The sequence below is a fragment of the Teleopsis dalmanni genome, chromosome 1 (assembly GCF_002237135.1).
Source record: "Teleopsis dalmanni isolate 2A chromosome 1, ASM223713v2, whole genome shotgun sequence".
Lineage (NCBI taxonomy): Eukaryota > Metazoa > Arthropoda > Insecta > Diptera > Diopsidae > Teleopsis > Teleopsis dalmanni.
The window spans coordinates 18825293-18969471 of record NC_051846.1 but is presented as its reverse complement, the minus strand read 5'-3'; the positions used below and the strand labels follow the sequence as shown (position 1 = coordinate 18969471).

Here is a 144179-nt window from a genome sequence, read left to right as displayed (position 1 = left end):
GCGATGAGGGCGAGAGACTACTCCTCCCTTACAACGACGAAGAAGAATCCAGTCAGGAAACACGAAAAGCATGTATTAAAGTTCTAAAAGGATCACGTCACAACCTCCTCATATGGAGAACAAGGGCTAGCCAAAGTCGAAGCAAAGTCCGTTTAGGACATCGCTTCGACTGAAGGTAAAGCGATCTATTGAACGCGGTTAGGAATAGCAGACTTAAGTTGACACCAAAGATCAAATTTACAGGATCCTCTTCGAGCAAAGCTACAAAGAGAGCACAGTTTGAAGAAGAGACACATAAGAATTCAAAAATGCCTGTTTAGAATAAAGACAAGAAAATGCAATACTGTTGCCTTTACAGTATTGTATTAGTTTAATTGTAATATTAAGGGCATTGTATCGTGGCCTTTATATATGCACGATGGTGAAGTGGGTTTTATGAGAAGAAAATAAAAACGTGAACTAAGCCAAATTAGTCTTTATGTTCAATTTCAAGTAACAATATAAAGCAAAGAAAAATCAGTAAAATAACTGATTAAATCAAGGGTTCGGTCTGTTTTAAATCCTTAATGGAGCTGCAAATAGCCATCATAGACAAAGTTGACTCTGTTAAGAAGATATCGCGTAAGTAATAGCTACTTGTTGAAGCTCGGCTGATGATTGCAATACCATCATCAATACGAATGCGATCCGAGAGGTGCTAAGGAAGAATTGAGTCGATGATTCCAAAATAGTGTGGATTGGCACAACGCTGGAAAGCAGAGTCATTAACGCTAATATGGAAACGAGCTCTGTGACCAAGAGGACTTCAACGGGCACTCCACAGGAAGGGGTATTATCACCCCTTGGTAGTCGACAAAATCCTGCAAAATTTCAGGGCTATTAGGACAAAAGTTTTTGCCTACGCCAATGACGTTGCTATTTTAATCTCAGGCAAATACTTGTCAACAATTAGTAATCTCATGGAATCAACACTTAGTGAAATTTCAAGGTAAGTCAAAAGTAACGGCTTAAGGGTTAGTACTACTAAGATAAAGCTCGTTCTGTTCACGCAGAAAACCAAAATTTCTACTTTTACCTTACCTAGACTGAATAGAATTGCATTAAATCTGTTCTCGAAGGCTAAATACCTTGGCGTTGTCTTTGATTCCAAACTAAAGTGCAGAAGGAACATTGAGGAGAGAATTAAGCAAGAACTGACTACATATTATGTCTGTAAAAGGACTTTTGGAAAGCGATCATACGTAGTTTATGGAATGTACACGACGATCATCAGGTCCATCATCACTTATGGATCCCTCGTCCCAAGCGATTGGCTTGCTTGAGTATCTCCGCAGCAATCAATAGTACACCTCAAAAAGGCTTGAATATTATATTACATCTCCTTCCATTATGGGTAGGAGACAAGGCAGTCCTACCGACTACCTAATACTTACAGCTCCTTTCAGACCGAGATATACGCTGTTGAAAAAGCAATATTGAAAGAAATAAGCTAGCAGATAAGGTGGCCAGAACAAGTTCTGCACTGAATATAAGGGAGGCCGACCTCTCAGTACAAACACCGATATATGACTAATAATTTATGGGCTAACCGCGAAGACTGTGAGGTTGCTAGAATCTTATGGCATAGAACTATTTAGGATCATAAAGGAATTTACCAATGTGTTGACTAACAATTTATGGGCTAACCGCGAAGACTGTGAGGTCGCTAGAATCTTGGATAAAACTAAAATGAAATACCCAAAAGCTGCAGTAAACCTGCAGTTCGTGTACTTACTTGGAGTACTAACGAGACACTGTGTCCTTGCGCCTATGTTCCGATGGTAGCGGTGTAGGAGTTGCCAAGAAAAGGAGGAGGTAGAATCCATCAACCACTTCCTGTGTCTCTGTCCAGGACTGCAGACAAGGCGACTTCAATATCGCACTTAAGCACTTGAGGAATACAAGAAGTTGTAAACTGCGGTGAGAAACGAGTTTTTCGTTTGCGTGTACACAAAATCTCCTCAATTCCATCTGAAAAAACAAATGGTTAAACAAGGACAGTACACAAAGATAACAAAGGCTAGCATCTCGCCTCTCCCGGCAAAATGTTTGAGGATATCACAATGGGCAATATATGGCTCCGAGTGGAAGTACTGATAACTGTCAGTACGTGCCTTCTCAACCTAACCTAACCTAAGGTATAATTGATTTAAAAAACTTCGATTGCAATTTAGTGAAATACTTACAAACCAATGCAGAATAGAAAGCTCTAAGATTTAGAAGACTGTACTCAGAAAATCGTACTCTATACCTACCACAATGGCTGAAAAACATCTACAAATTTCGATGCGGTATGACTGAATACACATTATTAAAATTAAAATTATCATAAATTAAAAGAGTTAAACTAATAATCTGCATTGTGACGACTGTAAAATAAACGATTTTCGCAATTATTATCTCTGAAAGTAATTATGTTGATAGTATTCTTGCATAAGGACCCCTCCTTTCATTGCATTACAATATAAAGATCTCTACTAAGACGTGTGACATAACATTATTAAACTCTAGTTAATAATCGGTTAAATGGGAAATAAGAACCTAGATAACATCTATTAGATTATTTCAATGCAAGATGATGTACTATACATTCAAATTGTTGTCGAAATTAAAACTGATTATTCCCGAAATACGAAATATTGACATCTTACAATATTTAACCTTTTTGATCATTTTCATTAACTTGTTGACTGGCAATAACTAAGCCATAGCAATAGAGATTTGTTTTTTTTTCAAACCCTCAACATCCTGAAGATTGTCCATAATAATACGATCCTTTATGCAATCCTCAAAATAAGTTCAGTGGTGACAAATCACATGATTTGGTGGCCAATTCGCATTACCGAACCGTGAAATGACACATACGATAAATTTTGCTCGTAAAAAGCTAAGACAAAATACGTTGCGTGGCTTTTGGTATTGGTACTAAACTGTAGAAACTACATATCCATATCCATATCTTCAACTTCACAACCAAAAATATGATAATATGGCTATATCTATCATACTTGATAGTTTATGATACTCTTTCATAGTTTTAAAGAAAATAAGGACCAATCAATTATTCATATAAAATCCAACACCATGTTATAGTGACATTTTGTGAATGCAAATAGGCTTTCGACAATTTTGGGTTTTTACAGCTCAGATACAGGAATTTTGTTTAATTACATCATTTATTGAACCTGCTATGTCTCTTCCTCTACGTTACAAGCTTGGGTGAACTCATGGTGCCGTTTAATTTAATGTAAAGGGTATGAAAAATATTTGTAACTAATTAATTTCATGTTAACATTATTTCGGGCGCTTACAGAAATTTTTGACCGCAATTTATGTTAATGGTAGTGCTGTCAAAGTAACCACAGTTGCAACTTTACAAACCCAAAAATTAATGGGCTCTTTTCAATGAAATAATCATAGTAAATTCATTGAATAGTTTGTGTAGATAAATTTGTGAAATAAATGTTATCGCATTTTGCAGTGAAAAAAAATACACTTTCTAGAAATATATTTCTTTAGTGTCGTTTTCGATTGTTACTTTATAATATATAAATATTTAATACTTCTTTTTTATATAAAAAAGAGATTGTGCATAAATTCGGATACATATATGAATACATATCATTAATTAGATTTGCATTATGTTAGTTAAACCAATATAGAATTAAAAATATCAACTCTTATATAAAAATCATACCGTGAAAATATCTCCAACAAGCGATTAAATTAAATTAATAGTCTGTGGGAAAATATCAAAATCAAATACGCTGTGGTAGCTAGACATTATTAATTGTAGCAATAATTATTAAGGCAATGAAAGTCGATTGAATTTGCAAAGAGTAAGAATGCAAGGACACAAGGAGCAAGCTTGTGGGTAGATTAATTGTTATGCATTGCTTCTGTCGTATGTTGTGTGCTTTCACTATTGCTTCTGATTATTGTTGGCAATTAGTATCACTCAGTGCCTTTATTCCTGATTTTCGAATAAAAAATAAAAACCAAAGCAAAGAAACTTCCTTACTTCATTTTGCTTTTGGGTAATGAGCAGCCATTTTAGTAAACAGAAAACTTTTGCTAACTCCATAATATTTATGTTTATACAAGTTAAAAACATGTGTCCGTAATGTCTCAGATTCAAACTGATAGCTTCTTATTTACAAGCTGAAATGGATCTGCGAATCTATGAATGAAACATCTAAATACACTCATCTCCGCATATGAAGTATCTTAATTTTAGTTCTAACGATGGCATGCTCTCATGTATGCACGCCACAAACTTGTAGCCAACAAATAAATAACTCAATTCATTAGAATGTTACTATTGGATATTGCGTGCTGCCGTTGCTATTGTTGCTAATTATTGTTGGCAATTAGTTTCAATGTATGCAGTGTATTGAAGTTTGTGAAACACCTCAAATATTTGGTAACCTATCAAATGTGTCCGGCTTGTTTTTACCCCTCGCTTTCATCTCTGATTTACAAATTAAAATGAAATCGAATAAAGTACAAACTTTAATTTATACGCAAATATTCTTAGTAATATGTTTATATTGATAATAGAAATGTAATCAATTGAAGAGATACACAAGTACAAATCTAGCAAAAATATTTGATATATATTATCGCAAAAGTATTATATAGTTATGTAAATAATGTATTACGAGGACTAAATATAAATTTTAGAAACGTCCTATTTCTTTTATTTAACCATAAGTTTATACAAAAATAATGTAGATATGAACAAATATTTTTAATTAAAGGTATGCATGCTTTAAAGAAAGCAGTTTCGTTAAAACCATGTATGACATGTATTTATCACATAAAACCATTACTGATAAAGCGTTCACAGGTGTATCGTATATATAGTTGCATACAAACTCTTATCGTCATTATTACTGACGTGAAACAAAGAAATATTTACTTTCAACAAATCCTTATGCATTTTGAAGAAAATTCGAATGCATACAAATTGTGTAGTTGCCATATCCTTCAAATTATAAGTTTACTGTTTTTACAGTTAATAAGAAACAAAGTTTTTAAATTGTTTATGTTTTATGTATTTTTCAGTAACAAACCCATAAAATTTTTTGAAACAAATGTTGAAACTAAATTTTCATCAAATCTGAAAATTTATTATTTATTGGGAATAATTTTTGTTAACAAAGGCATACTTGCTAAACCTACTTGTAGTTATATAAGTAATCAATAATTCTGTTGGAAATTAATATATGTGTAACTGTTTTCATTCAACTCAATTCGATTTGTAAATGAACTCAATTTGTGTGATCTGTGGTGGAATTTATTAGCTCATTTGCATACTAATTACGACAATTATAAATACAGGGCTTACAATATGCGTCAATTAGTTCGTAATAAATAAGCAAGTGCATTCAAAATATTTTAAATATAAACGATGAATAAATTGCATAAATTCGAATACTTAATTTAAATTTTAATTATTTATATTCTGATATTGAAAAAGAAACTTTAAAATGATTAATTTTAAAAACACAATTGTCTTTATCCTCTCATTAATAGTTGCTGTATTTCGCTAAGACTTGTTAAATATATTTTGGAATTAATCCAAAAAATAATTTTGAAAACATTTTTAATAAAGTTTTTACGAATATTAATTTTTAAACATTTATTTTCAATTGCATTTCGTAAATTCTTATCCAAACAATTAATGAGGTACTATAATTCATAACGTAAAATTAATTATATATATATGTATATATATACATTTAAACAGAATTACAAATTCCATTTAATTTAGAGTTCTTGATAATAGTAACAGTAACATATCTTCATCCACATATGTTAAGAAGTAAGAGAGGAAAATGATTTTATTTATGGTAATAGTCATATAATTGCTATGCATAATGCCTTAATAAACACTACAGACATGCAGCGAACATTTTTAAGCTAATAATCGACAATATAATTTTTATGTGATATTTATTAAATGCAATCAATTTTGATATACGACAAAATACTCAAGGATTCCTTCAAGGAAACCAGGAAGTCGAATGCATTACGCAATTTACAACTCCAACCATATTTACAAATACACATACATTGGCAATAAGCCAACAATACTTTATGCAATTGTATTTCACAATACTCACTACACTATAAATATATTTACACCCATATTCTGCACTTGTGGCATGAATCCAGTTTATTGACGAGCTGCTTTATTGTCTCTTTGCTTAATTCTTGACTGAATTGATTCCAATAATTGCCATATCAAATGGTTACTAATGTCACAAGTGTATATTTACCAAGTTTTTTTGTGTGATAGGAAAGTACGCGGGTATGTATCTGTGCATATGCATTAAGTATTCTATGACAATATTGCGCAATTATAGCAACTATCTGCTCGCTATAGTGAGCGCCTGTGTGGATTTGTATGCAGACTGATATTTACACCGTTTTGCCAGCGATTCCATTCTGAGTATACTAAATTCTGATGATTGCAAATTGACATTGATGCTTTGTGTGCACACACAATCATCTGATTTTATTGAACTCCAATTTCAGATAAGCATATGCGCAAATATTCAACATGACAATCGCATTCATAAATGAATTGCGAAATTTCTGCTTCAACATGAATTCATTCAATTTGATTTTCATGCAATTTGCGTTACTTGCAAACGTTTATTAGCCACAAGCAAATTGACAAATAAAAAAAACAATGAATTAGTAATGAATTTGCATATTGAAACATCGAATTACATTTTTAACTATTGAACAAGAGGCTTGTAATGAAATATTTATAAAAATTTTGATAACTTTTTGATAAATTTCAAATATTTAGTTGATAAAATAACCAAAATTACTTTAAATAATATATTTTAGATCTGTTCGATGGGTAAAACTTCCATATTTTTGGTTTAAGCCATAACTTTGTGGTTGATTTAATAAAAAGAATATTTCATACTTATCAAATTCGAATATTATAATAAAACATTATAGTTTAAATTTTATTGTAAATGATCTAAAGTAAATATACACATTTATTTTCTACAATCAATTGTGTTAAAATCTGTAAACGCAATAATTTGCATTAATTAAGTTAATTTACAATTTATAAATTAAATATATATTAATCTATATATTTATATAAGATTTTTTATTTTTGATATAAGTTAATTAAATTAATTTATAATTTATATATTAAATATATATTAATCTATATATTTATATAAGATTTTTTATTTTCTATATAAACAAAAGAAGTCAAAACTCTTAATTTAAAGATCTCAAATAAAAGTCATAATCTACTTTGATTATTGCGTATTACACACGTTTCTAAGGTTCAAATTCGACTAAGGTTTAAGGTTTAATTCTTAACTCTTGCAGTATAAAAGTTATATACGGACACTTAAACTGATAGGTATTTCTAAAAGATCACTGATAATAAATATTCAGAGGTATTCGTAAAAGGTATATGTTCAGCCCAAGAATTCACTTTATTAATAATTAAAAAATTTTTTAATATTAAAATTATCTCATTATTACCACCTTTTTTGTATGTTCAAATTTTTTTAATGAAATTAAGTTAAGAAATTCTAAAATATGCTAAAAATGCTCGATATTAACGTTAACATTTCACAAAATATTTAATGTTTATACGTTCTAAAATATTTTTACTTTAAAACATCTTCTTTAAATTTTATTAGCCATTTATAATAATTTTTAATAATACTCATTCGCTATATAATACAAGTATGTTAATTTTACGCTTAACAAAACAATGATTTCACAAACTGAATTGTGTATCTTCATTGATTGTATTTGTATTTTTATTAATAAACTGACACCTGTAATGGCTTCAAGTAGTTAAGTAAACCTTTTCAACATTTCTTTACACGTACAAAATAATACCAGTTTAGCTAAATAAAACTTTCGACCCCAAAGCAACAACAAAAACCTACAAAATAATAATAATGCGTGACTTTTTGTCCTTTTACGCTGTTCCTTAATGACAAAAGCTGTCAAAATCATAAAGAAACTCACGGTAACACATTTTTTTCTTCCCTTTCTGTTACTTTTATGCGATAAGGTGTACCTTTCGGTTACATCCAAATTCGTCGGATTAAGTTTTCAGATACCATTATTGAAACAAATTTTAGTTGATAAACCAAGGTTATCAGTACTTTAGCTCACTGTATAAAAAGTGACGTAAAAGTAGATAGCATGTGTCAAAAAATTTAACATAAATATTATATTTTTATTTACTTTGTTTTTGTCTTCAAAATCAATTTTTTTTAACTATAAATCAGAAAATATCCCAAAGCCAAACCTAATTAAAATTAGGTAAAGCTTAAAAACTTTCGGAAAGATTAAATCAAATAATTATAATATAACTTCATAGAATACGTTGAGATGTATTCACAATGGCACTGAAGATATTGCTACCATATAACGGTAATATATTTTCGCCGTTGATGATTATAAATGTACCAGGTTTAGTCGTTAATTGACAGCAAACTCATAACAAGACATTTATTGTTATTTGTGTCGTTTTCTTTCTATTTTTTTTAGTCTGACACTACATGTCACTTGCAATCACATATGACTATCATGTGTGGTGTTATTTCACAACCCCCGAAACTTATTAATCGGGGTCTACTAATAGTTTGACAAGTTGCAATATTTCAACATGTCAAATCGCATACGTTTGTCATTCCAGTTTACTTGTCTCACTTACTCTCAGTTTATTATATACGTTTTTTTCTAACAACCTTTGCAGTTTTGTTGACCACTCTAATCTTTTCACGAGGCATGTATTAATAAATTTTAAATTTTAATAAAGTTCAGATTAAAATATTTTTGTTAGAAATTTTGCTATTTATAATTTTCTGTCAAATTTTCAATAAGACAATTTTACTTTTCTTTGGGAGTTAAAAAAAAACGACAACGTAAAAGATTTCATAAAATATTTCCTGCGGATATGGTTTTTGCTGTCACTATAATTTACTTTTTTCATTTTTATTGTTGGTGTATCTTGTATCTAGTCATTATACTCATTACTGTTATTACCGGCTTAAAGTTGCGTTTAATGGTCACAATAGTCTGGCCAAGGGACAAACTTTTATCTTTGCGCTTGACTGCATTCACCAAATATAAAGTGAATATCCTGCAATAAGTTTATTAATAACAAAACCAAAAGCAGTTCCAGCAGTATACCCACATAACAAAAGAAAAGTCGAAATAGGAAAATCTCATAAAAAGGACACTACCAAAAAGGACAATACCAAATTGTTTGCTTTTCACATTCACCACATAAAAACAAGAAATTTTGAAATTCTTAGCGACCTCGAATGGCACATTGGCTTCATAATCCTGAAACAGCATAAAATTGTACCTTCGCATTATAGAACAAACAATAAAATCAACAAAAACAGTCAATATCCAAAACTCAAAGATGACCAATTATCTTATTATTTGTTTTGTTGCAATATTTAGCTTTTTGTTTTCTATCTATCTACTCCATTTCTATATAAATTTCTTAAACGTTCATTTCAATATTTTAATTATCTGCAAATCTGAGAATCTGACCCCACTACTACAAAAAGTCGGCAGCTATATAAAGCTACTAAAAAACGAAAATTAATCCCAATTTCTTCTATGTAGAAAATATAATGGTACGTAATTTGTTAAAATTTAGCAGTAACTTTGTGATATCAATAGTCAGTCTCCATTTCAAGTCATACTTAATAGCAATCTTACTGCACAATCTACTCAATGTTATAAACATAATATTTCTTGATCAACCTAGGTGTAACTAACAACATGGAGACTATATTGAACTAAATCGAAGAAATAGACTTCCCTGCAACTAAATCGTTCAAAGCAAAAGTTAAACCAGTGATTGAAAAATTGCTTTCTCAATAATTTTTCGGATATGACCTTATTACAGGTAAACTACTGAAAAAACTTATATAGCGTGCGTACACTTGCTGTCCAGTTTGAAATTTGGATTGACTATTACCAGATTGATGCATTTTGGGTAGTAACGCTGATAGAAGGGTTCGGAATTGTCTTTCATGTAATAGCTTCACTGGGAACTTAGTGTTCGTTGAATTTGGGACTGATCTGAATGTGACAAAATAATTAAAAAGAGCTCATTGTTTATTGTCTGCTTCTTCAAGAATTTTATTGAATGCTTACTTGAGCGTTCTAAGGAACTGTTTCGCCAATCAATTCAAGGCTGGATGACATCACTTAGCAAATGACTCATTTTCCTTAAATAATCTATAAGTTTAAATTGAATTTCTACTTGTGAGTACGAAAACATTATTTAACACCAAAAAGTTAAGGAAAGAACATCTGAAACAGTAAATTGAAAAACCAAAATAATCTTCAAATAATATTTTGAAATAATACGAAACGAAGTACTATACGACAAGAAGAGAACAATATCGAATAAGTGGTAGCACATATTGTACGAATAAATGAGAGAAATAACAAACCGATATGGCAACCGAAAGCATATGGAAAAAACCATTTACAGAAAAGCGTCATATAAAAATTTTAAACTACACTACATACAAAATTGTTTTACTTTGTCGTCGAAAATATATATCGTACGTCGGTTATTATGCAAATAAGTTAAGTTACTATTTATAAATATTATTAATTTTACTTAAAAATAATAGACTACTATGCTTGAAAAGGTAAATATTACTTGAGTGCTTTAATTTTATATATTTTTACTAATATCGTAAGTAACTAAACAAACACATATATACTGTAACGCTCTGGATTACAAATGAAACTTCGTTATTGTCTCGCCTTGTTTTATCGTGTAGTTGCCTTGTAGTTAAGTTTCTGACTGTTGTTCTGATTCGTTCGATTGGTGTTGTTGTTATTCTTAGTATTATTAAACCTGCCATTTCTTAAGCATAAAATAAAACCGACAGTTGACACGAATGACGTACATTTACGAATTGTTTAGGGTGCACAAAACTGAATAAGCAAGCTCATAGCAATCATACAGCTCACATGAATTTTCTTTTAATACAACAAAAGCATTTAAAATCCAACGCCTTGTATTTGCCGATTCAGATTGAGCACTGTGGTTTGCCTTCTATTTAGTATCTTCAATTATTGTCACTGGGTAGCTTTACGGGTGGCTCGAAGCGTTCTTGGCAGTTTGCATAAGCAAGTATGACATTAAATATAAACTGTCAAACAGCGTTTACACTTATCTACCAATTTAAATAAAACAACAATAAAAATATACGATTCGGTAATGCATGCAACACATCGTACATATAAAAATTTTTTCTAAACGCATTATGGACGTTGGAAGCATATGCCTTCAACATGATTCATGCAAAAATGAGGAGTCCTTTTAGCAAGTCCTTAAGTGTAAGTTCGAACTTAAATTCGGCTCCGTAACTGTGCCGCTGATACTACTGTTATGCTATTACGGTTTGTAGATTTGTGTTGATAAGTCACTTGTGTCAGTCAAACTGAGAGACGATATCAATTTCTCAAACAGTGTAAAAAGAAGATACTCACAAAGACGCTACAATGAATGTGGAAAAAATAATATTAAAATACACAATATGATATAGAAATTTATTACCATTCCTATACTAGTCATGGGTTTGCTGTATAAAAAACATAATTTTTATCCAATTTTTTTCCCTTGCTTTTATACCTAAATTATATGCTGCTGAAAAGTCCATATTTTTCATTTATTTAAATCGTTTTTGGAGCCTCTTTTATGTGATCAATCATTGACAAAATATCATCAGTTGCTTACCCAAACTTTTCCATGTTCTTTTTTAATAAGTGTTTTTTCTTTAATTTTCTAGTACAACTTTTTATATTAAGTGTTACAAGAAAGTCTTCTGTAATAAAAAAATTATTTATTTACCTACTTGGCTATGTGATAGTACATTTCACTGATTGCTTGCACCACTCAATGGATAGAATTTAGGAAATCTCTTACGTCATGCAATATTTAACATACCTAAAAAGAGAAATAATAGCATATTGGTGCAGTTAAATATTTGATCATTTAAATTATTTATTTATTTTATAAAATTAAATATGAATAATATTTTATTAATTAAAATATATTTCAAAAGGTTAATTGTAATATGTAACAAATCGTATATATGAAAGAAAATACTTATTAAACTAGGCAAACGTTTACTATTGAGTTGACAGCAATACTTCTTTAAAGTAGTGAACCAATCTCAAAACAACAAAGAAAAAAACTGCTTTTCAGTGTTTACTTTTTTTAAGTTCAATATTGAGGTTTCCATGTATAGTTTAAGTATTGAACACTTGCGAAATAACTCAAAATAAAAAAGTTATAGCATTTGTGAGATACAAATGAGAAGTATTACTGAAATACCCATATAAGGCAGAAACCAGATGCAACACACGGACCTACATAAACGAACATATTTAAGTTTACATTTCTAGATAGAATGTGGTGTGTTCATTAACACATTCCTTGAACAAAGCTAAATAACATAAACTGTGAAGTGTATTGCTCATATTGAGTTCGCAACTGGTTGTAACCTGAGTGAACAAAAGCAATTTGTATTAACATCACCATCAAATTTCCCCCTTTTAACATTTCTGCTAATTATATACAGAGTGCAAAATGTCCTTTTTTAATTTGAAAACAATTTTGGAAATAGACAAAAAAGTAGTGTTACTTTATTATATCTTATAAACATGTAGTATTTAAAGTTATTCAAACAATGTGTCTCACCTTAGTTAATACAAAAGAAATTATACGAAAACATTGTCATATAAACATATTGAATTTCTTAATTATAATTATTTATAAATAATTTTAATCTTGAATTATATTACTTCCAGTACAATTTCATATTTACAAAATTTTTTTATTTACTCATATAGACAATTCTCTATTATAAACATTTTAATGATTGAAATTGACTCAGTATGGAAGAATATATACCTACATTGTATGTATTCATAATTTATTTTTATGTATTAAAACCTTTTAACTGAAGATTTGTATTTATTTTAATTGCTGTTAAAACATATAAATGTGTTTTATTTTATCGATAATTTGCTAAGTTTTTCCTTTACATATTTATATTTTCATAGAAGAATTTAATAAGTATTTTTTAAGTCAAAAAGCAGTTCCGGCCAAATTAACACGACTTTAATAGATTAAAAACGTGTAACAATTAATTAAATAAAAATAAAACATGCACAAGCTGTGTTTAAATAGGAAAAATATTGGCTTTCACACTGAGATCACAAAAACATAAACAGAAATTGTTTTGCAATCAACAACGCCCAACAATATTGCTCACAAACTTTGCTAAATTATTAAGTCGTCTTCATATGAATTGAAGAGCACCCCCTAACAGCACTAATTATAGCAGATAAGCGTCCTTCTTTATGCATAACATCATCTCTTGATTTCATATTTTTATTTTGTTTTGCTTTTGTTTTTGTTTGTAATTATAAATATTTACAGTTATTTTTGCTACACGCTTTTTACATATACAGGCGTTGTCCTCTACGATGTATGTATATATGTATGCATTTTACGGTAATATGCGCTTGTGTTTGTGAACGCAATGTGCCCTCATACTTTAGTGCGATAACTCGATGGTACATCGTAGTTTGTTAATGGCTTTCCAACCAAAGGAAGTCCATTATTTTTAAATTAATTTTCAATAGTACGTAGTACATAGTGCGCGTCTTTACTACGTGTAAGCTTTCGTTATCGAAAGAAACCCACACAAACAAGTAACGCACTTATACAGCTATACTATTGTTACATAGGACATTATATTATGTATTCAGTTAAAGGCCATTAAAGTGACTCAAAACAGTAGTAATTGAATTTGTTTCATTTGCTATTTCAAAAGTTTTCACAAAACTGTTGACACATTGTACAGCTCTTTTATTGAATTATCAAGCCAAAGAAAAAAATTCATTTTCTAATAAAATGTTCGTATGGTACATCTGCTGCCCATCCAAACTGATATTTAGTTATCATACCACGTATGTATATATTTATGTCTCAATGCAATGGGAATTCAATTTAAAATTGTTATTGTGTTTAAAAAGGAAATAAATGAAAACGACTGGAATGAAATCGGAACTAGGCAATGTAAACGCAATTGAAATGAATGATTCCAAATTCATTGAATTGTTTTTAATTTTTAAATTTTGTATTGTTGTCTATTATTTTCTGTTGTTCTGTGTTTTTTTTTGAAATATGTATATCAAGCCTTAATTAAAACTGCCTTCTGTGTTAAAACTGATCTGTGTGTTGAATCTAGAAATTTAAGTCTTAAATTCTTCGTATTATTTCTACTACAATTTTCTCCATAGATTGTGACTTTTAAAAGAAACGTTTTTTACGTAAAATTTGGGTTTGTATATACTTTTGTGTCTTTTAAACAATGCTATCAGACAATGCTATCTTTTTTAACAATGCTATTAAGTTAGGTTGCCAAGAAAGCCCACTTGAGCTCAAATCATGGCCCGTTGTGGTATCACATGCAAATGCTGCCTCAGAAACCGTAATTTTGAAGTTCGTTATAAAGACGCATACTCTTCTCCAAGAGAAAATCCAGCAGGTGATATTGGAATCTAATTTAAAATATATAATAAAAACAATCTTTTTAAAATAATCATATCGACGTTATATTTGGCCCTAACATTTCTACTGTCTAAATATTTTAATTTGATTCTCTGGCACTGAACACGTACGAATAGTGCAAGTTTCTACTTAAAGCATCTGCAGATAGCTTCAAAAAATTAAATTTTTTTCCCTACTTATATTCGATTGCATTGCAATTCAATACATTTAAGTTGTATGAAGCTACAACACCAAAGCAACTGCAAAAAGCGGCAACACAAATTAATCCGAAAAAATATTATTTGCAGTTTATAAAATATAAACAAAAATAAAAATACAGCAATGTCGCTAGAAAATAGTAGATGTAAATATATTTAAATGTTTAAAAAGATACACAAATAAATTTGCTCCTTGGAATAAATAAACTCAGTGTTGAAATATTTACTCGTCGTTCTAATGTAGAAACCCTGGTACTTCCACAGATAGCATTGCAAACAGTACAAGTATTTAAAATGTTACGCACGTTTGAAGCGCATTGCAGTGCAATTGATGCATAATAGAACATGACAACAGGAGTTGCAATGGCAATGAAATATTCTTACTGCATTTAGATGCAGTTAAAGTATCTGTACCTGTAGTTTTAGTTGTATTTTTCATCACTTTTTTTCGATATTTTCAATGATTGCCGCTATAATGGAGTTCAACAAATGTCACAATGAATTCTTCACCAGAAATCCATATTATTTCACAATACGAAACACATCTAATACACATAAATTAAATTATTGTGTCGTCAATTGCTCATATCAAAATAGTGTTAGTCATTTCTTTTTTCAATTTTCGGTTCACCAATACTGAAAACTGTTGGTAATTAAATAATATTTATCTGTTTTTACCACCTGTAGAATAATCGTTCCCTTCAAAATAATAAAACCATGCTTTCACGTTTCTTAAAACTGTTTAATAAAATTGTATGTATCTTGTGATCAGAAAAGAATTTAATTTAATTTTTGAATTCCCGCGCTTTTCCAATCGGTAAATTTTAAAAATATTCACGCTGGCAACACTATTATGCACATTCTGTCAAAGTTTAACGTATATCGTATGATTAGTTTTTGTTTGGTGTCTGTTTAGAATTAAGATTTATTGTATCATGGCCTTTAATTTATTTGTCATTTTTGTATTGTGTCGTCGCCTTTAAGCACACGCGAAAAGGCGACATGTGTTTTTGAGAAATAATAAAGCAGTCGTGAATAAAAGTTATCAGTAAACTAACTGAATAAAACAGTGTCTATACAAAAAGTCGAAAAATTTTCGTGTGGCGATTTTTATAATCGATCAAAAATTAGAACAACGTGCGTGCATCAAATTTTGTGTTGCAAATGGATTCAAGTGTGCCGAAACGTTGAAAACGTTAATAAAGGCCTTTGGTGATTTGAAAATGTCGCAACCACGAGTATACGAATGGTTTAAAAGGTTCAAAGACGGTCGTACAAGCTTGGACCATGATGAGATCCCTGGTCGCCCTACAACATCTGTTACTGAAGAAAACATTGAATCGGCGAAGCAGATCGTGTTGGAAAATCGTTGTTGTTAATCAGATACAATTCATTAACTTGACATGTTATAAACATGTACATGGTACATTAGATCAACGGACATACATAGAGATCTTAGGATTGACTCAGTGAAAAAATATATCAGAGACAGAGCTTTAAAATTATTCACTAAAGATGATACGCTACTTAACCCCGCCCTAACAATCCTCAAGTCCACTTCTGGACTCTCAGGAAGATATGCTGATTTAAGGTCCGTCATCAACTAAAAGACAAAGACAAATAAATGATATGATTTTTTTTTTAGACTAGTAAAGCCTAGTGTGGGGTAGTGATAAACCCCCCAGCCATTATAGAGTAAAAGTGCGTAATAGCACTAACTCAAGAAGAAGAAGAAGATATATATTTATATAGCTTTTAAACATTATGTTATAACTCCTTTGTGTTCAATTTCATTTATACAAGGATGGACTGATCACTAAAACTGAATTATACGGAGCTGATCAGCAGACTACATCAATTAAACGACTTTTGGTCTAAATTATCTTTTTCTAATGTACAAAAACTTACTTTCTGTCATCAACAATAAAACAAATTTTATGTTATTTTGACAAAAATTAAATTACAAATTTATAACTTTAAATTCCAAAGTATTTTTAATGTATTTTCCAAATTGTTTTTGAGCTACAATTGTTAAAAACGTTGCTAGAAAATTAGATTTAACAAAGTTGACAGTGAGTACTAATTCAACTAATTCAAATATTCATTAGCTTAAGAAAACTCAATCTCAATGTCGAATAATTTTAATTAACGTAATAAATTAAGAAACTTTAGTTTGTCAACGACCAGAAATAGTCTCAGTAGGTCCTCTTTCTCTCCAGCACAGTTTAATTTATTGAACAAGTAAGAACATTTTGAAAGCGTTTTTTAAATGTTGATTAATCTGAAATAGATTTTCTGTATGTATACACAAATATATAAAATGTCTGAAGAAATAATTCTCAACCAGCGAATTAGCTAGTTAAACTAACTAAAGTTAAACTATACAGAGTATATATATATTGCATACACAGAAAATAAATTATAAAATCTTATGGGGTCTTAAATGTTCACTGATTTTTTTTTATATTTATAATATGTACAAATTTATGTCAATAATTATCCAATTTGTGGTTTCGAGAGTTTAGATAAATAAAACACACTTGTGATTAGGATATTGAACAAACTTTTATCTTTATATATTTTCGGAATTCGTCTTCTTATAGTGTGTACGTGATACTTTTAAAGTAATTTTTGATACAGATGTTCATATGTATGTTATTAAATGGATTGAGTGCTTAAGAATTGGCTGCATAAATACGATTTTTTGTGTCGAGTTGCATAATATTTGTGTCTAGTTAATAAATAGTTTCTATTTTCTTAACCACGACCACATATCAAGTTTTTTTATATTTTAATTTAAAATACAAATTGAAACTCAATACGCACTTTTGGTTGATATTTATAATAAAACAGTAAATTAATTATTTTTCTATTTTATTCATATAAATTCGTACAGTTCGATTCACTAAAAAATCTTACTGCCACAGCAGACTAAGCGCACAAAACTTTATCGTAGTAAATTACCTTTTTACATCTTTTTTGTTGGACATCCTAACGAACTTTGTCGCACTGGTAGTTCCGTTATTGTCGTTTATAGCAGCACAACTAAAATAGTAACCAATTTCATATAATGATAAAACATTTCATTGTTTACATACAAATTCGAGCAGACTTTAGTGATGATGGTACTACCAGTGGTACTTGAGTGGTTTAATGAAGTTTAACTACTTAATGAAGGATGCGATGCTTAAACTTAGCAACTGACAGAATACTATACTTCTTAGTTTATAGATATTGTATGTTAATTGTTTATTGTTAAAAATTACAAAATTAAAACTTTTCTAGCTCTAGAAACTTTTTCATATTCAAAGAATTTTTAATATGTATTTGGAATACTGACAAATCATCATCATCATCATGGACAATATTATTAATATTATTAACGTCATTACAAAAGTTAAAAAAATTCATAGTAATTAAATACGACAATAATGACGGCAATAACTGTGTGTTGTGTCCACCTGTTGTTCAGAATTAGTGTCCTCAGAGGCCGCGCATGGCACGGTGGCTAGCCCGGTGAGCTCGCCAGTGTTGGGGTGGGGTTCTTGCCACCTGAGGTTACACTGTAGACAACAACAAAAAAAAAAATCGTGCCATGCTTTAAGTTCTTATCCTATCAATCAGTCATTCATACTTCATTTATTTATATTCATATAAAAAAAATACTATTCATCTAACAATTATTATAATCCACTAATAACTTAAATTCCTTATTATTTCATTGCTTAAAGAAAATTATTATCTACCTATTCCTTATGCTTTACATAAATTACTTCATGATTTCAAACAAAAAAAAAACAACAAAAAAATAAAAAAAAAAATATATACTACCGCTCATTTGGGTTTCCTAAATTTGAAGAAATCCTCATGGTACAGTAGGGGAATGGCCTTGCCTTTGATATTCATTATTATTGCCGCAGCCTTAGGAAGCTCTGTACAGGCCTGGCTCACCCCTAGGTTACAGGTCCTACCCCTGGGCAACCCTGCTGCCTGCATTTCCGCTAATATGGATTCTTCCATTACCCAATCGACATTTTCGATTCTACCAGCATACGATACAGTCATATCTTTAAAATTGGGAAAAGTTGGCAATATCCCTGGCAATGCCTGTTTTTCATCAATTAGATGTGCCATATTTTTTCTTTTTCTTTTATTTTTTTTTTTTTTCTTTAAATTTAGGTAACAACAGTGTCATACAATGAAATCCAATAGATCTTATTCAGCCAAGGTGTAGTTATGCCCCTAAGCGAGAAGTATGGTCACAACTTTATTACCACCCCTTTAGTTAAAAATTCCTAAATGCTCATGATGGACTTCAGAATTCCTTATAAAACTACCTCAAAGAAAAAATACATAAAAAAAATTATATCTACATATATCTTTTTTTTTCTTTTTTTTTTATATTTGCTGTATTTTTAAATTAAATACAAAAATTTTAAATTTTTTTACAATATGTTAAAATGGATAATAAAAAAATTACAATATACTTGAGTACATATAAGTATATACAATATCTTACAATGTTTTTAATTCACAACTTTTTTTTTCTTTTTATATTCAGAATAGCATAACAATGAAATTGCAATATTCAATTTATTTCTATATTAACAAATTTAATCATACATAATTTCATAAATAAGTATAAAAATAAAGTAAATATATTCATATATAAATGAATATCTAACTAATGTATAAAAAAAACTCCCTAGCAAAGAAAAACACAAACGAGAAAGAGAAAAAAAAAAAAACCAAATGAATAAATATATAAAAATTTCAGTAATTGCACCTGAAATCTTCCGACCTAAAGATAGAGGAGAATCAGTGACATAGCAATTAAATCAAAAAAAACTGTTGCACTGATAATCAACAACAAAAAAATGTAAAAAAAAAACAAAAACAACTTGTAAAATATTTATTACTTCTCACAGAGATATTTGATTTTTTTTTCTTCTAAATCTGAAAAGTTGTTTGACAAATAATAATATCTTACCACCAGCCGCAGAAATGACGTCACTCCAGCCGTAGTTTATCTAGCTATAAATTTCAAATTAAAAAAAAATAAAAAAAATTCAATCTATAAATATATTTATAATTACGCTTATAATTATATTTTTTCTTTCTTTTTTCTTTTTTATTATTTCTTTTTTTTTTTTTTTTATATTTTTATAAATCAAAAAAATTATGATATATTTAAAATTTTCTCCTTCTTGCTATCAAGCATATATTTTCCGTGGTCTATGTATGCATATATATATATCCTTTTTTTTTCTTTTTTCTTTTCTTTTCTATTGTTTGCGTGTTCGTTTAGGACAAATGTCTCATTTGTATATATTAATTTTACAATTATTTTTCAATTATAACATATATATAATTTATTTATCAATATTTAACTACTAAAAAAAATGCGTTGAGAATATGTTCTTTGCATAAATCTATACTGTCTAAAATTTAGAGTTAGAACGCCTATCAGTTTAAAAAAAAAAAGTTCCTTCTTTCTTTCAGTTAGCCCGTTAAGAACGAGAATACCTTACCACCGTTGCCTCCTAACTGTGTATCCTGTGGCCGTTATTGTCGCTGCTTCCAGATATTTCTGCTTAATCCATTGCTCCCGAGTATGGTTTTTTTTTTTCTCTGGATCTGCTGTCAGTTTTCAGACATCAAAGAATTGTGCACTACACCATCCATTTGAGGGATATAAATTATTTCTTGCACTATTTTATATCATCTTTTAAAAATCTTTTGGGTTAAATTTTTAGTTAACTTTTTTTTTTTTTTCAAATTTTAGGTAACTCTTGTATTTTTTTCTCTTTTAAATAAATTTTGATTAACCTTGAATTTCATTCATTTTTACTTAGTGTTTTAAATCTTACGAATTTTTGAAATCTTTTAGCCAAGTTTTAGTTAATTTTTGAATCTTTAATTCGTCTTTTTAAATTTTATAAATTTTTGAAATCTCTTAGTTAACTTTTAGTTCACTTTTTAATTATTTTTAACTCAATTTGAACTAATTTTAGAATGTTTATTTTTGAAATCTCTAAATTAACTTTTAGTTCACTTTTAAATTATTTTTAACTCAATTTGAACTAATTTTAGAATGTTTATTTTTTTCTTTGTCTTTGAACTTGTGCAATTTTTCTTTAGCTAAGCTTTAGTTCACTTTTAATTATTCATTAATATGTACCACTTATAATCCTCAGTAAAACTCAAACAAGAACAGAGCAACCAAACCTCTGCTAGCTCTTTTATAGTCATCTTGCCTGACTGACAAGATTTTCTATTACGTTAGGGATCCTGTTACCCCTTCCGTTACAGCAAAAAAAACGTTCTTGGCAACTATCCACCACTTTCCTGTTACCGGATTGCGTTTGTTGGCCTTGCTCAATTTTGTTTTGTCTTTGTTTACTTATTTGAGGGTGTTCACTTTATTTTTCACTTGCAATAAAGCTAAAATTATATAAGTTTTATTTGTACTTGGCAATGCTATATTACGTCAAACTTCATTGGAGCTTTCGACATAATTCGCCTTCAATGATCTAGATCAAAACAAACCGAAACAAAAGCTTTCACACATTTCTTTAGTTACTACTTTTGTTTTTTTCTTTTATTTTTTACTGATAGCGTGCGTGCAATGCACGTTGAATTGTTTGAATAAAAGAATTAATAATAATCGGAAGTGAAATAATTGCCTATGAATTTTCTTAATCGCAAACTAGTGAAAGTGTTCTTAAAAAAAACTGATGTTTGCAATTATTTGGACAATTTAACAAATTTATTTCATGAATGAAGTGTCCATGGAAGTCGCATGAAGTCCGAGGTAATTGCATTATTATACACATTATTTCATTAATTACTCGTTTACTTCTCCACAGTCCTACATAACATGTGATAAAACCAGGAAACGTGATAACGTTATTGGTCTGCTATCAAATCTGATAAGGATAAAAATATCCTTCATTCTCACACTTACCGTTGCAATATGCGCATATTGTCATTCTATTTATTAGTATTGTAATTTATTTTACAGATAATTACTGCATTACAGTTGTACATAGTTTATTTCTCTTGCATAAATTTTACACATAAAATAACATTTATATCATGTAAGATCCGCTCTTGTTGTTCATTGGAGGAACAAAAATCCTCGCACGTTCTAGCCACGTGGTAGATGTAATACCTGTATCAAACTACAAAAGACTATTTAACTGCTTTAGATGTAATTAACGTTGTTGTTGTTCCTTCAAACCAAGAATATAGAATTTGACGTTAGATATCTAACTACAGGGTCCGAGCGGCAGTATTGACAATTTTACAAGTCTCATAAACTCCAACAGAGTTGTGAATTATTTGAATTTATCAAGTGCAAACGAAATTTAGGGCAAGTGTCAATAAAAATTAGTGACACTACGACATTTTTGCCAAATTACAAACAGAACACACTGAAATTAAATACCATGGTTCTATGATGCAATCTGTAACTGGACCAGTCTACTATACTGAATACCTGTAATAGGTATATACAAGAAATCGACATATCTCCTTGGAAACTCAAATTTATTTACCATTTTCAAATACGAATTTTAATAAAAAGTAAATGGAAAACTTTTATGCCATGAAAAAGAGAAAAATTGGTGTCTTAGAATTCAGGAATTAGAGCGAGTAGCATATCAATGAAATCGGTAGTATGCAGATCTAAGGCTGCTCAGGATTACCTAGCAACTCTATTTATTTTAGTAAAGGTACTTATTTTCTCCCATGTGTAGACAGAAGTGGTATCGAAATATCTTTGTTCGAGCAAATACTACAGTTTTGAGAAAAATTTTCCAGTTAAAGACTTCATATACAATGAAAATGGACGACTTAACTTAATTCATATGAAAATTGAAATATATGAAGAAATTAAGCATCACAACGCTACATGAAGTTAAGTACCAACGTTTGTGATAGTTTCTACGGTCGTGACAATGAGTAATTTTTCTACTATTTTGGTTTTGCATCGTGGCATTATGGTAAATGTGAATGTTCAGCGCAAGTTAAGTCTTTTAATAGATATTTTCTAATTTAATTATGCAGATTAATTATAGTATTCCAATTTAAGCGCTACTTAAGTCACTAACGAAAATTTTGCCTAAAGTAAACAAAAGCAAACTGGTCCCAGAAGGACATACAACATTATATTGCATTTAATAAAATTCATTAAACTACTTTTCACTCTGAGAAAATAAATTTTGATATCCATTTCCCATTAAATTATTATTTTCAAAAGTTGCTTTTCACTACCACATTATATATTTCAAATTGTTCTTATTTTTCCCCACAATTATACAATACAACATTTCCTTAAATAACAGAATTAAATCTTAGTCATAAGTCTTCTTGTAATTTTTATATCTTAAAAATATTTAAATACTGTTGTTGTTACTTTAAGCAACTAACTAACATAAATATGACAAATCCAAAACCGTTCCTATTAGCGTCCAGACACTTATAGGTAGACATACTTTTACAATTGATTAACATAGGAATAAATTCCAAATGCCTGAAGCATAATAAACAAAATTTTATTATTTCAAAATGTATAAAAAGAAGAACTGAACTTAGTGTTGAAGAACAAAACAAAAAATTAGTCCCAGTACGCAAAAATTATATTACTTAAAGGATTTTCAACGATAAGAAAACCAAACCAAGAAATAGTAAAAAAAGGACGCAACAGTAAATTTTCAAATAGCTCCCAAAAGTTACTAACAAATTATAATTCCAGACGAACGCCTATAAGCAATAGTCCAAAATTTTAATATACGGACAACAACAGCAACAATCAAAAGGCGCAAGCTTCTTGTAATACCGTCTTTTGCCGAGGAATGTGTACAAGTAAATTCATATATGTAAATTCATATTATATTAAATATCTGTGAAAGTCAAAAAGGACTTCAGCAGTGATTCAACTTACCTATAAGAAGTAATTGCAATAGTAAAACTGAATTTAATTGTGAGTCCATCCAAATTATAATAAATACTCAAAACAAGTGAAGAAAACATAGACATAGATAGATTGATTTGTTTTATAAATAAAATGTTTATTCTGATATAAACACGTTTTTGTATTTCTACAAACTTAAAATAGTAATTCTTACATCAGAAGAAGATTAAAGTAGAAATAACAAAAAGCCTACTCACATGCCTACTCACATGACCGAAGTGAGCCTAGTCGGTGCACCATCGGAAGAGTCGCCTATGTATATAGACATCTCGATGTCTGCTCCTTCCCCGGCTCCCTCAATTACATCAGGAAGATAATGGGTTCGTGGTATCTTTTCGATGATGGGGAACTCTTGCAATCGAGAAATGACTCTGAGGAGGATAGCGCTCTAGATGTCACAGTGGTGGAGAAAACTGAATCCACACTAAAAAAAGAAGTGGGTAGAAAATATTAACCTGCATCATATAAGTCTGCATCTGTCAGTCTGCTGCAACGCCCCAGCAAAACTATGACTTATTTTATGCTGTAAATATGGATCAAACTAAGTCCTGCATATTGATTAACAAAAAATTTAATGCTCTTTTAATTTCGCAATATAGTGACGGTGACCAAACCGTAATAAGAATTGAGGGCTCCTGGGGCCAAATATGGGCAGTATCTGCATATCTAGCGCATGACTACGCTACACTATCATGGAATATACTGATGCAGCTAACAAGCGGCGACAGGAGACTTGGAGTGGAGCTTATAATAGGCTGCGATGCCAGTGCTCAGCATGAGGCTTGGAGCAGCTGAAACACAAAAGAGTTACAAACAAGGCGAGTTACTTTTTGGTTTTATTTTTAGTAGCAATCTTTTAATTTGTAGTGATAACAATAGACCAACTTTCATTATTAAAAACAAAGAGAGAGAGAGAACTGGAAAGTATCCACTCAACACTCTTAGACCATATGATTTTAGAATATACCCTAACTGTAGCAGTTTTTTTGTTTATAACTTAGTAGAAAATGCAATTCACTTTGGTGGTATAACGACAAAATTAAATAATTATGAAAATGATTGGTATTCTACCAGATCTCTCTGTAAAAATATAAGAAAAATTTACGTAGGTCCAAAAGACCTAGTACAATCCTATCCGAAAACCCATTCGTCCCTAAGTTACTCAAAAAACCTGATGAAACATGGTCGAATAATAGTAGCAAATCATTGGAATCACTACGAGACACTCACTATTGATGCGACAATGGGCTCATCAACAATATACAGAAGTGTGAACAGGGGTACCCTCCAGGGGCGGTACTCTCTCGTCTCCTCTGCTCCTCTGGAACATAGTGGTAAATGAACTGCTAATAGAACTGAAGACAGGGGGCTGTGAAACTATTGCTTACGCAGATGATATTGCAATTATAGTCACCCAAAAATATGTTACTACTCTTAGAGATATTCTGCAAGACGGTCTTAATAACCTAAGCAAATGGATACAAAAATGTGGCCTTGCGGTTAATCAAAACAAAACTGAGATCGTGGTTTTTCACCAGTTTTCACGATCCTTAATCTTTTTTCATCCTTTCTACGAGGTTCTGTATTAGATTTTAAGGAGAAAGCCAAATTTCTAGGTATTGTTTTCGATAGGAAACTTACATAGAAACAAAACACCATAGAACGTGCTAGAAAAGCCAATATTGCGCTCCATTTATGTCAAAAGGCTATCAAAAGGCACACATCTCCCAATGGTTCTATATAGCTGTCATTAGGCGTATATTGCTGTATGGTATCATGGTATGGTGCACAACTTTTGACAAATCTTTGTACTGTTTGGTGCTTAACAGGGTTCAGCGAAGAGCTGAATTTCCATATAGAGATTTATTGACATCAGGTGGTCCTTTTTTAGGTGGGAATTTAACCATTTTCACTAACGGATCCAAAACAAATGGTGGTGTAGGCAGCGAAGTTTTCTCAGAGAAATTGAATAAATCGTCATACTTCAGGCTTCCGGATTATTGAAGTGTCTTTCATGCAGAAGTGATCGCTATTAGGGAACCTATAGCTTATTTGAATTTTTGGTAGGAATATTTACATACTATCAGACAGCGAAGTTTTCTCAGAGAAATTGAATAAATCTTCATACTTTAGGCTTCCGGATTATTGAACTGTCTTTCATGCAGAAGTGATCGCTATTAGGGAACCTATAGCTTATTTGAATATTTGGTAGGAATATTTACATACTATCAGACAGTCAAGTCAAGCTGCCTTAAAATTCTTGAGTTCAGTCCAATTCACATCTAGGACGGTTTTTGACTGCTAAACATTTCTAAACGAAATGTCAATGTAGCTCAATATTTCTCTAATCTGAGTTCCTGGTCACAGAAATATTTTCGGCAATTGCACAGCAGACCAGTTAGCTAGAAAGGGTGCTTCAGGACCTCATTTGGACCATTTAAGTAATCTGGGTATACCGTTAACATCGTGCAAACTGTTACTGAGTTCTTTCTATGCTGAAATATTTAATAAAAGATGGGAAGAGTCAACGATATGCAGACATCTGTATGCAATCTGATCACATTCCAATAAAAGGAAATTCAAAATTCTCATTAAGATACCCCGTAGAGATATTAGTCTTTTGATAGGTTTACTTACAGGTCACTGTAAACTAGGAAACCATGCTAGAAGATTAGGTCTCCCTTTCAATCAAACCTGTCACAGCTGTAGGGAGAACGATGAGAGTGACTCTCATTTACTATGTTTTTGCCCATCTCACGCACGGCGCTTACTCACCACTTTAGAAGCCTTGATGATCTTAATCAACTACAAGATCTGAAACTTAGTAGCATTTTAGGTTTTTTCAACGGTTCTAGGTGGTTTCAAACCCTGAGTTTTCCTACATATACGTTAACACAATGGTCCAATAGTCCTAAGTGGATCCACTAGTAATCGCCGGTATAACTTAACCTATATACTAATTGACGTCGAGTTTAGAGCATAAATGAGACATATATGTGTATTTTCGAACTAATGTACGTAATAAACATTTGTAACATATATTATCTGTATTTATCGCTTGCCATCATAAAAAAAAACACTTCTTATTATACAAGGACTACCTTGGTTAATGGGGATAGTTGGTGACATTATATAAAAATTGAAAAATGTTATATCACTTTTTTATGACTTTCCTTACTACCACAAAAAAACTGCGATTTCATTTTATTAAATAAGTCCTAAATTCAAATATAGCAAGATGTAAAAAATTTCTTGTTTTTCCATTTAACAGTTTTCACTACTTCTGTGATGAAATTCTAAACCGTCCAAATAACTAAATTTATAGCCGTTTTACTGGTCTCCTGTGTATGCATAAATGCGACATCATATATTTTTCTTGAATAATGATATGGGCCAATGTGGCAACAATAAAGTCGATGGGCAATAAAAAAATTCATTACTTCAATGATGACATACAGCATACTTGGTACCTTTGGTTCAAGCATCAGCTTTGGTTCGTGTTAGTATTTTCAGAAAACGTGTTTATTTAACTAAAGTTGTTAGATTTACAAAAGCAGTAACCGATTTATGTATTCACCAAATAACTCCTTACCAAATTAACGTTTAACTTTTTAAGCTATAATCAAACAAAAATTCGAGAAAATTCTCCGACTGTTGCTAATATCTTTGCCATAGTTATTTCATAGATTATAGCACTATACTTACTAATGTAAATTTTTAACTTTCCCTGTGTTTTCACACATATCGATAATAAACGCTGGCGAAATGGATTTCATAACCTTTAAACGTTTTTGAGTAAATGAATGAATTTTTTACCACTTCCTTTGGATTTCTAAAATATCCTCGCTTGTATCATAACAGCTTCAAGATACCGTTATGCTCAAAAGCATGGAGACTTATCTAAATGTTTATTACAGTCATGAAAAGTTTATATTGCGACGCACTTTAACTTAAAAATTAATTTCATTTTATTATTAAAACCTTAAACACGTTACCGTGATACATGAAGACAGACACTTTAACTAAAAATGAATGCATCAAACGTGGCATATCACATTCTATTAAGCACGATATTTGAAAATAAAATTTGGAAATTGCTTTCGCATTTGTAAGCAAAATTTGTTATATGAGAATGCGTGTTTTAAGGTCCTTAATTTGTATTTATACAACATAGTAATGCTTTTCACAATAAAATCTAATTAAATAAAATATGCAAACTTGATAGTTAATACCGTAAAAAATTTTCGATGATATTAAAATAAATGTAGAATGATAGATATATGCCATTGTTCAAAAGAACATCGCCCTCCTTAAAGATTCGATAAATCGATTCTGGCCGTAGTCTTTTTCTACCTAATCGTTTTGGTTCAACATCAATCGTCATTGATATCTGCTGCTTACAGGTATCAAGATCGAATAATCGAGCTTATTTAATTTTTTAACAGTTTGATATACCTATAGATTGTTATCACCTCGGAACTCTTATTTCTTTACGCCATATTTTGCGTTAAACGGGCTCCAAATTTTAACATTGCAATGTAATGTGATATGTTTTCTTACATTAACATACCAAATCAATTTCAACTCTTATTTCCCTGTTAAGAAATAATTCAGTAGATGACGTTCCATTTTCTTCCATCAATTATCTTAATATGTAGTTGTCAAAATCTTCGTCGGCAAAACACTTTTCTAATGCTCATTTCATAGCATTAACATATCGGTCTGTTTGACCGTTGCTTAAAGGGTGATGCAGTGTCGTTTGCTGAACAAATCTGGCAACATCTTAGTCCTTCTCCTGACGAGATGCTGTGTTTCTTATAAGTCTCTGGTTAACTAGAATTCAAATCCATAATGATAACGCAACCTAGAGGAAACTAATCAGCGGTATTTTAGTTAATTTGCTGCATTGCTCTATTTGTTATCATGTAATTAAAGGTGTATTTCTTTTGGTGCTTTCATGACACTTTGGCATTGGCAACAATGTTCTGCATACAGCTCTAAGTCAGCATCCATGTTGGCATTAATATCCCTCTTGCATTATTTTAATGACTATTTAAAAAAAATAAATAAGACAAAGCAATAGGAGTCTACATAGCAGTATTCCATCGACTACAGCCAGCCAATTTTTTTTATTGAAAACCTCAACAAATTATCAATCATGGTCACTGTCACTAAAGGTTTATGATTAACAAATATCATAAATTCACTCTCATTTATCCCAGCTCCAATCATTTTTAGTAGATGAGATCGATGGTGCTGGTCAAAACCAACACATCCGACAGTAGCTTTCTCAATACAATACAGAACCTACTGCTTGTTGAAATATACCTGATACTGATTCCACTCCCAGATTTTCATTTTGGTGCAATACAAAAAACACTAAGATATTCTTGCTTTAACGTCTGCATAACTAAAGTGACAGATTGCAACGCTATAAAGCTTTTACAAAATGATTTATAAGCTGACTCTACAACCCGAGCTCTACTGTACTGACAATACTTTAATCTGGTAGCTGAGTTCCTCGGACAATTAACAGTCTGTTCACATTTAAAATTTTAATGACACCTCAATTTATTGCAAAAATGCGATTATTGTGCCACGTTGTCTTTGTAGGGTTAGTTGCATTTCTGTACTGATCATTTCATCTTAAATAACAACAAATATTTTCAAAATTAACTAAAGTCAAACACTTTATTTTATCTAGTGTGAAACATAGTCCTCTACTTTTTTAATTTTTAATCTGTAATGAAAATATTTAAAACAGCACAACAGGTAGTATTTTGTAGCAAAACAATTTTATAATTTCAGCAATATTTTAAGATACAAAACTATCAATAACAGAATTTTTATCTGCAATTTCAGCACTTTTATGTTCGTTTTGATTAAATAAGTCTGCAAATTTCATTAAAAAGGCTGCATTTGATTTTAAAAATATTTTCAAATACAAGCGGAAAGTGTTTTATGACTCGCAAAACAAGAAATTCACCTATACTACGAATGCTTTTCTTAGTAAAATCATTGTAGGCTTTTTCGTTCTTCAACCGTATACGCCTGAATGCATTGAAGTAATTTCGTAGATTCAAACCGATTAATACAACACTTTTTACACACACTCTACTCATTTTTCAAAAGTGAAAAAAAGTAGAGTACTTTTGCGGCAATTAAAATAATGATTGCGCATACAAAGCTTTGTTTCTCAAGATTTCAACATATTTTCAAAAATTTTATCGAATCAATATCACATTTACGACATTTACGGTTTAGTAGATAACTCGAATTTTTAACCAACAAAATTTCTTTAATGTGGGTTTCACCAAAAAGCAATCAAATATGTCAAGGAGCTATAAAATTATCTTTGAACTGCTGTAACATTCTGTTTCATTGAAATGAAGATATGAATATAGTCAGGGATTCTTTCCTTTACTTTGAATTTTTATTTTTTATTTTATAACTTAAAAATTAAAATTTTAGATATCACTTTATTTAAATAATGTCTATAAATTTAATAAAGCACTATTAATTTTGCTGAAGTTACTGAGGTTTACATTAAGGTGTACTAAGTTAAGGTGTCAAGTTATATTAGATATACGGTATCAAAATTTCATACATCTAAAATATAAAAATTTAGAAAAAAACCTCATTATAACAAATATGTTACGACATGTACTAATATTTAAACATCATTTAAATTTTTATATTTAAAAAAGGTCTGAAATTATTATGGTTTAAAATTGAACATTTCTCAAACTTTTCGCAACATTTTTTTTCCGTTTATCGTGTTTAAGGAAAATTATTTTGTAAAAAGATTTTGTTTCTATCAGGCAATGGTTACCCGAAATGAAACTGTGGACCGAATTACCTATTGCTTTCTTCAACATAAGCGCACAAATTTCTTGAAACATTTTTATACGAAACTTAAATGGATTTAACAATTATGGTGTTTCAAACTTATTTTTTTTTTTAATTGAAGACGTACTATCAGATCATTTTCTTTCTCTGACTCTCCATTTGTTTAGTATCAGTATTTTGACAGCCAAATTCATAAAGGATTTATGTTTCGCAAAAGGATACTGGATGCTCTATATTTAAGTACCAATTTATGGGTCTGAACCTCATAAATATATAAATAATTTAATTAGATCGTTTATAACTTTATCGACATTCATGAAGCTGTCAATTGAATTGTAAGTAACAGACCCGTTACTTTATATGGGCTTTAACTAAAAACACTGGACGGGGATTTTAAAACGTATTCGATATACCGACATTTGAAGAAACACTGATAAGAATAATGTGTATGTTGAAAACTTTAAATGTTAATTTCCAAAAAAAAAATATTTTAGCCCATATTTCGTATCTTTATGTTCAGATGTATAAAACGTAAAAATTCACCGACCTTGCAAAAAATTCGATTTTAACCATTTTTCTATGATGCCTACCATGAATATTGACCTGTAGTACGAATGTCATAAAAATCGATTTAACAGTCTATTTGGTCTATTTGAAGCACACTTAACTAATGTATTCGCTATAATAGCAATGTGTCAACAAGAAATTTTATTCGTATATTTTGGAACAAACTTTTAATAAAATAATTAAAGAAATGTACTGAGGGTAAATCTGTACTTGATTATATTCGAGTAAAAACTAACTCAATTTATTTTTGACATATGCAAAAATAATGCAAGATTGTAGTAGATTGTTTTTTCTTCACTCCAATATAAGTAATATATTCTGTTGTTATAACTATGCATGTTATTTAAGCTAAATTACTCTATTGCTACTTAAGGTGAAAGATCTACCAGAAATTAGAGTGACACTTTTAACAATTTCAATCTTGAATGATTTTGCAACTAATTTGCAACATACCCGTTGTCGATTTGAAATCATTATGATATTATTGTTTTGATGTCAATCAAATGCAAATGGCACCTACAGTATATACGTAACTTAAAATATAGTTCTGAAAAGTAGCTAGCTACAATAGAAAAATAGCTAGATACAAAATTAAAAAACTTGTTAATGAACTTAATTAAAAAGTTTGATGTACACCATAATGTCGTATTAAGATATTTACCAATTAAGTATCCCATGATTTCCAACTGCATAATTTAAGCTAGCTATGTGCCGCACTCAAGCGAGAAGGTTTCACCGGAATATTGCATATCAGCAAGTCTTTTCTGAATTTGCAACTCTTGCCTCATAAACTTAATGCTTTCTACCCCAAGTGCAATTTACTTACAAGTTAGTGCAAAGCAAACATTTTTACTGATTAAAAGATTTTACGCTGCATTTTACTCAACAGCAGTAAACAAATAATAAAATTTGTTTGCGCGAATGCACAACAGCGCCAGCTGTGCCCGCAGTACTGCACCGCATTAATAGTGCAGTGCCTAATTCGTTTCTATTTTACTGCATGTGCACATTGTGTTTTCACTGCTTACATAAAATGTCGTCAAATATTTATTTACAATGCTTAGTTGGTGTCCTATTTGTACCATTTTTGTTATTTCTGTTTGTTGTTTTCTGCAACTGCAACTGCCACTGCTTCCAAATTGACAAGCTACATGAGTCTTACTGCATTTAATTCAGTTTTTTTAGAAAATTATTTTCAAGCTACAAACTTTTTTCATGCATTACCAATTTTAAAACGGTCATATGCAAACTTAACGCACTCAAACCGCAACAAAAGCATTAACAAAAAAACAACAACAATGGTAGGTATATATGAACTCAAACAGAACAACATTCATTTTAAAAATATTGGCCATAATATTTAAGCAAATTCAATTGAGAGCTACAAACGTAAATCATTTAAAGCGTCAAATTTAACATGGTAAACATTTTGATTGCTAAGGGACAACAAAACAACACCAGCGAACATGATAAATGTACGAAATATACGAAACATACAAGCAGTTAAGTGAATCCATCACGTTTTTTCGAAAGCTATAAAGTACAAGTATGCTGTTCCTCAGGATTGGATTTAAATTTACTGAAATTTTATTTTGAATGTGAAATAAAGTTTATAATTTAAGTAGTAGTTTTATTAGAATACAAATCTTGAAGTCGACTTATATTTCAAAATATGAAAGAGTAAAAGTAGATTGGTTCATGATTAAATAAATTTAAAATGCAGTTCCTACCAAACTTTCGAATGTTTCGTCTACCTTTCAAAAAACAAATCAAACATTCTGTTCTACAACAATATTTAAATATCAACATAGAAACACAAGAAAATACTTTGAAAAACTGCTTCCGACAGTTTGTTTGCGGATTGTCTCAGCAGCTCCTGTAGCTGCCTCACAACTTCATTAAAACAATAGCACATTGAACACTGATTTATTGTTTAAAACTCTCAGTTGTAATTTACTAATATAAAATGATTCTCATTGTCAATTTTATTTATTTAAATGATGAATTTTTATTTAATAAGCTCGGCTTATTGTTCTTATTGTTTATCTCTAAACAAACCGAAGCAAAAGAATTTGAAAATGCACAAAAAATATGATAAAAACGCGACTTTATGTGTTACTCATTAAACTTATTTTGGCTTTATTGGTCTCGGACACTAAGTAAGTTTCACATGACACATTATTTGAATCAATAAAAAATGCGTTTCCCTCAAAATCAACCATTGTTATGAAATACTAGATTAGCAACAGTGTATACCCATCAACAATGAAATAAATTTAATCACACAATTTCAATATTCAGTTGAACTCTATGATTCATTGTAATGTTTATATAATGCTGCAAATATTATAGTATAATAACACAATATTATACATTTATTATATATCGCATACATTTTTCATAAAGTATGAGAGTATAATTTTGATATTGACACGATCTGACTAATACATAATATGATCAATGTCATTTTATTGAGTAAATACAAATGATTCATATATCAATTAAATTAAGTGAAATATAAATTTTTACTTTTTAATGGTAGCGTTGAATCAGTTAAGAAAATGGAAAAATCCATATGTTTATGCATACTACATTACAAATATTATATTTAGGTTATTATCATATTCAAGAGTTTGATGGGAACTAGTCGTGAAGAGTATTAGATTCTCTTATCACTAAACTAGAAATATTTAGATTTTTGGGAATTGATACATATAACATTTTTAAAATATTTTATTACTTGTAAATTACCTCTTTTCAACTATCAATGAGATAACAATAGATATACTTCTGTAACAATTTAAAGCCAGAAATAATAGATACATTCAGCCAATTGAATAATGTGATTTAAACTATAGCATTTTTATATATGTCATATATTAAGATCTGGAATAAGTCGGCTACAACTTTTCTGGTCGTATTTAAATTGACAGCTCTTCTGTTGCCTAATTTACGTTGACGCACGACTTCCATATGAAATTATTTAATTGTTGCCTAGTACCGGTACGTAATAAAGTAATAATGTGCACAGCGTGTTTCATTCCACATACCGTAAGTGTGTGTTATGGACAACGTGTGGTATTCGTGAAAAAATGAAAAAATAACTGTCAGTGAAGGAAGTGAATATGCTTTCGATAAAGATCACTAACTTCAATGAACCTCGCAATCAAAATCAGGACTAAGATATTCGGACATTTACCTGGAAGCATGTATACAGAATTATATGCATTCACAAAATTACGAAAATTATGAAGCAAAACTCGGAGCGTTCTAAGAAGAAGTTTTTTGTAACGTCTTTGGTCCCACACGAGTAAGAAACGATTATTTTATGCAAATTTAAATGGACGGTACAAGCTTACTTACGATTTAAACATTTTTCAGTAATTTATATAGAACAGATTTGTCACTTTGCTCATCTTGTTAAGATGAAAGGCCAAGCTCCAGCAAAAAAGTGTTTGAAATGTAATTTTTTAACCGCAACTAATGCACAAAACTAGAAAATGGGTACACATAACCGATTATTTATTACTTATTTGTTATTGATTTAACATAAAATTCTTATAAAAGAAGTTATTGTAATATATAGAGGGTTTGCTGACGAAAATTGCAGCAAACTTCGCACCGATCTAGCTGTCAAACCAATTATGACAAAAAGCTTAAAATTAATTCATTTGACAGTTCATTGTCTTGTTAACAAGCGTTAAAAGACGTTTTGATTTTTCTGTTGTAGAAATAAAGTTGTATATGATGGAGTTCAAACGTGATATGTAATTGCTTTGTATTTGGCTGGAAAAACACAACTGGTTATCGTTCGAGCCCTCCAACATCTAAATGTGAAAAAATCATTTAGTTCTCGTACCATGGGTCGATATCGTGATACTGGTAGCGTTACCTGAAACCCAGATATGATTCGTAAAGTGAAGAAGCGAATTGATCAAAACCCACGCCATAACTACAATCAAATGGCAAAGGAGCTGAACGTATTGCGAGAAAGGATGCAACACATTTTAAAAAATGTGCTCGGAATAAGCCATTGAAAGAGTCAAAATGGCAGTTTGTCTGACCGAAATGTTGTGTTGCCGAGTTTGATTTTTTCTGATGAGTCACCATTCGTAATTGAGCAGTACGTAAACACACAAAATATTCGAGTTTACTTGTCAGAGAAGTCAGCTAAAAATTAAAATATATACGAGTGGTCACCGATGGTGATGGCGTGTGCCGCCATAACGGTCGCTCTCCGCTCGTATTCATCGACCATAGAGTAAAAGTAAAGGCCCAAATCTAAGCGGAAATTATTTTAGAGGGAGAACTAAAGCCCTGGGCAGATGAGCATTTCGTTCGCAAGCGTTGGACATTCCAACAATTCTCAGTATCATCGCACGAAGCACGCGTCAACCAAGAATGGCTGAAAAACAACGTTCCGTGCTGTATTCCATCAACACAGTAGCCACCCTGTTCACTTGATATAAACCCTTTAGATTTCTCGATCTGGGGTATTTTAAAAAGTAAGGTTGGCATTAAAATTTCCGTAAAGCGTTAGTGTTTATTGACATTGTTCCTAGCATGCTACAAAAAAATGATATTCAAATGCACCTTTTATACCATTGTATCATAGCCGATGATAAAATTAAAGGTAATTGTTGAAATAAAGATAAATCTTTTTTTATTTTTAAATGCAAGAAGTCCTAATTTCGATGTCATTAAGTAAACTAAGCTGATATGTCAATGGAGTTTTTTATTTATTCCGCTTTTGCTTTACGTCTCTTTTTGGGAAAAACGATGTATTTCCATTAATTTCATAACCACAACACAATAAACAGCAAACGCACCGTAATGTGATATATATTAATCTTTAGCAAGCACTGTGTCAAAAAAGTATTTAACTTACTCGTACATGCAATCAATAACCTAAATGGTGTGGCACATTTGTAATCAACCAAAAATCCTGAAATCACTGCTAAAAAGTGCCTAAAATAAATAGAAAAATAATGACCGGAAAGCTAACTTGAGATTATATAAATCAACAACAAAATATTATATAACCCATAAAATATTTCAACTGAACGAAATGAAGGCAGATGAAACCACTTAATCCACAAATACCCAATACAAAATAATGTATTTGACATATCACACAAATAAAAGATCCAAAATACTACTCTTACTTTCGACAAACGTTTCGATAACGAAACGCATCGAATTCAAAAACTCATATCACTTTTACTTTCGACTTAACAAGCTTATGGGCAAAACTAATGGGCATTTTGGACATTTTTTTAACATAACGGAATATAAAAGACAGCAACACACAATCAAGCGAAAATATTTTTTTTAAATACTCACAACTACAAACGCAACTTACCAATAACAAATGCAAAGCAATACAAATCAATTTTACTATTCATTTTACATGTGTCTGAATAAGAACAAGCACAAACAGAGTACTTGACATATTCGTAAAGTAAAAGTTCGATTAAACGGACGCTACATAAATTGACATCTCTCTTAACCTTGCAATGTTGCTAGTCCCAAGTTTTCATTTCTCAATCCAAGTGCTTTCTTTTAAACGAACAGAACTGGTGATGCTATCGGTGTCCGCTTAAAAGAGCATTTACCGTAGTTGCTTATTAAAGTATATACCTTATAAATTAATACGTATATGTATTATGTACATAAGAGACACAAGCAAAAAAAATGCACTATTGATCATTTTGCGAACGAGGGTAAAGTTTCATTTCACTTAATTTAATTGCAGAAATTTAGGTATGAGTTCAGGTTTAAATTAATGCTCAAAATATCTGTAATAAATAAAACCATTTCATTTTTATTAAATATTGCATGTTGATATCAAGTAGTATTTGCAAACTTCTGCGCTTATAAAAAATATATAATTTGAAAAAAATTCATTTACGAAGAGAGTGTTGCGACTTGCTGCTTCCTTGTTGTCTACTTGGTTGAGTTTTGGTAAAAACGTTGTATTGGAGAAATTGAAAATACATGTTATTTTCCTGATGAAAAAATAAGGTATATGGACTGAACAATTCGGCTCGGAACACTTACAAAAATTCTAAAATTATGTCAAACCTAAAACTTCTTTTTCAACCTATTTCCCTGAACAGATACAAACTCGCGATGCTATGCGATTCGATACGTTTTTTGCTCATAATTCAGTACAGTGGCGTTGCTAGGTGTCAGCGACCGCAGACGACCTCGCGCCCTCTTTTAGGACAAACCTATCATTTATTAATTTTCATGGTATCATATAGGGGCCTTTGGGTATTAAGGGTATTTTGGGATTAACTTGTTTGAAGCGCCTAACGTAGAGTCTAAATTTTTCACCATAACACAATCTCCTACTTCGTCAGTATGTGGTTGCGATCGTTTTTTGTCAACGTAAGCTTTATTATAAGACTATGTCCGACCTTGACGTTGTGCATCTAGGTCTTTAATAGTTTTTACCTTTTCTCTTTCTAAATCCTTCTACAATGGATCTAAACTTTCTTTTAACTCATCTACAACTTCACTTTTTTGTTTTATGCCAGATAACATTACATTTGGACATTGCATTACACTTTAATGTTATTAAACCCTAGTGGTGAACCCTATTGTTGGTTCTGTCAATCTGTCTGTTGCTACCATACTATGCTTGACATTTTTGCTTTTTACAAATATTCTTAAGTCATTTGATACAAAACAACTGCCTCTATCTGATATTAAGATCTTTGGACGACACTATGCTCTAAAATAATCGTTCAACTCCTTTATAACTTCCTTCGTGTTTATTGTTTTCATGGGATACAGTCTAACAAATTTAGTAAAAGCATCAACTACTTCAAAAATGTATTTTTTAGCTCTTCCTGAATTGCACCGAAGTGGTCAACGTGAACATATCAAATGACCTATTTTCTTTAGGAATAATATAAAGAAAATTCTTCCTTATTTTGGTGAATGAGCAACATATTTTAAACAGTTTTAAATATGTACCATTCATTTTGTTTTTATATTGGGACACCAATAACTATATGATATGGAATCTGTCATTTTATCTCTACCGACTTACCCCATCTCATCCTGGTATTTGTACATTACATGCATGATCCTCCATTTCTTTCGGAAGACAAAATAACAAATTAACCTGGTTGATTTTCCTATACAGAACACCATTTTTTATTTCATACAGTTTGTGTTCGGACTTTTGCAAAATAAATGAGACTTTTGCAATATAAATATATGAAATATTAATTATAGCGTTGAAAATAACGTAAAACATATTCTTACAGTAGTGCGAACGTCAAGAGCAATTGGTCAAGCGGAAAAGAAATCTATTTTGTCTATGCCAATGCCGTTGAATTCTATCGATAACGAATGGGACGAGAACGTACAGTGGTAGATAAACACGATGAAGAACAGTACCACTGGTTGCACATGTCATAAACTTTTGTATGGTTACAAGTCACGCGATTTTATACAATGGAATCATTCTGAATTTGCAAGTAAACGATGAAGCATTAGATGATGAACAACTAACAAATATTCGCGAAACAGCAGCCAAAATATTAAATGAAAAGTGGGCAACTATTCAATAATCAATAGTCAATAATGCTGCAACACTTTGCTTTAGTAAGACAGACAAAGTTATTTATTCAAAAATAACACACAAAAAACTGATCCAAACGAAGTCTGTACGGAATAGCCAAGGCAAATTTTACTATAAAAGCGCGCTTATTAACACCATTTATTTGAGAATATTGAAGAAGACAAATTTTCTCACGTTCTTTAATAGAAGGTAAAGTGATTGCAATCGCCAAAAAAGGAGATCTAAAGCAGTGCAAAAATCACAGATAATAAAAGCTCTCTAGCCCTGCTCTAAGATATTGCGGGCGTTTCATAACTTATTTCGTTTATAAAGCTCAGTTCGCTTTATTTGTTGTATTTAACACATCAGTAAAATATTTAAAAAATTTATTTTAATCCTACTATGTGGTTGATTCTTATAATAGACAGCCAACGCTTGCCTTTTATAGCAACAAGGATTCTTATTCTTATAGGAATAATAAATTAATAAATAAATTGTTGGTTGTACGGCGCAGTGTAAATGCTATATGAGTTGATTCGAATTGATTTAGTTCGATTTTCCAGCCAGTGGTCCTGCAGTTTATTTGTGGTACCTTCTTGTATGTTCCTAGGTGCCATTACTACAGTCTCATCGGCGAACTTTCCGATGAATGTGTCTCGTGTTGTAGGTATATCAGTTGTGTAGAGGATATACAGTGCACCATCATGGGGAACTCCAGATCTGATAATATAGATGTTCGAATGATCTTCTTCATATGTTACCCTGAATGTTCTTTCTGTAAGTACGACTCAAGCAGTTAGCAGAAATTAGCTGACAGCATATTGCTCATCTTATATATAATACCTTGATGCTATACACGGTCAAATTATTGGGATACGACTATGAACTCTGTAGGACAGTATTTCTTTCCTTCAAATGCTTTTTTAATCATCTTAGTTACTCGATGAACTTCATCAACAGTTGAGTGCTTATTCCGAAACTAGTTTATGGAATGGCTTCGGTGTAAACATTAATTTTGGGAAAAATTTTTTTCAACTTAATTCTTAAATGCATTTTAATAAATATTAAAATAACAACTAATTACAATTTAATTTGTTCTATTTAAATAAATTATTATAAATATTTAATTAAATGAATATTAATATATAGTTAAGGAACAAAAAATGTATTTTTAATGCTTCAAACATACATAACAATTTTTAATTATATTTTTTAAATTTAAGAGTTATGGGTTTATTTCATGTCAAAACTTAAAAACGCAACATCTGTGTCCGAACGCAAATATTTCAATTTAATCGAGCATTTGAGAGAGCTCAGTAGCAAAAATGTGCCAAGAACGTATGTACAATAGCTACATTAAAAACTGCTATCCGGTCAAGGAATCGAAATATTCGCGGATATTAAAATTTGAAACGCAAGTAAACATCAATAAATGCATTTCGCATAAATTTGCAAAGCAAAAACCAGCACAATATTGGCTGAGAACGGAAAAAGAATCTAACTGTAAAATAAAATCTCGTAAAAGAATTGAAAAGTGCGCAGTTCAGAGATTTATTACTAAAACGAACATTTATTAACCATAAATTATGCGAGTAACTTATAATATAGAGAAAATTAAATTTTTGCCTTCTTGGTTCAGTAAAATTTATCCAGCAAGTATCGGGCTTAATTTATTATAACAAATTGTTCTTTAGCACCTCAAATAATGATGGAACCATTAAACACCTTCGAAATCGTGTATCAGCTAAAAAGTCGGTAAATAGAGAATACGTCAACAGGCATGGAAAGTCGCGACCCAAGAGGGTCGTCATTTAAAATTACACCTTTTTATTTAAATAATTTATTCTTGTTTGCATTACAAAGAAGGATGAAAGGATCTGCTTTATTGCATATTGTGTAGCTAATAGCTTTGGTACTAGTTAATGGTGCTGATTAATGAACGGTACCTCTTTACTCGTTGCTACTGATAAGCATTATGATGATGAATTTAAATTTTGTTAGAATAACCTACATTTATCCTTTGAAAATGTGTCCCTTTTTAAATGTTGCTCATTAATATTATACAAATATTTAACAAAAGTACGTTAATACTTTGAAAATTGATTTTTTACCAACAGCCCGTATAAATCCCAGTTTTATATTCCCTATTTCCAGGATGGAATGAATACGAAAAATAAATCAAAATGCAAATTCTACGGCAAGTATAAAAGCTTTTGTCAACAAAATATGTTAGTTTGGTTAACCAAATACGAACATCGACATCGAACAAACATTTCTATTATCCATGTTTCTACCTCTACTATCGAGTGAGTGTATATAGGCACATTCACAATATTTGGCTCTCTTATGCAGATCAAATTAATTATACACAACTTCAGAATTACAATAAATTAATTTTTAAATGATATTTGTGCATAAAGTTATAATACGCAATAATCTTTTGTTGCTGCCACGCTTTTGGTTTTTGTTTTCAACTTTATGTATCTATCAAAGTACACATATATAGTCACTTTCGCAATAACACATTCTATAAATTCTAAATATAACAACAGGAATATACGTTTTGAAATATGTTTATGATTGTACACAAATATATTCATACAATATATATTTTATTTATAATTAAATGTGTTGCTAAAGAGCAAAAATAAAACAAAAATTATTACGATGGCCGCATTGAAGCTGTATTGAGGGCACCATGATAATATGGCTGTCTCCACTTTGCATGGAATGCTTGCACAGGTCCATGGTTCTACATATAAACACATGTCGCTTATAGATAAGTCAAAATGAAATCATTCAAATTTATTAAACCAACCAAAATATCTCGTAAATACATAACGAATTCCAATGACTTTATAAACAAAACATCTGAACAATTTATTAAAATCATGTTTTAAAATCATGTTTTTTTAGTAAAAAACATTCCATATTTCAAAAATGCTTAAAACAACAATTAGAATCACAAATGTGTGCCATTGTCAGTGTATGAAAAATGTTATTTGATTTTTCCTTCCTAACTAGACAAAAAGTATTTAATAAACAAATATTTTAAACTATGGTTTTCTGTTCAATACCCTCTATTAGAAAGCAAGATCTTTAAAATTTAAAAAAAAATACCATCAAATTCCACAAAACGAAATTTGTAAACTTGTAAAAATGATTGAATGAAAAAAATTTCACAAATATTTATCTTTGTACCTTACTTACGAAAAATCTATCAAATATCACATATCTGTTAACCAAATGTATCTTTAAATGTATCTTTCAATGTTGTAACAGATAATTTGGCACCTACCAAATGATCTGCCACTACAAATGACAATAATAATAGTAAAACAATAAAACAATAAAAAAACAAAAAATAACTAAAATAACAATCACATTATTAAAACAATAATAAAATAATATAACAACAATTAAATTAAACCACAATCAAAAATAACACAATTTCTAGACAAAACACCGTTGCAGTTACAAAAACAAAACAACTGTATGCATCACACTGATCGAGTATGAAAGGCGAAGCAAAATCGCAATCTATGCAGTCAGCACCACAGCGAGCTTACGATCAGATCGTATTAATAGTGCTGCCTAAATGCAAGGAAGAAATTTACATTTCTTCAACAAAGCAATTTTTACGCGCGTTAGAAATCCATATTTCTAACCAAAGATCAATTATACTGCGAAGAAATTCATATTTCTTCAGCAGTCATTCTCCGGACAGTTAGCAAGGTAACAAGCTAGAAGACAAACCGCTCCAAACATACGTGGAATTGAAATTTACATTTCGGTTCCCATTTTTTTGGTAATAGAAATACACTTTTCTATTGCATGTTTATTATTAACGAAATCAACATTTCGTTAGTAGCTCCGTAGAATAGAAATTTACATTGGTATTCCCATGTATTTTATTAAGTAATAGAAAAACACATGTCTATTGCTTATTTATTACTAACGAAATCAACATTTCGTTAGTAGATCAAGTGGTAAGGCGATATTTACATAGAGATATCATCACCCATACCAAATCCACGGCTAACGAACTAAACATTTCGTTAGTGACCATTTCAAAGGTGGTGACAATTCTTAGTTGCGATCACCAATAAATCGTTCCTGGACAAACGAAATACATATTTCGTTAGTAACCGTACAGCTCTCAAATGCGTCGATAAATGGTGTAGGGAACAAGACCTGACCATCAATGCGACGAAATCAGACACTATCCTCTTTACGAGGAACAGAAATCTGTCAATGGAGCCATTACAACTTTTCGATAATAACATTCGTATATCAAAGTCGGTGAAGTATCTAGGTGCCATCCTAGATAATAAACTGACTTGGAATGAACATGTGGATGAAAAGATCAGAGAAGCGAAGAGAGCCCTATTTCAGTGTAAGAGAGAGTGCGAAAGACGATGGGGGATATCCTCAAAGTCGATGCACTGGATCTATACGATGATGATGAGACGTATTATAACATATGCGTCCTTTGTCAGGTGGTGTAAAGTCACCCAAAAGACAATAAAAGTGAAGTTAGATAACGTGCACTCTACATCTAGGAATATATGTCTCCGTATATCAGGCGGAACTTATGGCGGTCTCACATGCTCTGGATCACCTATTGGATTGTCAGGTGTATCAGAAAAAGATTCTGATAGCGCTGGACAATCAAGCAGTTATCAAAAGCACGCAAAAGACATACATAGCTAACAGCTTAGTTCAAAAATGTGTAACGAAGCTCATGGAATGTGCTCATGGAAATAAGGTAACGGTCATGTGGGTTAAAGGACACATCGGTATTGAGGTAAACGAGAAGGCAGATGAACTTGCAAAGCAAGGATTAAGTCATAATTTCTGTGGCCCAGAGCCCAGAATGCCATTGAGTTACAACATGACGGCAGTCTATGTCTATAAGTGGATAGCCTCACTTCATCTTAATAGATGGAGAGAGTTGAGCACTTGTAGACAGACCAAACTCATGTTGCCGAAACCGTGGGCCAGTGAAGCGATAAAAGTGCTTAGCTATTCGCGGAGCACTCTAAGCTGTTCGTTACAATGTGAGAATATGTATATATTAAAGCCAACGAAAAAGAATCAGAATTCTGTTTATTATTAAAGAGGAGAAAACCAAGTAGTCAATTTCAAAACAAACAATACAAACCACATTTATCAGTTTTTAAGATCAACTTCAACTGATAAAATGTCAAAGTGATTACAATAAATTGAATACTTAAACAATACGTATAATACTCAATATTTTATAATCGATTTACTTTAGAAGCAATACAAACAGCCCAATTGCGTAATTGGGCTGTAATCATTGAACATAATGATCATGATAATGTTTAACTGATTGAGAGGTTTAAGGAATATTAAGGTAAAAATTCAATCAGTAGATTAAATTACATAGTATATATTAAAAAATATTTAAGAAAAACTAAGTAGAAATAGATATATCGAAGCTTCAACGAACTAAAATAAAACATAAATGCGTTTGTTATGACGAAAAACTGTCAATTTTAATATATCACATACAAAAGTGATAATGCATTATTACATAATACAATATTATATAATAATACAAGATTTCTATATGACTTAAGATCAATTCAAAAATAATAATTAAAAGTTTTTAATTTGCATCGCTCTGGCATAATTTACAGTACAGAAAAACATGTCATTATAAAAGCCAAATGACATGAACCGCAGGAGATTCTATAACATTCCTGAATAGTTACTTAAGATGGATAGGGTAATGAAGTAAGAATCGGTACAGCAACCCCCACTACAAGGCTTTAAGTTTGGAATTAGCTTGTGTCTAGGAATTAGTAATCGTTCTCTTTAAAACTAGCCGTCAAAGAAGAATAGAAAACACTCTCGGTAATAGATTTTGGATGGCGAGAAAGTATGTTTTTCATGCTTTCAAAATAGTCGTCGATTTTTTGGATGCCGTTGGACATTTATATATTAGTTATAGCACGTGATATTAATTGAGTATTGTGCTACATAGTGTCATATTTATGACAAAATTGATGTTTTGTTAAGGCGTCAATCAAATAAGAGCTTTAAAATACTGTTTACATATATAAAGCAAACATATTATTGGAATAGATTAATAAATTACGTATTATACATCTTCCTTAACAATATTCGGCAACATTAATTTAATTTTTTTAAGAAGCACTTTTCAAAACAAATTATTTGGTTAAATATAAACACTGTGCACCTAAGATTTCTTAAAATTAAATTCGAATAATATAAATATCTACGAAATTGAGCTGTGCTCGCTGTACTTCCCAAAAAGTCTATATTTTGCCAAAGTCAGTATAACAGAGTATCGCTACAGTTTTTGCTGTGCTTTTATAATTTTAGCAATCCACGTTGTTATTGTTATTGAATTAATTTATATTTAACACTTAGATTTCAAATAACTCTTTCGGTCGATATATATACGAGTAATTTGTTTGTTTTACCGTTAATATTGCTACATTAAATTCAATTTCATTCAATTTCACTTAGGATCTTTTTTTTGTTGCTAAGCATATACTTTTTTTTAGAAAATTTATTTCTTCAAAATCCGCAGCCATTTTTTAATTGTTTATAGGTGCTGAGGTATTTAACAAAACATTAAATTTCTAATATCATACAAAATTTATACTTCAAAATATATTTTTTTTATAAATTTTACATTTTCACTGACATTTTATTTGTGTGAAACAAATATATTTATTAAAAGGGATATTTTGAATGATATGCATAACTGCTAAATTTGAGGTAAATGACATCAATTATTACTTACTTCTTTTAACTATTGCTGTTTAGAAAGTAATTTCGTCAATCTCAATAATGGATTTAATTGAAATTGGAATTGTGGGTAACTAATTTAGTTCCTTAATTAGGCTGTAATTCAACTAAATGTGATCTAATTAATTACCAAAATTTATATATAGTAAAATAAATTAAGGACTTTATATTGTATATTTGAAAACTTTTGTTTTGAATCAAAATTCTGTAAATGGATCTAATTTCAAAATTAAGAAGCATTTTCGTTTTGGTTTCCATCCATTATTAAAAATTGGTCTTTAAAACTCCCAATAGCAAAATTCATTAATCTGATGAAAAATATTGTTACAGTTTACTTATTTGGATTTCTGAAACTGCAAAAAGCATATATGTACATAGAATATCCTAAAATAAATAAAAACTTTAACTAAATGCATTCATTATTCCAAACACAAATGGGAAACCAAATGCATAAAAACGGTTTCGCTTTATTGGTGTCTCGTAGCGCAGCTGGAGTATGAACCAAATAATTTTTAGAAGACAAAGCATTTGAATATGTGCAGCAGTCAAATGTAATTCGAGTGAAAAAATATGCATTAGAAGCTTAACTAAATAAAATATAATTTATACAGAATAAAATTGGATTTGAACGAGAATAAAATACGTAAGGTAGTGGGCAATTTAGTGAAACTTCCGATTGTAATTTAAATGATTCAAACACGCAATCTGAGCTCAGGCAGATGGTAAAATATGTTACTAAAACATTAAATAAATATGTAAACATATAGCCATATAAGGGATTTATAAACCTATATACTTGCATATCAGCTACAAAATTCAGTAAACGGATTTGCACAATCACTACCTTGTGCGGTAGAAGATAAGTGAAACAACGAGTAACAAAATTGTTGCAAGATAACAAAATTGTTGTTAGATAATGCAGATACAAAATATAAAAAAACAAACAAAAGAAATTCAGTCCGAAGACATCTATTAGATTGATAGTAACGTAACATTACAAAGCAGTGTAAGGTAATGTTTTCTAGAATTTTAAAAGACAGGCGACATTTAATATTAATTTTTTTGTGCTAATCGTAACAATGTTTAAAATTAACAGCATCATAGTACGAGAACCATATGAGTGAAGCGAAACAATTTATGTTGACTAAATAGTTCAAGTGAACAGCTACATACCTTCCAGAAGTGGTCAATGCTCAACAAATTGCAAATTAAGCTTAACTCTAGAAAGAATAAATATCACAAAACAATAGTTTTGGTATCTAACAAAGTCAACAGTCAACCAAGCGATTAACTGAACAACGAGTGCAGAACTCAAAGCCAATTGTCTCTAAGATGATGTTGCATGCAACATTTTTTCCATGAACTTGGCCACTGTTGCTTATGTCTACCAACCAAATGTTAATAGGTACTCTGATTTTCGACATCAAGGCTGAGACCAGAACCAATACTAGGAGACAGAAAAAAATATTATGAACAATGAAATGAAAACTCTAAGTGCCAGCATGACATGCACTGAATTAACTAAAACCAAACTTAAAGAGAATATACACATCATTAAGGCAAATTTCGTAAATCTGTAACCAATTATGGAAAATATAAAACACGTGCAAAAATTAAAAAAAAAATATAAAATCTAAATAAAATTAATTTGTTTATTTTAAAGTCGGTTTTATTTTCTTAAGAATATTAACTTTTATACTGAACATTAATTTTTTGGATATTTCTATATTTATTTCGGCAAAATCGCTTTTGCTTTCATCAGGAGAATTCCTAGCATTAAGCTCAGTTAAATAAGTAAGTAAGTAAAAATTTATTAATTTATCGCTATTACAGATATGCTTTTATAATACAATGATCGTAACAAAGAGTACATAAAATTGATAGATAGATTAATTAGATTATTTAAGACAATAACTATTAAGTTGCCTGTCTTAATAAAAATTTAAATGCGATTCGAAGATAGTGCAAAAATATACGTGATTATAATAACTAATATAATGCTATAATGATGAAGAAATTTAAAATTAAGAAAACCGTAAAAAAGGATATGAGAATTAGATACATAATATATATAAAAATAATAATAAAAAAAGAAAAAAGTATATTAATACTCATAACAGATATACATAATATAAGAGAAGTGGTACGTTAAAAATTACACGTCGAAATCACTCGCCACAATCCATCAGTACTTCACGTCTGTATTTTAAACTTTCCCTTAAAAAGGCTACTAGTTTGCGCCAGTCTGCGCTGTTTAATGAAGCATAGCATTCAGATGGAGTTAATATGGTTTTGCCCCAGTGGAACCATCTAACTTAACACAGGATAGGGCAGCGTCCCATGAGATTAATGATGTCTTCTTTTTCGTACATATTGCATATGGTGCAGTAAGTATTAGTTGTTTGTATGTATGGGACATAGATCACCCTTATCAGTTCTGTCCTTGCCTTGAAAATTAATGATATCGTCGCGGTATCAAACTTGTCGTTGCAATAATTTTGATTGTTTAGATGATACTCCAACAGCTTATATGTATTTCTTGTACTACTTACACGTGCTTGTCTTTCAAATTGGGTTCTCGAGCTAAAGTCAATGTTTTGGAGTATTTGTGTTTGCCATTGACGCCACAAAGCTGTTTCAGTAGGATAAGGGGAACTGCTTTATTCCTCAGCAAGTGCATCCCATTGAGCAAAGAACTGCGATCTGGATTAGAGTAGGTGTTTTACGACGATTTTGGGCAGCCGGTGATCTGGCATTTTCATTACTTTATTGATATAGTCAAAATGTATATAATATTGGCAGGCCCGATTCGAAATGAATTGCATAGGATGGTGTATTTTCAGGTAGTTTAAAAATTTTCTTTATATAAAACCGCAGTTATTTTTCAGCATCATCGGAATGTAGATAACCCCAAACTTGAGCTGCGTAACACATAATCGATCTGATAGTTCCTACGAAAATTTTGTATTTCGTGCTGTGACACACATTTCTCTTTCCAGGTACTATTTACTGCCACTTTTGAGTCGGAAAGTTTTTGTCGAGTGTGATTTGCAAAATTCATATTCAACGTCATTAGTACTCCCAAATATTTAAATTCATTTACTACCTCTAGTTCTACCCTATTTAAGTTCCAACTATCGATTCTTGCTATTCGACAATCATTACTTTCGATTTATCGCAGCTGATTTGTAGGTTCCAAGTTTGAGAAAACTGTTGCAGAGCGTTTATCATCTTCTGGAGTGTTTGGGCATCTTCTGCAAGTAAGACCATGTCGTCCACATAAATTAATACTTTAAGACATTGTGAACCTAAACAAACACCACCAGGCAAAATACACGATATGTCATCTACACACAGCGCAAAAAGTAGTGGACTTAGACGACAACCTTGTTTGATACCACGATTTACTCAAACCAGTCTGATAGATATTTACTATCGCAAACCGCAGTTTCGTTTTTGATATAGGTATAAGCTTTGAATTACACTTAACATTTTCATTGAGATGCCAATATTACTTAGTTTCAGAAAGGGTCTACGCCTATCGATGGTGTCAAAAGCCGCCTTGAAATCTACTAAAAACATATATAATTTGCGTTTACTTTGAAGGAACTCCTTTGCAATTGACGTCAGCACAAAAATACTGTCTACGGTACAGAATGATTTCCTAAAACCTGCCTAATATTCGCTCAGTAGGTGATACGTTTCCACCCAGTTGGTTAGTCGGGTAAGAAGAATAGAGGTGAATATTTTTGTGAATACATTAAAAAAAGAGACACCTCTGTAATTAGATGGGTCGCTTACATCGCCTTTTTTAAATATGGGAAATATGTTTTTTTTTTAAACTATCAGGAACGTTCTCTGATTTAAAGATATTATTGTAGGCAGTTGTCAAATAATTTACGAAATTCGTTGACGCATTTTTTTTTAAATTCTTCTTCATATAGTAAACCTTTGTAATGGCTAGCCAGTATACTAATATCCACCTTAATAGGTTTGTATGACTTGCATCCATTTAGTTTTCTGACTAGAGAATTCATTTACAACTACCTCTAGATGCTTGAAGTATTCCCGGTGTTTCCGTTTACATATCTCTTTGAAAGCTTTATTTGCTGCCTGATAATTAATTTTGGAGACATCTGATGTTGTTTTCCTCATCAGCGTTAGGAATTTCATCGATTTTCTGCATGCTTCCCCACATTCACTTTCAAACCATGGTTGGCAAAGTATTGTGCTGGTAGGTGTCTGCATAAAATCAGCCGCTTTGGTTATGCACTGCAGCAGATCATCAGTTTGTATTTCATCGACAGCGCTAAGTTTATTTCAGTTTATTTATAATTTAAGATTTAAATTATTCAAGCAATTTCTCCATTCACTGAAATTTGCTCGAAATAACTATTATAATTTTTAAAAAGGTACTTATCTCAATAACGAATATCTATTCAGAATATTGTGTATCATTTTCGTAAAGGTAATTGAATTAAAACTGCACGCAAATGATTTTTAGGAATTTTATTAGGTGTTTATTGCTCTAATAAATGTTAACATTTTTTTTGTCTATTCTATACATACTGTTACATACACATGCTCAAAAATCCAACTCATCAAAAGTGATAATATATTACTTCTTATCTCATATTAATGTTTATAAAATCTCTATAGCTAAATAATTTTCTGATTCATTATTTACAGTTTTTATGCAAATGACACTATGACATTTTTGACAAAGTCATATGCATTTTTTATTAGCATAAAAGTATAACAGGACAAGACCGTTTGGCCACACCCTTATATCTGGTTATATAAAAACTAGTCCTTCAGTTTTCTATAAGTAACATAAAGTGATGAAACACATCAAATTTGTTGATTATATCCCTGAGCGATGTATATAAATATTTTGCGCTACATTTTTTGTTTTAATTTTTTGTTTTGAACTTTATTTGCGAATGCAATTCAGGAATTACAAGAAAAGGAAACAGGATATGTTCAATTTATACAAAATCAAATATTTAATAATTCGTAAAGCATTTAATTGCTTCATTGGTTCAATCAATGCAATAAATTTAAATTAATTGAGTAAATATAAATTGAGTGATTATTCACTCAATTGATTAATAAAACAAACCGCAGGTGTTCTGTTTATTCGCATAATTTTTATTTCTTTATAAAAAAAAATATATAATTAATATTTTAATTTATAAAATATTATATTTAACTTGCATTTATTTATGAATGTATAAATTTTGTAACTTAAAAATACAATATCTTGATAAAGTGCATTTTGTGAAAAATGAATCTTTCAAGGTTTCAAAATTAAACTGAACGTAGCAAAAATTTAAGCGATTCTATTACGCTATTAATACAAAAATCTATTACAAGTTCAGAAAAAAGTTATATATTCCTTAATGTAATTCAACGCAAGACTAAACCATTTGACATTTTTTAGTTATTCATTTGTTTGTTGAATTTACATTTAATTTTAATGATAATGTTTTTTAACTAAAACTTCATGTCACTAATACTTTCAGTTTTTTTTTTAATTTGTTTAATGGAACTTGAAATTTATTACGTTTTTGTTTATTTGTTTTTACTTGATCAACGAAATGAAGTTATTTTGCGTATTTGTCGCTGAAATCAGCAGTAATCAAATTTTTTTTTCCAATTAAATGCCAGTATAAGATAAAGAGTGCATTATATTGTTTTATATAATAATTTATTATTTCCAAAATGGTTAAACTAAAACAGCGCAAGTAAATAAAATAAAAATAAAGTTTTAAAGGAATAAAAAAACTCAATTTTACAATAGAAACTTAATGGCATCGTCTTGAATGAAAATCGTACTATTAGTTAAAATTATTATTAAAAAATGAAATGCAAGGATTTACATGAACTCTATTCAAACAATTCAGATAGTATTAGTAATAAGTAATGTCATATATTTTGAGCAACTACTTCCAATATGCTAAACACCAATTTAGCTAAATTCTTGGAATATCGAGGTTTAAAGTTGTAAGATTTTCACATTGCTTTAACAAAAACTACAAACAAAATTTAGTACCACCAAGCAATGTTTACATTGATTACCCAAATAAAAAATTATTCATTTATTAACGACAAAATTTATTAGCACTGTGAGGAATAGAAGCAGAGTTATTGCAATTAATGTGTGACGGTTTTTTAAGACGTCACTACATGGCTTTTGGATAGATTATTCGACCATAAACGCTTTCCCTTCATTGGGAAGTGTATTTTATCGAAATATTAAAATCTATCACATGAATTATATCCGAGTTACAATCACATTTTTAGCCAAATAAACTCTGTAAAATCGGTCTCGTTGGATGAGAGCAATTTTTAAGTGTCTGTTAATTTGTATACAATTTATTTTCGGTAGCACAAATATGTGGTTAAAATATGATCGAATAATCTTCTTAGATGCCCAATTGCAGTTCATTACATTGAATAAAGAGTTTGGCTGTTCTTATATGAATGCACACACAGATTAATGTTTTCATCATCATAAATTCGAATAATTAATTAAAGCGTTTCATTAAAAGTTTTCCCAAGTTTAAAACATAAATTAATATTACTATCTCTTTGTTCGATGCTTATTTTCACAAAAAATTCAAACATAATATCACTTCAGAGTCAAAAACTTCACTTCTAACATAAATATTCCTTATCAGATTTTACGGATTGCTAACATTTGATTAATAGAATTTCTTGAAATGCAAGTGCTTAGAACCCTGAACTTGTTGAATACGAAACACTTGCTCGAACATATTAACTGAAATAGCCAGTGCTGCGCCAAATCAATGTATAAATTAAATTATTATTTAATTTCTTTTTTAATAGTAATACCTACATTAATACACATACATTACCCAGCGGCACCATTATGCCAGCGCTGAAAAAGTAAGCGACGAGGTAATAGCTCTTCGTTTTTATTTTTCTTTGTTTTCGACATTTGTGTTCAACTCAGGCAATTTCGGGGTTGAAATTATAAAAGAATGAAGAATAAAAGAATTTGAATATGAATAATTTCTTGTGTTATCTGCATTGTATACATTTAGTCTGCTTTTGATTTTAGTGAAGTGCGTGCAGTGAAAAATTTTTAATTTTTAAAATCAAAATATAAATAAAATATAATTTGTAATTTAACATAAACTCACTGTAAGTATATGCAAAATTAAGTAAATATATTTAAAATGATAATTATAATTTTTGTTTTGTATTATATAGATTCATACTGTAAGACATTATAAATGTTTGGTGAAAAAGAAAAAGGAGGAATTTTCATCGTTTAAAAAAGAAGGTATAAATGAAACAGGGAATTTTAATCTTGCATTTATTAAAATATTTTATTTTTTTATAGAAAATGATTTTCAAAATTTTGGTACGAAAACAACACCTTCCTGCAGTACAGCTGAACATATTAATGGTGATATTAATAAGTTAATATTTAAATAAATTAATATGAAAATATGTTAACAATTTAATATGTAAATGAGATAATATTTAAATAAATTAACATGTAAATAATTATATATAAATAATTTAAAATGTAAATAAGTTAATATGATATATAAATAAATTATATATTTCTATGTAAATATTAATATTTTGATTTTATAAAACATAAATATAAAATATAATTCATCCAAAAAAATTTTTAGTATTTTATTTAAAAATCAATAGCATAGGTAAAATTGAAAATTTAAGCGAACATATCAGCGCTGATATGCTGCATTACAAATTCGAAAAGGTAAGCTAACATGTCAGCGCTGATATGTTGCATTACAAATTCGAAAAAGTAAGCGAACATGTCAGCGCTGATATGTTGCATTACAAATACGAAAAGGTAATCGAACGATTCAGCGCTTGCCCGCAATGACATGCACGTGTTAAAGTAATTAGGAGTTTCCTTTGAATAATCAGCGCTAGGCATTACCATTCAGCGCTGAGGGAATCGATTCCCTCAGCGCTGAAAGTCCCGCTGGGTAATACCTATCCACTAATACCATACGTACATATAGATAAATTAATCATGGCTTATGCAATTGAACAACAAACTGGTATCAATGAAAAAGCGGGACAAAGGGAAGTTTATTCAAGTACGAACTGGAGCATTAAAAACACCATAACAATCGCACTAAATTTAACAAAAGAACCAATTGAAATTTGATGCCAGCCAGTTCAGTGAATGAAGTATATACCACCATGCTACACAAATTATCAACCAAATATGTAGTATCAAATAGAATGCAATATTTCAGAATGTATTTCCCAGTTGATATTTTGGCCAACACTTTTTGCTTTTCGTCTTTCTCGAAGCAACAACTGTTGCAGCTGTAGACTGACTAAGTGCTTGAAAAAGTACTTAACTGGTATGCTTTGTTACACGTGTCAAATGCACACATATTCACAGTACATATTTATTCCGTGTGCACTCCTATGAGTCATAAAAGATTACACGAATACTCAAAGAAATTTTTAAAATATCATTTGTAACGGCTCGTAACAATCCGGAAACATTTGAAAAGCTTCGTTTGCCAAGATACAAGTAATTTAACATGACTTTATTTCTGATTTTATCAAAATAAATTTAATGTGTACCAAGTAATTGTTTTTGAAATTTAAGTCAATATAAGTGTTATCAGCGTAAAAGAGGACAACTTTCAATTATAAATAAGACATCACTGTAGATCACCTTAACGTAATGTGAGCATATACTATTATATTATATGAGTATATATAAGATACTACATTTTACTTTCGAATGGGCATATATAACTCTGTTTTGCTTACCTTTGCTTGAAATGTTATTCCATTAAAGAAAGCTTGCTCTGCATGCAATGGCACACGTAAATCCTGATCGTCCTTGACCAAATCATAAGGTGTAGATGGCATTTTCAAATAATTCAAAATCACTGATTCAGACCACTTGTAATATCATGAAATTGTTTTCATTTTCTTGGTGCTACGCGTGTGCAAAGATCGTTTGATGTGACATAAAAACCCGTTTCGCGGATTTCGACCACTCATGCAAATTTTTATTAACACAATTAATGCAAATTTATTATAAAATCACAGTAACGAATCAAAAAAATTGTTTTTAACACAGAAACACAAGCACAAAAAACTCCGGCAATTAAATCACTCAATCGAAAATCGCGGCTTAATCTTTTCGAAACTTTTATTTACCAAAAGGGGATTTAATACTTTATATTTATATTTTCAAATTTTATTAGTTAAACTTCTGTTTTATTTTTAGTTTTGTATGCAAATATATTGATTCCGTCTTTACACTCTGTTGTTATATTTTGTTGCTGATATGAATATCTGAAAGAAATTTGAAAATATGTTTAGTTAGTTTAACATAGTACTCCATTTAATGTTTTAATTGAAATATATATAAAATAAAATATAATGGAATAATTTAATTATATATATAATATCAAAATTTCCACATATTTACCAGGAGTGATTTTTATTTGCAAAAGATTCAATATTTATATACATTAGTCTGAAAGTGATGGAATTCAATTTTTGGCGGTCCACAATTTTTCCAATCAATAATTAATACAATTTTTGTTAATTTTTTTCAAATTAATTAATGTACATAAAAAACCTCTTATTTAATAGATAAATAATAAATAAATAATAAATAAATAATAGATAATAGATAAATAATTTAGATAAAGAATCTATAACCATGACGTGAACCAAACGTTCCACATTAGCATTCGAATCGGTAATGTGACTTATCTGTATAATTTTATCAAAAACACTGCTCTATTCAGACATCTGTGCTCATTCAAAAAATAGTAATAACGATTTCCCGCATATATGTTCAATATTTTTGATAATTTTTGAACTGTTTTAAGGTTTCTAGTAGATATAGAAATATATTATATTTAAAACTTTGCGATTGGAGTATAATTAAATAAACTAATTTATTAAGACCGTTTTTAATATTAACCTTTTAAATTGTGAATATTACTTGAATTTAACAAATCTTATTTTGTAATGAATACCACAAGATGAAAAAAGGCAATAGGTACTACTTACATTGACTGACGACTGACATCTAGATATTATTGAAACTGTTGAGGCTATCCACAGTGAATATCATCAGACATCCTAATCTGCAGCTTTTCTACTTCTAGCAGCACTATAGAAAATAGATTTTAAAAATTCTCTTCATGTTTTTTATTCAGCACATTCATCAGCGTTATTGTTAAATCAAGTAATACAAATTTGATAAAAATTATTACAAAAGAAATATTTAAAAGTATGCTTTATAATGAAACTCTAAACTTCAACAAAACATTTTAAGAACAAATACTAAATAAATTTCTTTTGGTGCTTGAACGTGTAAATTTATTGCAAAGTAAGCAATTATTATATAGCCTAAGCTGATAACAAACACTATAAATTTTCGATAGAAAAAAATTTAGTTCGAAAGAAAATTCACGTTCTTATTCGAAGTTAAATGCATTACTGGTTAAGTAGGTCTTGATACAAGATTGAGAGTCCATATTTTCAAAAATTGTCTACATTTGCGAAAAAAAAATTTATTTTCTGTATGTTTAGCCAAAATCCACGAATTGCATTAAGTGTTAATTGACCCCTTTTCTACTGGTTACTGGTCTATATTTCCAAAGTAATGTTTTATGTTTATATGAAAATCATTTATACAGTATTATGTTTTTAAGATTATTCCTAATTACAATTTTTAACAATTAGAAGGCTTTGTTGTTTCAAAATAAATTTATTTTATCGCATTTTTTTTTATCAATTTTACTTTATTTATATTTTACCATTAATATATTGATGTTAATGTATTCAAACATATGAAAATCATTTATACAGTATTATGTTTTTAAGATTATTCCTAATTACAATTTTTAACAATTAGAAGGCTTTGTTGTTTCAAAATAAATTTATTTTATCGCATTTTTTTTTATCAATTTTACTTTATTTATATTTTACCATTAATATATTGATGTTAATGTATTCAAACAAATTTAAATATTATTTTTACATTTATTTTGTATTTAGCCATATGAGCTTATTTGAACTCTTTTAACTTAAAAACGAATTCTCTATTTTATTACATCATAAATACGGAATTGAATTGTGAATCACTATTTTCTTTTATATACTATATTTATGCTTTTTTTGTTAATATTCTTTCTATAGGACATGTGTAAACTATGTTATTCAAAATCCGTCATCAAGCACGAAATTTACATTTAGAAACTTAATATGCAAGTAACGCCGTCATAATTAAATACAGCCAACATCCGCTGCAGCCAACTCAGCGTGATTCGCTGTTTAAGCTTGGTTTCACACTCACATAAAAATAAATTCCAGATAAAAAATTAAAAAAGCAGGCGGCAGAAAGATGTGGCCAAAACACAATTGAAAAACTGTTAAGACCAGTTGAAGTGCACACGAACGAGTGCAGACGCACCCAAGCACTAGACGACTTCCCACCAGAGTGTTCGCTACTCGTACGTAGTAAAATAGAAATTCACAACGAGAAGTTCGAATTCGAAAACTTACCATTTTTTATTTTCTTTATAAAAACAAATTTAAAACTTTAAATGCGAATGATCGAAAGCCGAAGAACACCTAACGCCAGGTAGAATTTAGTATGCAACTTTAAGGAGGTCTTCAAAAAATATGATAAGCGTTTCCATTAATTCAATTACATGAAAAATTTTTAGATAAAAAGTTTTATAATGCAGTCTCGCGCTTGTATTCCATTTTTCACATAATAAATACAATAAATAATTAACTAATTTCACACGGCAATAGAATCGAGTACTGCTGTCACCAGCACAATCAGCTGCTGAGCTAATGTCACACACCGGATTTTCGTACAGATTTTTGATTTCATGAGTATTTCCTCTAATGCTCAATTTGTGCATACTTTACATGCATCTGACTCTTATCATTATTTTTAAACACAACTTTATTTCACTATAATACTTCACAGTTAAAATATTATATGACGTTTTTTGAATGAGCTGTACTGAACTGATTTTGAGCAGTTTACTTGCAAAAATTGTGATCGGTTTTTAATAATGAATCACGTTGCAGTATAATAACTTCTTCAATATCTTTTTCATATAACTAGGTTAGGCTTAAAAATACTGTGATAAAACGAACTGAAATCATACCACACATCATTTATATAATGTTTAAAAGTTTTATTTCAAAAACTAAACAAAACTAAACTACAGAAATATTTAAACTAATTTCTTTCGCAAAAGTGAGAATAAAGCAACGCATTTATTTTCTCATTATTTTCTCCTTTCTCCTTTAGTCAGCACTAAAGGAATCACATAATGACGTCTATTTGATCATGATTTCTAAACTCACATTTTACTGAGTTAATAAACTAAAATCAGGGACTAGGCTTAACCGTTAATTGATATCCGATAATCTGAAAAAAAAGATGTCATTAATAAAATTACCAGCAGTGGAAAAATTAGGGTGGAAAAATGGAGTGAGATTGAGTTCAAGTTAGAGAAAATAGTAATAGAACAATTATTTGAACGCCTCCCACACCAGGTTTCGATGCCTCCAAAGAGGTTACTGTCAAAAGATTTGGGGTGAAAAAATGGAGTGAGATTGAGTTCAAGTTAGAGAAAATAGTGATAGAAAAATTATTTGAACGCCTCCCACACAAGGTTTCAATGCCTCCAAAAAGATTCCTGTCAAAAGATTTCATTGACGAATATATTGCTAAAGTTGGTGATGCATGGAATGGTTAATAGTTTAAGGTGTGATCGTTGCAACTAACCAACCAAACCGAAAACTAAAAAAGTCGATATTTTGGTCGGAGTAAAAATTAACATTATTTGTGTAGTAATGACTCGTATTTAACATATCAAATTTTGTATGTCAAATAGCTTATAAATTTAATTGAAATATTATTACATGATATTAAAAACTGTCAAATAATTTACTAATGAATGAAATTAATTGCAATATTTTTTGAAAAAAATTCCAAAGAACTTTTTCATGGCTATTAATAAATATTTTTTAAATATTAACCAATGCATATAATACACATTCATTTAAGTTTGTGTATTGATCAACTCATTTTACCTGCATTCCCACAAAACATCTTTATGCTAAGTTCCATTCATTTAGCGTTAAACAAATTATTAATTATAATAAAATTATTGAATTATAATAACAGTTTGTCCTGAGGACGGTGTCAAACAAACTTCGAAACGTCGGCGATAATTACATACAATACTATATAATAATAAAACAAAAATAAAAACTATTTCATAAGCTTTTATTTTATTTTTCACCTCCGGCTTCTATTTATTATAAAGAATTAAAAAAGTGAACTAACAGCTACTTCAATTATCATATATGTATTTTTCTACCAACTAACTATATAAAAATTAAAAATTATAAAAAAAATTTAAAATATATTCTTTAAATTTAAATAAATAATTAACTTTCTTACCAGACACCGCATGAACAATAGGCAATCAAAGAAATACAACTGAAGCATATCACTGCTGTAATTGCATTAGACACCATTTGTAATACAAACAATAACAACAACAACAATAGCAGTCATAACACTAACTCTTTTACAGTAATAACTTGTATATATTCTTCACCGGTAAATCAATTTCTGTTTTTATGGTTAATAGGCAAGTAAAAGCTGAAGAGTCCAGTGTTTAACACTCAGCATGTTTACCACTTATTCTGAGTTTTGCTTTGAAGAAGGTAAATTACAAAAATTATAGATACGTGATATTTTTTGCAAATTATAATATATTTTTATTTCTTTTTTTTGCAGTAGATCTGGACATATATATATATGTATGTTATAGAGTAAGGTTTATTAAGAATCAGATATAAGCTGTGCTGTTCAGGCAAATTTCATAGTTTAAAAATTATACAAATAAAATTTATAATTATTGTAATACTTGTATTACCCAATAACAATACTAGAATAATGAATTCGTCTTAGTTAAAAACTATACAAAAAAAATTTGTACGAAATTGAGAAGATAAAAATTTAAATACGGTTCAAGTAAAGCTGTTCCTGAAACTTTCACTAAACTATTGGAAAATTTAGAATCATATGTACATAACACACAATAAAGTAATTATTTCATTAGTTGGTGAAAATTAATAGACTCATTCTCTTTAGAAAAATGTATTTTCTACTACCTACCTAATCCCAATCAAAAACCAAACTTAAAGTTCGTCTCTCATTAATGTTAAAAAAAGTGCTAGCACTTATATATTATTTTAAAAATACTTTATTATTATTATTACTTTATTAATACTTTATTATTATTAAAAATGCTTTACTACAGTCAGCCGACGCTTTTTTACCTGGGTCAAGGTAGACGAAATATTTTTGATCTCTTGTAACGCTCCTCCTAGTCTGGACTTACAGGAATTTGAGCAGCTACTCTCCGAAATCGTGACAGAAGTCAGGGGTAAGTCTCTGCTTATCCTGACCGGCGACTTTAACGCTACTTTCTGGGGTAGTAATCACACTAACGCTAGGGGAAGAGTACTCTAGGAATGGTTTTCTCAACTAGATGTTGTGCTTTTAAATACTGGCGAACATATATTCGAAGCAGGCCGAAATCGGTCTACATCGACTTGACATTTGCTCACGATACGTTAGCACAAAGCATGAAATGGTCAGTTGGAGACATTTATTTGCATAGCGATCATCGCGCTAAACGAAACCGTAACAGCGAAAATTGGCAACAGTTTCACGGCAACGGACGGAGAGTCGTCGTTATATATTTATATTGATTAGAAACCAATTTATAGGACATATACAAGTACAAACAGACTTATTGAGTTATAAAGAAGCAGATCAACATAAATTTTTAAAACTAATAAACATAAGCACTTCATGCCACTATAGCCTGAAATTATGTGTGATAAACTAATAGTGTAAAGAAAAAATTAAGATCAAGTACTAAATTTTTTAGTACTCAAATGTTTAGCTTATAATGTAACCTATAAATAAACATATGATTATATTATAATAAAGAAGCTACAACATAAGAAACAGAAGAACCGGCAAAGGAAATAAAAAAGGGTCCTTAACCTTAAGTTGGTCGTATACTACATACGTATATGATAAACTATAGTATACTGCAAAAGAGTTTCATGCTTCCATGCAATGCACTGCACAGCAACAAAACACGTGAAAATATATTATTACTTGCGCAATGTATTAGCACAACTTCTCGCACCAGAGAACAACAACAAGACCACCAATCAGCAGATAGGCGAGAGTAGAAAAATTACCATCATTCTGCTATTATACGTGTCGTGCGAACATTTGTATGTTGTTATTACAAACATACAAACCTCTATTCATGTAATATAATTTGCAGCGTAGTTAAAACGAATACTTAATGCTTCTACTGAATGTCGCAGCGTTACTACTTTTTTTCGTCACTCAAAAGCAATTAAGGCAATTCAGGATATAAAATTTTTATTCAGACATTCATGTTTGAACGAATTCAATAACTAAAAAAACAGCATCTCAGTAGTAAACTTCTAATGAGTTTACTAATCAAAATAATCTAATAAAAAAATTTTCATCACAAAATATTTTTTTCCACTTCCAAAAGTTTATACTGTAAAATTTTGATCCGGAGTTATTATACATTATATAAAATGATGTTACAAAATTTTAAACATTTAACACACATTGGTTAGAACGTATGGTTAGAACGAACATATGGACATAGTCGGATTCTAGGTACAGTTCCAAATTGTCTGTATAGAACGACATCGGATTATCTGAATCCGTGTATAGACTTCGAAAGGAACTTCCAGACAATATTCCCTTCAAGAAATGAGTGGAAAAGGAAAAATTTCGAAGCAAATTACGATATCTCAATATATACAGATGGCTCGAAAATGAGCGGTGGGGCAGGAGCAGGAATCTTCGCACCATCTAAAAATATAAATATCTCTCTTAGGATACCTAACGAAGCTACGGTTTTTCAGGCTGAAATCCTAGCAATAAAAGAAGCCTGTCGGCAAATTGCAAGCCACATCGAGAACAGATGTAGTGTTGCTATTTTTATTGACAGCCAGGCAGCAATTAAAGCTCTTGAATCCTTTATAACAAAATCAAAAATAGTAAAAGAATGTAGAGAAGCAATCGACGAGCTAAACCGGTTGGCTGATATCACACTCATTTGGGTTCCTGGGCATAGGAACATCGTAGGGAATGAGAAAACTGATAGTTTAGCCCGCTCTGGTGCCTCCCTAGATGCGTCACTGGCGGTATCAGTCTATATTACCCTGGAGACCATCAAAAGAAGTACCTTTCTTTACTTTCTGCAACTCGCCAATAACAGATGGAAAGCACTAAGGTCATGTGCAACTTCCAGGTTAACGTGGCCCACTTATAATAAAAATAAATCTCTGGAACTCATCAAAAAAGATCGCGTAAACACTGCAAGGCTTATTGCGGTTCTTACCGGTCATTGGTGGTTAGGAACTCACGCAGAGAAACTGCGTATTCCCCATAACTCTCACTGCAGAAGTTGTGGAAACCCGCGGGAGAAAGAAACAATAATACATTTTCTCTGTGAATGCCCAGCTCTAGCATCCAGAAGATATAGGTTCTTAGGAAAATATTTTTGTGATAGTCTATCAGACTGCTCAATGGTAAGGATGAAAGACCTGTTAAATTACCTAAATTCGGTGGGATGGATTTAGTCTCTACTCTTCTATACTAGGGTTCTTGCGAGGAATGTGGTAACAAAACGGCGAAAAATCGCTAATTGAGGTACATTTGAAGTTATCTTATGACCTGCCACTGCAACCAACCAACCAACCAACACACATTTTAATGGGTCTAAACTTACAAAATTTTTAGAATGGTATGGAATTCAACCATCCAATAATATATATCTTAATACTCAGGACATCACATTACTAGAGTGTCCATTAGATTCTTCCGAGCAAAGGATACAATATATTTTTATAAACATACTTTTTCTTCTCAGAGAGTGTGATTCCAACACACAAGTGCCATAAGCCAAACCATACCGTGAATTTCTTACAAAAAATATCTGATTTATCATCACTCGATTTTTTTTATGCAATTTCAAAAAAGATCGTGTTTATACGAATACTTCTCCAATTATATGCTTTCATTGAGTATCCGTTAAATTCTTGTCGAGCTATTACCAGCTATGGTGCCCTTGGACCCAATGGATATAGTACAAATATTTCATACCTTAATTATCATTATTGCACATTCTATAGTGCTTGAGATATTCAAAAAATTAAATTTTTCTAATTCTAATTTTGGAAAAGTTCCGATGGGTCGACAACCCCGATATATGTATACCTAACACCTCTACAAAAAAAAAAACGATAGCAACTAGTTTTAAATCGGCCACTGTGTAGCGCGCAGAACCGAAAAGTGTTTTTAAGTCTTTTACTTAGTAAAGGTTTGTGAAACTTATGCATACATATATATATATAAAATACGGTAAATATAAGAAAACTAACAAATGTTTAAAACAACACATATAGATGTATAGAGGTTAATACTTTTTAATGCATTGAGCCAAACAAGGGAGCTGCTCAATAGACAATCTTGGTTCTATCATTCTTGAGCTTGAAACAAACGAATACATAATAGTGATTAACTTCAGTGATTAATTTGTGTTTAAAGTAAATAACTTATTTATTATACATAATTTTTTCTGTGTCTTTCTTTTTTATGTTCAATGCATACGTTATCCATTCCTTGTTTCTCTTTCTTTTAAAATTCTCATATTTTTAATCATGCTTGTTAAAGGAATATGATGGAATACAAACTTTTATAAGGTAAGCATACATGTGACGATTTCAACTTCAAACAACGGGTGGAGAATAGCTTAAAAACACGCAGCTTAAACAATTGTTGGTTGCAAACAAAGACATACCATGGCAAAACTTGTTCTTTTGGCTACCACAAAGGTTATTCTTGTACGCATACACAAACAGTCGGTGTGCATGCATACACATATTTAATTTTTGTTTATTGTGTATTATTTGTGTTTTGTTGTGTTGTGTTGTGTTGTGTTGTCTTATGTTTGTTATTTTGTTGTGTTGTTTGGAATTCTGTTATGCCCTCTTCCTGACTGGTTGACTGTGTAACGAGGCCGCTCTTGGCTTAAATTTTCAGTGAATGCGTGTATTCATGGTTGCTTGGTAAAACAGTTTAGACATTTTTCTTTTCGTTGTTGCCATTTTGCCTGGTTCTTGTTATAAAGTTTTGATATTGTTTCTCTCATTTGCTGCAAAACAAGTTTGAATATTTTCTGTTTCATTTATATATATATATTTTTTTTATGCAATCATTTTTATATTGAAAACAAAATCACTTGCGGCTTCATTAAATGTGGAAATTGAAATTATGTGCTTATAAACATACACATGTATGTACTTGCAGCGCAGTTCATTAAAAAAAAATATTTAATGTAAATTTATTGTTACAAAAATATCATATTTTTCGTAATTCCATTTAAATATAATATAATTTTATTGATTATATGGGTATGCTTAGTAAAAAAACATGTTTTAATTTATGGGTGAAATGTGCATATTTAACTATTATACTGGATTCAAACGATAGTTTTGTTTGTAGTTTTAGCTGTCAATTGTTGTTGTTTTCAATTCAAAATGAAAATTTTTAAAAGTTTAAATTACAAACAAAACTGATTGCACAGTGCCTACTTGAATATATTTAACTCTTTGCTGAAGCAAATAAATTTATTTTTGAAAATGTTGTATACACAATTATAGTCAATAAATAAATTACATACATACATGACGCATGTCTGCAACTTTCGTTAGAAACACAGAATCTGTTTATTACAAAGCTTTGATTTGACAAAAATGTAAGAAAATGCCGCATTGCTGACCGACAAACTGGAGAATAATTACACAATAATTGTACAATACTATGCAGTACTACTGGATAAATTAAAAGTCGTAATAGCCAAGAATTTGCGCAGTATTGTTTTTTTATTGTACTAGTTTACATTATATCATATGCCATGGCTACTCCTTATTCATAAGATTTGGCTCCTACTAAGTATTTTAGAGATCGCGATGCAATGAAAATTAAGAGGAGATAAAAAGATAAATATTTATATATGGCGAGAGACTTGTCAAACACTGTTTTACTTATAATCTATACTTTCTGTTTTGTTCACCAATTTTAATTACTTTAAAATGTAAAAGGTATTTAATTGACCACAAAACTGCAGAATAAAGACACCCTTTTCTAATTTTACAGTTCAAACAGAATTTATATCATAACTTAAGCCTACATATATAAGACATTTTCAAAAAATAACAAAAAAGTAATAACCTATGCAACCTATCAAAAATGCATACATTTAATCTCATTCTTTAAGTTCATAAAAATATCGCACAAAACTCTAGAATAATACAAATACCGTATCAGAATTATAGCAACACAAATGTTTTCTTTTTGCCTAGCTGATATATGTATGTGTATATTTGCTTTCCGGCGCGATTGCAGTAACACCAATTTTAATCATCACAGCACAGCATAGCAAACCAACAGTTTCGATTTCGTTTTTAACCAGAATGAAGCTTAAGTGCCATGTGTACGACAAACAAAAGTATTTTTGCAGCAGAAAATCCTGAAAGCATTGCAGACGAAAACTGCAATAAAGGTAGCGATAAAAAAATGTCTACACGGACTCTAGAACACGGACGCAGAAAATATGTAAAAATGCAATGTATCGAGGATCAACAGCGCTGGTATGTGATCGTAATCAGTGAGGCATGTTCGATACATCATAAAAACCAAATGAAAAATAAATTACATGAAATTGTACTGCATTTTGTAGCAGGGCCTCTCTCGAAAAATAAAAATCACGTTCTACAAGTCTCGAGAGAAAAATTCTTCGGATGCGTCAGTGACGATTATCAAATTCGATGGAACGATAAGCTATACCGCGGAACTGACATACATAGTTAACCGTATAAAAATTCAGCTGCTTCGCTGGCTTGGTCATCTCGCGGTAGAGGACGTCCGCATCTTCGGTGGAAGGACTAGGTGGGGCGTTCGGTACTACCAATTGGCGAAACCAATAACCTAATCAGGGTGGCTGACGGAGGCTACTCTTCGCGGCCAAGGAGAACTCACGTCTGTAATGGCTAAGTAAATAAGTTTGTACCAGGCCACTGGTTTGAAATATTATTAATTGGAAAGTTAGTTTTTAATTATGAATATAGTATTCCAAACTAATTTACTTATTAACCGTATAAATTTAAAAATTTTAACATATCCAATTCATCTTATTCACTTCAAATGTATCTCTTTCATCTGCGAATTATAACATGTCGTAATTTGTTTTTCATGGATCTTAATTGAATGTAGTAACTTATACGCTTATATGCTATTTAACTTAAAATGAAAAATAATAAACTCTGATCTTACAGTTTTGTCTGGTTTATGGTTAGCAGTTTTCTGCAACTTATATAGGTATAATCTGGTAAAAATTGTAAAAGGTATAATAAATTTATTTTCTATTCAATTATATTATTAAAAATAGATTACTCTTGTGGTTTTCAATTTGCCCAATTTGAACAATTTTTAGAAAAAATGGAAAAAGATATAATATTACAGAAGTATTTAGACATTTTGTAACTCTTTTTGTATATAGTTGGAAAAATATGTCAGTAAGTAAATAAGTAAGTAAGTAAGTCTTCAAATTTTCCATATATATAAATTAATGTGAATAGTGAAATTTGGACGGTAAATTATATCTTTCGTATTTCATTAGTACATCAAAAAGTAAAAAATTAAATAAATAATTGCAATATATGTATAGTGTAATATTGAATAAAAAAAAATATTTTAAATACAAACTTGGTTAGAGAAGGACACATATAAACGAGCAATAATTTCGCTACTGTCTGCCGTTATAAGTTTTATTGCACTTTTATATTATAAAAATAAATAAATATTTCGAATGTTTAATTTTTACGAAATTTTCGTAGCCAAAATGTAGTAAGACAATCTAAGGTTGAGGCGAGGATGCCAACTATAAAATAATTTATTTAATTAACATGAAAATCTGCAGTAAGATGTACCCGTCGTCACATCTAGAATATTTCATTGTTTCGATTATAAACATTCATAACAAAAAATTATGATTTACTGGATGAATTAGGAATTAAAGTGCCTCACAAACTCTTCATATTGGTCTTTAATTTGAATCTTTCGTCTTCGTTCACTTTTAGCTGTGATATCATTTGGCAAATCGTTCGCTCTTCGCCATTCTTTCTCCTTGTAAGTCTATTAGCTAATATCCCTCCCTTTACACTTCTTTAACACATTCAACATTTGTTTTTCAATGTAATATGTTGTTTTTATTGCTGTTATATATACATTTTGATGAAATCAAAAGAAAATGTTTTCAAAATTAAATGGACGATATATTGACGAAAATAATAATAAATTTCCACATATTTCACTGCTTTGCATGAAACCCTATTATATCGTATAAATAAAGATTTAGAAAGATCAGCAGTCTTCCAAATATACAATAAATTAAGTCAACACATTCATTTTTTATTTTGAATAAAACCAGAAACTGGTGGGCTGTAAATGTTCACAAACATTTGCATATAACAAATGAAATTAAAAAAAAACAAACAATTAAAAAAACAAAATTATTTTGTAATGAAAAACAAATTCGATAATGAAACAAAGATCAGACGAAAAATAATGTTTTTATACAAAAAATTTAAGTTTCTATTTTGTCTATTATATAAATAGGATTAGATAAATCAGTTATGTAGAATAAGTATATTGAGTTTTTTTTGTTTAATTATGGCAGTTAAAAACCAGGTTGCAGTCTAAACAAATGCTCTGACACTGAAATTACACATACTCAACTTCTTACTTTTTGTTTTGTAAGGTACCAACTTTTTACGGTGTTATGCGATTCCTCTTTCTTCGAATTTATTTGACGTAACCATGGTGAAATTTTATATCAGCTGTTGCAATTATTTTGCATTCCTTTGTATGCAAGCCGTTTTATGTTCGGACTGAAGTAGAGTTGTTTGTGTTTTAGTATTATATATTAGGTCTGTTCCACGAGCTACTGGCCGAAACTGACTCATTTCAAATGAATCATTTGACAGTGTTTACATTCGTTGTAATGCATTTGTTCTCATTTCAAACAGATCATTTTTCAACTTCTCTGTTGATTTGATTTTTGGCCTGTGCCAAAAAAATGTTTGATGAAGGTTAAATATACCTTTACCCTACAATATAAACTGAAAACTTATTTTTAACTTCAATTAATTTTTTTTTTGGGAAGTACAAGTTTTTAAAAGAGGTGCATCGTTTTCAAAGAAATGCAACCACCAAACATTTGTTTACTTTTTTTTGTAAATATGTCAAAAACAGCTTTCTCAAACTGTCATTTTCTTGTAAACAATGCACCTCTTTTTAGAACTTCTACTTCCCAAAAAGTATGTCATCGAAGTTAAAAATATGTTTTAAATTTATTAGGTGTACCGGTATGAAGTGAGCGTAAAGATACAAATGTTCCGACAGGGAACATTTGTTGTGAACGAGCAATTTTTTTTTTGTTTGTTTGCTATGACATGTGTGAAATATATTTAGTATACATCAAGTCACGGCAAGGTAATTCTGCTCCATGACAATGCACCTGCACACAAAGCAAATCGGGTTAAGGATGCAATCAAAACACTTGGCTGGGAGCTGCTACCTCACCCGCCATATTCACCAGACTTGGCTCCTTCCGACTACCATTTCTTTTCATCGATGGGATTGGCTGAGCAGCACTTTGATTCCTACGAGGAGGTCGAAAATTGGGTGTCTGGTTGGTTTGCTTTAAAAGACGAACAATTTTTTTGGCGTGGTATCCACAAATTGCCAGAAAGGTAGTCAAAATGTGTAGAAAGCAATGGCCAATACTTTGAATAAAATGTTTTTTACTTTCCTATTAATAATTAGTGTTTTATTTTCACCAAAAAACGCTCATTTCATACCGGTACACCTGGTATGTTGTAAGGTTTGAAGGCATATTTAACCTTCATGCAACATTTTTTTGGCACAGGTCAAATATCAAATCAACAGGCAAGTTGAAAAATCAGCTGTTCAAAATGAGAACAAACGTATTATAACGAATGTAAACATTTTCAAATGGCTCATTCAAAATGAGCCATTTTCGGCCAATGTAAACGCCATATAACACTGTGTATACACAAATGCGTTCCACAATTGTGCAATAACTAATCACCTTTTAGTTTTATTAAGCTTCGCGTTTTTCACGCTCTTTAAGTCTGTGTCTACTAAATCATTTCGTAGAGTTTAAGCAGAAAAAGTTTTAATGGAGACAACAGATACAAAAAAAAATTTTTTTTTTTTAAATTTCGGCAATTGAAGTCATAAATCAAAATATCTCGCTATCGCTTACTAGCGGACACAATTCGAATCTAAGAACGATTTAATGTCAAGTTCTACTTTAAGGAGAAGGGATTAGTGGAAAAAGTGGTTTTTGTATTAATGAAGCCATAGATAGGCACGTCTATGTGCTATAGCACACATGGCCTTATAGTACAGTGATCAACAAAGTAAAAGGACATTATTTTTTTGGTTTTGAAAACAATTCATTATGACCAAAATCTGGGCACATCAAAAAATCAACAACAAGAAAATGTTTATATTTGCGAAAAGTATGCCATATCTACTTCCATTTACGTTTTTTAACTTCAGTACTCGCACATACTTGATCTGTTCCTTCCCAAAGTTCTTCGTTTAATATGCGAATTGGCTAACATATTATAAAAATCTGTCGCAAGCACTTGTTTATAAAGACATATTTTCTGATAAGTTAACTTTGAGCATTTTCAGGTTTCAGAGCTATAATACAATTTTGAGTTTACGTTAGAGTTGAATATCCTTATCTTAGTTTTTTTGTGTAATCTGACCTGACCGCCCTACGTTTTGCAGCACGTTTCCCCATATGAAGGATACCGCATCTGTAATGTGCGTACATTGCCTTAGGTATCTGTAACATTTTAAATGTCATACCTCTCCTTCTTAGTAACCGCCAAATAAAATCGCGTACCATGCTGTCAAAAGCTTTTTAAAGCCAGTAAATGAAGCGTACGAAGGCTTCTAAACTCATTTTACTGCTCGAAAATTATTTGTACTGCGTTAATGAGATCAAAACATGAGCGGGAAACTTTAAGACCGAATTGATTTTCGCGCAGGTTTGATTCGATACCATTATATATACGTTTGAGAATAATAGTTGTGAAGATTTTACTTGAGTTAGGTAAAAGCATAATACTTCTATAGTTATCGCATTTACTTAAGTCACCTTTTTTGGTATTTTGACGAGTAATTTAGTCATCTCTCATTTCAGTCATCTTGAAAATCTTCATTTTTCCACATTTGGTCAAAAACGGGCAGCCACATATCTGCAGACGTACCGGGGTCGTTTTTAAGAAATTCCACACACGTGTTATCAATACCGAGTAAGTACACTATTTTTTAGATCCTTAATTGCAGCAATAACTTCAGTTTTGAATTGCAGTGACGTATCAATACTGTTGAGATAGTTGGGCAGATCAGCAAAGCTCATTTCATCCTCATCATTAGAGTTTGTCGGATTGTTTAGTACTTCTCTAAAGTGTGTTCCATCTATTCTCTTTCATTTCATTTGTCAACAACGTGATTTGTTTATTTCTGCCTGGCTTTCTGCTGTTAATTTCTCTGCCCGACAGAGTGCGAGTAATCTCATACAGACTTTTTGTGTCGCTTATAGGTGCAGCGTTTTCTGCTTTTTGGACGAGCTCGTCTACCCATACTCGCTTGTCTCTTCTAGTAGACTTTTTTATGCACTTGCTCAAGCGGCTGTATTCTGCTTTTAATTCTTGCTGCATCACCTTCGATAAGTTTTCTCGCAGTAGCTGAGCTTTTTTCTCTTTTCTCTGCTGGATTAAGTTCTAGGTGTCCTGTGACAGCCCTGATCTTACGTTCCTTGTTGATCAACCCAAGAATCTACTTTCCGTTTTTCTTAGATTCTTGTTATATAATTTACAGCTCTATTAACGTTGCTTAACTGTTCTACGTTTTTGTTTATGCGGGAGAATTTCGAAATAATTGTTTTTTTATAAAGTGCAGCATTCTGCATTCGCCACTCTAACAAAAGCAGGGACCGTAACAGTTATCATAAAAAAAATAAAAATCATCTTATAACTGTTATCATATGCATTTTAAAATAAAACTCAAAAAATAATAATTAAATTTGATTTTTATTATATTCATCAAAAATAATAATTATTATATGCCTTTTATTTTTTTCGCGCAGAAATAACTCTTAAAATTTGCTTCTTATTTTAAAACGCACAAATAACTGGTATACTTGCGTTATATAATATAAAAAGCAAGAGTATCGCGCGAATTCTGCGCGATATTTTTAAAATGAAAATATAAAATGCAATTTTCATACAAGGTAGTTGTTTTTGCAATTCCATAGAAAATGTTTGAAATGGTTGGTGCAGGTAAAGATTTGGTTCAGTTTTTTGTTTTTGTATTTTGCATACAAATTTGTTCTCCTACAAAATACAAAGATAAATACAAAATATAAATGCAAAATACAAAAACAAAAAACTGAACTAAATCTTTACCTGCACCAACCTTTTAAAACATTTTCTATGGAATTGCAAAAACAACTACCTTGTATGAAAATTGCATTTTGTATTTTCATTTTAAAAATATCGCGCAGAATTTGCGCGATACTCTTGCTTTTTATATTATATAACGCAAGTGTACCAGTTATTTGTGCGTTTTAAAATAAGAAGCAAATTTTAAGAGTTATTTCTGCGCGAAAAAAATAAAAGGCATATAATAATTATTATTTTTGATGAATATAATAAAAATCAAATTTAATTATTATTTTTTGAGTTTTATTTTAAAAAGCTCATATATAAAAAGCATGCATAATATTAAGGATAAAAGTTATTAGAATAATAACTATTTACTTAAATAAGAGTTTAGACAACTTTTTGTTGCTGCTTTTTTTCATAAAAAATTTTAAAATAACTGTTATTTTCGGTCCCTGAACAAAAGTTAAGACGTATGTTAATGTATGCATATTGAATTTAATTAATGGTTTTATTTAATTTTTGGTAAAATTCTGAAAATTAAAATCACTTAAGATGGAATATATAGACAATTAGAGATTGGGTGGTTACAAAAAATAACAAGAGCTAAAAACTTTAATCATTTTCACTTCTCTTCCAATATTCGAATTCTGTTAGTATACCTATATCGAATTATAAAGTTCTAAAAAATTATCTAATTTTGCAAGATCATTTGAAATTTAATTGGCAAAAGAGTATAAAGATAGAAAAAATGGTACGACAAGCCATGTATATGACCTCAGGTACACTTCCTTGGTAAGCAGTCAATTTATTTCCTTGGTAAGAAGTCAATAGAATAGAAAAAAAAACAATTAGTATTGAAGAATTATAATATAAATGAATTTGGAAAAAGGTGATGGCATTCATTTAGAATGTTAACTTAACTAATTGAATGTATGCAATTAATTGATTTTACTATTTCCTATACAAATTAGAAGCATCTGGATAAGAAAATATTAACATTCATGAAAAAATTAATTTACGGAACGAAAAAAACCCTTAAACTTTAAGACTTCTAAAAACGCTTTAGTGAGAGCAGATTAATCACAATCGACGATTCTGATTAAATATGTTTTAAGTTCGTTTTATTAAGATTCAACTGGTTATTTGTTCTTAATTTATACATTTTCTTACAAATATGTAAATTTATACATTCTATATTTATACAAAAACAAAAAGTATTTTTTTGCTATCAGAACCGAAATACATACTTTTTTCTAAGAAAAAACTTAGAGAATATCCACTCACTGATCTGCAAGCCAAGTTAATCACTTAGTAGTTTCGCTTTGCTTATTGAATTGTGTAATTTCAATCATTAATAAATGAGCAAATAAATAAAAATAGCGAAATGGCTAAGTATGTGCATTTGTGTATCTACAATTTAAAAAAAAAAACAATGTATTTTGTACCTTTTTTAAACACATTCAATGCCATTGATCAAATCGAATTCATCATGTTCGCGCTCTCAAAGTTTTCGGAGATAAACCCAAAGAACTTTTTTGTTAAATAAATATCGTTTTACTGTGTTCTTTTCTTGTTTTCTCAGCAAAACGTTTCACTTTTTTATACTTTTTAAATTAACTGCCAATTCTTGGAAACAATTGGGGAAAACTTGTTGATATGGAATTAGTACGTAAAATATAACTTTGTCGAAATCATTAAAAAAATTGTATAAAACTTTTTCACATTTAACATAAGTATTATTTATAAAATAACTTTAAGTATAGTTATAAACATTTTATTTAGTTTTTGTAAAAACTAACGGAATTAAAAGTTTTTTAAGTTTCCAAACGTAAAGACTAAAAAGCGCGAGTCTTCACTTTCGTTCTGGGAAGCAACAATTCGTTTTCTTGTTGGAATATTTTCGGATATTTTATTCTTTTGGTTGCAAGAATTCTTTTTCGAATTTTGTTTTAAAACAAGTTTGACCACCTTTAATTTCCTATTATAAATAATTTTCTAGTAGAGCACATACGGTCACACACAAGCAAACTCGGAAAATGAGGAAAATTCTTAAAAATATTTTCGTACAAGCACACAGAAATAGCAACAAAAAACCTCCCGCTTCAACAACTGTCAGATGGCAACTAATAAACCGGCTGCAACAAAGCATATCAAGTCTTCGAGTTTGAAACTGATTCATTTAAAAAGTTTATAGGAAAAAAATGTAGAGTGTAGAGTAGTATCTAAGAGATGTTCGATGTCGCATGTCGCATGTTCGTGTTGCTTGCTTTATAAATTGAACCTGAATTCTGCTTATATGATAAGCAACTATTCCAGCATATTTCGTATCATCAATAATTTGACAATTGAAGTTCTGTTGTTTTTGCAATGTGCTAATTATCTGTTTATATTTTTCTTTAATTGTAATTTAAGAAATTTAAAATTTAATAAAATACAATACTTTAAACGAAAATATCTACCAAAATTAGTTTATTAATTTTTTATTTAAATAAAATGTTAAAATATACCTTCAAGAAATGGATTTTTTAAATTAAAATGTGAAAAAATGTTTTCTTCTCTTAAAACCATTTTCGTACTTTGTAATTCACAATTCATCATGAGATGGGTAAGTGATTAGTAATATAATAACTGTAACAAGCGACAAATTTTAAATAATGGTACTATATTAAACTGTGTTTTCTTGAAATTGTTTTTTATTTCTATTTTGATACTAGTTTACAGTATATACAGAGATACAATCTTTTATACCAATGGCTTAAATGCAAACTATGAGAGCTGATTTAACATACATATCATTAATATTACTACAGTTTAAAATACAACCCTGTATACGAAAAACAGTCGTACATCTACTTACATCTCACACATTTGGTTGTCAAAACAAAACTCCAGAGTTTCTACTTTTGTTATTGAAGTATCCAGCTAAGTGTAGATTTTGTTTCATTTCATAAATATTTAAATAAGAAAAACGAAAAGAAATTGTTCCATCGTAGCTATTCGCATATCTTTCATCTAACTAAAATAATGACACGAATTTTTTTGGAAACTTCTTGTCTGAGTAAGTACGGCGTTATTTAAAATTTCATTAATTTATGACAAGAATTGCGTATTCTTGTTATTATATATTTTATGTATATTTGTGTTAGATGACTCCCGTATGAAGGTCGATTACGCACGGAATTTAAAAATAAAAGATTTCTTGGAACGTCATCTGTAAACTCAAGTATTCAAATTGTGATTGGTCATATACATCCATCATTCTCGCGTATTGATCTGCCAAATATTATATGCAGTGGGACTTATAAACAGCAGCAAAAGTGTGTGTGTTCTTATATTCAGTAAGACCACATAAAAGTCAAACAAGACAAGTGCATTTTCAGTGGCTCTTTACATCTTTCAAATTTATATTATAAATCAGTGTGCGCGCAAAGAGGTGGAAAACATCTAATCATTTATTGTATGATTGAGTTAAAAAAAAAAATAAAACAGTGACCTCACTTAAATCGCTTAAGCGTTGAACGTCCTGGCATGTAAAAAAGACCACAAACACGAGCGAAAAAGAACAAGAAAAAACAAAACGCCTTTTTTTATGTATGTTTTATATAATGCCAACAAACTAATTCAGAAATAAAATGAAAGACCATTTGTTCAATTAAAATATGTTTAGAAATTTATTTTTGTAAGTGGAACGGTTTGCAGATTTTGCTGAGAAGTTGTCAGCTAACAGAGGTATCTTTAAATAACTTTTTATTTCAATATAATAAGTGGATGTCACCTAATTAAGAATATATTAAGTGACAATATGGCTAGTATATCTGCAATGACAATTTATCGAAAAATAGTTCAATATGTCATTAAAGGCATTTACTTGCAATTAATTTTTTCTGACAAAATTAAGTGCATACTTTTAGAACAAGTTCCACAAAACTTGCTGTCATATTTGACAGTTCTTTCAGTTTTATAATTGCACATCTGTCGGTTTGGGCATTACAATAAACAATCCTTGACCTTCAAAATTGTTTATTAAATTAAACCGGTTTCCTTAAAAGTTAAAAAATAAAATTAATATTAATGTAAAACCAAAGTTTGAAATATATGAATAACAGTCTTGCAAAGCATTTAAATCAACTATATAATGCCGAAAACTGAAAAAGTAAAAGTGAACGTGAAGGACAAGGTTGACGATAACACTTGTGATTTAAGCCTTTGCGGTTTGACGGAAATTCCAGTTAAAGAGATTGTAAGTGAAATTTCATATAAATATAGTTTTTTAAGTGTAACAATTATTGATTGTTTTATATTGAAAAATACTTTAGCAAAATGTTCTCACACCCTTAAAGTTGAGTTTACAGTGCATTTCAGCGTACACATACACAAATAAAGCTTCCATTTTTATATTGCGTATCCTGTATTCAAGTACAACAAATAAAATGAGAGTTTTGGGTTGTTTTTGGGGTTGCTTTTTAATGTTTGCTTTTCATTTCATTTTTAGGCACATAATAAAAATTTTAATTTTGGATCATTTGTTCTTTTCATTTACAGGCATCTTTTAAACGTGTTACTATTTTGGATTTGTCGAGTAACAATATCACATCACTCGGAGTATGTATAACTTTTTACAGATATGTTAATTTTTTTTTACTATATAATTGTCAACTATATCGAAGTCTTTAAATAATGCAACACATTCGGTCTATGCACACTAATCCCAAATTCAAAATATAGTTTTAAAAGTTGTTAAATATGATATTTACAGCATATATACACTTTTCATATAACTCAATCAAGTCAAGAATATTTATTCAAAAACTAACTTATTGTTTCTTTGTGATTTAGTTTTTGAACGGGAAGTCCCAGTCCTTAGTTAATAATCAACATAAAAATATAAATTAAAAGTTTAAATCTCTACCATAATATCTTTCTATTTGATTATCGGATATGTTATTCACTAATTTTTTTTTTAGACAAACTTTAAAAATGTATCTAGTTATGAAGGATACCCACATGACACTGCATGGCTCTAGATTTAGGTTTAAATATTTTTGGTTGGAAATATGTACTTTTAATACATATTTAATACTGCAGGCATTGATCTACATATTGGACAAGTGTAATAGGAACTAGTTGACGTTAAAATATTTGTAACTAATTTAGACTTATAATCTACACTTATATATTGGTACATATAAGATTTTTATTTTCCGCGATTTAAAAAAATCCACGATAGAAAATTAGTAGAAAAATATATGAGTTATATGAGTTTAAAAAAAAAGGTTTATTGAACAATCTTCCGATCCAAAAGTCAGATGGAAAAATAAAAACCGAATATAGAATTTTTTAATCAGTGCATGTAGGAGCTCTTCTTTGCTACATTCGTTAGCAAAAATAAACATAAATTAGTAGTGATCACTAAGCAGTAGTCAGAAAGATCCATATTGAAATTCCCGCATTAAACAAATCAGCTGAAACAGTCGATAGGAAACGAAGAGAACAATTGTTTGGGATAAGAAACGGGTCAGGTCGTAGGTGGGTCGAAATTTGGCTACGAATTGCTTCAAAGTGTGTGCATTAGAGCAGACAAACGAATAGATGACTTTATTGAAAGAAGAGTTGCAGTTGTTAATTCAATAAATTTGTGAAACGTCACAAAAAACTTACCATGGTCTTAATCTTAATAGGACAAGTATTTATAAGGCAAAAATTACGTTCGGCTAATTAAAAAATTTATGGAAGTCCAGTAACTTAATAAATAATTTCAGAATACCAATATTTAATTTCAACGTGAAAGCGATGTTGTTATATGAGTGCTATAATGTGATGTATAATATCGATTCAGGCAAGTATGTAAATACTCCTTACGAAATGCATTACATACCTATATCCACAAAATATTCTCGTCAGAACACATCTCAAATAAAGAATAATGAAGGATCGTAAACATACAACACGCAAAATCCGAGATCAGGAAATGAAAATGGCTCAAAAATTGTAATACAATTTGTGAATCGAATAATTGTATCGCTCAGTAAGCCCTCAAATCAAAACTTTAGGATAGCTGATTATTTGTATACTATTCAAAATCTGGAAAGGAACAGTCGATAGTAGAAGTTCGAAAAGAAGACACATGGCACATAGAATTATACATACGACAGTATCAAACAGAAATATATGCGTTGATATTATGGAAGTTCTATACACCAATGAAAGTTAATAGCGAAGAAAAAAAGACATTTAACACTTTTCCATCAATTATTATCTAACAATAATTATGTAGCTGACACCTAACAGAAATATCTCGATTCTTAAAATCTGTTCATAGAACAATGTTGAATTTTTTATTTGCAAATCCAAAGTGGCAGATTCTAAATTGGTTTACAAATGCCAGCTGTGGATTCCTTTAAAAAAAAATCAATTCTTATAAACCGGCAAAATCTGACAGAGTTCGGTTATGCTCATAGCATAGATGCTATTTGTTATTAAATTTTCTGTTTCACTTTTAATTTTTATTGTAACTGTCTAAACCAATTGTCTTTAAGGACAATTTAAGTAATCTATTTCTACCTAAATTTTTCAGTAAAGCTCAACTTTTCGGTTGAGACAATTGTGACTACAATGTTGTTTTCAATAATCATATTTATCATAAAAAGAAATTATCCTGAAAACCATTAACAAAAACTAAACTGTAACAGAATAAAGTAAACAATTAACTGATTTTAAAATACTTAAATATTGCGTATATAGGTATATACTATGTATCATATTAACTTACAATTTTCTTGGCGATATCTGTTTCATTCTATATAAATAGATTAAATAACAAATTTCTCTTTTAGAATAATTTCACTACTCTTACGCGCCTAGTTAAGTTGGATTTAAGTAAGAACCAACTTAAATCCTTGCCGGAAGAATTTGGAGCTCTTATATTATTACGTCATCTAGTCTTATATGACAATGTTCTAGAGCACTTACCACTAAGTTTTGGTAACTTAACAAATCTACGATATTTGGACTTAAAAGGAAACCCCTTAACAACGTCTTTGGCTAAAGTAGTTGGCTATTGTTTGACGTCTAAAGATTGTCAAGAAGCTGCAAAAAAAACTGTAAGTCTATTTATAACAATTATATGTGCTCAATGTATTCCAAATTCATACTTTATTCATACCTTCGTTGCAGATGAGGTTAAATATATATTACTTTATTATTATATTATTTATTATTATATATTATTATTATTATTATTATTATTATTATTATTATTATTATTATTATTATTATTATTATTATTATTATTATATTAAAAAGTTTATTTGAGTCCAAATATTTTTTTTCTCTTGTGTCATAATATTTGCTTTGTACGAATTTTACAAACTTCATATTCAGATTCTAAAAGAAATGTACATATACAATACATTTCTATGCATATACATTAATACTGTCTAAATTATTAAGTTTTGTCATATGAATATATGAAGTGAAATTCAGCCGTTCCAACCACTTCCAAAATATGTTAATATTTAATTAAATTGCATCTGTATACATATTGTAACAAAAAAAAGTAACCCTTAAAAATAAAATCTATATTGAAATAATTTATATTAAGTTCAATTGATGTAATATAGTTTATTTGAAGTTTTCATGCACAAATTCGTTATATTAATAATTTTTTTCCTTTGTATTAGCCAAAGTACAAACGAAAAGGTCTATATGCAAGTGTTTAATAAGCACTTGCATATAGCTTTCACACTTTTTACAAGTGATGATTAAAAACCGTTACAGAAAATAATCTTTTTAAGTCGTTCCTTACATAATCAGCCTATCATACATCAAACAATGGATGCGTGTTCTATGATTCCCTTTACAAGATTTCAATCAAAGAATTATTTTATCTATTCCTACGAATTGTTATTACCGACAATAGTTTCAGAATAATCATGAATAGCTGATTAATAAAAAATAAAAAAAATTTTTTTTTAAGTTTCGATCACTTTCCTTCAGTCAGCTGTATCGCATAAATAAGTGAATTTTGTGCAATTGCAAATTAATTCTTAAAGTCAAAATTAAAGTCAAAACGCGTATTTCGCTATATATAGTGTGCTATTTGTCACTTTTTTATTGAGAAGAAAATTAAAAACCAATTAATAATAAATAAGTAAAGTGAAAACCGTAATATAAAAAATATTAGGTTGTTCAGAAAGGAATTTCGTTATTTCCCGACAGAGGATGTAATTGTATTTTTTGCACCCAACTTCACACTTAAGCCGTATAATTTTTATATGCTTGGAGAGCTCATATAGCAAGGCTTGTGAGTGAAAAACTCCAATAAAATCTACGCAATAGTTTTTGGTTGGTTTCCCTTTTAAATATGGAGAGCGATAAGCAGCATTTTCGACATATCTTCCTGTTTTACTACAGAAAGGGTAAAAATGCTGTTCAAGCCAGAAAGAAATTGACCGATGTGTATGGAGAAGGTGTGTGGACAGTACGCCAGTGCCAGAACTAGTTCGCTAAATTTCGATCCGGAAATTTGAATGTCGAAGATGCACCACGTTCGGAAAGGGTGGTTGAAGCTGATAAAGACGCGATAAAGGCATTAGTTGATGCGAGCCGACGAATAACAACACGTGAAATCGGATTGAGGTTAAATTTATCAAATTCAACAGTTTATGACCACTTCAAAGGCCTGGGATTATCCTCGAAGCTCGAAAAATGTATTTATTATACGAAAATTGTCTTTCATTTTAACAAAAAAAAACCAAATTACTTTCCGAACAACCTAATAAAAAGTTTAAAAAAGGTAATTCACTTAAAACAAGAAACAATACTATTACTGAAGTACAAGATAAAATTCTAGACCTTATCAATCTTAAAATCTTATTAATTGATCAAGTAATGATAACCAAATAACTAAAATGCTCTTTGCCAACTATTCTTTGTTATTTTGAATGTATATTAGTCATAAAGCACAAATAACTTAATTATAGAAAATTATAGAATGTCAGTAATGAGTATTTTTTTTTTTTAATTTTAAAGAAACACATTCTATTAATCAAATCTTTACATTAATAGATCAAGTTTTTAGCACAAATGCAGCAAGAGGCTAGTAAAGCAACATACGATAAAAAGACGGAAGTTAATTCCGTGGTGCCGTCAGAAGATGCGCAAGAAAATGAATTAACTTTAGAAGTGAAAAATAAATTAAAGAAACAATCGAAAAGAGTTAAAAACAGAAGAAAGAAAACACAAAACAATGCCACCAAAAACATATTGACTGGAGTTAAAAATGAAATATTTGAAAAGCAAAATCCTGTAGTTATTTTGGACAAACTGGTTAAACCCAAAAAATCGAACGGGAACACCAAAAAATTACCGAAAGAAAACAGCACAGCTTTTGTTTCGATATTTATTTTTTTCTTTTTGCTTTTCATCAACATCGGCTTAATATATATTCTAATGTTTAAGCGCCCAGAAATAGCGGAAGCACTTGCCAACTATATACCACCACAGTATCGTGATTGGATTTTGACTAAATCTGAAATATTTCGCTTACGAATCTCCGACTGGATTACAGAGTTTCGCACACCGCCGGAAGAACACTGACGGTTCATATATTTGAAACCATAAATCTCTATACATGAAGCGGTTTCAAATAGAAAAAATACATTAACAAAATATTGTCTGAACACTTGAAATATTTAATCTTGTAAATTTGCATAAGGGAAATTAATATATAAGATATTTTCAATATAAATTTATGCATACAGTTTTGTAAAATCTAGTCTTTAATATTAAAAATTATAAAAGTCTAAATTACACAAATAAGTTAATTAGTATAATTATATATGTATTGAATTCATAATAGAGTTTTGCTCAAAACGCTGCCTAATAATGTGAAATCTAAGTAAAATACATTATACATTAAATACTTATGTGTCAAACTATTAAAACACATCTCTATCGTCCATTAAAGTTAACTAAATAAAATATGAAACAAGAAAATATTCACAGATAAAATTTTGTTAAAACCCAAACTCACCTCAGATATAGCACAATAATCATAACTACTATTTCCAAAACACTACAGTTCCAAAGCAATAAACTAACTTTTATTTTGAACAAATATAAACAGATATTATAATAATTTGCATTTTATTGTAATATAGTAATTAGCAGCTATTAATATTTTTGTACACCATTTTATTCACATTAGCTTCTGTTTCATTGTAAATGCAATAGTTTAGTTTAAATAGACTCTGTAAGAATTTCTTGTGCAATTTTGTTTAATTATGTTAACTGTTGATGATTTATTTATATTTGTTAACATATGTATATGCCTTATTAAATAAGATTTATTGCCGTCATACATATTTTATGAACGAATACTCATTTTGTATCAGAAGTTTTAATAAATGTTTGTTGTCATGAAACATAATTTATGTAATTATATGTAATTATATTAAGTCATTTAAGTACGTGAAATATCATGTTTGTAACACTTTTTATATTATAAATTCATGGTAATATTCTTTAATAGACTTTGGTTAGTCCTTTGTAAATTTAAACTAGTGTGTAAAATATTTACAAATATTGTTTTCATAAAATATGTACGTTCGATGTTGCTTAATTTACGTTCTTTATGAAATCGTAACTGATGGTACCAATTTGCATTGGTCTTATAAGTTGCTAATCAGCAAACATTTTATTGTAAATTTTTCTTAAAAGTACATAAACTGAATTAAATAAACTAATAAATAAGCTATTTAATTTATTCAAGGCGTTAACATTATTTTCTTGCTAACATTTGAATAAATTTTAAATTAAAACAATTAATATTAAAAAAAATGTTAACAGTAAAAATTTTGTATTCATTGAGATCTTCTGTCAATATTAACAAAGAACTATATTATATATTTCACAGAAGACATGAAATTTTTTAAATAAATGAGATAAAAATGTATTTTTAGATTTTCTACTATTATTCATTGATATAAAAGCTTTAGGAAGCATTTACCATATCTGGACTATATGTTTTTAATGGCACAATTTTTTTAAACACCCTAAATACTATTCGTATTCGTATTCGAATTTACAAAGTATTTGAAGAATCAGAATATTCGAATAGTAAACGAAGTCTTCGAAGTTGGAAGTAAATTCGAATTTTTTGTAAATTTTTGTTCTCGACTTTTTCACTGCACTTAAACTTCGAAGACTTCGTAAGCAAAAGTTGAAGTGAGAGCACAAAATTCAAACAAACGCGCATCACACAAGTTATTTGAGGGATGAAGGCATTTGCTTTGTTTTTATGGTTATGTTTTTTTTTGATATTTTATGCCAAAAATTATATCCGTGTTGTTTGTAATGTTTGTTTTATTTTATTTTATTTTATTTATTTTATTACATATTATTAAATAAAAAATTTGCCTTTTATATAACTTATATTTATAATTTATGTTAAAAAAATTATATTTATGAAAATTTTAAATATAATATAAAATACATATGTAAGAATATGAAAATATTGATATTTTTTTATGGATTTTATTAGTAATGGAAATTTTATAAAAGTTTTCATTTTTCCTTTAAAAAAGAAATCACAAATTAAAACCTTAAAAATTAGTTTTAGAAAAAAGCTTTTTTATTTTTAAAATACTCTCGAGGTATGAAATGCCTAACGTAAGTGGAACTAAGATTTAGAAGGTACCACGGAGGTCAGGGCTCACTAAAGTTTCCTGGGTAAAACCGTATTCATTCCTTTTATTTGATAAGGGTTACATTTTCTAATCGAGAGATGTGACCCAAAAAAAAGCAAAGGTTTTAAATAGGCCTCACTTTCTTTCAAGTGGGAAACTACAGCCATAGTCAAAAGTATTTACACAACGAAAGTTTTTGTACATATTGCAAAAAAACATGTTTTTATTGTTGTTGTTGGACATCAGTTGCAAAAAATTTTTTTGTTGTCACTTAGATTTATTTATGCAGAACCAAATAAAAAATGAATTGGAAAGATAACTGTTCATTTGGCATAAATATAAGCAACTGCGCTGATGCTTAGTAGTAGTCAAAAATATTTACACACATTTTTTTTGCGGCAAAAGTATTTACACAAAACGTTAATTTCATTTTCTTTTTCTTAATTGATGAATTTTTAAAAAATTTTTTTATTTTTATTTAATTAATATAATTAATATTTGGTTACACCACCTTTGGCATCAATAACTGACCGCAACCTAGCTGGAATTGATCGAATCCAGTTGCGAATCAATTTGGACCGAATATTCGCTATTTCAATTATGCTATCACCACCATTTGAATTTTTATCAATAGTATTTTGCTGTTTTATGAAATCTTAACCATATTCAATGACATTAAGACCAGAGCTCTGTGCAGTCTATAAAAAAACAGTAGGATTTAACTCTTTTAAAATTGAATTAAGTCCACATCCATGATGACATGGTGCATTGTCATGTTGTAGAACCCAGTTATTGATTGGAAAAGGTCTATTTTCTGACGTTAAGACATGGTTGTTTAAAATACCAATATAACCGGACTGATTTAAGGTGCCATTTTTCGGTATCAAATCTCCAAATGCATTGTATGATAGACATTCCAAAAACAAAACCGTACCACCTTCAAATCTATTGAGTGGCTGCACTGCTTTATGCTTTTGGCGTTGTCGAAAATGCATGGAGTGGTTATCAAATGAACCCTAGAATTGAAATTCAGACTCATCTGTTCATAACATATTGTTTCGAAACTGTATAGGTTACTTAAAATACTTTAAAGCAAATGAGAGAATATTTAATAAAATCGTTAGAGTAATATTGACTATTTTGTGCACCACATAGGTATTGATATTAATATTTTTCCACCTGCGATGTAGTATAGCATCACTAATAATCTTGCCAATCAACATTTCCGATGATGCTGCTATTTTGCCAGAACTTATTGTAGGATTTTCTACGACTACTCCTAATAATCATGTGCATTCCCTTTGATTCATGGGAGGTTTCCGCTCAGTTCTCTTCAAATTTATTAAATTTTTGCATATGTTCTTATTTTTATCTAGATTTCACATCGTTTTATGTAAAATTTTGCATAACTTTAATAAATTCGTCGCAGAAATCCCACTCTTATATTAGGTGCCAACCTCAGATCGAATTTCAACTGATAATTCCTTGGTTTTTATCATTTTCCTGAATAATTTCTGAAATTTTGAAATCTCTAAACTTGTGTAGTTTGTGACAAAAGCCAACAACTGCACTTACTTAAAGGAAATCCTACAATAAATGCTAATTATTGTTTTGTGTAAATACTTTTGACGCAAAAAAAATGTGTGTAAATACTTTTGACTACTAATAAGCATCAGCGCAGTTGCTTATATTTTTGTCAAATGAACAGTTATCTTTCCAATTCTTTTTTTATTTGGTTCTGCATAAATAAATCTAAGTGACAACAAAAAAATTTTTTGCAACTTACGTCCAACAACAACAATAAAAACATGTTTTTATGCAATATGTACAAAAACTTTCGTTGTGTAAATACTTTTGACTATGGCTGTATATGTGAACATATAGCTTTAATTGATATCGGTGGAATTCCTTAAAATTCAAAGAAGAGCATTGATTGGACATTATACCGATACATGTATTAGGAGCACCGTGATATTAAATCTTAACGAAGTGTAATCACGTTAAAAAACTATAAACGGTAAATAAATGGTAGAAGGCACGGCTTATATCCACATCTTTCAAAACTGATTGCTTTTTCACTTCGCAGAATATATTATGCATCTTCTTATTGCTAACCTTCCTATAGCTGCAGTATACAGCCCAAAAGTCATACCGTTGTGTAAGAAAGGTTGGGAGTACGCCTATAGTAATTTTTTAAGCAACACACTCAAGAAACAAAATTAATGTTTACGAACAGCCACCAATTTTCTAAGAGAAAAAAGCTCAAATGAATTAGTTAAGGTTCTAACTATCCTGTTAGGAAAAAGAAGCTTTTACGTTGCCCCTTCAAAGAAAGCAAATTTTCATGAAACTAAAAGTACTAAAACTACAAGTATCGGCTGAAGATCCTTACAGGAAACTAGTATGTACCTTGGAAAAAGAAAAAAAAAACAATTTTATTTATATCAGCTGAAAAGCAGCAAAGGTCAAGAAAATGAGCCAGGTCTAGACATAGGGAAATTTCAATCGACTTTAGAGGAAAAAAGTTTCATGGTCATAATACATTAATAATATCATAAAGAGAGAACGTATCCCACAGTTGAGTTAAATTATGGCGAAAGCAAGCTTAAAAAGGGGAAGTTGATCCGATATATTCTTCAGAATATCTACTTCGCAGGAAAATTAGTGTTGAGCAGCCACATAAGCAAAGAAAACTAATAACATACAATGCCTAAATTGTAACGAGTAGGGTCACGGTAAGACCTGTTGCAAACTCAACAGTATATGTGCATATAGAAGTTACTAAAAATGTCTACTAAGATGAAATTTTCAGATTGGAATTTAAGGTAATAGCTCAAGTTCTGTGAGAGGAATAACAACATAAGGTGCAAAATTACGCACCGGTTTAATATAATACCATGAACTCATTACCGTCCAATGAAAAGCAATAAGAATTTGCTTACTAAGTCCGTTCGAATAAAGCGATGCGAACGTATTGATCCCAAAGAAATCGCACAGTTACGACAATTTCACGTATAAATATATATTTATACAATATGTACATCTGTCATTGCTCTTCATATATGTAAAAAGTAGATAGTATGCTTCTATGCTTTAATATTGCTTCTGTTAATATTGAAATCAGGTTTTTGATAATCGAATGAAATTTTTACATATATGCTCGATAAGGGGATAAAATTGTATTTGAAAATTGAATATAAAATTTTTCATTGATTAAAATAATATTTCGCTCCCTTTTAAAATAAAAACGTGAAACCGTGTGCTGATTAAGTCATATACAAAAATCGGTTTGCACTCAGATTTGCTCTCGTATCTTAACAGTATACTGAAATAGATCAGTCAACATTCTGTTTTCAGCGTGGAAGCACGAATAATTTGATCGTGCTGCATTAAAAACAAATAAATCATTTTAATATTAAATCTAATAAATATGATTTCAAAGTGCAGCCGGCATCTTATCAATTTAATATGTTTGTTTTTATTACATGTGAGCTATGCTAAATCAACTATTAAATACGAACCCAACTGGGAGAGTCTCGATAAGCGGCCACTTCCGAACTGGTACGATGAAGCTAAAGTAGGCATTTTTCTACATTGGGGTATATATTCAGTGCCGAGTTTTGGCTCTGAATGGTTCTGGACGGATTGGATAAGTTAGTACTCATTCATTAAAAAGTAATTAATAATAGTGATACAGATATTTACAGATCTTAAATATCCGAATTATGTGGATTTTATGAAACAAAATTATAAACCGTTCTTTTCATATCACGAATTCGCAAGCGATTTTACCGCCGAATTGTTTAATGCAACACAATGGGCTCTGCTGTTTGATAATAGCGGAGCAAAGTGAGAATAATACGTAAAAACATTAATAATTATAATTGTTTGGTGATTTAAAACGAGAATAAAGACATTATTAATATAATATTTTGTATTGATCAAGACGTAATACTGTTAAAAAAATATATAATAAATACATGATAAATTATGATATGTAGGAGTTAACATCATTAGAATGATTAAACGAATATTAAATTTTAGATAATGATACAACATACATACATATGTGTATTATCATTATTATCAAAACTATAAAAAACTACAGAAAAATTCGGTATTTATAGATTATTTTTGTTTCATTATTGATTATATTATAGATATGTAGTCCTAACCAGTAAACATCATGATGGCTTTACACTTTGGCCTTCAAAACAGGCTTTTGGGTGGAATTCTATGGATGTTGGTCCTAAACGGGATATTATAAGTGAGTGGTTATTAAATATATTTACTATCAATTATATTTATAGTAACATTATAAATGGATTATATTGCAGAGGAGCTATCTGCTGCCATACGTGAAAAAACTAACCTTAAGTTTGGCCTATATTACTCCTTATTTGAGTGGTTCAATCGCTTATATATAGACGATAAATTGCATATATTTTTACAACAAGACTATGTCAACAACAAAATACGCCCAGAACAGCTGGATTTAATCAAGCAATATCGACCTGAAATTTTGTGGTCGGATGGGGACTGGGAAGCTCCGGCTAAATACTGGAAATCAGAAGAATTTATTGCCTGGTACTGTTAAGTTTTGATTCAAACACCAAATTCGCAAATCCATGGATATATAACAAGAATTACTGAAAAGTTATATATGCATTTACATCTTGACATACATCACAAATACATATAACAACTTTAAACGTAATTTCAACTGTTTTCAGGTTATACAATGACAGTCCCGTTCGTGATACAATCGTTACAAATGATCGTTGGGGTTTTGGTACCTCTTGCAGGCATGGGGATTTCTACAACTGTGCTGATCGTTTTAATCCTGGCATTCTACAAAAGCATAAGTGGGAGAATGCACTTACTTTAGATAAATCTAGTTGGGGTCAACGTTTTGACGTTACATTGGCTGATTTTATGACTGCGGAAGAATTAATAAAAGGTTTTTACCAAAAAAAAAAAATAATTCATCAAATATACTATTATATAAATTTGTATAATTTACAGAAATAGTGAGTACTGTGAGTTGTAATGGAAACGTACTTATAAATATAGGGCCTACAAAATATGGCACCATTTTGCCGATATTTGAGGAGCGTTTACGTGAAATGGGCAAATGGCTTAAAACTAACGGTGAAGCTATTTACGCTACTAAACCTTGGATTTATCAGAATGATTCTGTAACATCGGGAGTTTGGTATACAAGCAAAACTTTGGAAAGTGGAACTATTATAGTATATGCCATTGTGCTGGACTATCCCTACGATACCAATGACATTGATTTGTGTCCATTCGGTAAGCAACTACATGAAAATAATAATATTTTTCTAACAGGACTGGATATGGAAAAACTATTTAATGAAATGGAACACAATATCATTGGGGTGAAACTCCTTGGAATGGAGGATACTGAAATTGAGGTAACAATCACTAGTGTTTTTGTACTATGTTATTTACGTTTATTATTTTCTTGTAGTGGTCAACAAATAAGACGTCTTTTCATATTGTTTTTCCACCTAAAAATCACATCGATAAAAGGCGTTTGCAATATGCGTGGACTTTCAAAATTTCACTTAAAAACTAAAAAATTAATATGAACTTTGTCATTTGTTATATACGTAATTGACAATTTTTATAATTTTTTTAATATAAACTTAAAATTATATGCTTTCAATCTGACAACCTTCGTTTGAGTCAATTATTTTTTTGTGTACTTTTCATCACCATTTTGAATACAATAATATTCTATTGATTATTTTTAATCATTGGCTTTTAACATTTAAATTATTTTAGATAAAATAATTTGTTCTTCATTACATAAATTTTTTTTAACTTTACAGTATATCTTTAAGAAAATTTTCGTTATAAATATTGCAGAGTAAGACTTAAGCAAATGTCTAACTGTATTTCAATTATATGTCATCCAAACCTATACACGTAAATGTCTCATGAGAAAGACGAATAAAACGGTAATCAACATAATAGGTCTGTTCCACGAGCTACTCATAGTAACTTTGAGTAAACACTGTGTATACACAAGTGCGTTCCACCAGCAAATTTTCAAGTATTTTTGTGTAAATTTTACTTCTGTTTTACTCATGTTTTACTATGAGTAGCTCGTGGAACAGACCTAATATCTGACGGTCAATCGTCGTTCTAGCATCAACATCTTTTAAAATCCAGTCAGGAATGTTACATAAATAGTTATGAATATACATAAAACATCTAAATCGTTCTGTTTAAGTCTTTCCAATAGAGTGTGGGTATTTGATTGAAGTATAATAAACACGATATCTTATACATAGAAATCTTAATTATCTCCGAATTTTCAAGCAATGTGAGGCATCACAGTCTTCTTCACGTTCCCATGTTATAAAACACAATTTGATGCAATTTTTTTGGTGGTTTCATCAATGGTGGCAGCTCTATTTGTAACAGGGTGTTGTTTTTAAAATACAACAATTAAAACACAGAGCGATATTTGGTTCTCTTCATTTTTATAAAAACTCTCAGTCGAATACTGAAAATAGTTTGTACATGAAAACAATTGTTATCATGACTGCATATTTTTTAATAAACAATATAATCGAAAAAAGTTTTCGCTATGAAGCATCTGCTTTATGCTTGATCGCAAACTCTTTCGACACCCTACGTACATTAAAAACAAAATTGAAAGTCGAAGTCTTTGCTGTACTCATTTTAACAATATAGTATCTGAAAGTATGAACGAGCAAGCAATAGCAGAGTAGCATTTGGTCACATCTGTTATATTAGACCTACGCATTATAATATTGCCGCATTTCGTGTTGAATGATTGACTTCACCATAGTCAATATTTATTATAAAAATGTTTTAGTAAAAATTTTACTAGTGTGATTTACTTTAACCAGGCTTTAGGTCGTTTGTTTAACAGATTGGAAATTATATTAAACTAATTAATTCATAATACATTATAATTTAATATACATACATATGTACAATTAATTTTTAATGTTATAGATATACGGGTATATTAATAATTTCCTATATCGGTGTATGCGCATAAGGCCATATCCAAATTTATAGATTCGATGTAAAAACATTCAACTAATTCGTTTGATTATTATAACAACATGTTATTTAAAACATGATTTGCATTTTTCTTATCGACGGTAATGTTATGAAATTGTATCTATTTTTGTTTACCGCTCGTAAAAACTACGTATGATTCATAACTCATCGATTAATACTCATGTATATAAATATCATGTGTTGCCTGATGACGTAGTAATTCTCGTTTTGAATGGATTATTTATCATTTCTTTACGAATATGCATATCGCTAGCTAAGCATGTGGGTGCATATAACATGTGTGTGCACTCGAAGCAATCAAATAAAATATTGTTATTTAAAGTACTAGCATTTAGTTGTCTGTAGTTTGCTGAAAAAACGTGCAACTCATTGTGAGTATTCAAAACAAAAGAATTTACTTTTTAAGTTTAAAATAAATGGATAAAAAACTATTTGTACCATGCGCAACCATAATGACGAGAAACTATTTGCACCATGTGCACTGACTACTGACTACTTTTTTCGTTCACACGCTTTCAAATCTCTCTCTCGCTCTCACTCTCCCTCTCTCTCTTATTCTTCCTCTTTTCTGCTTACTTATTTACTTATTTTCCATGCAAACTAGAACGCCATAAATTAAGTTTAAAGGTCCTTATAAAAACATGAACAAATAAAATATATCTCTAACTTGTCTGCGATAAAGTTAAGTGGACAAAGGATGTTAAAGGATACCTGTTTGCTTACGACAAAATATTGCCATATTTCATCAGCAACCCTAATTTCATTTTTGAACTACATATGCCTCTTAAAATTAAAAAAAAGCCGCTATAACAGAAATAAGATTTTTTTTAATATGAGAAAGAGCATTGTATTTCGAGCACAATAAAAATTTAAAACATACATGCAATGCAAAGAGAGTTCTCTGAAATTACTACCCAAAAGAAAATTAAGATGAAATGTTATTTAAATTCCACATACATATATATATTAATTTGATTCGGATTAAACATTTATTGAGATTTGACTTTTTATGCTATGAATTAGTTCTTTAAAAAAGGAATATACTTAATAATAAATTTACATAGGTACATAAAAACATCAGAACCAAAATATATTATAGTAACTTAACAACTCAACAAAATATCAATTGTCTGCAGAATAATATTTGTGCCACAAATTGGCTAGTAAATAACTTACATAAAAATTTTGCAGCCCTTAATTAATGTAAAACATATTAAGTGATCGCATAATATGTAAACCCTTACCTGTATTTAGATATTTATTTTAACAATAGAAACTGAATAAAAACTGAACTATAATACACTGTTTATTATATTAATTCATTACTTTTATGTATATATTCACATAATATATGATGAAGTGAATAACCAAATAGTAAACAAAGCGTATAAGAAAAAACAAACAAGAATATGCAAGAATGCATATTCTTCCCTAAAATATGTCACTTAAGCTCATATCACTAAGCTGTCAAGCAGACATGTTATTAACAACTACAAAGCATATTTTGCATATTCTAATTTTGTCTGATTTACGAGACAATCGAATTACATGAGATTCGCACTAGCGGAGATCTACTATAATTAGGATTAACTACTAAACAGTACTTCTAATTATGGTTTAAACCATAATATTTTATTAAATTTAATATCATGGATTTATGAATTTTGTATTACATTCTATAATCTTTATAATAGTTATATATATATTTGCTTTAGTTGTGTAACATTTAACAATTGTTTATATTTATATTTATATTTATATTTATATTTATATTTATATTTATATTTATATTTATATTTATATTTATATTTATATTTATATTTATATTTTTATTTATATTTATTTTTATTTATATTTATATTTATTTATTTATTTTATATTTATTATTATTTATATTTATATTATTTTATTTATTTATATTTATATTTATATTTATATTTATTTTTATTTATTATTTTTATTTTTATTTATATATATTTTTATTTATATTTATATTATTTATATTTATATTTTTTTTTATTTATATTTATATTTATTTATTTTTATTTATATTTATATTTATTTTTATTTATTATTATTTATATTTATATTTATATTTATATTTATATTTATATTTATTTTTATTTATTTATATTTATTTTTATTTATATTATATTTATATTTATATTTATATTTATATTTATATTTATATTTATATTTATATTTATATTTATATTTATATTTATATTTATATTTATATTTATATTTATATTTTCCATGAAAAGTTTTTAAAAAATAAATATTTTATTATACATATAATAAAAAATTGCATAAAATTTGTAATTAAAAAGTATCAAGAAATACAACATAGCGTAGTTGATCAAATTTTCTATCAGGTCTCTTAATAAAAAATAGTCAGTCACTGTACACGAAATTTTCTCTTAACTCTGTATATAGAAATAGCTACCTCTTGAGATTTAACACGCATACCAGCAGGCTATAAACCGTTTATCGGAATTTGTCTTCTGAAATATGCTCGGGCTCTTATTTTACTCCCTACAATATTAGTGTGCTTGACTTCGCAACCATACTGAGAACTATTAACGGTTGGTCCCATTGTTTATTATAAGACTGACAGGCAGATGCAATCAAATTTTAGTTGCTGTCTGCTGTCGTTTCGATTTGGTTAGATTTGCACATAGATGTGATCTGATATTGTGAAGTGTTTAAAGTGAAATTTTTTTTAAAAATAATTTCAAAAGTAACATAGAAATCCAAATCTGAATAATATATTCTTTTTCATTATTTTGTATGCTGAAAGTGGAAATTGTACAAGTTCCTTTAATAGAGGAGATTTCAAAATAGAAAAAAAACCAGTAAGTGTTGCATGGTATAGGGTCATGCTTTCCTTCGTTTGAACAGATGCGATTGTAATAAAAGAAATAATATTTAAAATTGACTTTGTATGCAATGAATAGCGTAGAAAGATCGATTGGCACACTATACCAAAGTGACGATTAATGAACATAAAATAAAAATAAAATTAAATTTTGTTGGCATTGTCTCACAAATTTGTATTCGCTCCCAATTTGATTTTCTAGTGTTCTGGTGTATAAATTTTGACTTTTTTCGTTTCACTGTCTTGTCTTGTATACATTTCTCTAACACGCGGTCTTGGTTTTAGCAATCAACGAGAGGTTATGACGTAGCAATGCCATGTCAAGTTAAAGTATGACATATCACTAATATTCAAAATATTCCGTGCTACTGAACTTAGACTTTTAATATTTGGTATACTTTATTTTCTACTTATCAGAGACCATCAAATTCTTTAAAATATTTAACTAAACAAAATATAAGATTTATTAAAAACTAAAAAAAAAAACATTTTATTTATTGAGAATTTATATTTTGCCCGCTTGCACTTTTCTTGCTTCCATTTAAATGTTCACATGTAATTGTATTTTATGTAATTGTATGTATTTAGATATTGAATTTTTTTTTAACAAAAATGCGCCATATTTTTTACCTCACCTGTGCGGTGTAAGCGGTTTCAAAGGTGAATAAAATTAACACAGAAAAATATTGTCATTCAATGAATCAAGCAATCAGCCACTCATTCAATCATTATCGCCTCTGTCATTATCATTACCATTGTCGGTATTGCTAACGATGACACGTTTAACTGACAAATCGGTTGGAGGGAAAATGAAATACCTAAAGTTGAACATCTCATTTGCTATGCGGTTCTCGTTTGTGTTGTGTAACACAGTTCAATTGCATTAAAAAAATCTCAAGAAAATCTATTACAAATGCCTTTGAATTTGCTTAATGGCATTACTAAAAGATCGATTAAAACGCCCTTGCTATCTATTAATCTAGTAAATTTGAAGTGTGACTGAATCCATAAAAACAGTAATTCATTTTGATTCCAGAAGAATTTGGTCTGAGAAGATTAATACGTAAGATTTTATTTAATATTTGAATAAAGTTTCAGTTATTATTTTCCTTAATATATAATATGTCCAAGAAATTTTTACATATGATGAGTAATTGCACCACAATTATAATTTATGCACTAATTAACGTCTTTTTATCTCTTTTGTTCCGCAACACTTATGTACGTAACGCTTATGATTATTTCCTTGCCTACAGCTTATGTACGTAACGCTTATGATTATTTCCTTGCCTACAGCTGCGATTAAAATATAAATGTTTTAAACTATATTATAGGCTATTCTATCCTATATCCTTTTATTTCAAAGAAAATTATCTACATAATATTCAATTATTATCAATTATCAATATTCAAATATTAATTTGGAAAGTTTGGACTTAGGATCCAAATATCAAAGACTGAATAATTTATATCCAATAAACTTCTTCTTACTTCCCTAGGGCGCTTATTATTGGAGCATATCCAATATATCTATATCTCTAAATATAAAACTTTATACGTTAAAAACTTCATACACATCCATCTCATCCATGTCTACTCAACAAGCCATGTACAATGCATAAAATTTTAAATATTCGAAAAGTTTGAACTATTTTCAATATTTAAAATATTTGATAAAATGCAAATATTGAAACTGATACAAATTTGAATTCCTTGAATTAATTTATATAATTTTGGATATATGTGTTCACTGAATAGTTCGTATTTCAAATACTAATAAGGATAAGCGAGTACTTATTACGATCGTAACGCAAAACTTTTGCATGGAAAACAACAATTTTAACCGCACTTAAATAGTTTCAGTTTAAATTGGTTTAAATTTTAATTATTTATAATTATAAAAAATTATTTACATATGTAAAATAATTTCTATTACATGCATATTTCTTTATGAAATATATGTATGAAAGTACATATGTCCTTCATATTAATTTACTACGCTCGTTTATTTGGTTATATAAATTGTTTATTATAAAAATATATTATGTTATTAAAATTGTTACATGTTTTGTGTTGCAAATCTTCTATTGTCGAGCTTTCAATTCTCCTTTTGCAATTAATTATAATCGATTTTCTACCTACTTTAGATAAGGTGTGTTTGATGTCCTTTTATTCCCATAAGGCAGCCGCTCATGGTCTTTTACTTGAAATGTTAAATACTAAAATAAATAAAATTGTACTATACAATTTCGTACCAAATTTCCTTTGATATACATAGGTGCGGTTTAATTCTCTAAAAGTCTTTTTAAAAGCAACACTAGAAAGCAGTTAATAGCTTTTATTGATATTATGTGCTGCTCAGCATTGACAAAACTACTCCTTCAATGACACTAAAAATAATGCATTGGGCCGCTTTCTTTATTTGACCATTTGTTTGTTATAGCATGCAAGGTAAGACCATACAATGTAATAGATTGTAAAGTGATGTGAACTATGAAAAGTGTGACGGTGAAAATTTTCCATACGGCTTTAATATAAGTAACAAAAGACTTTTGGCTTAAAGTACTCTTTTTATACTTCATGTGATTTAGTTGAATTTTTTGTGCCTATAATGAAAATAAATAGATTTGTTATGTGACTTGATAAGTCATCGGAAAGTTTTATTCATTTCACATACAGCCGAATACGTAGATTGTCAAAGCATGCTGTTTTTCCTGCTGTATGCGCAATTCAAATCTTCTCCGTGTTTGTTTTTTTATGCTATAAGACTGTCCATGCAATGCAAAATATTGGAACCTTTAATGGAAATATTCGTGTGAGCTAGAATTAAAAACAGATTGGGTAAATCTTAATCAATTCGATATTGAATCAATATGAAATATGTTTTCTCCTAATTTACGTACAATTAAAAGGTTGGCTCATAAATAAGGCTTAGATTTGAAATCAATTTAATAAGTTTTTATATCTCAAATTGATTATTTAAAAACGACATTAAGTTTCATCTGTTGTCCATATTTTCGAAAGCGATGGAGCCAAATTTAAGAAATAATGTTTGAGTCAAAAATATTTATCCATTTATTTGTAGCAAATTTTTCAACTTTCTAAAACCTTAAAACCTTTAAACCTTTATTAAAACCTTTATTTTATTTATCGAAACTGTTCTGTTTTTTAAAACGCGCAGATAAAATTCAAAAAATAAACTATTATCGGTTGGTTGGTACAAGTTGCTGACCCAGTTGATTGGTGATAATTAGCGCCCCAGCACAATTTTGATATCATTAAACAATCCTTTACTGTTTAATCGGTTTATTGGGTGGGTAACTCAGTTAAATCAATTTAGGTAGGAGGCTATTAACGAAATGAACATCCCAGCCTGCATCTTTCGATGAATCGCATCAATGCTTAGATACAGAATCATCAAGGCAGAGATTGGCAATCTTAGCATTAAGAAATGTATTAAAATAAGTTCATGACAAGGCGGAGTGTTATATCCTCTCTTATGGATAGTAACTTTAAATTGTGGAGTAAAATCAGTTGTGTATGCGGACGATATTGTCCTTTTACTAATAGGTCTGTTTACTTCAGTTCTGAGCATAATCATGGAGGACGCTCATCAGAATCTTAGTAGATGGACTCCAAAGTGTGACGTAGGCGGTAACCGTTCTACAACAGAACTGTTACTGTTTACTAACAAATATAAAATTATAAGTTTTCACATTGCCAAGGCTGAATATCTAGTAGTACTTTTTGACACAAAGCTTAACTGCAGGGCCAACATCGATAAAACACAGAGCTTGTATGACCTTCTGTGCGCGCAAAGGTATGTATTGTAAGAACCAGGGGTTGCAACCTAAAGTAATTCTCTGACCATACACAGATGTCGTTCGGTTAATTTTAACCTACGGATGCTTAGTTTGGGGGCCTTCGTTGTATAAACTGTACATTGTTTAAAGGCTAAACAGACAACAAAGATTCGCTTGTTTGGGCGCAACGGGGGCATTGAGATCGTGCCTTATCAGTGCGCTTAATGTCATGTTTCGCTTGGTACCCACTGATATTCACATTTAACAAGTAGCTATTGTAATTTTGTTTTAGTTTTAAGTCGATACGTCGAAAATGTTTTAAAGGCGGTTTTTGTTTTTTTAAATATTTTAAAGTTTTATTTCGAACGTTATGTTTGTGTGTCTCTACACGTGTTTCGGCAAATTCGCTTTTGCCTTCATCATGAAAATTCCTTATATTAGGAATATTAATATTAGGAATATTAATATTATTAATACGAATATTAATACGTTCAAAATAAAAGTTTAAAATATCTAAAAAAACAAAAACCGTCTTTAAAAGTGGCTACTGTTAGTGCAAGAAGACTTAATGATTTAAACGGTTGGCGCTCGATTGCGCTCGGATATGGTAACATTCCATCAATCCATCAATCTATCCGATTGATGCGAATAGTGACTTGGATTACTTATGTCCTCGCTTATTCTTCCATAATAACTTTGCCGTGAGAACTCCTTCAAGAGGGGAATGGAGGGGAGAACGTGTTACTTATAACGTTAAGAAAGATAGCGATTTACACCGACGGGTCTAAGGAGGATTCGAAAACGGTTTTTTGACCTAATTGAGGAGGATTCTATCCTTCCTCTATTTCATCTAACCTTAAATAACCAAAATCCAGTTTATGTGGTTTAAAAAAATTTGCAGATAATTAACGTTAGCTTTCGGTTATTCTTCGCAAAAAAAAATGATTTGGTCGCTCTATTCTACGACAGAAGCCAGTGATAACTGCTATCAGTCTAGAAACATCTCATCTATTCTTGCTTATCAACAAAAATGTTTGTGTAAAATTGTATCCAGGTCACATTGTATTTTTTACTCAAAGAGGAAAAAGTCTAGTTTTGCTTCTTTAAGTGAGAGGTTGAAACTGTTGACTTCAGAGGCTGAATTGCTGTCTGCAATTTTATTGAGATGTGTGCTAGAAGTTTGAAGTTAATTTCCATCAAGAAATTTAAATATTTTTTCATTTCAGTAGTAATTGTTCAGTTTACTTTGCTATAGTAGATGTGTTGAAATCTTTTGGCAGCAATGGAATAATTGATTTCTAAAATATAAAAAATATCAATAACCATGTGCTTTGTGCAACATATAAAATTTTGTTATTGCTCTATTTGATAGTTTTAGTAAAATTGTTTGATCAGATCATATTGCTTGATCATGTCTCGCTTCCCTTATAATGACAACTACTGTTTTAACTTTTACTCTATTCCGTCTATCATTGCTCAAATTTAACAGAGCTACTGATACAGTAAAAATAATCAAAAGCACAATATACACATATCATGCAACCTTCTAATTTTGAAACTAATTTAAATTGTCTTGTTTCTTTCCATGAAACAAAGCTTTGATAAACTTTGAAACGATATATTGCTGGGTTCACCAGAATTTAATAAATTTATTAAGAATTAATCAATTCAATTCGACAGAAGGTATATTTCGAAGAAAGGCAAAAATAGTTGGTGTTTCAAAATTTAGAAAATTTTTATATACTTAAGGTTGTCTTTCTGCTGTTGCAGACTCCGCTTCTACTATTATCAAAACATTTATAACTTTTATCACATTGAGGTAGATAAATTAAATTTATATAACAATAATAATATGATTTTAACTGACATATATTGTAATACAATTAGTCATGCCGTTGTTCAAATATTCTTTTTTTAAATTGACCGCTCTTTCCTTTATAGTACATTATGAGAGTTTCAAGCAAACCAAATCATTGTTTGGATTGCAATGTTTCATATAAATTTCTTATTATATTGGTAAGATGTAAATACAATATAAAACTGTATAATTCTGTTTCTGACGTCATATGTAGGAAAACTATGCCCTACTTTTATATAATATATTTGAAAAATATTTTTGCAAAAATTCTTTATTAGTTAATTACGTCATTATTTCGATACAATAACTTTATTTGATGCTGTATTTAATTACTTTATTGTTATTATTAGTATTTTATCTACACCACTGTACAAAAAAATGTCAATATAATGAAATTTTATACCTTGAAAAAATATGTTTTTGTGTTTTCTATTTTTATTTGTTCACCTACAAAAATAAACTATTATCTTTATTTCGTAGTTTTTTTAACTTGCAAAAATGTGATGAAATTTTTAGTTTCATTTCAAATTTAAAATGAAAAGTCTTTTAAAAAATTCATATATAAACATTTTTTAAGTTTTTTTTAAATGTAAATAAACACGGAATTCATTCATTAAAAATATCTTAGAATTTCGTGGAAGCGTTTGTCACTAATTCACTATTAGTGTTAACACTCTGTGTTGTATATGAATTTATGTATTTTTGTTTTGGGCTGTCGAAACTATTACTGATAAGAAGGTTTATAAATATTTTCAAGAAGGCATAATGAATAATTTGATGTAATCAACATAAATGCTTAAATGCTTAAATACTTTTTTTTAAAAACTAATATATACTCATATACATATTTTAATACAAAAAGTGTTGTTTAACAAAACACAAAAAATCATCAATTAATCTAAATTTATTTATTTTTCGCCTTCAGAGTAGACTCCATCGAGTACCATACAACTATGGCAGTGCTAAATCTATTCCAATATTTTCGTAGGTCGATTGGGGTGTAATCTTCCTTTTCATCAGCGAATTTATTTCATATGATTATTATTTATTTAAATATAAATTAATAAGTACACTTTAATGATGTTTCATATTAGAGATATAGGAAGATATAATATATATATAGGTATATATAAAATTGAGCTTGTATGCTTGCGTGAATTGAATAAAGAGATTTTTGTTCTATGAAGTAATATGAATTCGATTTTGCATATAAAGGAGACCGACGTCTGCATAATGAACTGTAGGATCATAGAGGAATTCACCAATGTGGTGACTAACAATAATAATCGCGAAGACTATGAGGTCATTAGAACCTTATGGCCTAGATTGGACAAAAGTAAAACGAAAAGCCTTTTGGGCTTCAGCAAACCTGCAGTTCGTGTACTTACTCGCAAATGGTGGCGAGTTCGAACAAGTAAATTATGCACGAGTTACCAAGATGAAGAGGAGGAGGTAAAATCTATTAACCACTTCCTTTGTTTCTATCCAGGACTGCAGACAAGGCGACTTTAATGTCTTGGGGATCGTTTTGTCACTGGTCTGGAAGAGATAACAAAAGCAAAATTATCGGATCTCCTTAATTTCATCTGCAAAACCAATTGGTTTAACAAGGATAGTACAAGAAGATAACAAAGGATAGCAACTCGCCTTTCCGGGCAAAATTTTTGAGGGCATCAATCACAATTGGCTCCGAGTGAAAGTGCTGAAAACTGTCAGTACGCGCCTTCTCAACCTAATATAAATTCAATTTAGTAGAACAATGCATATGCATTGTGGTAGGTTTAATGTATGACCTAATTACGTATCGAAATAATATTGATGATTTTTTTAAAGTTTGTTGTTTCTATAAAATCATAATAATAATATAGTAACCTATATAAAAACCTGTAAGTATAAGCAAAAAGATGTTTGGTTTTTAAACTTAATTAAATTTATTTAAATATTAGGTAAGTTTCATTTAGTCTTACACTACACAGTATCTAATTAAATGAATTTTTTAGATACAGCTCTTAGAACAGTGGCAAAAAAAAAATTAATTTCTCACGCAAATCTAAGTAAATAACTTTTTGATAACAAATAATAAATACTAGTATTGTTTTATGTCACAACCGTTCAATATAATTATTTTTGTATTAAATACTTACTTCTAATGACTTTTTCTTACACTAAGTAAACTTTACTTGTCGTTATCATGGCAATTATCTCTTTACTTACTCCACACGTGGTAATTGATAAGTTCAAAAACAAAACAAAAAAATATTTAAATAATTTATATAATTTTCAAGATTTTAAAAAAATTTCTGTAATAATTAAGCTACTGAATAATTATATGTTTAATACCAAACAGTGTATAAGTATTATCTCTTACTAAAAGATCGAATCAGCGAATATAAATAAAGGCGGATGTGTTTTTTTTAAGGCAGCTTGATTGAAGATAATACAATAATGTAAAAAGGAAATGAAAACGATTGTTTTTTTTTATATAAGTTGAACCTATCACAGATGTGAAGAGGTTTGAATAGTTGGAATCTCGATTCAGTGAATATGGTGCAATCGAATTATTCCCGGGTTCAATGTAGTTTAGTTTCAATGTAGTTATAATTTTAATGAAATATATTTCCAAAATTTTAGATTGTTTTTAAAAATTGTAAAATTAAATAAATTTTTTAATATGTCTACCTATGCAGCAACCTAAATAGCAGCTTGCAAATCTTTTTACATAATATTTTTACCTTGAAAAAGAGTAACGTGGAAAGCATTTAGTACGTAGAATACAGAAAATACTACTTGATACTAATATAATGAAAAATTTTCAAATTTTACTTTAAATAAAATGGTGAAAATTATGTACATATATCAACAATACAAAATTGCATTTTAGCAACAATGTAGAATTGCCCACACATTTTCGAAATAATATACTATATAAACAACAAAACAAGAGCAATTCGACTGAAGCTATTTCTAGATACATATGCCTATGTATGTAGCTATGTATATCTAAAAACGTATTTAGAATTTAACTTGCGCCATCTGTAATTTCTTGTATATGTAATTTGTTTCGAAAACAAAACAAATAAATAAATATTTAAAAGTTTTGTTATCAAATTGTGTAAGTAAACAAACGCGTAAGAGTCTACAGTTTACTGTTTTAATGACCGTCCCTTGAATTTCACGAAAACTGAGTAGATAGTCTCTTGCAAGCAGCACAGCACTTGTTCATTAAGTTGCATGTAAAATGTGATGAACTTATACTCGTAACTATGTACTTGCATCACACGGCGAAAATAGTGCTACTAGAAGTAACCTTCAGAGCTAAAAGTGATAAAAATGAGTAAGAGTTAAAATTGTTAAAAAGCTTAAGTTCTAATTGTAACAAATGTTAGAGCAACAGCAACAATTCATTCAGCGGCTTTACTTGACTTTAAACGCAAGCTATGAATTTCTTGTATCGATTTGATGTGTTTGTTTAAAATGTATCGTTTTAATTAATAAATGTGAAATACCGATTTAATTTATTTGTTTTTCGGTCACATGCTTTTGTGTTTGTCTGCAGACAATAAAATTTTGTACAAATTTTAATTAATGTTAAATTTGAAAGGCATGGAGTTTATTAATAACTCAAAATTACTTAATTAAGATTTGAGTACCGCAATATTTTGCATGCTGTATAAACAAATCGAGACACTTATTCAGTAATATGCACATACATACATATATTAACATACAAGGAGAGATTGAAGGAGATTTTGCACGAATATTTTTTAATTCGAACATTTGCTATTCGAAGATTTGCTATTCTTCTCCAATTTCCAATTACTGATTAAACTAACTTCTGTGACTGAAGAATAAGTTTTTTAAATTTTACTCAATCGTATGGCATATTTTTGTCGTTCTTTATGATGTTTTATATCATTTCTTTAATATTGTTTGTCTGTCTTCTGTCTACATTACCAATAAAATTTTATTAAATTTTAAAAAAGTCGAGACAGTATTTTCGCGTTACCGATACATAAATAAGCATCAAACAAATAAACTTGGTAAAACTTTTATCGAAACATTGCAATTGATGAATTGCAACTAACTAAAATCCGTAATTACCGTAGTTTCCATCAAAATTACGCGTGACTCCAATAAAAGTCAATCATAGTCTTTATTTAAATGTGTGGAATTTTACACCAAAATCCGATATTTAAATACAATACTTGATAACTGAAACTTTGAAAAAATTTAACAGTGCATAAATAAAAGATCTATCATTCCAGCGAATGTAATTGTCAATGGATGAACTTTTTACAATCACCTATTGTTATAAAGTCCTGTTTACTTTACTTCTTCAGGATTATTAAGATCATTAAATTCTGGAATAATATATAATATAACATATATATATTATTATATATATATATTATTATATATATATATATTATATAATATAATATATTCGAATATATAAATTGTATAAGCTCAAACAATTTTTTGTTCTCTTTTAAAAGTTTATTGTGTCTTATTAATTTCGGAGGAAACAGAGTTGAACGTTCTGCAAATATTTCAGCGCATGCAACACTTTTTGCAATTTCTCACAACTACTACGTGTGACATGCATAAAATCAACTTAAGAAATAAATTAAAGTATCTTGTATATATCATTTCGTATTTCAATTATAACACGTTCTCATATTGTACAACTTTATTTTTTGGAATTTCGTTATTAATGTCAATTGCATAAGATATCTATTTCTGCTGAATTTATCATTTTCTTATGAACATAATAAATACCATATTACTTTATTCATTGCTATACAATTTTTATATTACAGGACTCACTTAAGGTTTTATAATATAGAGCAGTGGTTTCCAACCTTTTCTTGACCAATGACTACTATGACATTTTTAGTAGGGAGCATAAGGTTTAAGAATAATGAACTGTATGATTAATATGCTTTATTAGAAATTTCCACATGTTCGTTTAAGTAATATTCAAAAATATGAAAAACATCCTCAATGTGATCTTTGAGCTTGCATTTCCTTTACTAGCTGTGGAATCCTGGGGCTGATGTTAGTGCTCAAAGCTACACAAGTGTCAGTACTTGACGTTAATCGATTTCGAGACTTATTCTTAATTACAAGCAAAGCAAAAAATCCTTGCCGTGGAGAATAGTGTCAGATAATGCAAGGCAATGTTGCGAATTTTGATATATGAAACTGCCTTTTTGCACCAAAACACGGCAAGCAAGATAGATTCAAACATTTCTTTAATAATATTAGGAATTCTCCTGATGAAGGCAAAAGCGAATTTGCCGAAACACGTGTAGAGATACACAAACAAAAAAAAAAAAAAAACTTTCGAAATAAAAGTTAGTATATTTTAAAAAACAAAAAAATAACCGCATTTCTTTGCAGTTTCCATCATTTTGTAATTCAATTATCTTTTCTTTTCAACTTATCTTTTCAGATATACTCTTTCATTTATCTATATTATTGTGTATGCTAAGTCTTTTGGCATTAAGTGAAGAACTGTTGATGGTGTGACATTCTTTTTTAGTTAAAGAATGGTCAGTCGCAAGAAAATGTTTTAAAAAATTATATTTTCACTTCACTTAATATATATTTTATACTTAAACTGTGAGCTCTGCTTTGTAAAGAACTATCAAAAGAAAGAATAACTCTAGTAAAAATCCCAGATGTTTCAAGAATATATTTCCTGTCCACTATAATTCCATAAGAGAGTTTGGACATAAATAAAACTAATGTTTGTACAAAATAAAAGAAATATATGAAGTATTTAAAGATGACACAAAACATTTTATTAAAGTCTCATAAATATAAATTAAGTCCGTCCATATACATTAAAGTACATAACAGAAGACATAACAGAAGACAGAACTTTGCTTTAAACGAGTCAAATTTTTGAGTAATGTTTTCGCACTTTTGATAAGTTACATTTAATAAACTTAGACGAATTAAAATAATTAACTTTAAACGGAATTTGGTTTCGCTATTTTCTAAAACTAATCAAACCTTGTTAATTTAATATCGTCCCCAAAATATTTCACCAGTTAGATAATTGGTAAAGGTTGGAATTGTGACTTAATTCGGACAAATATCTTATATTTTTTTTATTTATTTTGTTCTTTAATTAATATCATTCATGAAACATATTATTTTTATAAGGTTTTCATATTTTTATAAGAATGTAAGCAATAGTATTTAGAGACAAAACATAGTTATATTTATTAATTATTTAGTAATCCAAATAAGTAGTCGTCACAGTGTTTTAAATTATAGCCAATTTAAATGTTCTTTGATTGAAGATATAACTTTGTTCTTCAATGATTTAATAGATTTAATAACACAAACAACATATATCGTAAATTAATTAGATCAGTTTTATGGAATTCAACCCAGTAGTTCCAGTATATAATTATATATATTAATATTCATTAATATATATCAATAATACATATTGTGTTACCTTGTGTTACTAAGTTTATCTTATAGTGTAGATAATTATCTAAGTAGAATCAGAATTAAGTAATTATTTAAAGCACACAGGAAAATTTCTTAAAAACTTTTTCTGAATAAAAAAAAATTTTTTTTTTCTATATAAACTTAACGTAATCAAGTAAACACTAATTTTTATTTTCAAATAAAAATTATATAATAGCTGATGTTACTTTCATTTTTCTTATATATATTTTTAATTGGTTTAATTAATGTAGCATTTGTATTTTACAATTTAACACAGGCAATCAAAAATGTATGTCAAACGAAGGTGAACGTATTATTAAATTAGAATGAGAAAGTGTTTCAAAAATAATTGATAACAATTAAGTTTTATGATAAAATATAATTTTTTTTATATAGATTTTAAAAGAAGACACTGATATATTTGAAAACATACTACTTACTTGAAAAGAAGATAACAAAATAGTACACACAAAATGGTGAACATAGCAGTAAGTATAATTAATTAATTTTTAACTATATAAATGAATAAAATGTTCCATTTATCACAACCTCTATATGTCCCTAGAACATTACTCTTTAATAAATCTTACATTATTTAATTTAAAATTTTAATTTAGGACAGTGGAGGAAAAAATATGCCACAAGAAATGGAACAGTTTCTTCCCGGCGATGGACTCAATTCTGTTACTAAGTAAGTTTTTTTATGAAATTTGTTCATTTGTTTGCAATAGATCAGCTATTTGTTTGGAACTTTAATTCAACAAAACTACTCAGCACAATCTGAGTAATTCAATCTTATATTATAAGAGTTTGAAAGTAGTGGAATTGACAGTAAAATTGAATTGCTTAATGTTTAGTTATAATTTGCTGTATTGATGGAGTCCATTTCTACCAGCAAAAAATGTTGATCAATTTTAACAAAAACACTTTTTCTAAAAAAATTCGAAACAATATTATGCATGATGATGTTAAGTTTATTCTTTAAAATCAGAAATTAACTTCTTTGGTCATCGGAAAATGCATAAATACTCCATAGATCAGTTTACCCTTTTTTTAAACATGTTCATAGGGTTACCCAGAAGTACGCACGATTTTTGAAAGTCTGATGTAGAACGTAGCAAAAAAAGGTTAGGAAGCACTGAACTACAGTAATTGCTACTGTAAATATTAGAATTTTGCTAATAAAGTTTATTTGAAGTAGTAATTTTTAATGTTAATTCGATTCTTACAGTCAACACTCAACTAGTAGTGTATTTATATACACATATACATTAAGACCGAAAAGTTTTCGGAAATTCTCATTTAAAATTCGCGCGCTGTATATTTTTCGATATTTTAAGTTTATGTAGTTTGGCAGCACTGTCCTTAATTACTATGCCAAAAATGAGCGCGATCTGTCAGACAGTTCGTTTACGGCAGCTGTTGAAACCAGTTCACCTCAGTAGTGCGTTGCGAAAAAAACAATGGAAAAAAATATTGAACAAAGAGTTTGCATCAAATTTTGTGTTTCGAACGAAATTTCGTGTGCAGAATCGTTGCGAATGCTACAAAAGGCTTATGGGGAATCAGTTTTATCGAAAACTCAAGTTTATGAGTGGTACAAAGCCTTTCAGGACGGTCGTACGACCGTCGAAGACATTTCGCAACGCACTACTGAGGTGAACTGGTTTCAACAGCTGCCGTAAACGAACTGTCTGACAGATCGCGCTCATTTTTGGCATAGTAAATAAGGACAGTGCTGCCAAACTACATAAACTTAAAATATCGAAAAATATACAGCGCGCGAATTTTAAATGAGAATTTCCGAAAACTTTTCAGTCTTAATGTATATATTGATATTTATGTTTATTATGTTTCTGATAAAAACTGTTTAAAATTCAATTTTTAATAGCGGCACAATCACAAAGAAAATTGAAAAATTAAGAAAGTCGATCACTACTACAAATATTTCCATTAATTAGTATTTATTTGCTACGCAAATTTTTTAATTATAAGTCTTTTTTAATAAAAAATATATTAAATAAGGTATTTAATATCATCAGTAACATTTGTGTAAACATTGATAAATATTTTCGGCAATGCTGCGACTTTATTAAATATGCGCTTCGCTGCACTGAAAACAGAAATATTTTTCCAAAATTTTTTTGAATTTAACTTTCTCAAAAAAATATATTTATGATAAATTGGATAAACTCTATGTATTCAAGAGTTTCATTATTCCTATTTTCTTATGAATAGCTGCTTATATATTATTCTTAATAACCGTTCAACTACTAATTTTACATCATCAGTAGTGTATGTTACACTTTGCCTAAATTTTCAATGTGTACTGAGATGTACAATACTCATTGGTGATTATATATCAACAAATTAGTTTTGAATTATTGTTGTTTTAATTTGAAATTTGTGAAAAAATCATGTCACGTGCTTTATTAACATATTTAAATGTATATGTTATGGCATAATCCCTCATTGCTTAATTTAATTATAGATATTTCATCATATTTAGTTGTACGTTGTTGCCTGTTTGTATTTTTTGTACAATAATTCGTCAACATTTTGTTGTAAATACCATCATTCACACATGACGATTTTTAATTTAAATTTATACATTTTCTTCAGCAAAATTCAATTTTGTCAAAGTTTTCAGATTAAATCCAATGTACGTCTTCGAACAAAATGACAACTAAATCACATCTCTCTTGTTTGAGGTCCTCAAAATGGATACAATTAATGAACTATGTAACTGTAAAGTTGAGAAACTAATTAGATCAAATGTTCTAGGACAACAGTCGAAACTTTTGAGAGTATTCAATATATCATTTATCTATCTGCAAGCTATACACTGAAATGTCATAGCTCTCTTAAATATTAAAAATTGTCGTAAACATTTTATTGGCACACAGAGGGAATAAATAAACTGAAGACTGATCAATGTTACCCAGTCCCAGTTAGTCAATCCCCTAAAAAACTAATAAAAGCTAATATATTAATAACATATATCACAGTTATGAGAATAATAAAAATATGGTACTGAATATGCTCTGTTTATTGCCAGTTTTTCAATTATCTCAGGTTTATTAAAATATGATTACAATTTCTTAAAAGCATCTGTGACCTATAACAATTTTTTTAGAGGCAATAATATCGAAAAACATATTTGTCATACGAATAGAGAGAATTAAGAAACAAACGTATTAAATTTTTTTCAAAAAATTCATAAAAAACCATAACAGCACTGCTAAAAACTATATATACCATATATACACGTTTGAAATATTTGTTCGATTTAACGAAATTGCTGTGAAAGAATCATTCACTAAATTAGTCGTCTACAGACTAATTTCTCATTTGTCATTTGTTTGGTAAAAGAATCATCAAGTGTTAAAATTTATTAAAAAAGTTTGCCTAATTTTTTGTACACCTACATCGATTTTTCTATTAAACTATTTTATATTTGAAAGTGTTGCAGACTCAAAACGAATTTACTGATGCAAGTAATTACAATGAAAAGAGTGATTTGTAAAATAGCAGTCTATGAAGATAGTTATCACTACTCAGAGATAAAATTTTCACTTACAATTCTATGCAATTTGATTATACAATATAGGTATTTACAATTCATTGCCATTATAATTATTGTTGGAAAAATTCTGGTTTCATTGCAAATTTTTAACATGTAATTTTTTATTATTGAACAAAGTTCAAATCCACTTTAGACGTAAAAACGTAATCACTCAATAACAAAAAATATATATTGTTTTAAATATAAGACAGCAAAATCAATAATAATACTAATATTATATTTGCTATAGAATATGCGGTCTACGTACAAATTATTTTGCATTGTGTTTATATTTTGGTATATTTAATAAAAAAATAAATCAATAACTGAAATTGTTTTCACATAGTTGAGAATTCGTATGATTACGGAAAGGAAATTATGAAATATTTGACCGAATTTTTTACCAAAATTAATTTCATCTTAATTAAAAATGTTTTTAAATTAGAATATAATTTATTATATTTCGCGTCAAAAATATTTCAACCCTGTTAGACCGCAGACTTTAGAGAAGTTTTTTTAGAGATGTTTACTTAAATTGGATATATGAGTACTCTGAAGAACGCTGGAGGTAAACTTCATGTATTTTCTATTATCTCTACTCTTGACATAATTCTAATCGATAATATAAATGAACTTATGACGTTCGGAATTCTTTTGAATAAACTAAAATCTTATGATCATGAGCCGTCATATTGTTTCAAAAAATACTATTCTTTAAAATCGTATTTGTTAGGGTACTCAAAGGATGTACGAGTATTTTTAGCAATTTAGCAATAGAGATATCTTCGAAGTGATATCTGTTCAAAAAATACCCGGATTTTGTTAACTACTCCTTAAGTAATAGACATTTTTCAAATTTTTTTTTGTTATGTTGGTACACCTGTTTTTGACATATGGTACAAATTTGAGCGCCATCTGTCAATTAGTTTGTTTACAGCAGCTGTTAATATGAGACCACATCAAGTGCATTTAGCGACTTTTACTATGGAAAATTCAGTTGAACAACGAGTTTGTTTGAAATTTTTTGTTTTGAACGAAATTTCATGTGTTCAATCATTGAAAATGGTGCAGAAAGTTTACGGGGACTCTTCTATGTCTCCAATACAGGCATAAGAATGGTATAAACCATTCAAAGAGGATCGTGAAGTGATCGAAGATTTGCCTCGTTCTGGACGTCCATCAACATCAAATACCGAAGAAAACGTGGCAAAAATCAAGAAAATTGTACTGGAAGATCTTCGTATGACTGAAAGGGAGATTGCTCATGACTTAAACATCTCAAATGGATCCGTTCACCACATTCTACATGATATGTTGGTCATGAGACGGGTTGCAGCTCGACTTGTACCGAAACACCTTGATTTTTTGCAAAAAGAATACCGAAAGAACGTATGTGAAGAAATGATTTTTGAGCATGGAAACGACTCGACATTTATGAAATGCATCATAACACGTGATGAGACATGGGTTTATGAGTATGACGTCGAAACCAGTCAACAATCGAGCGAATGGCGCTTCGAAAACGAGCCAAAACCCAAAAAACCGCCAAAAGTCGCTCGAAAATTAAAGTTATGCTCACTGTTTTTTTCGACTACCGCGGTGTTATTCATTAGAAATTTTTGCCAGAGGGTCATACCATCAATAAAGAATATTACCTCGGCGTTATGCGGCATTTGCGTGAGTCCATTCGTAAGAAAAGACCAGATTCGTGGAAAGCCAACAATTGGATTCTTCACCACGACAATGCTTCATCGCACACGGCTCTTGTTGTACGCGATTTTGTGACCAAACACGGCACCACTGTCTTCGCTTAGGCACCATATTCGCCAGATCTGGCACCGTACGACTTTTTCCTGTTCCCGAAACTGAAATTGCCCCTTCGTGGTAAGCATTTTGAGTCGATTGAATCGGTAAAAGAGAATTCACCGAAGGAGCTAAAAGCCATACCTGCACGGGCCTACGAAAAGTGTATGGAAGATTGGGTTAAGCGTTGGCATATGTGTGTCGCTTCAGAAGAAGCATATTTTAAAGGAGATAAAAAAAATGTGGAATAAAATTTAAATTTGTGTTTAATTTACAAACTCCGGGTACTTTTTGAGCAGAAGGTAGATCATTTCTTTTTTCTATTAAACAATAAAATTGAAGCTTTTCAAATAAGCGTTTTGAATTGCATATTAAAAAATTAAAAAAGCATAAATTCGGCTTTACACTAATATAAAAAGATTTTTAAATATTTTACCATATCACAGATCCCTTCTTTTTTAGATTTCAATATTTAAACCGCCTAACATAACCAAATTAAAGAATAAAAGCAGTGTTTTATTGTTTTAGTAAAAAACCGGCCAGAAATTTGTTCTCTTTTAAGCTTAGAGTGTAAATTAAAATTTTGTTTTTCTGCAGAAGACCAGACAAGATATATATAACATTCACAATTTGCTGATGCAATGTAAATGGAAAATCAAGTCACATAAACTAAATTTGGTAAGCAAAAAACACATTTCACCATTTTGCCGAAGAGAATTAAATGGTTATAAGCATTTTTCTTTTGTTGATGTTATGCTGTATGGACATAGCATGCACCCGTATAATCAGTGCGATTTTTAGCTTATTTGGAATCAAATTTGAGCGTGTTTGGCTTAATTTCTGCATAATTACAAAAATGAAATTCACTTCAGTTACTTTTACAAATGTTTAGTTCCATTTAAGACGTCGACTGAAGAAGTCACTATTTTCCAACATTCAACATTGAGGTTAGCTACTATTGAGAAAATAAATAGTCATCATGTCAGAAACAAGTATGACATTAAATCATTCAAATTCAGTAAATAAATTAAGGTGCTAATATTAAAATCATTAGAAAAACATATTTAATTCATTTAAATTTCGGTATCAGAGAAAATCTTTTACATAAAAAATATCGTTTATCTGCTCCTCCACCTGCAGGTACAAAATACAACCTCGTAAGGATGCAGAACAAGCACTGGCGGCGCCGGACTTTGATCCATTTACAGAACGCAAAATTGATCATCCTACTACGTAAATTAATTTTTTTTTATAATTTTTAAAAATTTATTGATATTTTTATTTAATGCTAACAGGGATAGTGAAACTCTCACGCACTTATTGAAGGCTTCTCTTGGAACTGGTATACTTTCTATGCCTATTGCGTTTATGTACTCTGGTATTATTATGGGTATTTTCGCTACAATTTTAACCGCTTTCATATGTACACACTGCAGTTATATACTAGTAAGTGTAATTATAACTTTGATAGAAGTCAACTGGTTGGGTTGAGTCTACAAGAAAAATTTCGATTGTATTTTAACTTATGAAGACGAGACAACAACCTAACTATTTTAACATTTTAATAATAATTTTTAATATCCTTTTTGGTACACCCGCTCTTAGGTGAAATGTGCTCATAAGCTTTATTACAAAACGCGTCGTACAAAAATGAGCTTTGCAGAAGTCGCTGAAGTAGCCTTCCTGAATGGTCCAAAATGGTGCCGTGTTTTTGCACCTGTGGCAAAATTCTCAATACTCTTTGGTTTGTTCCTTACTTATTTTGGTACCTGTTCAGTTTATACCGTTATTGTAGCAAAGAACTTTGAACAAGTTAGTTTATTAAATTCTTATATTAGATTTAGTATATTCATGATAATTTTTTGTTAATTATAGGTTATGGAGCATTGGCTTGGTTATCAAATATCATTGCGTCTATTAATTTCCGCTTTACTAATTCCACTTATTCTACTATCTTGGGTACCTAATCTTAAATACTTAGCACCCGTTTCAATGATAGCAAATGTTTTCATGGGTCTCGGATTAGGCATTACATTTTATTATCTTGTTATGGACCTACCATCTATTGAAACACGAGAATATGCGCATGTTTCGACATTACCATCATTTTTCGCTATTACAATATTCGCAATGGAGGCTATTGGAGTAGTTATGCCACTCGAAAACAATATGGAAACACCGCGCAATTTCTTAGGCATATGCGGTGTACTTAGTCAAGGCATGTCTGGTGTTACACTTATTTATATGTTTCTAGGGTTTTTGGGTTATTTGCATTATGGTGACAATACAGCGGAAAGTATAACACTGAACTTACCAGTTCATGAATGGTATGATTTACAAATTAATTTTTTCTTTTGCAGTTTTTATCATTTTTTAATGTTATGTTTTAGGCCAGCACAAGCAGTCAAAATACTCATCGCTTTGGCCGTATATTGTACATTCGGCTTACAATTTTACGTTTGTCTTGAAATTGTTTGGGATGGAATCAAGAATAAATGCACCAAACGTCCAGTGCTCGTGAATTATGTTATGAGGTATGTATAATTTTATTAATATATATATATATATATATATATATTTAATATATATATTTAATAATAAAAAGTCGCATTGCCAAAAACTATAACAAATAAAAGATCTTATGTATGAAAATATTTCTAGTTTACATAACATCTACAAATTTAATATTTTCGTGAATATTTTCTTTTACTTAATCTTTGATTAGATTTATACTGAAATTATATAAAATATTTTAAGATTTGAAGTTTATTAAAAATTAATAATCGTTAACTTTTTATTTGTTGCAGAACCGTTCTCGTTACCGCTGCCGTCGTTCTGGCAGTTTCAGTGCCTACGATAGCTCCATTTATGGGACTTATTGGTGCCTTCTGTTTTTCTATACTAGGCCTTATCTTTCCAGTAAAATTATTCACATACTTTCAATTCTTTATTCGTAATCTATTCCCTACATTCTAGGTTTTTATTGAACTTATTACTCACTGGGATACTGGTTTTGGTGCATTTAATTGGATACTCTGGAAAAATGTTATTATTGGTGTATGTGGAGTTGCTGCATTGGTTTTTGGCTCAATGAGCGCACTTAAAGACATTGTGAAGCTCTACACTACCGAGCCAGAAAGCAGTACATAGGAATGAACATAGTTCAGAGCTCACAGTGCAGATGTTTAATAATTTGGAAAACATTTACCTATAAGACAAACTAATGAAGACAATTTATTGAACTGCAGTTCTCAAATTATGTATATAAAATTTGATATATGGATTTTTTTATATTGAATAATAGCAGCGCAATAGTAAAAGACAAATCAAATTGAAGTTTTTTCAGTAAAAGACACATACTTTTCATACACAATATACACTTATAATGCAATTCATGAAACATATTTGTTGAATATGCCTCTATCGATTTTATACGTAATCTTTGCACCAATAATTTAATATAGTTATTAAGTAGCACACTGCAAATAATGCTATGTTTACTCTTATAAAAACTTATAAGAATTTTAATATACCTATATGAATTGAGCCAAATACTGAAATACATTATATTTATTGAGAATATTTATTTTGAATATTATATAATTATCACATGTTCATTTAGATTTTATTAATTTATTTAATTAAAAAAGTGAAACTGCATATAAAATCTTCGTAATGAATGCTTTCTCTGCAAAATAATACAAAAATTATTACTCATTTATTGTAGGAGTATGTTGTATATGTATTTAATTAATTGCTTAAACTGTTTAGAAGTCATAAATAATGTAAAATATTGATCCTTTTATTATTACTACATATTTAATTTCATGCTGGAATATGTAATATATAAAATATACTTAAATAATATTTTTTTTTTAAATTAAATGGTGGTGCATTTGATAACTGACAATTGAAGTATAAAAGAAAGATTTATTGAACATGTTATAATAAAATATTGTAAAAAATAATTATCTCGCAACGACTTGTCTTCTTTTATACAAGAAAATGTCATTTTTATTGTATAGAATGAATAAAGAAAGTAAAGAAAACTATATTTGTATAAAGTTTATCCACTTATTGCAAATAAATTTAATTTTTTTTATAAAAAAGATTATTATTTGACTAAACATCGTAGCATGTTTAGTTTTTTTTACTTTAGATTCTCCCTGAATGGTTTAAATAAACTATACAAATTTTTAATAATAATAATAATTTTCCAATTTTCTGTAATATTAAAAGTTCCTTTTCAGTTAATTTTTCAAAATGTATTACCTCGTATTCTCATGTTTTACATTGGTTATTATAGAGTTTTATTGTTAAAAATTAGGTTAAATTATTGAAATCATTTAAACGTCACGGTTTTTCATTATTTAATATTAAGAAATAATAAATTTTATACGTTTGTTTGAAAATCTTCTCATCCTTAATATTTTTTTAGGTTATTGTTTGTATGAGTAGCCACTTCGTTCTTTTCATATCCATCCATATCCATATCAGTAATCATAAACTGCAAAGTAAATAAACCACAAACTGTCTAATATGATAAAATGATTTATTAACAGTGACACAAATAAATAATTAGTATGATTGCTTTTATTCACACTTAAGCATATAAATCGTTATTTACATCACTTTTTATCACTATTACAATCTTGTTATTATTGAACGACCTATTTGTACAAGCTTATATGAATGCTTTAAATAAGCATTTAGAAATTTTTAATATATCTTAAACAACCAGTGAACTTTAAGATATCTATATAACTATTAACGCTTATGTCCTAAAATATAAATTAAAGGTGTATTTAATGTATTAGTAGACTAATGCGATTAAAACTTAATTTTTTTCTTTAAATTTTTTTTCTACTTATTGATAAACTTGTAAACAATCAATATATTCAGTGCAAATTATATGCGTTTTTTGGAGTGACATTTGTTTAAAAATTCCTATATATTAATTAGGTTTTCAAAACTCTTATCTTATTAGAAAACTTTTTAATATTTATTATTTCACGTCATTTGTATCAATTTCAATTCCGTTACTAATTCAGATTATTTATTTATTCTCTGTTGAGTCCTTCGCAACACCCCATGACTAATTCACCTATAAAAATAAAAAAAGCTACAAATTGAAGTATGAAAAATGAGAAAAACAGTTTTCTAAAAGTTTTTAAAGTGAGAGCAATAGGAGTATTTGCATGATTCACGTAAAATTTCTTTACTTCTATGTTAGGATATTTCAGGACACCCGATGCATCACTCATCCATTTAGAAATCAAACCGAAATCATTGAGAAAATGTATCACTCGATTGAAAGGTCGCACCAAAAAGGAATTCTTTTTAAAAAAAGTGCAAATTTGCTGTACGCTTAGCGGCTCTTGAACCAATTGATAATTATCATATAGACGTTTAGTTTGCATGTAGTAAAGAAATCTGTGAAGTGCAGTGAACGTACCTACAAATTTTTCCTTACTTTGTGAAAGTATTTTATAAATTTCTTCAGGATCCTGAACATCAACTGTAACAAAACGCTCGGGATTTATATTTAAAGAAATCAATATTTTGTAATGCTCTAGCGATCCTCGCGTTATAATTAAATAATTATACTTAGTGATATCCTCCAATACAATTGGTTTCTGTGGTTGTAGTCTTGTATATGCTGCATATAGTTTACCTTGATAAGCTATATTAAAAATGATAAGTCCAAAGCACCAAAAAATAATGGAAAAACAGAAACGATTCTTGGAATTTGCTACAATTTGAGGGATATTAAGTGATATTGCGAATAATCTCAACCAACTTGAGCTCTTACAGTTGCGGTCTACATTTATTTTTTCTTGTTTTAATTTGAAAATAATTGTTAAATTTATAAGAAATTTTACAATGACAAAGTAAACTGCTAGGCACATCCATGTCGACCATTCGAATGGGTTGAGGATCCAAGCGCCATCATTGCGATCGTATTTAAAGCGATGCTTAGCTACGAATACATATGGAGTACGTAAATAAGAAAAGCTTTCAGAAAAGTATTTAATTGCCACTGCCGAAGAAAAAAAAATACCTATAAGTAAATCAACATCCCCATCTCTTAAAAGGCTGTATGGAAAAGTCATTGTGCCATTTGTGTAAATTGTGCCCCAGTTGATTTCTGGTTCATTATATACAGACATACTAAAATTTAATATTTTTGAAATGGTCTTTATCATTTCTCCTTCAATTCCTGTTAGCACAAAATCTAAATTGTTTTTCTTTACTAACGTGTATGACATGTAAGGTTGCACGTTACGCACATAAATTCGCAGTTCACAGTGGCGGAAATTAGTGTACCTTTCCATTAGCAACTCCTTCTTCTTGAAGCGACCGTTGTAAAATGTGTTTGTGATTACTACCTGAAATTGTCTGCATTTGTTTTCACCAAATATTTCATATGTGTAAATGTCAACAGTATTTTCTGATTTATCAGAAGCAATAATTAAATTGTGTATATTGAACTCAAATGCCTTTCTCAACATTTTTTCGATTTCTATTTGATTGTCCAATTTCATAAAATTTTTGTATATTATTATGAAGGCACCGATACCTAATGTATTTGGATCCAAGTTGTTTATAATTTTACTGAAAATATATTATAAGAAAGACAAGTTTTATAATAGTTATTTTAAGAACTTAATTTTTCAAGCAATCGATGATTAAAAATGTACAATTAGGTAGCAAAATGATGGAATTTCATATTTTATCATTATAAAGTTATTAAAATTAATAAAAAAAATTTCAAAACCAAAAAAACATATACTTCAAATAAACTGGTTAATATTGAAAAATTTACCGATACGCGTACATTATAAATGATATTTAGAAACATACAAATACATGTATGTTTAGAAACTACAAAATATCGAATGTCTTACCTGAACGCCCTATAGGAATCAACATACCAAAGGTGATCACAGTTATTGAACTTTTCAATTTGAGAAAAATTATTGAACTTTTCAGAATCTTCGTGCTGTATTTTAATTATATATGCGATATTTTTAGATTTCTCCAAAATAAACTGCAAACTGTCAAAAAGTTTGTTTTCATGGAAATTTATATAATCAAATTGAACACGAACATCGAGAGTATCTCTGTTACTAGTCATTTCAAAATAATCCATAATAGCTATATCGACTGAATTAGTAAAATTTATGAGGTTATTAAACGGCTCCCGCATAGTGGCTGGAATGGATTCTTTATTCGTGAGTAATATGAGAAATATTATTTGTATAAAATATTTTTCCATATAAAACTTCATTATAACATTCGACACCAAAATTTTCAGCTACTGTGAAAATGTGGTTTTATAAACAATTCTTGTGCTATTTATATTTTTAAATGAAATCAATTGTAAAAGCAATTACTTAAATTTTTTTAAAAACACTAGATTATTACGAAGGTTATGTTTAAAACAGAAACTAAAAACATTAATAATTTGTCAACACTGTTATTAAGTCGAAACATTTTATTAAAAAATAAGTACTGCTTTAAAATTAAATGATCTTTGAACCCTTTTATTGAACGAAACATTATCGTGCTGTACTTCCATTAATGTATCTATTAGTATAGACTTTTATTGACAACGACTTAGAGCTTTACTTTTTCTATATGAAGATACAATATATTTTCTTACTCACAATTGCAATAAATAATATTATCATCTAATGATGATATCTTAATTATCAATGTTAAATACTGAATTACTAACGTTAAATACTGTAAACTAGTAACTTGTTAAGCTAGTTAAAACCATATAACTAAAATTTACAATTTTAGCTTCGCGAATGTAACGAAAAAAGTTGTTTTTATAATAATAAAAACAATAATAATAGTCTATAAAGTGAGTCTTAAATATTACAGATTGTTAATCCACCGAGCTAACCTTTCAGCTTTTGAAACAAATTTGCGCAATCATTTCAAGTTAAATATAATGACTAGCGGAGATTAAGAATTGAAATTGCAATTCATGAATTTTGGTTCTGTCTACTGTAGATATTTTGTTGCTTGCTGTCGCCAGTTGGTAGTACCAAACGCCCCCAAATCGTTGGTCACCTGGTACTTCCACCAAAGATGCGGACGTCCTCTACCTTGTTTTCTACCTGTGGGTACGGAATTAAATATCTTTCTAGCCGGAGCACTTTTTTCACTTGGCACGACATGACCAAGCCAGCGAAGCTTCTGAATTTTTATACGCTTAACTATGTCAATGTCGCGGTAAAGCTTATACAGCTCATCGTTCCATCTAATTCGATACTTGTCGCCAACGCGTAAGGTACTATAGATCTTCCGAAAAATTTTTCTCTCGAATGCTCCTAACGCCTTCTCATCACTGTTGGTAATTGTTCAAACTTCTGCACCATACCGCAGGGCAGAAGATCTTCGTTAAAAATCTAGGCCGACGTCATTTTTGGTGTTTACACTGGTTCTTAAATAAACAAAGTTATTCACAACTTAGAACTTCTAATTACTAACAGTGACATAGGTCCCAAGACGCTTAGTAGATTTGTTTATTGATGGAAAATACTTTGTTTTGTCCTCATTTCCCACAAGACTCATTTGCTTTGCTTTTTTCTAAAGTGGAAACGGCCAAGCACTAATGGCCAATAATATCAATATCATCTACATACGCAAGCACCAGCATTACACTTTTGTAGAATATTGTGCCAGTGCGGTTTAAATCTGCTGTTCAAATGATCGTTTTCTACATTAGATTAAAGTAGTTACACGACAAGGAGTCACCCTGTTTGAAACCTCATTTGATATCACGAAGCTGGTGATGTTGCTCAACGTCGTTTAACATAGCCGTGCTTCTAGTCGTAGTGTCAAAAGTAGCTTTGAAATCGACAAAAAGGTGTAGTATGTCGATTTGTTTTTCTTGGGTCTTCTTCAGGATTTGACGCACTATGAATATCTAGTCTATGGTGGATTTGCCTGGTTTGAAGACACACTACTAAGGTTGATGATTAGCTTCAATCCTTCACATAATATGTTTGACAGAGCCCTATATACAATATTTAAAAGATTAATCCCGCGATAGTTGGCGCACTTTACAGGCTCACTTATTTTGTAGATCAGGAAAAGCAAACTTAAATTCCAATTGTTGGAAATGCATTTATCCGACCTTATGTTGCGAATTAGCTGCATCATGCATTTTGATAGCTCTTTGCCACCAGCTTTAAACAGCTCAGCCGGTAAACCATAGACGCCTGCAGCTTTGTTGTTTTTAAGCATTGTAGTTGTTTTAACTTCATTATGAACAGGAGGCGAAACAATTATTTTATCGTCAACAATTGCAAATTGAGGATAATCTTCACTTTTAGTTACATTACTACTACTGCCATTTAGTAGGTTCGAAAAGTGAACCATAGGCGCCTGCAGCTTTGTTGTTTTTAAGCATTGTATTTGTTTTAACTTCATTATGAACGGGAGGCGAAACAATTATTTTATCGTCAACAATTGCAAATTCAGGATAATCTTCACTTTCAGTCACATTACTACTACTGCCATTTAGTAGGTTCGAAAAGTGATCCTTCCAAATACAAAGAATGCTTTGAACATACATACCATTTTCATCTTTGCAGGATGTCACAGTAAACACAAAAATATATTTCATAATTTTTTTTGCTAAATAAGTATATATGTACATAAAAATGTGTGCATGAAAGAAACAACTATTGAAGATAATACATGTTATCATTTTACAATTAAAGTTGTAATGTCTATTATAAAGTATTAATGCTATACTTATAAAAAAGCAGAGAATACTTATACCACCTAAAAAACGTAAAAACAGAAATATTGTTGAAATGAAATTTTATAAACATTATATAGTGTTTTATAAATTTCGCGAACAGATTTATTTTTTTCAAAGTAAATTTTTACAATTTGGAAGCATTGTTCTACCGTTAAACGATTCATGATGAATTGCCAAACCTTTCTGAACAGAAATGCCAACAGAGTTTGACAGTTTGAAATATTGAATATTTTTATAAAATCTGAATAATTACTAATAAAATTTTATTTAATTAATATTTAAAAAAAAAAATAGAAATTTATTAAAAATTATAAAATGCTGCATTAAAACTTATTAAATAATAAAGAATGATTAAAAGACAGTTAACCAGTGACAAATTCATTTATATAAATATCACCGAATTTCACGGCTAGTGAAAATCGCTGTGAATTGTATTCTTTAACTGTGAAATGCTTCTTTTTATACAACATAATCATACCAATATTTTGTAAAGTAACTATATCCAAATCCATCTTTACAAATATTGTATGCCATTTATTGTCCATATTTATCAAGTTTCAAATTTTATCTAAATACCTTTAAAAATAATAAATAATAATTAGTTCTTATAGCAGTTATTGGATTTGATTATACCATTTCAAATATTCCTGAAAACTTATAAACTTTAAGAAACGGTTTTGCATTTAAAAAATTAAGTACACTAACTAAATATTGATTTCAATATGTAAAACACAATATGTAAACACAGAGACAAACAGACGTCAGTAGTCATCGCTAGATCGATTTTTCTAAGCGAGCTGATAAAGATATGCATATTCTGTATGGTCTCAGATCTTTCCTTTTCTGAATTATGAAAACTATAATAATATTATGACGAAAATATGTATATTTATATTACGCGTAATATTTTCATCAATCTTTCTTATCACTTTAAATTAGCGTGTTTACTTTGTGGAAAAATAAATAAATTTACTGTAATGAGTTTATTATGCTTAAAAAATCATAATTATATCAATAAAAATAATATTAGTGCGAATACATATATAAAAATAAAAAATTGTAAACATGCATATTATGTTTAAAATTATGCGACTTCAAAAAATTATCTACATTTGAAGTAACTTTTCAACTGTAGACAATTTTACCACAGCACGGATTTAAGTAAATACGGATTAAAGTTACAAGCTCTAAGCACTTGATGTAGTATGCATATTGCACTTTACAATATTATTTAATTCCGATAACAGCAATTTGAAGATAAATCGTATTCAAAAAAAAACAGTTTGCAAATACATATAGGTTTAATATGATTTAACAATAAGATTAAGGTAAAAGTTTACGGTCAATATGATTATGCAAAGCGTATTTAACGAGCTCAATATTTGTGCCACCGAGTGTGGATTGGGACTGAACCTAAATAAAACAGAACAAATGAACAATAAGAACAATAAGGGCCACCGAGTGTGGATTGGGACTGAACTTAAATAAAACAGAACAAATGCTTTTTATTAAAATATAAAAAAATTTGATCAAAAAACACTCACTCTATTATTCCAAGCTTAAGTAAAGATTAAATACAAAACAACAGAAAAGGTTTGTATTTACTTATATGACTGCAAACAACGAATTACTTGGAAATAGAGCATCCTGTGAAGAACATTAGGAGTACAAAGAGTACATTAACTCTATGATTGTTCGAAGCGGTTGTTGGCTCAATTCCATCACAAGACTCAGTAGTTTGGTGGTAAGCTTGAGATAAAAACTGCATAATCAATAAACTAGACCCTGATAGAGACTGTCGAAGTCGTGATTATTCAAGTTTAAAATTGTTGTTTTTTTGCCTGAAATATTGGATTGTTCACTTCTGAAAAATATCATTGACTGAAAAATCAATGCTGAAAAAAGCATAAATCGAAATACTCGAGGATTTTCCCAGTTCAGCCCTTGATCTATGAAAGGCCTTTGCCGTTTCTCCCGGAGAGTGAAGAAGAGCTTCCTCCTCAGCCGTGCTGACGTTTGCAACGCCCTCGTTTTATGAGTTTACAGGGACTACAGCATCACTGCGTCACATTATTTGGACTGACTGACTTTTGGACTGACCTTCATCATTATTCGGCTCCAACTTTGGTTTCGTGTGGTAACACCGACCATTTGCATTTTATTTTGACGTGACCATGAAACTTTACGCAAGGCTACTTAACAACAATGTACTTATTTTATAAATGATTCTTTTTTAAAATATATCTTAACTATATTATGTATTATGTCAAAATTTTCGAAGTTCTACTTTCAATGTCAGAAGTGGCATAAGAAACCATTATACACAATGCAAGTAGGTTGTCACAATAAAATTCAATAAAATATTTGAACACTAATTTTTACCACGAAAATAATAAATCGAAATTAGTGCTCGAACAACCAAATATAATAAGTTCTCATAATATTTTCGTTCTGTTGTGTTGAACTAACATAAGTTGTAACGACACTTTTCTGAATGTTGTTCAAAATTTTGCTGGGGTATCCTCAGCCGTCGTTCAAGGTAGTGACAATAAATTTATATTCGCGGGGACAGAGTTTTCTTAATTAATATAATAAAATTATTTATATAATCGAAGTTAACTTTTGTTTAAATAACTCCAAGTGACGTGTGTGAAGTGATGGTGCAAAGGTATTTATAATTTTTTTTCCTATTTTACCAAATGATAATTATATTTAATAAATATATTTATAGGAACATACAACTATTGAAGTATGCTGTAAACGATCGTGCTGCGGAGTGATTCCAGGTAAGTATTTGTTTATTATCTTGTTAATTTTGATGCACTTAATTTCTTGCAGGTTATTCACCAACAACAATAAAGCCATTATATGTAGGTTGGAAATTTTGTACAAATTTTCGAAGTTAATTTTCTAAAGTTAAATTTACAAAGTTAATGTTTGAAGTACAATTTATAAGCAATTTGATATTATTTCTATACTTATTTTATTATTGGTATTTAAATTATTCAAAAGAATATAATTTAAATAATAGTTCTTGATATATAATTTTGTGTCAGCGATGTGAACACACTTAATTAAATATACATTTTAAACCTAATACAATGTGAATGGAATTAAAAAGGTAGACAATAATGTAAACCTAATTCGTTTGAATGTTTTAATCTATCATACATACAGGCCAGCTGCAAAACATGTTTAATGAAAGCAATTATAATATCTTAAATAGCTTAAAAATAAATTAGAATCATGAACAGGTTATAGAAAATTACAGTGTGAATATTTTATGAAAATAAAAAGAAATTGTAAAACCAAAATCAATTTGATAGAAAAATGAATACAATAACAAATAGCTCCAAACTCCAGCATCTTGGTAAATTCAGAATTAATAGTCTCTATGTGTTTAAATTTGAACATGTATCTGAGCACCAGTTACCTAAATAACATATTCAGTTATTTGGGTATTAAATATTTTTGTATTTTATTTAATATTTTAATAAATTAAATTATTTTTTAACAAGGATTTTTCAAGGCCTCAAAAAATTTCGTTACCAAGGTTCTTTTAGACATAAAAATATAAAATATAATAACAGGGATTTATTTTTAAAACAAAAGGATCAGTTAAAAATGTAAAATATAAACTAAAGGAAAAGGAACACGAGAAGACGTGTTGTGTTTTTTTTTTCAAGAGTTAATATTTGCTCAGTATTCCTCCATGTATAATACAAAATTAAAAAAAGTATAATATCGTTTTAAATATTGTTAACTGTATAAATAAAGTCATAGTATTTTCACACTATGAAATATAACACCGGTCAAACTTATTAATACAAATAATCAAAATACACAGTAGAGATAAAGCAAGTTCAATGATAAAAAAAATGACAAATAACATTTAATTAAATTAAAATAAAATATAATCAAAAAATGGTAAGATTCATGCAAAACAAAAATATAATAAGGCGACAGTTTAAAAACAATTTTGAAATTTTATTTTTCTAAATTTAAAAATGTGATTCTTAAATCTTTCGTAGTATGCAAAAGACTTTCTTTCTAACATCAAAATCCTACAAAGACCTTGTGATCAAAAAATAACTTTAACTTTATAGTATATGTAACTCCCTTGTGAATCCTATCTTGTGATCTACCTTATTAGCATACGTCACAATGTATTATGATGAAATAAATTGTAATTTGGCAATGCATTATCAACTAACTTCTACCGAATAAAGAGATTATTATTATCATCAATTAAGTTTCAATTTCGAAGTCGACCTAGAATGTATTCTATGTTTACACCTTACAATTTCCGAACCTAATCAGAACAATTTTCTAGAAAAAATTGCAATTATTGCTAATTGTGTTAAAGTAAAGGCATTGTTAGCAGTGGCGTCGCTAGGTGTCAGCGATGTCGGCGACCGCCGACGGCCTCGCACCCACAGGGGCCTCGCAAAAAGATACCGACTGTGGATTCTAAACACTTAATAAATATTTTGAACAATTTGGTTTAATAATGGTGTTAACCAAATTGGAAATATTTCCGAATGTTTATATAGTAACCAGATTCAATATCATAGTTTCAGTCAGTATAGCTTCGACGGAAAGAAGCTTCTCAAATTTAAAATTGTATAAGACGTACTAGAAAAGTATGATCCAAGAGAGACTACCATTTGAAATTCTATAAACTGAAGCGAAAATAGCTGGCGCAAATTATTAAAAATTGAGTGAAGCTAAAAGTAGGAAATTTAATTTATTTTAATTTGTATTTATTTTAATTTGATTAGCAATAAAACTTTCAATCATGCTTTGTTATATTAGTGAATATAACTCATTTACTTTTACAACTGGATTATAAAGAGGGCCTCGCAATTCTAATGTCGCCGACATCCAGAGTTGGTCTAGCTCCGCCACTGATTGTTAGTTAATAAAAATTATTATTTTGAAGCATGCTTTGTATCGATTATTCTTTGAAACTTGTTTAGGATTGAATTCATCATACTGAGTACATAATTGTAATAAAATTAATATATCCGACAAAAAATTCTAAATTTTACTGACTTTATAAATCCTATTATATCATTGGTTAGCTGATAGGTTACATAGTTATGTAATATATCAATAAATGAAATTTAAATGAAACCATCTAAAACTATTAGTATTTAAACTTTTTAATCTATTCCAAAATGCTTCTCATTTAATTTAATATTTATTTCAATTTTTATTACATGTGTTTTGACCATACGCAGTCACCATTAAGGAGACTCAAATATCGAAGATAGCGCAAAAAAATTCTTGCTTTAGTGCTAGCATGAATCACTTTAAAAATCTTTGCAGTTTTCCTTTTTTTTAATATTGCTTTGTGTGTGGTCACACATTTGCTATACATATGGTGTAGGACATTTAATATTCTTTTAACATATATTAAAATTATGGTACGTATTGCATATACACAGAACAGCTGTAATACATTGGCATTCGGGGAAGGTACTTGAATTTTGTATGCCAAAGTTGTGATAGCATATTTATGTATTCTAAAGTCAAGTGGCTTGATAAAATTAACAGAGTAATATCAACCACTTTATGCACGATATAGGAATTACTTTCTTCGCAAATTTAATTATATGACTCGATAAGAATTTTCATTAACATTTCTTATATATTCAGTTACAGGTTTTTCTATAGTTTTATTCTTAATTTACTAAATTACATAAAATTAACTTAATATGAATTTACAATCGGCAAATTAAGTTACTACATTTGTCAGAATAAACATAGTTTTTTCTTTTGCATCTAATTTCCATTATGTAAATAGGATTTTTTTTTTTTGATGTCTTATGAGATTTAGTATTTACATTTTCGAATTTTATAAAATTGTACACATTCTGAACAACAACTTACATTCTGAACAACAACATATCCCTTTCCAACTTTCTGTAAATAATTTGACTGTCTCAGTTTGTTTTTTCAACCGTACCGACTAAAGACGTTCTTTTAAATTTATTTTGTAATTTGTTAGGCTTTATCTTTTCCTTTAAATCTGGAGTCTTTATATTATTTATATATATATTATGCAGTTTCAAAATCAATAGAATGTTGAATGTTAAAAATAGAGAGACAGATACAAATAGAGAGATTTTTATTTTTCTAAGAAAAATATCTATTAATCCATATCGTAATAAAATTAAAATTAATTTTGAAAAGAATTGTTAATTTTGTGAAACAATTTCGGCAATTTTGGTTATACGACACAATGCGAATAGAATATTTGTATATGCATAAATAAGCGACCAAATATCCAAAATTCCCATTTTATTTCAAATGGGAAGAATTGCATTTCAAGATTTGCATAATTGGTATTACGTAAAAGTTCAATTTATCAATTGAAAAAATAGTTGTAATTTTTAATTCAGAAATAACTTCTTAAAGACAATGAGTAATAATTCTTTAAAGTTTTTTGCAAATTAACAACAATCTCATAAATAATCTAAATTTAATATATTAAATACTCTCAAATTATAAAAAATTATTAACTGCAATTATTATAGACTTATCAAACAGCCCTCGTACGTGTAGTTATATTGAACAGAACACTACATTATTGTTAAATAATATATATACAAATTTATATAATTTATATATACATATATGAATATATAATATTATATTCATTATATATATAAAACATATATATAAATATATATAATGAATTAATTATAAAATATTCTTTTATATATATATATATATATATATTTCCTTTTTTTTGACTTTAGTCCAAAAAGGGGCTGGTCGCCTTCAGTAAAAGATCGGCAATGAATATACTGATTACAGAAGCAATAAAACAAGCCATCGGTAACAATAATAATAAATATATTTTATAGAGATAACATGTATATATGCTGCAAAACAACAAAATTATAACTACAACAACAACAAAACGACATATTTCTTATAAATAGAAGCTCAAACAAGATTGTTGACCAGTTACCAACAACTAGTCAGTTTGTCAGCAACTTTTTACGACATCTCAAAACTAAAAAACTTGTATTATGAATTTTTATTATATATATTTGCAAAAGCGAAACAAAAAAAACTAGAAGATCATATGATACTGTTTTAAAGATAATAGAATTAAATCAATTCAAACTAAAAAAGTTTTTTCATTTTGTGCAAGGCACCCTCGCTTAATATTTGAATAGTGTGGAAGAAATAATACTGTGTGTGTGTGAACTTAATTAAAAATTTCTTTTAGTTTTTTATAAAGAATTTAATAAACGAATTAAAAAAATTTATTTTAAAAGTGAATGTATTAAGTCGTAAAATGACTGGATTTAAAGCTAACGCCAGTGACAGTTTAATAACTAATAACAATAATGAAAACTTAAATAGTACAAGAAATACATATACTGCTCGAGAAAACTCTTCGTAAGTTACGTATTTTTAAGCGAAATTTTAAATGAGCACCAATAATTTTTTACTTAGTGCAACTATAATTATTAACTAAATATTAATTAATGAGATCTATTGAATATAATAAAAAAATATTTACAATTTATAGTTTTGATTAGAAACATTTTTCCAATTATTACTACTTTAGATAAGTGTTAGTGATTAGTGAAAAATATCATTTAGTTTGAATTTTTTTCTTATTAATTTTTTATCATTCGTATTATAAAAATAATATCCTATTAGTTTTGAAAATAACATGTAATAAAAACGATATTCTCATTTCATATAAATATCCATGTGAAATTCGAAATGTATTCATATATATATACATATATTATATTTATTTTATTATGAAACCAGAAATCAGAAAACAAAACAACGTCCACAAATAATTATGAAAAAAAAAGAACTGTATTATATTATACGTAGATACTAAATCCAAGATACAACTACTACTAGTAATTTAAGTTAAAATATTATATTTTGTAAAAGAGAAAATGTAAAAGTTATCACGTTTGTTACATGGATTAAAGAATCAAATAAAAATATTAATCAGTACACATATATACATACATATATGTATAAAATCATGAATTAATACAATATTTCAATATTATAGTTTAAGATACGTTTTCTTTATGCTACTGTTTTTAAAATTTTATTAATATATTTCAAATGTTTGATATAATGTTTAAATTAACTTATATTTCAATAAATTTAGCTGTATTTTACTATTCATATACAATAATCATATGCGTAGTGGAAAAACCAAAGTGAAATGCCCTTGATCTATGACAGATATTTACGTACATATAAATGATTTTATGAATTGAACTGGCAAAAATTAAGAAAACATGATAACACCACAATTAAAGTAATAAATAAAAAAACAACATTTAAAAACAAAATAATTTATCAGTATTCGAATCAGAAGATTCATATGTATGATGTTACGAATATGTGAGAAAATTAATAACTGAATTGTTGTTTATATTATTAGATGTATGTTGTTGCCTTTTTCATTTACACATACACAGATTGCACGAAAAAATAAAACAATTTTAATTTCATCTTCAATTGTGTCAATGTTTGGTTATTTACAAAAAAATATTGGTTCTAAAGTTTATAAATTATGTTAATCAACATCAACTATCAACATAAGCATGAAATAACTGTAAACGTTCTTAACCTAATTCTAGTAATGTCATAAATATAATATATAAATATTATATATATATAATATATATAATATAAATATATCAACTAATTTACTAGAACAGAAATATTGATTTTTCTTTTATTTTTTTACCCTATTACTTAAATAAAATTTTTTATTTATAATTGGCATTATTTTCGTGGATCTGAATTGTATACATTATATAATAACTTATACATATTTTATATTTCAGAGACAGTCCTTTTCAAATGCAGGAGTATTTGAGTAGAGACGAGACGCGGCGCACGATAATAAACGAAGAAAAGTTTGTTGAATATATATTTATTTAATTTGATTTCTTAAGCGACATGGTCTATTTTGTAAAGTATTACGTGTTCTTTTTTTATTGTTTTCAAAATATTTGCTTTGGGTATTAGATTTTATCTTTATGGTTCTCATATTTTTATAGTTATTCGCTCCGTGTTTAAACAAAATGCAATTGGATTTAATCGTAAATTGGTATTCAATAAGATTGTTAGTACTTATGTTTAAAAAAGCGACTAATATATGTATACCATTCATCCGATATATATTTACATTATGACATATTAAAAGCAGGAGAGATAACTTTTTGGGCAAATTTTCAAATTTTAAATTCAATAAAAATGTCATTAAATGGTTAAACTGAACAACTATTAAATACTATACATCAAATTGTTATATGTCAGGTCTATAATAACAAACAAATTAATATCATTTTTTAAAGTAGAAGCATGCATTACTTAATATAAGTAAAATAAATTTATAATATTATTGCTGGTAACTTAACAGCAGAGATAGGTGAGGAAATATTGAAAAGTGAAAAACTTTTCTAATCAAAACTGGATCTTCAAGGTTCAGTTTTCATTTGAGGAATATATATTATATATATGTAATAGTACGCAACAATATTGTTTTATAAAGCTGAAATCGATACTAGTTTCTTAACATAGACAAATAATTTTCCTTACACGGATTCATCTAGCGAAATCTTCAACATATTTTTACATTATAACTCGGAACAATTAGTTTTATGTAAAATTATTTAAGACAAAAAATTTTTAATTCACACATATTTCTTTAATTTCTTTCAGGGACTAAAATACAGTCGGAAAATAATTTGCACGATATATTTTATTTAATAAAAAATTGATGTATGTACATTTTATAATGTTTTACTTAAAAACTAAAACTATTGCACTATTGAGATAAACATAAGTTCCATGAAAAATGAATACACCTTTGTATGAAATTTTTATCTACCGTTGATTACATAATTGATTACATAAACATATACTTTTGTTTTCTTTTTTTTTGAATTTGTAACTTTAAAAAATGAATGAATTTTTAAAATGTTGACAAGTTAGTTCATATATTTGACTGAGCACTGTATAAAAATTTTCGGTAATTCGTACAAGACTATTGATATTAGAATCCTCTCCAATTGAATGAAATAGAAGGCCTCACAGTTATAATAACACCATTTTAAAAGCACATACAAAATTGGAAACAGTATTTTCAAATGATTTCTAACAAATTATATTTACATTTTATTTATTAAAAACAGTAAATTAAATATTGAACTTGCTAATCACTGACAAAGTACTTACATTAGGGATTTAAAAATGATTTTTTCACATGATATGTGCGAATCCATTGAAATATATAATAATCTTCATCTTCATGCATTAAAGTATCAGCCCATTAGAAATAAGTGATATCAGAAATAATGATCATTTTGAAAAACTGTACAGGAATTGTTCATGTTAAAGACATAAATTGTCAGTTTTCAATAGAAAATGGTTTCTAAAATGGAGAAAACATTCTACATAATTAAAGATATCAGAGATGGTAATTTTGAAAAACGGTACTGGAATTGTTGGTAATAAAAATCTAACTTTTACTTGTCGAGAGAAAAAGTTTTTAAGGAAACATTCTACATGATTAATACAAATAGTTATTTCGAATTATAAGGAAATACAAAGATAAGTTTAAATATTATTTAATTTGAGATTGCTCTATTGTCTACATGGCTTTTTACGAAAGAAGGAATACGCCGGTCAAAAGTTAGCATTGTATGCTAATATCCTTTTCAACAACTTTAAGAAAATCTAAACCTTCAAAAACATTAAATCAATGCTGTAGGTGGAGCAGCTTTATGATTTTTTTGTATCATTTGTATAAACTTATAATAAATACTTTTAATATGTACAAATCCACCATGGCTCCAATACAGTGACTTTCTTCGTCACTGGAAAACAAAACAATTTTGAAAAGACTGCTTGGTTTTGAAACCGGCATATGTAATGCTGCTCATGTAAATATTATTAACAAACAGTGTTTCTTGTGTTCAATATTTCATGCTGCTTATGTAAACAATATATTATATTGTTTACGTATTATATTAATACGCATAAAAAAAATTTCTTAAAAGTGAATCCGAAAATTTCAATTAATTAAATGTTAATCTTGTTAAACTTACTAGAAACATATATGAAAAAGTATGAATTATTACTATTTACAAGTTTATTTTCTGTTTTTAAAATGTTTTCTAATTTCACCTCACTATGGTAGACTATGAGGGTTAAAGTTTTCAACTATTGTATTTGTATAATAAATCATGATTTGATAATTTTTTAGACACTAATGCATTCGACGAATGTCTATGACTTCATTTTCTAAAATGCAATTCATTTTTAATAGTTTTATTATAAGTAGGTGTTATAAGTAATAAGAATAAGTTCAACTGAAATAAAACAGAAACATAACAACTGGCATGAAAGAAAGCTCTCACAAATTGATCGATTACAATAAAAGATAAAAGTAATTTATTTTTGCATATCATCAGATCTCTTTTTCCTCACTGGCTTATTTAGTTATATTTCCTTTATTTGCAATTCCCCTCCTTTAACAGAAAGACTGCTTTCCGGGTTTCGTACTTCCATTTTAAATTTTAAATTGATTAATAAAATAATTTCTTGTAGGTATTCCATGAAACTGAAGTTATAGAATATACTTTCATAGAAAACAAAATATCAAAGTGATCTCAGGCATTTTTTAATAACTGCAGGTACTAGAATAGTCTGACTCAATTGGTTCAGTAAAAGATATATTTTAATCATTAAGTAATTACCAGTTAATGATTAAAATAGAGATTTTCAAAGTACTTATCTTTTATTTACTACTATATTGCAACCTACAGATCTCTTTAAAAAGCAACTTTTTTCATTTTTTTTTACTCTACTGCTATTTACATCCTTAACAATGTTATTCTCATTATATATGTATTCCTCACAATATTTCTCTTCCAGAAACATATGGTCTTTTCCTTTTGTGGTATGGTGGCAATAGAGCAATAGAGATTTTACGAATAATGTAGCAAAAGCAAAGAAAATGCATCAACCTCTTATTAGATATATATTAATTTGTAAATTGTAATATAAATAACATATTCTAAATATATGTACGGTAATATTAAAATAAAATTGTATTAAAAATAAAATTTACTTTTATTTAATTAAGTAATATATATTAATTTGATTTAGATTTTATTAAATTTTAATATTAATTTGATTTATATAATATATAAATTAAAAGTATTTTTAGACATTTTTGCTTCAAGTGTAAACCGGGCCTAAAAGTCTATCGAAAATCTTTTTCATATATGTAGTATATGTTAATTAGACTTTTATTAAAAATTAATAATTTACTTAAAGACAACACACTATGAAAATAAAATATATTCAGCTCCAACTTCTTCGCTCTACTTCTTCTTTTCTTTCTTTGACAGTTCTTTTGTTTGAAATCGCTGTCAGAACAAAGGTGTTGAAAGGTTACATTTTATATTACGAACTCCTACATATATGAATGTATGAAAGCTTTAGCACTGACCTTTCTCAGCAACTTTAAAGTTGCGTGTCTACACACATATGTATATAAAAACCCAAAAGAAATTTTTTCGGTATTCTTTGCATTTTTACGGCAAATATAGTGGACATTTTGTTACTTTAACAACTTTTAATAAAATTAACTGAACTCTTATTCTTGAATTGCGAATATCCTGTTTGTTTTTGTTTTTGCTTTTAAGATGTCATATGCTACATAGTCCTTTAAAAATATCTTACCTCAAACCAAGTTTAAAAACCATTAGAAATAAATGATTCCTCAATAATTTAATAATAAAATTATTACGAAGTCTTTAAAGATTGTCATATTAAACTTTACTAATAATATAATATACAATATGCAATACGTAAAGTCCAGGAGTAAAAATTATTTGTTTAGAAAATCATTTATATATTTCACCGTCTTTTATTATGTTAATCTTTTGTATCACAAGACTTTATATATGTTTTATGTAAATGTATATTTATATTTATATATTAAAATAATTCAGTATATTTTATTATTTCTGATTTGATTTTAGTTACTCATACGAAGTTATAAAGGATATAGCAGACTACTTGCTTAACCGCACAGAAATACGTCCCAAAATTGGCATTATATGTGGAAGTGGTTTGAATTCATTGGCAGATGGTCTATTAAATACTCAAGCTTTTGATTATGAAGATATACCAAATTTCCCGGTTTCAACAGTAGAAGGACATGTTGGACGCCTGATATTTGGATATATTGAAAACATGCCTGTTATAGCAATGCAAGGCCGTTTTCATTACTATGAAGGATATCCATTAGCAAAATGCTCAATGCCTATCCGAGTAATGAAACTTTTGGGTATAAAATTTCTTTTAGCAACTAATGCTGCAGGTGGTTTAAATCCAAAATTTAAAGTTGGCGATATTATGATTGTTCGTGACCATATTAATATAATGGGATTTGCTGGAAACTCGCCTCTACAAGGTCCAAATGATCCAAGATTCGGACCTCGTTTTCCACCAATGACGAACGCGTATAACGCAAATCTAATAAATAAAGCAAAGCAAATTTCTAAAGAGCTAGGTATTGAAAATAATGTTCATGAAGGAGTATATACATGTTTAGGTGGACCCAATTACGAAACTGTAGCTGAACTGAAAATGCTACATATTATGGGTGTGGATGCTGTAGGCATGTCTACAGTACATGAAGTTATCACCGCGAGGCATTGTGATTTGACTGTGTTTGCTTTTAGTTTAATAACCAATAAATGCGCTTTAGAATATGACTGTGATGAAGACGATGCTAATCATGAAGAAGTTGTAATGGTAGGAAAATCTCGACAAAGTATATGTGCAGAGCTTATGCGTGGAATAATTCGTGAAATCTTTTCACAAAGTGAATGTAAAAACGATAAATAATAATTTCAAAATGTATTCATTATATGAGTGTATAATATTATCTAAAACTTTAATTGCCTTGTGTTACGTTTTTCTTTTAGGTATTTGATGTCTTAAGATAGAGTTTTTTACAAAGAGAATGCTAGTTATTCCTATATGCAATTAATGTTCACTACTTAAATAATAAAAAAAATAATATTAAATTAAAAAGATGCTTTCATTTCTTATATTAATATTTTCATTTTATGCTAATGTCTGTTTTACTTTAAACACATGTTAAAAATGTTAAATTAAGTTTAAAACTAAATATTACAAAATATATCTGAGCAGAATTTTGGCGGAATGCAAATATGTGTACATAAAATTAACAAATGATCCAAAACAAAGAATCTCACATCAATGTAAAAATATACATATATCTAAGCATGATTTAATAATGCTACACTTTGAGATTATAATTCGTTACTATACGATCAAAAGTTATTAAATGTATTTATACAATATTTAGTTTGAAAACGTTATTTCACGTAATTAGTCGTCCCTAATCTCACTTTTTTACCATGCCGGCACTAGTTGAATTATCATGAAGCATGCTATCCAATAGTTAATAGTGCTATCTATTAATTCAGAAATTTGAATCCTTTGCTAATGCTCGGCGTTTGTATTTCGGCGAAAAAACCTCGTTTGCGTGATTGAGTGTCACTAGAAAACATTATATATAATGCTTGTATGGATATATGCATGGAGCTATAAAAACGGTTCAGCTCAACTATAGATGTAATATCAAAATAAAAGAGTGTTTTAACAACAACTATGTTTGAAAACAAAAGAATACCAGTCGAAGATATTAAAAAATTGATATTGCTGATTAAATTAATTATTGTCACTATACACTAAATGTTAAATTTAATATATGATAGAAATTTTAGATAGAATAAATAATAAATCGGAACTTTGCAACAAAAAATTAATGAATAATGGCATTATTATTATTAATTTAAATTTGCACACCATATTATAGAAAACTTGATATTAAAAAACTATAGGTTAATATAGAAATGCTCTTATTACAGATATTTATTTTGGACTACCCTTTTTATTTTTTAAATATATTATGTCAAGAACTGTCATATCTCAGTATATTAAATTATAATATTACAATATACAATATAGCTTCATTCTGATTAATTTACCACAGATGAACCAGATTATTTACAAATTTTCATAAAAAATTTCCATCGAGATACGAATGAGGAAAACATTTAACACAGTCAATACGAATTATTATATCTTCATAGAAAATTCGAATATGAAATGTGAAGTTTTGAGCTCATCCAGTGGCTTCCAAGCTCAAATATTTTTTATAAACGAAGCTACATTTCTCACTCTATCTAATTACAGTATAAAGTTATAGTTAGTAGATCGAGCTACAATTTATCGAGAAAAAAACATACAAGGAAAACATACAAAGATATACAAGGTCAAGTGTCTGATTGCATCAACTTGGTAAATGCCAGTGCGATCCTTGTCACTGTTCTCTCTAAATTGACACACAGCCTACAAATGGCCCCCTCTGAATAGCTACAATCATCCGTGCGAAATCCAACTCATGGACATATGAGGTTATGCGTCGGGCTTGGAGCCCAACATTTAAAAACACCTTTCAATGAAAACGATAACAATAAGGAAATCGGATAAGGAAATAATTTACTGATGACGGCAATCGCAAGCGATATAAAGAACATGATTTAAAAATATGCACCTGGAATGTTCGAGCTCTTTACAGAAATGGTGCATCTATACAGCTGATAAATCTCCTTAAGAAATGTAAGGCTAACATTACCCCCCTTTTAGGAAATGCGATAGACGAGGCAATGATGGTCTAAACGAGAAAATTGTGTCATCTACTACAGCTACTATGCAACAAAGCACGAATTTGGAGTCGGATTTGCGATAAGCCAAAAGTTGAGAAATTTGGTCTCCACATTTACATCAAGAAACGAAAGGCTTGCCAAAATTTGTATTAAGGCAACTTTTTATTACAACAGTTTAATTTGTGCACATACCCCGACGGACGATAAAGATGACGACACCAAGGAAACGTTCTGTTAACAGCTGGAACAAGCATATAATCGCTGTCCCTATCATGACGTCAAAATCGTTGTAAGTCTTGCCAAAATTTGTATTAAGGCAACTTTTTATTACAACAGTTTAATTTGTGCACATGCCCCGACGGACGATAAAATGACGATACCAATGAAACTTTCTGGTTTACGCAATATCACAAGCATAAGAGTGAATATTTAAAAAAAAAGCTATTAATAATCATATATTCATTAATCAAATCATATTGAATCATAATAATAGAAATGAAATTAATAAATAAATTAAATTATTAATTTCTCATATTAAATAATATACATTTATGTGTATGTTTCTTTATAAATATGAATATATATACACATAACATAGAAGAAAAAGTCTGCGGTCCCCCACATAATTTTTTTTAAATTTCGCATAATATTTTTAATTTTTACTCAAATTGATTTTTGTTTTCTGATTTATTTTAACCAAAGAAACAAGAATAAAGTTTAAACATAAACAATTAACAGTTATTCTTAAAAAAAAATAAACACAATTAAATGCAAAAGCAACAATTTTCAAAGCAGAAACAGTTTGCGGTCACTTCTTAATGTTTCAATTAAAACAATTAAAATTCACAGAAACCTACAATTTAATAGCCTCAACCAGCTTTGTAGTAACCTGCGCATTTATTTTTAGCCATTCTTCCTTGATGACATTTCTTAACATATCCTTGCTGGAAATCATGTGCTGGCGAATCTTATCTCTGAAGGTCTGATGATTCTGGTAGTGTTTAAATTTGCCTGGGAGAATGATTCAGCAGTCAAATCCGTACAATCGCTGCTGTATGCTCAGAATCGTTGTGCTGCTGGCACAAAAAGGTTGCCTCAAGCCCTAACATTCTGGCATTTTCTTTCAAATTTATTTTTAGTATATTTAGATACCCATGTTTATCCATTGTATCTTGTACAAATTCAATTCCGACAGCACCATTATTTGCTATACACCCCCAAACTATTGCGCTTCCACTAACATGTTTCACCGTTGAAAATAAGCTTTGTTTATCATAGGCTGTGCATAATTTTCTCCATACAAGTTTTCTAACTTTGATTCCAAATATGTAAAATTAACTCACATCGGAGAAAATAACTCATTTCCAGAACTCCATAGCTTCATAGCTTATTCTATTATATCTGGATATGTATGTCTTCTTTCCTGCAATCAGGGTATAATACATGCATTTCTTCATAATTTTCCGCACAGTATCAGGACATATTTTATTTTCAAGTATTTCGGCAATATGTTCAGCTAGTTTAAAGGCTGTTACTCTTGGATTTACTTAAACCTGGTTGATTATAATACGTCTTTCTCTATTTGACAGAATTGAGGAGCGACCAGTGCGAGGTTTAGAAACGTAACTACTCGTCTCTGAAGTTATTTATAACTCTCTACACAGATGGATATTGACGACCAATATCTTCAGCAAGTTTTCTTTGGCTTACGTCATCTTTCCAAAATTTATCTTTCCAAACAGTTATTTGTCGCTCACTAAAACTAATTTCACGTCTTTTATTTTATATTGTAAAAATTTATTGCTTATATAGAAAAATATTATTAAATGATTAATTTTTAGACTCCTTAGTAAGTCAACTAATAATTAAATATCATTTAATGACAAGTTTATGCTTGCAAGCGAATTTAAATTAACGGAAAATATTAATAATAAGAAATATCCGTAGACTTTTTCTGCTTCAAAAATTGCCGCTTTTGCATATAATTGTGTTTAAATTTTTTTAAAGAATAACTGTTAATTTTTTTATATTGAAACTTTATTGTTGTTTCTTTGCTAAAATAAATCAGTGTTTTTTTTAATTTGTAAGAAAATATTTCTGTATACAATACAAAATTGAATTTTAAGTGGAACAGCGTGGAACAATACAACTTTCTCTTAATTTTATATGGACCTTTAACAATTTTAATCATAAAAATTTAGTACCAATATAGCTGTTTAATTTCTTACTTGAAAATTTGTTATTTAGATATTATTGTTTTATAGTCTACTTACATTCAAAAGTTTATATCATTTTACTTCGTAGCGATTTAGTTTAAATTAAAGATTTTATTTAAATTTAATAAGCGTCTGCGATTGCTATCGTGGCGGAATTAAAAGAAAAAAAAAACTTTTATAAGTTATTTATGTCTTAAACCCAACACAAAATAAAAACATCCTTAATTTAAAACTTTTATTTTACTTTTGGCTAGCTTTTCGGCAATCGACCGCACTATGTGCCATGGCTAGAAACATGGTAGTATCAGATTCCAACAACTCCCGATCAAAACACAAGATCTCAAATTGAGCACGTTGTGATAACCGAAATGAATGTTTCCCATGTTTTAGATGTACGTATTACATGTAGCAAACATCGACTGGGATTATTATCTTGTTGCAGCCAAGATGAAAAAGGTACGTGAACAAGCATAGTGAAAGCTAGACGTCGGTAAGCTGAAATCACAACAGACAGCTAATGAGTTTGCTACTCGAGTCTCCCAATATCTGAAAGCTACAAATTTATTTAAGAAGCAACAATTAACGTCTATGCTTATGCAGCATAAAGCAATTTAGTCTTTCTGCATATATATTCTGAACGATAAAAATAACTCTTAGGAACGCTTTTTTATCTTTATAATGGCAGTTCTTGCCTTTTCATTTCGTACGCGTACTTGTTTATAATGATCCCATTGTTCATTGAGTTAGCAACTTAGATATGTATACATATGGATCCTTCTTATATCTCAACACTTTGAATTGTTGTTCATTGTTTTATTACATTTATTTTCAAACTATATTTCCTTAATTTCTTTCTACATCGTTTAAAAGATTCTATAATTTCTTTAGCAAATCAGCAATTAGTTCTGTGTTCTATGCGCATCTCAAATTTTTAAATCGTACATATTAGCCATAATCCCATTTACTCCATCAGTTATATATAGTTTCCAAATAAATATTCAATACCAAGGATAATAATACGCTTATTAAGCTTAAACATTGCTCTCCACATATGAAAAATTATCCTCAATAGATAAATTTCTGGAGTCTTTCCTTTCCGAAGTAAATATCGCCACATATTTACTTCGCTCTCATCGATATAGTTCCACCACAGCTATTAGCAAGATCACCGCTCAAATTAAGGAAGGTTGTAAGCCCACAATACTGGTTAGACTTGATCTCGCTAAAGCATTTGACACAATCTTTCACAGTTCTACTTAACGACTTGAGTTTAGACTGTTTCTTATTTTACAAATCCATGGATTGCAACTATCTTGGAAGTAAAACGCATTATGTTAATTTCAGGCCTTTTTATAGCCAGAAAATTGAAGGAAGGGCAATGTTCTTTGGCAAAACTTTTCAACCTATATATGTTCAAACTCCTGGAGCCGAAGGAGTCAGAGTCGTAATGTATGCGGATAATTGTACAGTTTTCTCAACGATCTTATTGGTCTGCACAAAAAATTTTATGCACTCCATCACCAAGTGGCTAAGTATTTTCATGATAAAAATCTCTACCTTTCCTCCATGAAATGCTTAGCCACCTTCTTTTTTTCGTGGACTAAAACTGCCCATTTCAATCGGTGAATTCACGATGCCCACCACCAACAAACCTGAAATTTTGGGTGTTAACAGTATGCTTACATATTCCGCATATGCGGTAGCTGTACGTGGCTAATTAAAAAGTAGTAACAAAAAAATCACATGTGTGTTTTTTAAATCAGAATAATAAGGTTCCTATCTACAGCATAAAAACAGGTTTCACTGTACTGAAAGTAATCGCGGCTGTTCTCAGCATAAAATGAAATGCACTCTACTAGTCACATATAAAGCAACAGGGGAACCTATTGCGGCCTATACTGTACCAATATGGACCCCATAGTTCAGTGAAACACTTTTTGTGCTTCAACCGGTTGTCATCGTATGTCGTATATTAACTACCTTCATACGAAATTTCTAAAATATCTTGGTAAAGAACATAAGTTAGTATCAGCTAGCTAGTTGTTGTTGTAATCCACTGGAACCTGTAAGCAGATAACTTGAAAGGATATACAACACGATTACATGGGTAGGGAAGTGGGTGGGTAGTGGTTGGGGGAGATATGAGAAGAGGATGAGAAGTATTGGGTGGGTGGAATGAAATTGAACATTAATCTGGATCCAGCCGGAGAAACCGGGCAACTTCAATAGGGTGAGTTCAAAGGTCAATTGAACGAATGTTTGTGTGTGTGCTAGGACAGGAGAACAGATGGGCGACGTCATGGGGAGAAGAGCTGCAATTAGGGCACACTTTGGAAATATACGTGTTCATGCGCGATAAGTAACTATTTAGCACTTGGCTATATCCCTATCTCAATTGAGCTAGAACAGGATCCAATCGGTGTAGCTATGCAAACCTAAACAATTTTGGAGGTGGCACAAGTTATTGCAACTGTTGCACCTTACAGATGCTTGGTTTCTGCTTATGGGGGTGTGGTAGACAGAACAGTGCCAAATTGAAGTGAGAGGTCCAATAGGACTAGGATTGGGTTCAATACCGGCAATTAGAAGTAACATAAGAAGCAAGATGGCCGGGACTTGCTTCTTAGTGGGAAAAACACATATAAACGATATATGTCAACGAATACATACCTGCTTGCGAAGTCCCTTTTGGAGGGTTTGAACGGCACTTGATCGTAGTGTATCCTTCATTAATTATGGTATAAAATCAGAACACAGAAGAATTATATATTATACAATTTTACATCAATAAATATAAGGTCGACTTTTTATTTAATATTTTTGTGTTAGGTTTAAATATTGCATGGCACAATATTAAATGACAAATTTTTCTTATAATAATAAAAACATGAATTTATAAAGCAATAAAAGTATTCCAATATTTATAAAAAAATTGTCAAATTTAAATTTAAAAATCTTGTTTTTTAAAGAAATATTTACATTACAATACAAATGTTAATATTGCTGTGAAAAAAACTAAAATAAACCTTTTTCTTTTTTTATCGAATTTTGTTTCCATAAAGGCATTGTTTCAAATTCAGTACGTGAAATCCCAACAAAATCATAGAAATCTTTGTCACTTAGATATATTTCCAATTGAGTTGGATCTACGCCTTCTGGTAATGGCCGGTTTAATAATGTTCCTAAAGAATATTTTTTTTGTGATAGCTGTGTAAGTACATCAATTATTGAAGCATCTTTCTCACAGCGTCCATCCTATGTAAGATATAAATTAAAGTAAATAAATATTTTTACATACATTAATTAACTACATACCCGTATATTAATTTCAGTTATGTCAGTTCTATTGGTCCAATCTGGAAAAAGCGACTTAAACTCAATTGGTTCTAATCCAGCCCAAACTACTTTTCCGTTCACATTATGTAATTCAGTTTCAGTATCACCTTAAAAAAAAATAAAAAAAATTATTTATTATTAACACGGTTAACTCAGCTTTGACACAATATAATTTGAATAAAACCAATTTTACAAAAGAGTAAAAGTGCGCGCACTAACTCAAATCACAACAACAACACCAACAACAACAACAACAACAACAACAACAACAACAACAATAATAATACTAACAACGAAATAAAATCTAGTATTTTTCTAATGTTTTGAATAAAATTATAGTTACATTGAAAAAATACAAAAACAAAATTTGCACTTTAATTTTCTTAAAATAACAAAACTTACAAAAAAAAACATTTTAAAAAATAATAGATTACATAATACATATACAGTAATGTATTATGAATCAAACTATATGTAAAATTAATTACCAAATTTCGCTTTCCAGTATGACACAGCTGTTTCTAATGCTGCCCGCTTTTCAACGATTTCAAAACGATTCACACCAGCTCTATTTTCATTCATTGTATATTCGTTATCGGTAGAGTCTGAAATTAATAGAATTTAAAGTTTATTACTTCTACATTTAGTATATATGCGATATAAAAACAATAAAAAAAACATACGTTGATTATAATTTGATGGCCACCAACCCATCCATATCCAGAGAATATCACTGTCGTCAATCATAAATATGGATGGTTGACGAACACTGTATAACTGCGATTGAGTGAAGGGATATGAACTATGAAAATCATTAGAACGAAGAGGATATGAAATTTCATGTGCATTAAATATTCCATCTATGCTTGTAAAATGAAATAATCTGATTGTGTAATTGAATGTTTTATTTACACTGTTCAATAAGCTACCATAATTATATAATTCGCATTCACCATCTATCGCTTTCTTAAATTCATTATTTTCTGATCCTTCTTCAATAACTTTGATTTCTATAACTTGTGTTGTTTCGAAAAAGTCTTCCGATTTTTCATCTTTTATTACAGACGCCACGTTTTGAGCGATTTCACGAGTATGCTTAAGACTTTTACAGCCATGCCAAATAAATATGTCTCCACTTTTGCCATGTAAGCATAACATCGATGATCTTGAACGTAATTGGGAATAATGGCAGTTCACCTCTTTAACAACAGTTTCTTCGTTCATATTCCCAGTAACTATATAAAGTCTCCAGTTCTTACGGCGCAATAACAATTCAATTTTACGCCCTTTATGTTGAAACATAATATTGAAAAGACGAACAAACGCAGTGGGTTCGTCACCTTGTGTAATACGAAGTTGAGATCCCTTTTCCATATCCATTTCTACAGTAAGAAGTGCTGCAGCACCTTTTTCATTAGCAGTTGATTCAGCGCCTTGCCAACAAAAATATGCACAACGATTGCGCCCAACGTTACTTCGTTTTGAAATGTTACCACTTAGTTCTTTTACAGTTATTGAAATTTGATAGATCCAACGTATAATATAACTTTCAGCAGAGTAAAAATGTTTATATCTTTCTGGTTTTTCAATATCGAAATTATATTCATTAATTTTCCATTTATTTACAGACTTTGTATTAATTTCGAAGTGACGCCGTGTTTCCTCCTCAAAATAATAATTACCACGCCCCAGATTCGCATTTTCTAGAACCAAATTAGGTTCAGTAATATCCTTAGAGCTATATAATAATTCACCATCTAAAGAATTTACGAAACTACAACTGCTTGTTGAATAGTCTTTTGCTAGGTCTTCAATTGAAAACTCGGGCCAATCACAAAATTTTTCCTTAAACAGAATAGTTTCCATATTTTGACTAATTTTACCTAATATACACCACTGATTACGACTATCAATAGTTCTAGAATATGTTTTGTTGTTACACCAGCCCGCAAGTTGACTATAATCAAGGGGACTTAAATAACATTGTGAATAATCAACATCTCCATTTTTAAAGTATTCTTCAGCAAGATTTAGTGCAGCACATTTATCGGTCGATTTTGCATTTTTCCCATTCCAAATATACATTTCACTACCAAAATCAAACACTATGATTTTTTCAGGATTTAATAATTCCACTTTTGGTAAACAGCCCCAATATTTTTCTATCGGTTTTAAAACAAAATTGTTGTATTCGTAAATTCGATTTGTTTCAATTAAACTTATTTCAAATATATCATCCTCCTTTGCACAACCACTGTCTCGTACCTCATAGTCCCTTGGTTTTCCTAGCACTTCCCAAAACCGCTGCCAATATATTCCATTCATTTTATTATCAGAAAGCTCAATAGCAGAATTTGCACTACAACCAAGATCTTTTTTTTCTAAAATATATGAACATATAAATTTGCTGCGTGATATTTCAATAACATTAGCGAAGTGCCCAACATAACGATAAAGCTCATTATTTGCAATCAAAATAAAGCAGTCTCCAATATTTATTGACATATAGTTTGGTTCAACTATACGGCATTG

General features: G+C 29.3%; 6 protein-coding genes and 1 long non-coding RNA gene across 17 annotated transcripts in view; 5 read left to right on the top strand and 2 right to left on the bottom strand.

Annotated features, from left to right (window-relative positions):
• The first annotated feature begins 45537 nt into the window (after positions 1-45537).
• On the top strand, positions 45538-47247 carry LOC119668602. The gene is made up of 3 exons (XR_005251511.1): positions 45538-45614; positions 45975-46655; positions 46741-47247. It is a non-coding gene; the product is annotated as an uncharacterized LOC119668602 (long non-coding RNA).
• A 26866-nt stretch (positions 47248-74113) lies between these two features.
• Positions 74114-81685, top strand: LOC119668302 (leucine-rich repeat-containing protein 59). 2 transcript variants are annotated; one of them, XM_038077762.1, is made up of 5 exons: positions 74124-74424; positions 74513-75606; positions 75909-75968; positions 78200-78466; positions 80433-81681. In XM_038077762.1, the coding sequence occupies exons 2-5, from the start codon at positions 75502-75504 to the stop codon at positions 80961-80963; spliced, it is 963 nt and encodes a 320-aa protein (XP_037933690.1). In that variant the 5' UTR covers positions 74124-74424; positions 74513-75501; the 3' UTR covers positions 80964-81681. The 2 variants fall into 2 exon arrangements, with proteins under 2 accessions (XP_037933691.1, XP_037933690.1); XM_038077763.1 differs by lacking the exon at positions 75909-75968 and having other exon boundaries at positions 74114-74424; positions 80433-81685.
• Positions 81686-86383: 4698 nt separating this feature from the next.
• LOC119672430 (putative alpha-L-fucosidase) lies at positions 86384-88748 on the top strand. Its single transcript, XM_038083476.1, has 7 exons — positions 86384-86706; positions 86761-86902; positions 87214-87320; positions 87391-87640; positions 87787-88013; positions 88079-88491; positions 88548-88748. The coding sequence occupies exons 1-7, from the start codon at positions 86484-86486 to the stop codon at positions 88653-88655; spliced, it is 1470 nt and encodes a 489-aa protein (XP_037939404.1). The 5' UTR covers positions 86384-86483; the 3' UTR covers positions 88656-88748.
• Positions 88749-92763: 4015 nt separating this feature from the next.
• Positions 92764-113711, top strand: LOC119666077 (proton-coupled amino acid transporter-like protein pathetic). 2 transcript variants are annotated; one of them, XM_038075355.1, is made up of 10 exons: positions 92764-92997; positions 105549-105640; positions 105770-105843; positions 111661-111753; positions 111816-111966; positions 112126-112332; positions 112396-112847; positions 112911-113054; positions 113328-113439; positions 113497-113711. In XM_038075355.1, the coding sequence occupies exons 2-10, from the start codon at positions 105626-105628 to the stop codon at positions 113668-113670; spliced, it is 1422 nt and encodes a 473-aa protein (XP_037931283.1). In that variant the 5' UTR covers positions 92764-92997; positions 105549-105625; the 3' UTR covers positions 113671-113711. The 2 variants fall into 2 exon arrangements, with proteins under 2 accessions (XP_037931283.1, XP_037931290.1); XM_038075362.1 differs by lacking the exons at positions 92764-92997; positions 105549-105640; positions 105770-105843 and adding an exon at positions 111470-111552.
• Positions 113712-115452: 1741 nt separating this feature from the next.
• Positions 115453-117505, bottom strand: LOC119673444. Its single transcript, XM_038084719.1, has 2 exons — positions 117429-117505; positions 115453-117135 (listed from the first exon to the last, which is right to left on the bottom strand). The coding sequence occupies exon 2, from the start codon at positions 117063-117065 to the stop codon at positions 115581-115583; it is 1485 nt and encodes a 494-aa protein (XP_037940647.1). The 5' UTR covers positions 117066-117135; positions 117429-117505; the 3' UTR covers positions 115453-115580.
• Positions 117506-127310: 9805 nt separating this feature from the next.
• Positions 127311-134398, top strand: LOC119673445 (purine nucleoside phosphorylase). Of its 2 annotated transcripts, XM_038084720.1 has the most exons (3): positions 127314-127726; positions 129160-129231; positions 133372-134397. In XM_038084720.1, exons 1-3 carry the CDS (start codon positions 127623-127625, stop codon positions 134240-134242), a joined length of 1047 nt encoding a protein of 348 aa, XP_037940648.1. In that variant the 5' UTR covers positions 127314-127622; the 3' UTR covers positions 134243-134397. The 2 variants fall into 2 exon arrangements, with proteins under 2 accessions (XP_037940649.1, XP_037940648.1); XM_038084721.1 differs by lacking the exon at positions 129160-129231 and having other exon boundaries at positions 127311-127726; positions 133372-134398.
• A 6889-nt stretch (positions 134399-141287) lies between these two features.
• The window catches only part of LOC119673439, a 63194-nt gene continuing 60302 nt past the window's right edge, over positions 141288-144179 (bottom strand). For 4 of the 8 annotated variants that reach the window (XM_038084716.1, XM_038084710.1, XM_038084714.1 and 1 more), the window contains 4 exons: positions 142331-144179; positions 142136-142252; positions 141627-141754; positions 141327-141566 (listed from right to left, as the gene is read on the bottom strand). The exon at positions 142331-144179 is cut by the window's right edge and continues 158 nt beyond it. In XM_038084716.1, the coding sequence (XP_037940644.1) occupies positions 141327-141566; positions 141627-141754; positions 142136-142252; positions 142331-144179 (2334 nt within the window). Of the gene's footprint in view, positions 141567-141626; positions 141755-142135; positions 142253-142330 lie in introns of those variants that run through there. The other 4 variants (XM_038084709.1, XM_038084711.1, XM_038084712.1 and 1 more) reach the window with 4 other exon arrangements.

Bases quoted from the DNA above. Each gene is read 5' to 3' on its own strand.
- LOC119668302 (XM_038077762.1), top strand. From the start codon at position 75,502: ATGCCGAAAACTGAAAAAGTAAAAGTGAACGTGAAGGACAAGGTTGAC. The intron at 75,969-78,199 runs GTATGTATAACT...TTTCTCTTTTAG, and splicing joins ACAATATCACATCACTCGGA to AATAATTTCACTACTCTTAC. The intron at 78,467-80,432 runs GTAAGTCTATTT...TTACATTAATAG, and splicing joins AAGAAGCTGCAAAAAAAACT to ATCAAGTTTTTAGCACAAAT.
- LOC119672430 (XM_038083476.1), top strand. From the start codon at position 86,484: ATGATTTCAAAGTGCAGCCGGCATCTTATCAATTTAATATGTTTGTTT. The intron at 86,903-87,213 runs GTGAGAATAATA...ATTATATTATAG, and splicing joins TTTGATAATAGCGGAGCAAA to ATATGTAGTCCTAACCAGTA. The intron at 88,014-88,078 runs GTTTTTACCAAA...TATAATTTACAG, and splicing joins TGCGGAAGAATTAATAAAAG to AAATAGTGAGTACTGTGAGT.
- LOC119666077 (XM_038075355.1), top strand. The intron at 105,844-111,660 runs GTAAGTTTTTTT...CTCCACCTGCAG, and splicing joins GGACTCAATTCTGTTACTAA to GTACAAAATACAACCTCGTA. The intron at 112,848-112,910 runs GTATGATTTACA...GTTATGTTTTAG, and splicing joins AACTTACCAGTTCATGAATG to GCCAGCACAAGCAGTCAAAA.
- LOC119673444 (XM_038084719.1), bottom strand. From the start codon at position 117,065: ATGAAATTGGACAATCAAATAGAAATCGAAAAAATGTTGAGAAAGGCA.
- LOC119673445 (XM_038084720.1), top strand. From the start codon at position 127,623: ATGACTGGATTTAAAGCTAACGCCAGTGACAGTTTAATAACTAATAAC. The intron at 127,727-129,159 runs GTAAGTTACGTA...TTTATATTTCAG, and splicing joins ACTGCTCGAGAAAACTCTTC to AGACAGTCCTTTTCAAATGC. The intron at 129,232-133,371 runs GTTTGTTGAATA...ATTTGATTTTAG, and splicing joins ACGATAATAAACGAAGAAAA to TTACTCATACGAAGTTATAA.